This window comes from Tasmannia lanceolata, unplaced genomic scaffold (assembly GCF_043159265.1).
Source record: "Tasmannia lanceolata isolate RefF3 unplaced genomic scaffold, GAP_Taslan_0.1 ptg000006l, whole genome shotgun sequence".
Lineage (NCBI taxonomy): Eukaryota > Viridiplantae > Streptophyta > Magnoliopsida > Canellales > Winteraceae > Tasmannia > Tasmannia lanceolata.
The window spans coordinates 16,286,467-16,430,039 of NW_027518683.1; the positions used below are offsets into that span (position 1 = coordinate 16,286,467).

The window sequence follows — 143,573 nt, forward strand, 5'->3', positions numbered from 1 at the left end:
TTTCTAACTTGAGTGTATGAGGGTCTTCCAGGATTCCAAATTCCAGGACCTCTCTCATGTTGTGTTCTCTGAGCGCAGGATAAGATCGATCTGAAGTGAAGTATCTTCCTAGCAAGAGCGGATTTCGGCACCAACAGCCCCCCTACCTCCATCCTTGAGGAGATCTATTTATGACTAGTTATAGGACTCTTTATATTGATGATTTTTTGTTGATGTAGACTATACACGAAATTGAGAACTAATCCAATATCTTCCCAAAATGGGAAAAAAACCCATTTGATGTCGACTATAAACAAAAATTGAAAACTTACTCGATATCTTCCCAAAATAGGGAAAAAATCCCAATTCATAGAGCACATACTTTTTGCATGAATTATAAGTGCATTTGCCTGCCACTATCTTGTAACCCCCTTGGAAAATCTGATTCTTCACAGACCTGAGACGTGTGCAATTGAGCGATCCAAATGAACGGTTTAGATCGCCTAAATAATGCGGGCCCCAGCTCTAACCAAACAAATCTGCACTTACGTGTCCGCGCGGCTACCGAAGAAGGCTTTTTTCCAGGCTTATTCTCAGCATATAATCTTTCTATTTTCAAAGGTTGGTGGGCTTTCTCTTGCTTAGCTGTATTTTCCTTTTCAATTCACAGAGCCGACAAAAGAAATTCATTCAAGAAAAAGGGAAAACAAAAACCCTAATGATTTTCTGAAAAGGAACGAATGAAAGAGAATTCTTTTGTTTGATTGGAAAATGGCGGAGAAAATGAGAGGCGAGGCTAGTAGTAGCAGTAGAGGAAGAGGCGAAACCCTAATTGTCGATCATGGACGAAGAAAGAGTACTTGTGGATATTGCAAATCTGGTTCAAACACCAGTCTCGCTCATGGTTAGATCCTTCGATCTAACTATTCATCTCGTTTTCTTTGTTTTCTATATCTCGATTCTTTAAATATGTCGGTTTGTTTGAAACTAGGCGATTTTTTTTGACCGATAATGGCGAATGCTTTATAATTCGAATAGATCTTAGGGAAATTTCGATTGGAACTAAAGATTAAAGTAATTCATAGCTTAATTTTGAGATTTTGATTGTGTTATGTGTTTCCTTTTTGCTGCTGCATGATAAAATTTACAAGTATAAAAGTTTAATTCATCATTTGCTTTACAATTAGAACATATATGAAGAAAGTGTAGACTCTAGACAGAAGATGGAATCTGAATCTTTTGTACTTTTAAATTTGAGGGTTTTTAGATGTAGTTAGGTCTCCTTATGGATCTAATTGAATGAAGGGTATTTGCATGAAGTATTTGGATTGGTTATGATGATTTGTGTGGTTTAATTCATCGTTTGCTTTACAGTTTAAACATATCATCCGAAAGTTTAGACAAAAAAGACGAATCTGAAACTTATTATACTTCGATGATTTTACTAGTGGGATCAACCGTGCGATGCACGGGTTCAAAGATAATCTAGATGGGAAAGAAACCCTTGTTAGAAAGGGATAGTTGATTGTGCTAAAGATGATACCTAACAACAGAATATAATTAGGTGAAATTTAATGAAAATAACTTTTCTATAGTAACCGTTCAAATCTTTCTATTTGCTACTTCAGTTTAGCAATTAAAAACCATCAGAGAGGGAGTCCTATCTTAATGACGCTGGGCCCAAGTCAATGACCATTCTCTCTCTCTCTCTCTCTCTCTCTCTCTCTCTCTCTCTCTCTCTCTCCTTATGACAAAGAACCGTAGACATGATGACTCTTGTACCCGTTATGCCATAAGAAGGAAATTAAAAGATCTATTCTCTAGTAAGAGAGAAGGAAATTAAAAGATCTATTCTCTAGTAAGAGAAGAGCAGCTGATGAAATGTGTACCTTGAGAAACCTTTGAAAATAATGTTACGAAATTAATTTGATGAAAAAAGAAAAAATGAAAAAAAGGAAGACATACATGCTAAGATGCACCGGAGGACTATATCTCCTTGAAATAATCTCTTCCACCAACATCAACTTTACCACCTGACTTGACATTTTAAGTCATGGATTGAGGCTAAAATCCCAAAGAACATCAACGGGGGGCCAAAAAAAAGAAGGATGGCACGGAGATAATAGACATGAAAGTGTTGTTGGCTGGGGAAATTTCTTCTGGTTCTCAACAAATCGTATTCGGAATGGTAGATCTCTCAGGGCCAGCAAAGATGGAAAAGATGTAAAAAAAATCAGAAATAAATACCAATAAAAATATCACATTTGTAGTAAATAATGTGTGAGTAGGAAGCGTAGTGGGAAACAAAATCTGTACATTTATGTGAATCTATAATGGGAGAGTTTCTATTTTGGAAGTTAGAGAGAGAGAGAGAGAGAGAGAGAGAGAGGTTGCTTGGAAATGAATCTGTGTGAATAGGAAGCGTAGTGGAAACAAAATCTGTACATTTTATGTGAATCTATAATGGGAGTTTTTTTTTGGAAGTTAGAGAGAGAGAGAGAGAGAGAGAGAGAGAGAGGTGCTTTGAGATGAATCGGTGTTCCTTTTTTGAATTAAATAGGCGAGAAAAACTGAAACAAAATTATGTCATGCATAGCGGGAATTAATCTGCCAAATTGGTGCATTACTGGAAACATGCATTACTATTGGAAACGATTAAGTGTGGAATTGGTAAGGGCTAAGCTAAGGTTTCTGAATAAATGCCAAGAAATTCGGGATATTACTATTGGAAGTGTTTGAGATTGGAATTGGTAAAGGATAAGGTTTATGAATAAATGCCATGATTCACGATTCATAACGTTTTGGATATAATAGCAACGGTGTTTGGAAATTCTTACATGCCACATAGGAAATTCTGATGCCACATAGACTTGAGGGAGGAAGGGGAGGGCTGCCATGTAGACTTGAACAGTGAAACAGCCCTTCCTCCTTATTATATGTAGATCTCTGTTGGTTCTTAGATGTAGTTAGGTCTCCTTGTGGATCTTATTGAATGAAGGCTACGTGTTGCTTCCGGTAAGAAAGTTGAGCTAAATCTGACGCAGATATGTGTTGCTATCTATGATTTGTGGACACGGGCACGAGTGTCGCGTCTCGACACGAACACAGGGTGTCAGACACGGAAAACTCGTAAAATTTAAAAATGGGGACATGGCTAAAATAGAAAGTATATATACTCATGATTTGTAGACACGGATTTGTATGCCGAGTTTCCACCAAGTTTCGACACAGATCCAAGGTATCTGACATGGAAACCCCTAAAAAAATAGAAATAGTATCACACTCATACACATACATACATATAAAGTTGCTAGCACTTCTAGCAGTATATCTAAAAGTGTCTAAAGGAGTTTCGACACGGGTGTCATGTCGGACACGACACGACACATGTTGGCAATAAACTCGTAGTGTCGGCCAAATCATAGGTTTCTATGATGAATGCCTAAAACTGGTTTTAACAAGGACTCACCCATTGGCCTGGGCGAGTTGGCTTCAGCAAGTAGAACAAGTTTTTCATCTACCAAGCCAAGTTTCACATTGACTCGGCCGAGGTTTCAAGTTTTTATTGGATTTGTAGAGCCAAACCAGTAGTGACCTTATACTTGACATGAAATGGAATTGGATTCTTTTTAGTTTAGTTTGGTTTGGCTAGCCAACAATTACCCAGTACAAACTCCCACCGTGTGAAAAAAATGGCCGAGACAACTTGACCCATTTTTCTAAAAGGCTTGCATGTTTCTGTTGAGTTCTTTTTTTTGGAGCATCTGATGTAGGAGTATCCATGGAGAAGAAATTTAGGATCTATGGTGCTTTGTTTGGTCTATAATTTTGGGGTTCTATTACTTTTACTTACAGGGAATGTGGTGACATCTAATTGATTTTTTGGATGCTTTTATATGGGTTCGAGTAAGTTCAATACGGTGAAGTGTGAAGCGCTGTTATGCGGAACTCTCCCACAAGGAGGTTTCAAGTCTGTCAATGGTGAATCCAGTTTGACTTCCTCTGATGTAACTTTATTTCAATATTTTCAGCCTTTTATTGAAGATCTAAGCTGTTGAGCGAAGGAAAACTGATTTAATACATATGCTTTTCTTTAGGTGTAAGGATGGGTCAACATGCATTATTTTGAGCTTGAACTCATCCATTGACTGTTTCCTGTATCATAACTTTGATGTTGTAGTGGGTTCAAAACCATCCTGTGGTAGGATATGTATCATTTTTGTGTTTCTATTCACTCATAATGCCAGCCTTATAATGAAGCCACCTGTCGCATTCAGCTTTGTTTGATGAAAAATTAGTGTGTTTTTGTTTTTAAGCAATCACAATGTTGTGCACTTGTGCTTTATATATGAAAGATATATTAATTGTCCTCTTAGGGTGTAAGCATTTATTCCATTCAGCTTTTCTTATTGAAGACAGCGTTATTGTCATTTCATCAATAAATATTTGATTTGAAAGCATTTATCATATGGTCTACTCTTGTGCTGAGGGATATATATATATATATATATATATATATATATATATATATATAGGGAAATGATATCTGCGCCAAGTGTATATATATATATATATATATATATATATATATATATATAGGGAAATGATATCTGCGCCAAGTGTTTCGATAAACATGCGCTCCACTTGTTTGTCGTGTAGTATTTAAAGGCTTTAAAGAGCTTTCTGAGAACCATAATATCCTCTGAAATCCCTTTAAATACTACACGACAAACAAGTGGAGCGCTTGTTTATCGAAACACCATGGCGTAGATATCATTTCCCTATATATATATGAGTTGTTTTCTACATGGTTAACACTTGGTTTTATGTCATATTATTGAACATTTGCATTTGTATGAAATGATATTACTAACAGGCTATCAGAAGCACATGACAGTGCTTTACTGAATGATTTGCTCATTTATTTGATCCTTCAAAAAAAAAAAAAACTTTACCGATGTAAGGATTTAGATATCAGGTTGGGTTTTCCATTGATCTTTGTTTGTTTGCATGACTTTGCAGGTTTATGGGCTCACAGCATTACAGTTGATGACTATCAAGGTCTGCATCTTTAGCTAGTCACCATATTACAAAATATTACTTTGCACACACATGGTACAGAAAAAGTTACAGTTAAAATTCCATTGTCTTTTTTACGAATCATAAGAATCGTTTTTTTTTTTTTGAAAAATTACAGTTAAAATTCCAACATCATTGACACCATCAATTTAGTGACGTGAAACGAATGATTCCGTATTACATTATAACAGTGGTTCTTCCATCAGGTTAAGAACTTTGTTGGTTGGTGTTATATATATTTCTGCTTGGCTATTATGAGATCAACACTCTCCCTACATTTCAGTCCACTCTCGTTTCTATGCAGTACCTTTGCATAAGTTAGTGATTTTAATATAATCTGATACATTTTAATATCTCCAGTTTTCAGTTGTCTTTTGCTCTTCTATTTTTTTTTTTCGAATGGCAAAGATTCATTAATGCAAACAGGGACCGAGAGGGTCCCTAAGGATACAAGAGAAAACAAACCAAAAAGATAGGAAAAGACAATACAAAGTTAAGGGGGTAAAAAATCAAAGAGTTCCAAACTTTCTTTGAACATCCCAGCTCTTGCCAGTCTATATGCTTCAGCATTGGCAGAGCGCCTAACATGTAAAAAAGAGATGGATGCCATCCCCACTCTATCCTTAATTTCATCAAAATAAGCTGCAAAACGCCAAGGTACGGTTTTCGCTCTTCTATTTTAGCACACATCTTTTTCTAGGCCAGCAATTTGACGTAATATCTGAAGTTTTATCTGATCACACACACACACATATTTGAGAAGCTTCTTCATTGTAATTACAATGATTGAGCTTGGGGGTGGTCAATCCACTCTCTATTGTCAGAAATAATAGAAGTCACTTAAAATAACATGTATTCTAAAAGATGACATTGATAAGAGCAAGCAGCTTATGTGGTTCAATCTTTACAGTGCAAATCCTTTTCTAGAATCTAAAACAAGTAGGCATTAGTCTCATTGCGGTCCAAATATTAGTTTAGGAATTTTTTTGAAGGGGATGATACTTATAATGCATTCTTTGACTCTAGGAATTACAACACTTTTCAAGTCTCAAACTTGACAAACAGTGAAAGAGAATAAAAAAAGCTTCACAAACGCTCAAATACTTGCACCACCCCCATCAATGTTCTCAAAATTTAAACCGTATCATAAATCATAAAAAAAATATTCAAAAGATTTGGAAAATAAAATTCAGAAAAATCATATGTTGATTAACCATCTATTTCCATTGAAAGCCCTCAATTAAATAGCACATACTATGAATGTATGAAAATGCTTTGAGAAGATGATGTTTTGGTGAAAACTTGCTTACATAAAAGTGTGTTTCTGCTGTGTATTTATAATGCTTATGCAAGAGATTATGGGAAGACACAAGAGGGATTATATGCAATCAATCAGCTGGCCCATAACTGTACAACAATGGATATCCCAATAGTATGGGATAGATAAAGGAAAGGAGATGACTAATCCAACTGTTATTCTAGTCTGGAATGCAAAACGGTGTCAATAATATTCCCCTTCAAACCAATGGCAATGGCTGAGCCATTAGTTTGCTTCAAAAAAAGTGAAAAGGCAGTACTTGTAGATCCTTGGTATTCACCTCTGCAACTTGATCATGAAAGTTAACAATAACGGAGTCATAAATAGCCCTTGGTGACTAGATCATGACCAAAGTGATAGTCCACCTCGATGTGTTTGGTGGCATGGAAGACTGGGTCGGTAGCCATATGTCGGGATATCTTTTTTTTTTTTTTTTTGAATGGTAAATGCACTAATGATATCTTAATATAATGTAAACGGATAACTGATGTGAATAACATGATCGCGGAGATGTTAGGAGGGCCACGAGATTTCCAAGACTAATTGCGAGAGCCTTGTACTTTTCTTCAACTCTTGAACGAGAGATGGTGGGCTGCTTCTTAGAGGCCCATGAGAGAAGGTTAGGCCCAAGAAAAACACAAAAGCCTATTATAGAGCGACTGCTATTAGCCAATCTTCCCAATCTGCATCCTAGTGAGATGCAAAGAGAGAAAGTGGACATGGTGAGATAGTTAGGTCATAGATGAGATAACCCGTGTGATATTGAAGGATTTGTTGGACTGCTTGAAAGTGGGTTATTCGTGTTCATGCATGAACAGACTTGGTTGAGGGATATTAAGCCGAATAAGTGTTAGGTACCGTAGGGACCCAAAAATACTTTGATACTCAGTAACATTGGCAAGCTAATCATCATCCCCAATAGACAATTTAGAGTCTAGGGAAACTGGCGCGGAACAAGGATTGTGTGCGCGAGATAGCATATCAAGTTGTACTTGGTCTGAGCAAGGCACAAGGAGTGAGAAGTCCATCGAGCCTCTATACCAAGAAAATTGTGAAGGTCATGTGGGCATCGCGTACCATCTTGTGAATGGGTAATCATGGAGTGGCAAGGTGGCAGGACAGACGGGGAGAAACATTAGGAGAATCAGGTCGTAGATCATATGTGGTAGCAATAGAAGATGATGCCGTCATTAAAAATGGGAAGTTAAAAGGTACCTTAGTCGCGAGGAGGGATTGCTCAAGTCTTTCGTATGAAAGCCGTGGTGGGTAGCTCTGATACCATGAAAATGTTTTAAGAATTTTTTTGGTGAAAAACTGCATACATGAAAGTGTTCAGCTGTTGTGTTTTTATAATGTTTACACTAGAGATTAGTGGAAGATACAAGAGAGATTATGGGCAATCTACAAGCTGGCCCATAACCGTATGACAATGGATATTCCAAGATATATGGGATAGGTAAAAGAAAGGAGCCAACTAATATAGCTGGGATTCTAATCTGGGATGCAAAGTCATGTGAATGCAAACCATGTATGGTGTGCTAATAATGCGTGATATTGTTAAAGGATTTCGTTAAGTCCATACCTAGCAGTCAAGGTAAAGTCAGTAAACTCTCATAGATCTTGTATCATAATTTCAAAAGCAGAACATAAGAAGCAAGTCCACAAATGTTAAGTTGTAAGACGTCTATATTCTTGATCTAGATGTGCAAGCATCACATATCTTTACCATCCTATATCTCCGCAGTCACTGTCGTCGTAATAATCTCCCTCAACATAAAAGTTGCTGCCCTCTTCTTCTTCCTTAGATTTAGAGGAAGACACATATTGTTCCTCTTCTTTGTTGTTTCCTTCTTTTTGTGTAGTGAGTTTCCTCAAACATTTAAAGAAAGTAAGCATTTAGACTTTGGAATCTATTGATATTTTCAATATATCACCCTTGTTCTATCTGTTTTTCAAAAAAAAAAAAAAAAAAACACCCTTGTTCTATCTGCCTTTTCCCCAATAGACTTGATGTTTGTGGTTGTATTTTACAAATTCTAATCCTCCTCTTCAAGTGTAACTACACAAACAATTATTGAATTCAAGCATAAGTACAATCAAGCTATAATTTATCAAACTACAAACAGAACAATTCACCTGCTCGAATATACTTCACTTGGCTCACAATCAGTGGCCCTACGTTGTTGCCTTGGATCTTTTTGTATCTTCCAAAAGTTTCTTTAACGTATCCCATACTTCATCACTAACTCTAGGCCACGCCATTAAATCTTTCTTTGTTTGACCAAGGTGTTCTTTCATTTGAAACACATTGCCCCAATATGATTTCCGTAAAGTTGGATCTAAAATCTTGTTTATTATTCTCACACAGCATTCTACAATGTTTCCATGTATCATCTACTTTCCCCACCATTTTCAAATTGAATGAATAAAAAAGACAAAGAAACACCAGAAACAAACTCCAAGGGTATATTCTTTCTCAAAGAAGCTTACACAATTTAGGCCTTTCATGCATGTGTATCAAAACTCTGGCTTACAATTCTATGCGGTTCATGATTTGGCCCCTTCATGATTTATGACACAATTTTGATTTTTATAACATGGCCCAGTATGTTGCATCAGTATGGGTACGAGTGTCAGAATCTGACATGGATATCGAGTGTCGGATTAGGCAAATCTCAAAAAGACTGATGTGTGGATTCGCCAAAATATTTTTATCAATTCTCAAATTTTAATTTTTTTACATAATAATATGGTTATAACAAGTAATATATTGAAAATTTTAATAGATTAAGTAGATATGATGTTTTATTTATATTTAAGAAACTTACTATTAGTATGGGTTAAACTCAAAACATGAGGTAATTGTAAAGGTGTGGTGGTAGTATTTAGAAAAAAAACAGATAAAGAGATCTAGAAGTGTCTTAGTGAATCCAATAGTATTGGAGTCCGAGACATGTCCAACACGAGTACTTAGTCGATTTTGAAGAATCCATGTTAACATGGATGGCCCTTGAGCTTATGGGGAAAGAATAGTCAATTTCAATAGACCCTCCTTTCTTGGGAATGAGATAAATGAAGATATGTTTGCATTTCTGTTTAACCACTCCTGAAATTCTATAACGAATTCCACTACTTCTCTTTTAAATATCTCGAAATTCTTGATTGAAACCCATAATGAAGACACGCTTGAAGTCATGCAACGAATAAAATTCAATCTTCCCCATGTGTTTGATAGTTGGTGAAAAAGAACCTTGTGTCTATCCCCTTCTTTTTTTTCCCCAAAGAGCGCTGAACTTTTACTTCCAAGTTATTTCTTCCCATTTGAGGAGGCATTAATAATCCTCTTTCAACTTAATTATGTAGGACATTTCTTCTTCCTAGAATGTATGCTCCTCCAGTAACCTATTCAAGCACTTCATTTGAAATAATACCTCCTCTTCTTTGTCGATGATGGAACCTAAGGACTCTTTGCTCTAAATTTTAGTTACCATAAATTGGAAGCCCTCCACCCCTCATAGTGTAATTCGACCCATCACTGCTCCATATTTTCCTTAAATCCCAGCACCTCTAACCTAGCCATCTCAAAAACCCAAATGGATCCTTGAAACCATGTTTGCAAATTAACAGGCAATTATCAGGCACCAAGTTTTTGAAGCAAGGTTTTAAATGTCGGTTTCGAACACCACCGAAACCGGAATTTCAGTTTTCTTAAAAATTTGACAAAAAAATCGGTTTTCTTAAAATTTCCACTGAAAAGTACAAAATTTCGGTGGAAATTTCGGCCATTTTGGTGGAAATCTTTTACATTTCGGTAGAAATTTTGTAATTAAGGGTGAAAATGAAATTTCGGTTGAAATTTTGGATTTCGGTGAAATTTCGGGGAAATCATGTAAAAATCCGATTCAATGTAATTTCAGTTTCGGTCCAAACAGACCGAAACTGAAATATTTCGGCCAAAATTTTGGATTTCAGCCGAAATGTAAAACTATTGTTTGGAGATCCTTCAAGTGACCACCTAGGAAGTAATCCTCTCACTCCTTAGATGCAATAAATCTAACATTGCGCCGTAGCCCAGCTGACTTGATTGGTCTCGGCAAATCAATATGCTCATTACTGAGTGAAGTTGGAAGAGTTCCACATGCATATTGTGTTTCTTTTTTATCATTTTTTCATAGAAAATGAATTGTTACAATTGTTATGTCCATAAGTCCCAATAAAACACATTGATGCTCGACATCCTCATATGTATCTCTGAAGAAACTGAAAGTCTTCTATGAGTACATCCTGACATGAAAAAGTATCATTACATTGTGCTATAACAATTCCTTCGACAGTTCTCGCTCAAGGTAAGCTCCAATTGATTTTTATTTTAATTTTTTTGATTTTTTTTTTATCTACGAGCATTTGCCTGTCATTTTTATTCCCACAAAATGAAATAAGTACAAAATTTGGTACATTGGCCAAGAATAAGTTTTAGATTAGCTATGACCTAACTCATTCTTATGTGTTAAACATTGCTTCATCCCGTTTCCTTGAACCGTTCTCATTATTTGGCTCAGTTAATTTGATTTGGCATACTCGCTAGGCAGGAAGCAAGGTTTTCGGTTGCCCCGAAAACAGAATTGTTGTGATTTCAGTTGGAAATTTCAGTGGAAATTGTGTAACATTACGAAAATGTCTGAAAACATATGCAAATGATAGAATTTTAAAATGAAACTTCAAGAAATGCTAGACTAAGCACAAATACACACTTAGAAACCATCAAATAAGCAAGACAGTCATTTGTAATGGTTTGACAACATCGAACACTTAGTGACATGCATTGTAGCGCATGTTTGATAATTCGGTATATACCACATTTCACATATAATTCATATAAATGTTTATACATAATACCTTCACCAAATTCCACATGGAATTCATATAAATATAATTATGTAACAGACAGTGATATAGTATACAACTAATACCCTTGTGATTTTGGTTTCAAAATTCATTTCGGTTTCAATATGCATTTCAGTGGGGATTTTTCTTCGCCAAGAACTTGTAACCCTAACATTTGGTTTATATATCAATGTATATTGAAACCGAAATGAATTTCGGTTGTTTTGTGCTGGTTTTAAATTTCCACTGAAACCAGCACCTTCCTGGCATGGTTTATATATCAACGCATTTCAGTGGGGATGAAAATGTCTTAGGGGGTTACAAGCTTTTTGTCTTCGCCAAGAAAACACAAAGGAAATCTTCCATCTCGTCACCTCAACATGTGGTTTATATGTCAATGCCACTATATGAAGACATTTGCACAACACTTTACCACATTTTTCCTCATGAATTTGGAGGGTAATCTAAGGTGTTCATACCCCAAGCTTCATAGTATATCCTGCCCACATCTTGAGCTTCACGTATTCCTGTGAGTATTTGGTGTTCACCAACTGTCAGGAAATCTACTCCTTGCTGGATATGACTCGGGGATCCTTGCCTGTTCGCTACCTCAGCCTTCCATTATTCTCTTCCTCGGGATGAAAAGGTCTTAGGGTTACAAGCTCTTTGTCTTCGCCAAGAAAACACAAATGAAATCTTCCATCTCGTCACCTCAACATTTGGTTTATATATCAATGCCACTATATGAAGACATTTGCACAACACTTTACCACATTTTTCCTCATGAATTTGGAGGGCAATTTAAGGTGTTCATACCCCAAGCTTCATAGTATATGCTGCCCGCACGTATTCCTGTGAGTATTTGGTGTTCACCAACTGTCAGGAAATCTACTCCTTCTGGATATGACTCAGGGATCCCTGCCTATTTGCTACCTCGGCCATTCTCTACCCAGGAAGAGGAACCTCGGATGGGAGCCCTACGATTGTTGAACGCCATCAAGGCTTGGAACAAGAAGAGTGGAAAATCTGATGTTTGTGGAAGTGAGCATCAATGGGAGTCTTCTCCCATTTCCAAGGCGGTCAGTTTGGCAGCAGAGTCGTTCACTATCATGCCTTACTAATAGGGCGGGCCCCCCTAAACGCGACTATACTAAGAAGGACGAGCGTCAGCCAAAACAGCTATAACAACAAGATCTTTCCTGTTCCTGCGGCTTGTTCAGCTCCTGTGGCTTAGATCCGTTGCTTGCTCAATTATAAAACCCATTTGTTCCATAACCAGCAGATATTCCTTTCACTTGGCTTGCCTGGAAGTCATCTCTTCTTCCCAGTGAAAGCTAAATGCCCTGGTATCATGGTTTCAAATTTCGGTTTCGAAATGCGTTTCGTCCTCACCGAAACCGAAATTTCGTTCGAAATACAATAAAATAAGATTTTATCCCGTATACAATTTCTGTAATTTCAATTTCGGCCGAAATTTCGGGAAAATATTAAGTAATTATCCAAAATCTAAATTTTTGGGTGAAATCCCTTAAATTTCGGAGGAAATTTCGGGATAAGCCAAATTTTGACCGAAATTTCAAAATTTCGGTCTAAATAAACCATCGTTTCGTGTGTACCCAATTTCGGTGTTGGTCTCGACCGAAACCCGAAATTTTGGAACGAAATTTTGGATTTCGGTCGAAATTTAAAACCATGCCTGGTATAGTAGTAGTGTGGTGCGTGCTCTCTATATTCTGTAGATAAAGTTAGCTGAGGGGTTACCTCTAACTAGGGAAGCGAAGGGGCTGACTACCGGTGGAACCATCTTCGATACCTTTCTCATGTAAGGGTAGGTCCGAAGTATTTGGTGTTCACCAACTTACTTTTGTGATATGTTTGTTAAATCGACAAGTATAATAGTCCAATCATTGTGGGAAAACTTTGATGTAACTGGTGATTTCTTATCTTTTCTTTTTTGAATCGCAACTGATGAATTCCTTTTGCTCTTACTTTAGGTTTCCTTTATATGTCACCACTATATTTCTTAATCCTTCTGTGAACACCTGTTGGCAGAACTACTTGACCATGGCTGGAGGAGGTCTGGCTCATTTCTTTATAAACCAGAGATGGAAAGGACATGTTGCCCTTCATATACAATCCGTCTCAAAGCAGATGATTTTGTTCCCTCGAAAGAGCAAGTTCGTGTATCTAAAAGAATGCAAAAGTATTTTTTGCTGGCTCTCCTTTCATTTGGATAATATCTACTTTGGTTCCAGCTCTGATTCTTTTCTTAAACATTTATGTTCATTTGAAGATGCCCATGACACCTTGACGACATATTATACCATGTCCCGAGTTTAAACACTGGTCATACAGAATTTTTGGATAAATTTATTTAGAAGAATGATATAGGTTGTAATTTATCGTGCAGGTTTTTAGATGGGACACTTAATGCTCAAAATTTAGACCAGTTTAAGGATAATCCAAACTCTGCCAAAGCTTTAGACAGCTCACTCAGCAACGCATCTTCAAGTGTTATGGTCTCAGAATCAGTGAGGAAGGAATCATCTTCTGGTAATTGCGAAGAGAAACATCAGTCAGAACAATATATGCATTATTTATCAAACAAAATCGATAATGCCGTAAGTGCATGCATTGAAAAGGGAGAATTTCCTTCTGATATTAAATTCCCGAAGGCTATTGTGAAGAAGGTGGCTCCACAAGTTAAGAAGAAACTAACTGAAATATCGGGAGATCTGTTGTACACTAGCAGTGTCCCGTTTCAGATTGCAGCAGCCCTAAAACGGTCGCTATCAGCAGAGAAAACATCCCTCCAATTAGGGTTATTGAGGAATGTTGAAACTCAAAATTGGCAGTCTTTGGAACTTTCACCAAAAGCCGTGGCAGAAAAGTTGGCATGTTCATTGGATCAGCAGGGAGAACTTTCCAATCTCTCAACCAAAGCTTCCAACGGGCACCTTAATTTTTTTCTTAATTCCAATCAAATTGGTTCAAATGAAGTGCATGTCTCTGTTAATGCGTCCGCTGTATCTACCGAAGGAAGTGGAGCTAATGCTAATCATGGTTGCTTGCTTAATAGCAGTGAATGTCCTCATAAAAGACGAAAACTCGAGATCCGTTTGAAAAGGTCAAGTTTTGATCCGGAAGAATATGAACTGTACAAAAGATATCAAATTAGAGTGCATAATGATAAACCAGATCAGGTAAAGGAAAGCTCATACAAAAGATTTTTGGTGGACACTCCCATAATATTTGTTCCACCATCTGGTGATGGGACTGTTCCACCTTGCGGGTTTGGCTCTTTCCATCAACAGTACGTGATTGATGGGCAGCTTGTTGCAGTTGGTGTGGTGGATATACTTCCAAAATGTTTGTCAAGCAAATATTTGTTCTGGGACCCAGACCTCGCTTTCTTATCACTAGGCAAGTATTCAGCTCTGCGAGAAATAGGTTGGGTTAAAGAAACTCAAGTCCATTGCTCTAGCCTTCAATACTATTATCTTGGCTATTATATTCAATCCTGCAGCAAAATGAGATACAAGGCTTCATACCGTCCATCTGAGCTTCTATGCCCTCTTCGTTACCAGTAAGTTCCTTGTTCCTTTACAAGCTACTGACAGGCTATGCTACCTGGAACATAGAAATGGGTGCCATACCCTTGCCTGCAGTGTGAGAAGATCGAAAAAAAATCTTAAAAAAAAAAAATCAAAATTTCAGTTTCTTCTTGTTGAATTTAGATTGCATGGTTACCATTCAAAAAAAAAATTAGATTGCATGGTGTATCAGGTTTATCATTTGATTTAGATTGCATGGGTCTATCAAGTTTATAATTTAGTTGCACGAGCATATCAAATTGGGTACAGCACAAATAATACTTGAAGTGCCAGACCTGGGTATGGAACCTGTTTGTTAGTATCTAGGCATCTTAGTAGGTAGGTGGGCGCTTGTATTTTATGGCTTGAAACTCTGACTTCTGACTAATTATTTGATGTTTCCATTGTCACGTAAGAAAGTTATGGTTCTCTGTGTTGAAAAAATATGTTGATGTATTCTGTAGGTGGGTGCCATTTGATATTGCAAGGCCTTTGCTTGATAAAAAGCCGTATACTATCCTATCAGATTTTGCAACCGTACAAATTGGAACATCCTCACCGAGTGACGTCCCAGAAAATTCCACCGAACAACAATACATTGACCTTGATCAGGAAGACCAGATTGAAGATTTTAGTGATGAAGATGAGGAAATGGAGATAGATTTTGAAAGCTCGGAAAGAACGCCTGGGTATGACTCGGGCCCAGAAACTAGCACCATAGCATCAGTCGATGAATTAAAAGCTGTTGATGTCAGTAATATTGTGCTTGACCTGAATGGAGCTCGTGTCAAACTCAAGGTGTGCATCTATTTCTATTTCTTTTTTCATTTATGTTGGGGATCTGCTATTTGAACTAGTCAATGTTTAATACTAAAATTCGCAATGCACATCTTCTTTCTGGCAAGGACCATATTTATTGATCCTCCTTTTAGATTTATGTCTCATGTGTTATTGGCCCCATGACCGGAAGTTGGAAAACCCTTTTAATAGTTCATTTGGTACTGACGTCATTCACACTTTTTCAGTGACTGGTTGCTAATTATTCTGCTTCTAACAAATGATTATATATACTGAAAAAAGTATATAATAATTCAACTTATACTATTGTACTCTTAATACTATATTTTATAATATTGTAACTATTTTTTTATATTTTCGTTGAAAAGTAAAACTATTAAACTTTTAGAAAAACTAGCAAAATCATGGAAAGTGCAGATTTAGTCCTGCCTTCTTATATGTAGAATTTATGCTGTATATTCTCACTATTTTTTATCTTTGCGATAATTTTTTATATTAAATATGAAAAGTTATTTTAGAAAAGAAAAGGTATCTTTCTTTGCAGTTTAGCGTGTTAGTGGTATACTATACCAGTATGTGTTACATAATTATATTTTTATGAATTGCATATGAAATGTGGTGTATGTATTATTGATAAATATTTATATGAAATACATGTGATAAAAACAGTGGCTGAGTTAATGATTGACTCGATCATTTTAATTAGGCTTGGGTTTACCATTAACTTGCCAAAGTTAACTCCGAAATTGGAAAAGCGATTTTATGTTAAGATTATGTTTTTGAACATTTGGCAAGGAGGTGGTTGGTTAGCTGGGTCCAGGTTTCTTTCTTTTACAGCAGGCACATTGAAGCCACACATATTGTCATTGTTATTACCTGTACCATTTGTCTCTGGAGTGATGGTTAGGATGATTCTTCCTTTTATAAAAGAGTCTAAAATAAAGACGAAAACACGAGGCACAACTGGCGATATAAAATAGGAAATAAGGTTTTTGGTGACCAGAAAGTGCCCTTTCCTTTTCTTTTCTTTTCTTTTCTTTTAACGTTCTTGATGTTGTGCCTTTGAGCTAACTAACAGTCTCTTGTGGTGTCTGAAGGATCTACAACGAGTGTTTAATCTCATTGAAAAGAGACACATTGATCTATTGGAACTACAGTTGCAGAGATACAAAAAAGTGGTGGGTGCAGGACTTTCTGACCGCATGATTTATTCCCTCTAGTAATGTTGGCTGAATTTTATGAAATTTGTTCATTCCGGTTACAAACTGCGGGGCATTCGTCTATTCGTCTGTCAGCTGAAAACCTCCACCTGCTTCGGCCTCCAATGAATTCAACATTGAAGTTATATACCTTCGCTTGGATTGTAAGACTGGTTCCCATATACCAAATGAGGTACATATTCTCATTCAGGTCTCGTTCATCTGTTTGTATTTATATTTGACAGATGTGTCTCTTAACTTAGTAATTATTCGGATATTTCATCCCACCTGGTCCTGAACTCATGATTTGGTTGTTCATGTGGATCATTCAATAAAAAAAAAGAAAAAAGATTAGGTTGTTCATGTGGTTCTGAATGTTTTGACCCAATGGGCTCTAACTCAGATGCCTTTGGTGTGTTACTCGACAAGTTAAATTTGACTAGCTCTACTAACCACTGATGTCAATGAACCACCACCTTTTCTCACCACTTGTTAAATTCCAACAAATGATAGGTTGTCTTTCTTATTTTTTTAATGAAAATATACCCTCTGAGAGAAGCTAACAAACTTGGGGTGGTTGCCACATTTCCTGTATCAACTGAAATGACTACTTTAGGTCTTTCTTCTCTTTTTTAAATGAAAAAATACCCTCATTTTTTACTCTGAAAAATACCATTGGACAAGATGTACCAAAACCAATACTTGTGTGAACCACAAAGGTGAGGTTTTATTTCTTCATTGTTTTCATCTGATGACTTCAAAATCTCTAAATGTGTACTTGTCATTGTGATAAAACACAAAACATAGAGACAATTCTAGCTAACCTTCCCTTCTGAAGGGTATAACTTTGTGTCTGATCTCATGTTCAAGCAATTTATATCTTGTTTCCAAAATCCTCCGAGATCATTGTTTCAGGTCTCAAAAGGTAGCCCAAAATTTAGAGACAATATTATTGATAATATCATTGTTTTGATTTCTGATTTTAGTTTTATAAGTCCTTGTATCTACTGGGGGAGGGCTAATAAGACTGTTGTGAAGAGTTAGTTAATGAAGGATTGAAGTTAAATTGGTTTTAGGGTTGTTTAGAGAGTATTAATTTATACTATTTGTGAAGGATCTCTAGCTATTCTATTCTATCATGTTTTGAGTATTAAAAAGTTGCTAGCTCTCCCCCCCCTATTTGTGATCTTTGATGACTACTTTTACTGTTTGCTCTAATTTTTCTTCTGAATTTTGAAATCTAACTACCTTTAGTTTTGCATTACATTAGAACTCTTCCAACAGTAGGATCAGAATAATGCTGGCCCAAATATCTTCACCCGGCCTAAATGGTGCTACAGGAGAGTCTATTATACAAAAGGTTACTCATTAAGGAACCCTAAATCCTAAAGATGCCCAAAGTAGATCTGTCATAGTCTAAAAAACATTTTGTTCAGACAATCATAACCGTTCAATCAGTGACCCACAACGGATGGTTAAGAAAAAACAATGAAGGGCCTACAAAAAATCAACACTTTAGCTTCTCTTATGCGATATATACTTAATGAAGCCTTTAGAAGAAGGGGCTAGCATCATCTGGTCAAGGTGGGGCCAGCGGTAATGGGCCGGATTTGGGTGTGCGGATAGGATCAACTTGATCAATTGGACTCGATCACATATATGTGGCACACGTGGGGCTCAAAAAGTGACTTTAGAGCCCGTTGAATGAAGAGAAGATTTGGATTTGGATTTGGATTTCTCACATTTGCAGCCCTTTTTGCATTGTAATTCGGATCCGGATCCGGATCAAATTCTTGGATTTCCAATTCAGCAACTGACAGTGAAAAAAATCAGATTTCCAAATATGCTGTGCAAATAAGAAATTGGAAATCCACAGAGCTGGCAGTTTCCTTCACCCTCTTTGGGGATCCCCAACCTCTCCCCTCCAATAGGAAGTACCCCCAACTGGACCGGTGGTGGCCATTTGCCCAATGATCCTAACCATTCTAACATCCAATTTATGGTCACTAAATGGATATTTAGAAAATTGAACGACTATGATATGTATCTTGTATTTGTAAAAAACAAATCGGAGGGTTAAAATCATCCGATTAGGATCAGCGTAAAAAAATATAATCAGACAATAGTAAAAGTACGGGCCACTTTCTAATGATCCAAACCGTTTATTTCCTAGGCCTTGTTATGGAAGGGCTGGGGAGAGCAAATCCTCATATCACAATTCCAACAAGGGGGGCAACTCCGGTGGGGTTCAACCCGTACCAACCCGAAAAAAGGTCGGGTCGAGTCCGGGTCGGGTTCCGGTTGACTTTTCCTAATCCGGGTCGAGTTCGGGTTGAGGGTTTGGCAACCTGACCTTAGTGAAACCCGACATTTTTTTATAATTTTTTATTTTTTTTAAGCTTAAAAACTCAGGTCAGGTTGGAAAAATGGGTTCCTCGGATTGGGTCAAAACTCGTCAGGTTGAAAATCAGATCGGGTTGGAAAAATGGGTTCCTCGGGTCAGGTTGGCCTCAACCCGACCCGAGTTGCACCCCTAATTCCAACCCTCCAATTTATAGCCTAAATATGAGCTTTTTTTATGGTGTCCGTGCGTGGTGCACGTAATCACAGTACACTATATAATTTCACACTAGGCCTCGTTCGTAGCAAGGCCTAGAAAATCAATGATTAAAGATCATGGAGCATTGGTCCTCGTGTGCACTTTTGCCGTTGGTTAAATGGACGGTTTGGATTAACCAAAAGAGGGACCCATACTACGGGATCAAATACTTTTGCGGAGCAATACTGATCAGATCAGATTGTTCGCTACAAAGGTTATTCTGGTCATTTCATGGGATAGACAATTTACCGTAATTTTACACCCAACCAAGGGGAATTAGTAAGAAAGCTTTAAAGCGGCACCGATTCAAACCCCACGATTCCCGATAACAGAACCGGGATCGGTCTAGATTCAATGTATGATGAAATCGAAGACATCTAATAGGATCTGACGGTCTACGATGAACCGAAACTTCCAAAAAGCGGTTTTTGAATTTGCAGAGGAATCCAGGTTTTTTCCCTGCTTTCATTCAAAACTACCAAAATAACCCATTTCTAGAGGAAAAATACTAGTTGTTTGGTTGCTTGTAGATTGCTGGGAGATTAGGAGAAGAAGAAGTCAAAAAGAAAAAAACAAGCATGAAAGATGGGGAGAAGATTAGGAGGAAGATTTGTGAGTAGTGTTTGGTTATGCGGGAAAATTAGCGGAAGATGTAGGATGTCGTTATGAAAATATAGGGTGGAAGAGAGACAAAGGGAAAAAGAATAAGACAAGAAGAATCTTCTCCTAATCCCCCACACAAATTTCTCCATTTTGGTGAAAAAAGTGGAGAAAATTATGGGAGGAACATCTCCATCACGTAGGCATCACCTAGGATAAAATGCAATAATGTTGTCTAGAAGTTCTATAGTGGTCAAATGTCTAAATGACAACCAAACATGCTTCTGGGAGATCTTTGGAAGATCTCAAGTATTTGAAACTCCTACAATCCTCCCAAAATGAGCAACCAAACACCGCACCGAGGAAATTCAAATATCATTGTCTTTCCCGGGCCAGCAATCTCTACTGTATTTATGACCAAGGTTTTAAATTTCGGACCAAAATTTCAGATTTCGGCGAAATTCTTGATAAAATATTAATTTTTTTATTCCTTTACAAAAATTCGGCCGAAATTACGGCCCAAGAAAACTACATTTTGAGGCTTCTACCGAAATTTCGGGATTTGGGCTAAAATTTCAGTTTTGGACTTTTGGTGAGAGCGAAATTACCCCGAAACTGAGATTTAAAAACTTGTTTAGGACTACAAACGGGTGGCCCAAGGAAGAAAACAGGGCGAATATATCATTGTTATTGCCAAAGATAGAACTATAGCTCGCGGCTAGAAACGCGCCGAAGTGTCATTTTCGCAATTATCTACAGCGCTCAGGGTGTTTGATTGCTCCCTGTTTCTAAATTAAAAAAAAAAATACAAAACGAGCTCTTGATCTTATTTCCCCCCTATTATTTCGGACACTTGTTCTTCACTTCCACTGTTACACAAAAACGAACCGAGAAGAAAAAATAAAGAAAGAAAGAGTGAGAAGCTCGATTTCCCTCTCCAATTTCAAAATCTTGGAAGCTCGATTTCCCTCTCCAATTTCAAAATCTTGGAAGCTCGATTTAAGGTGCATCACTTCACAACACTAACTGAGTTTTTCTCTCTCTATCAAATCGATCAAATCTAACTGAAACAGACTCAGTTTGTTGAGAGTTAGGTTTTCATTTCAGAGATCTGTCTTCTTTATTTGTTTTCGTTATAGAGCAAGAACGCGAAATGCTGATGATTTTGTCTCCAATTTTCACAGATTTTCAGCGAGATTTCAGATGATTTTGTATAAATGGATCTGGTTTGGAGAAGTAGATGAAAGTTAGGTTTTAGATCGGAGATTGTGGAGGATTATTTTTGTCTTTTATTTTTTAAATCTTTTTTTTTTTTTGACATTAGAAGTGGAAATCAGCAATGAATCTTAGTTTTAGGGCTCAGGAAAAAGCGCATGTGATGAAGGAGAAGGAAGAGGAGCTCGCGTTGTTTCTGGAGATGCGAAAACGCGAGAAGGATCGGAATAATCTCTCGCTTTTGCACGATTTCGATCTTCATTTAGGTACGGATACTATCGTTTACTATTGCGTTGAGTTAGATGAGATCCTTTTGGAGATTTTAGGTTTTAAAATGCTATAAAAATTTAGATCTCATCACTCATTTTCATTTTTATTGGACTGGATTTGTAAAGAGAACGCAGAATTATGAGGTTCAGCCCATCTTTTTTTTTCATAATTTGAGATATCGTTGGATTATTGAGTTTTTCGTTTCGTTTTTTCTTCATATTCATCACTCTTGTATCTTGTTTATGTTATCAGTCTTGTATCTTGTCTAATAGTCCATGTAAGTATAATGCTTGAAGAAATTTATTTTGTCTTTCTTCATTTCTTGGTAGATTCTTATTGAATTTCATGGAATTTTCATTCCACATTCATTTTCCTTTTAGCTTTCAAGATTCAAGATAGCATTTATGGTATTTCCTCTGTGTTTCTGTAAGCATTGTGCAACACTCTTGCATCTATGATACGTTTACAAGTCTTGTAGGACTGGTGTTGTTTCTTTAAATGTTTTCTTTTTCTTTTTCTTTTTTCAGCTTACTGATATTTCATTATCACAGGTTCAAAACAGGGCAGTTCTTCCATATTCAAGATAGTGTCATCAACACCATGCAAGAATGCTTCTGATAATTTCCTGAATTCCGAGGGTGAAAAAAATGATTATGATTGGTAATGTGGAAACATCTTGTTTATTTGTTGATAGTTTGTTGAAAATCATTGATTTTTTTTTTTGGTGGGTTTAAGGAAGCACATGAAAACAATCATTGGAAATTTAACTGTAATTAATTAATTACCAATGTTAAATGTTCACCATGCTTTTATTCTTCTGAAGACACTATTTTGAACTTAGAGCTAGGGGTGGACATGGTTCGGTTCGGTTCGGTTTTGGGCTAAACCCAGAACCGAACCATATATAATCGGTTCCCTGAAATTGGAACCAGAACCGAACCATATATGTATGGAACCGAACCGAACCAGAACCATATATAACCGGTTCGGTTCGGTTCTGGGTTTACCCAACCTTCACCAATGGCTCTGTTTATATATGAATAATGAATTACACTTGGTTATTCTGTTCAACATGGGACAAAGACAATGTGGGCTCCCTCGTGGTGATATAGAAGATCAACGGTCTTGATCTCACTTACTCTATACCTTGTGGTGATATAGAATAAGGCCATGTTTGGAAACCATAATTTTTTTTTATCCATAAAATATTAGTTTATAGTGGAGAGAGATGGGTTAGGAGGGTGGGAGGAGACACTTGAGGACACGAGCGAGGAGAGGGTGAAAATTTTCTAAAAAACAGGGAGAAAATAATTCATATTTTCAATAGTTTTTTTTTTCCTTGTTTTTAGCCCAACATTTCTTGGGCAAAAAAAAAAAATCAACCATGAGAAATTATTTCAAGGAATATTTGTGGACCCACTTCGGTTCTCGGTTCGGTTCTCGGTTCCGGGATCCCAAACCCAGAACCGAACCGAATTTGCACCGGTTCCCGGATTTCTGAACCGGAACCGAACCATATAGAAATGGAACCGAACCGAACTGAACCAAATGTGCCGGTTCGGTTCGGTTCGGTTCCTCGGTTCGAACCAGAACCATGTCCACCCCTACTTAGAGCAAACGATTACTCCCTTACAAGATGGAAAATCTAGTCCACCATGTGTTTCATAATAGCCTTCTTTCAGTTCTTGTTTGACCAGTAACTTCTGTCCTCATTTGAACTACATCTGAATTGAAATTGGATTTCATTTCTTATTTTATTTGTGGTATATTGAGTTTTTTGTTTTCAGGGCTTCTGCTTGATATGAATTATGTGGAATTACATATGTCTCTGTGCATCTGGACTTATAGAGGATTCTCTTTTGTTTGCAGGCTTCTTACCCCACCTCGTACTCCCCTTTTTCCTTTCTTGGAAATGGAGTCTAACAGGTCCACTTTAGGTCAGATTGGAACTCCCAAGGCTCGACCCACTTCACTGAAGTCTAGGGTAATTGGCTTGTATTTAATTTTTTGAATCTTCATTGCCAATCCTTGCAATGCAGATTATAGAATCATTTGACTGTTACATGTGTATGTAATAACATCTATAAACGATAGATATGGTCCAAGTCTTATAAAAGACGCTTTTACTTCTTTTTTTTCTCTGTTTTCATTTAACTGTTCTATCTGCTGTTAATTTTTTTTGCATTTGGCTATTTATTACATAGTTGAACAGTAAGGGAAAATTACAGAAATGTTAGTGCTTGGGTACGAAACTGCAAAATCCACTGCGTACAAAGTCGCCATTCATATGTAAAAGAAAATGTAGATCTATCTGTGCTAACTAGATTTGAAATGCAAACTAATGAAATTCATGAGCTTAAGTTAACTACCTCCTCCTTATTTATTCTGTGTTTTAACTAGATCAGTCTGTCACCAACAAAGTTGTCCCTTATATGTAAAAGAGAATTTAGATCTTTCTGTGCCAAATAGATTTGAAACTTCATCGATACTAGGGTTTGGATGATTTGTGATTCTTATTAACTCAATTTGTGAGTAGTAGGCAAGGTGGAGTTTGTTACACATTGATTATGTCCAAGGCTTTTAACATTGTCATCAGCACCTTCTTGGTTGTTTCCATTTTGTGTCAATAGGATTACACAACTTTTTTCTTCTTTTAATCTGTCAGCAGTGCTTTGGTTAATCTGTTAACTGGTATTGTTCAGTGAACAAAATTATATATTAACTGGTTTCTTACTGTTCAAAAAAAAAAAAAAGGTTTATTCTCAGTTGATATCTTATAAGTCAATGTTTGCATTCAGCAGATAATGCCTATTGATGTCTTTTGGTATATTTCATATTCCATTGTTTTCTTCATCGTAGAAATTGCAGGTCCAAGGGAATTTGTATTTTTTTCAGCAGGTTGTTTTCTTTTTTTCCATATTATTTACTGATAAATCATCCATGGTTACCATCCGACTTCAGGGATTCTAATGATTTTGATTTTGTTCTTTGGAAGGAAAGGACTATACTTTTGATCCAATGATTGAATATGAAAATTGAATCTTCATTCAATGTAATTAATCAAGTGTCTTTGTTGATTCCCTCAGTTATGATCATCAGCTTGCTTAGAACCATTAGCATCAACACTGATATTTTGAAGTTCATTAGTGTTGGCTTTTACAGAATCAATTCACTCCCTTCTCTATTTTGCTTAAATGACTTTCCCAGTACACTATGCTCAAGTTTATCTCTAAATGAAATATTGATTCAATTGTTTGCTGGAACTGGCTTGAGATTTATTTTGTTTATTTAATAAATTGACACTCAGTCATTATGCTGTAATTGTTAAGCTGATTACCCTTCTTTGTGTGCAGTTAGCAAATCCTCAGATGGAGGCTGCTTCAAGAGGAAGCTTAGTATCTAGGCAGCCGACCTTGTATTCTGATTTGAACTCCTCCAACACTGGGATGTGGAGGTACTTATCATCAAGGGGCCCCGGTTCATCTGCATCTCGACCAGCAACACCAACCGAACGGCCCACATTACCTGCCACATCAAGACCTTATAGACCTACCACACCTACTTCACGGGCCACCTTCCCTTCATCAAAGCCCGTTGCACCTTCAGCAAGATCATCAGCACCTGCTACTAGATCTTCTACACCAACACCCCGACCCTCTGTACCCTCATCCAAGTCTGCATCAAGGTCAGCCACACCAACAAGACGGCCATCAACCCCCAATAGAGTACCCACCAGTTGTGCTCTCCCTACATCGAGAAATCCAGTACCGTCACGTGGTACTTCAACTACAATAAAATCCAGATCATGGAAGGCTTCAGAGATGCCTGGTTTTTCACTTGATACTCCCCCTAATTTAAGGACATCATTGCCTGAAAGGCCAGCATCGACTTCTAGGAGTAGACCTGGAACACCTAGTTCTTGTTCATCTTCTGTCGATACTGTTTCAAATGGCAGACCAAGGAGGCAGTCATGCTCTCCTTCAAGAGGAAGAGTTCCAAATGATAGCATTCATAAAAGTGGAAGCTCTTTTCTTACAGCAAGCATATCATATTCCATTGGTAATGACAGTGTAAGCCCAGTTCTAATTGGAAACAAGATGGTAAAAAGGATCGTAAACCAGAGAAGATTGGCACCTCCAAAGCAAGACAAGCAACCATCTAACCATAATAATGCTGCTGGAAAATCATCGTTATCTCCAGATAGCACGCTCTTTGGAAGAACTCTATCGAAAGAGTCTTTAGATATTTCATTTAGGCATATGGTAATCTCTTCTCCTTCCTAATCGTTTCTTACAGAAGGTTCCAGAGCTCATTCCTTTTCGGAAACACATTACTGATTTGTGTAGTTTTCCATATTTTAATTCTGGGATTTACTTTTGATCAGGATATCAGTCGGAGCATTCCAGGTAGTTTACGCCCATTGATGACGAACATTCGAGCTTCATCTATGTACAGTATGAGAAGCCGCAGGACAGATGGTGTTTTAGACTCTCCTATTGCCACGAGCAGCAATGCCAGTTCTGAGCAGAGTTTTAGTAATAATATCCTCTCTCTAGATGGAAGCGAAATTGAAGATGACGATTTTGGTAGTGAGAGAGGAAGCTGTTTCTCCTTCCCAAGCCACCTTGGAAGGTGATCCACAGGTCTGTTAGCTGATTTTGTGCACTCTGAAGGGGCTGTTTGGATACCTGGATTTTAGAATCCAGGTTTTAGTTTGAAAGAGGTGTAAAATTCTGGATTTAAAAATTTTGGATAGGTAATCCTCTCTCTTTGCTATTTACAAATTTCGAGGCTCTGTTTGGATAGCATCATTTGGGCAAGGAAAGTCCAAGAAGGAGATAGGATTGTAAATCCAGGTAAAGCCAGGTGCTTTACAGATCGATCCGTTGATGAGAAGGGCAACCATAAAACTGCCCAAATGCCATTGTGAACATCTTGATCGGATGATCCTAGGCAATTGAATCCCGATGAAGCCTTGTTTAAGGGTTCATGATCCATGAATTCTTTTACCGTGAAATATTAGTCATATTAGTTTATTAGATGGTGAGTGGACAAGGATAGAGGGGAAAGGTCTATAAGAAAATATTCCATGAAAAAAGAATTCACGACTGGGTAAATTGAAAGTTATCCTTGTTTTTTTTCCCCATAAAAAATGTAATAAATTTTAGAAATATTTTTCCTTTCCGAGCCTTTCTAGAAAATTCCTGCAATCCAAACAGGACATATAAGGGTCTGGGGTGCTATTTACAAGTAGAGGCGATTTGACGGAGATATGTTTAGTTATCAGTTGTGAAAAAACGGTTGGCTAATGGGGGTGGTAAGAATAGGGGTGGCAAAATTGGCTGAACCGAACTGGAACTGAGCCGAAACCGAACCAAAAATTCGGTTTCGGTTTGGTTAAACCAAACTGATTCAAATTTTGGTTCGGTTCGGTTTGATCCCCAAACCGAACCGAAACCGAATATTTCCAATTATTATGAGTAAGCGGTGGCAAAATTGGCGGAACCGTAAAATTTCGGTTCGGTTAGGTTTGGGGGTCGAACCAAACCGAAACCGAACCATTGCCACCCCTAGGTAAGAAGGTTCGGACCCTGATATCTTGAAAGATAGATTGTTTTAAGCACCAAAACGTTTAGCCTCTTACTACCCCGCTTACATACTGACCGGAGACTAATGGGGGCGCGTACGTACTTAGATTTAAAAATCTACAGAATCTATAAATTGGTAACAAACTCTAGTAGGACTCTTTTTCGTTAAGTTTTCAAATAGCTATGGAAGGATTAAGAGACACTAGTTTGAAGAAAGGAGAAAACAGGAGCGCAACTCTGAAGAAAAGAAATATGGATATGGAAGAGAATCGAAAGTGTGCAGAAATGGCTAAAGAGAAGGCAGAGATAAAGTTCGCGAATGAGGATTTTAAAGGTGCAAAGAGGATGGCTCGCAGAGCTCAAATCTTGTTTCCGAGACTCGAAGGCATTGCAGGAATGCTTGCGGGATACAAAGTTCACTTAGCGGGTGCCAAAAAGATGAACAATCAAAAAGATTATTACAAGATTCTTGGGGTTTCTGTTTCAGATGATTTTGGAAAAATAAATAAGAAATACAAGAAGTTGGCTATGTTAGTTAATCCATACAAGAACCAATCTAAGGCTGCAGTTGGAGCATTTAAGCTGATTGGAGAGGCGAAGGATTTCTTATTAGATGCACAAAGACGAAAAGAGTATGATTTGATGAGAAAACAGGCTCGGAACGAAATCTCAGAGACTACTTTTGATGAAGCAAATGGATGTTTTGCTGAAGAAATCGCGGAGACTACTGTTTGCAAAAGGTGTGGAGGATTTTATGTGAGGGAGGGTAATGGTGTCTATGCCAAGGGTCAGTGTCCCAATTGCAATGTTTTGGTGTTTGTGCGGTATTGAGAGAGGGATGGGATTGTGTTCTTACTATAGTTTTTCATTGTTTTTCTACTTCTGATAGCAACAGAGAATATGGTCTCTTTTTTTTCATTTTATGTTCACGGGAAAATGATAATTTTCAACCCCACTTGTTTTCCAACAGAGGAGTATGGGTTCTTTGTTTTTTTTTTGGTGCTCATGGGAGAAAATCTGTTCGCTTCTCTTTGTTTTCATTTGGAGCACATCCAAATCACATTGCTTTTCTTGTTCAGTTAAGTCATCTTTTAAGCTTCTCGATAGAAGAATTCATCTAAATCCTTGCATGCTATACAGTTTGTCGTTCTTCTGTGATTTGAAAGATCTACACATTTGTTCCTGGTTACGAGCCCAAATCCCCTGGATTTGTATTTTCTAATTGGAAAATGCCAAAAAAGAATGGTACTTTCTACATGGCATCAGAGGAGCCGGGCAGACGCAGGCAGGCGTGAAGGCCGGTGCAGGCACACACACATGGGTCTTTCCTAGTTTAACTAGGATCTTGATTTGGAAGTTTCTAATTTCAATTAGGAATTTTAGTTTATAAATTAAAACTAACAACGGTAGGGTTGCGTACATTTTGACCTAGTGGTCACGGGTTCGAGTCACGGAAACGGCAGGGGTAAAGCTGCGTACATCAAGCCCTCCCCAGACCCCGTAATGGCATGAGCCTCGTGCACTGGGCCACCCTTTTTTTTAGTGTTAGTTTAGTAATTAAGAGGTCATGAATGTATTCTAAAGAATTCATTAGCCGACTCCAACTAGTTTGGGACAAAGGCTTAGCTGAGTTGAGTTGAGTTTTAGTTTAGTAATTAAGAGTCTTAGTTTAATTAGTTTCTAATTTGTTTTGTTTACTTGTTATACAAGTCTAATTAGAATATGCCTTGCTATACAAGTCATCTTAGTTTCTAATTAGGTTTCTTTTCTTTTGCTTCAAAGGGAGTGAGCCAAAAAAGGTGAGTGTGAGAAAAGAGTGCACAGTTTATACTTTGAAGTATTGTTCCAAGGAAGAAAAATTCTCTCTGCATCTCTTTTGTGGGCTTTTTTCCTTTTGCTCTTATCTTCGTTTTTAAGCCACCCCTCCCTAAAAGACACTTTTTTGGCCTCACTTCGTCCTTGTTTAGTTGTTTTATGTGATCAAATCCGTTGAGCAGAACGGCAACCATAAAACCACCCAAATGCCATCGAGAACATCTTGATCAGATGATTCTAGGCCGTTGATATGACGATTCTAGGCCATTAGTTATATTAGTTTATTAAATGGTGAGAGGGCACGAGTGATAAGAAGTTGAGAAGCGGCTAAAAACAGGAGAAAGTAAATCATACTTTGAGTAGAGGTTTTTTCCCCTTGGTTTTCAGACTCTTCGTTCATGCCCTCTCAGGTCTCTCACTCTTCCGGCCTCCCTCGCCATTGGGTAAAGGAATACTCCATGAAAAAAGAATTCACGGAATAAAATAAATAAATAGAAGGAGAACTTATCACTACCAAAAAATAATAATAATTCACTAGAGAACTTGGAAATTTTCCAAGTAAGTGAACACATGATTTTTCATTGCAAAGATAGAGAGTTCTTACTCTTCAAGCTTTAGAACAATAATCTACTCGAACACCCATCTTCAAACTAGGATTATAAACACGGTAAATAACTCTCCAACTTCATACAAAGAGCATGACATCAAACCTGCAACAAATATCCATAGCTAATGACGAGTTTGATCTCCCAAAACTGTTGAGAGCTTCTGTTGGAGGGTTTCTCAAACCTTAAGGAAAGGGAAACAGTTGGTTTCTCTGTGATTAGATTGGAGGGTATATCCTCCAGATCAGATATGCCATTTTGTAAATGAAAATGAGAATATAGAGAACCTGCAATTGATCCTTTTCACCATAAGGGGCAAATTATTGCTGTGATAATTTCTGGAAAAAAGAATAAAAATGAAGGATGATACTTATACTTTTATTGCCATGTTTGACAATCATGAAAAAATATTCCGCTGAATATTTTTGGGGCTAGTTGTGAGCATAGCTAGCAAAATTTCTGTGTTTTAAACGACACTTCTTGTAGGTTCGCTGTTTAATACTTCTAGTTCTAAGATGCTATGAACTCACTACAGATCCAATTTCTCCAAATCCAGGATGTTTTCTTTAAATATAGATGAGGCAGAAGCGTTTGGTCTAGCCACTATGATGGGCTGTCCCTTGGAGAGTTTTCATACAACATTGGTATGTTCTCCCCTTGGGGGTTGGGAGACCGAAAAAATAAGCATGGGATCTAATTGTGGAAAGAATTGAAAGGAGGCTAGATTCTTGGAAAAGAAATTTGGTATCTTGGGGTGGAAGGATTACGCTTATCAAAGCCGTTTTAGGGAACATCCCTATCTATCAATTATCCTTATTTAAGTGCCCTATAAGTATTGTTAACAGAATTGAACAGATTCAAAGGAGAGTTTTGTGGGGAGCTCGGATGAAAAGGGGGGTTTCGCATTAGTAAGCTGGGAAGATGTATGTAAACCGATAAGAGGAGGCGGTTTGGGTATCAGAAAGATATAGCAAGTTAATCATTCCGTTATGGGAAAGTGGTTATGGAGGTTTGGAGAGGAGCAGTCGCAATTTTGGATGAAAGGTGTTGCTAATAAATATGATATAGATCGAGGTCACTGGAAAGTAATTGACTGTCTTCGAAAACTCGGAGTCACTGTTTGGCATGATATTATGCGTCTGACTGTCAGTTTTAGTCGTGGCATCAAATTTAAATCTTACTCGGACGACCGGATAAATTTCTGAGGTATGTCCTGGTGCTCCTCTTCTCCTCTAAAAGAGTTTTTCCTTGATTTATTCCGTGTTGCCGCTCAGAAGGAGGCCATGGTAAATGATTGTTTTGAGAGGCTGGATGACAGAGTGGTTTGGAAGCTAGCTTTCAGAAGAATTTTTTTTTACAGAGAACTGCAGTCAGTAGCAAGGCTTTTTCAGTTGTAAGAAGGAACACATATTAGCTCTTCTGGGTCGGATAAGAGAGTGTGGATCTGGGATTCTAACGGGTTTTTTCTATTAAATCCTTCTATAATCAACCGGTTCCTAACCCTGCGTTTCCAATTGAACCAAAGGTTTGTAAAATCCAAGCTCCTCCATGGGTATGTGCATTTAGTTGGGCTGCTCTCCGTGGTCATATTAAAACGGTTAATTTTTTAAGGGCGCGTAGAATGCTGATAGTAGACCATTGTGCCTTGTGCATCGAGGCGGGTGAATATGTGAATCATATATTTGATCATTACAAAGTTGCTACGGGAGTGTGGGGTGGGGTTTTGCCAGGGTTTGGATTGTTTTGGGTATTCTCTTCTAAGCTTCGAGATTTACTGAAGGGAAAGCAATCGGTACCATGGAGGGAAAAAGGAAGGTGCTTTGGTCGATGTCTCTTCTAGCTACCATGTGGGTAATATGGCAAGAAAGGAATGTCAGAGTTATCGAAGGAGTGGCCAAGTCATCTTATTTCCTTTTTATCAAAGTTATAGCCACAACCATTGCTTGGGCAAACTCTCTTCCTTTGCTTAGGTTCGTTTTTGGTTTTGGTTTATAGGAAGGATGGAGAGTGATCTGTAATAGTAAGGAAAACCGATCTTTGATTGTGCAGCAGTGGCAGTCTCTTCCTAGTGGGATGAGGGAGTTGAATTGTGATTGTTCAAGTTTTGGTAATCCTGGCCAGCTGGGATTGGGAGTGTTCTTAGGGACTTCTCGGGGGATGTAATTTGGGCTTTCTCAAGGCCTATTGGTGTAGCAGATGCCGAGGTAAGGGCAATTCATCAAGTTATAATGCATTTGGGTAGAGATGATTTAGCCCAAACGTTAATAGAGATAAACTTGCTGAATGCTATAAGATGGCTCAAGGGTTCTCTTGTTCCGCCTTGGAGATTCGCTTGCTTCTTCGACGAGATAAAAGACAGGTCGGAAGGCTCCTCTATCTCCTATGTGCATGTTAGAAGATCTGCTAACGGGATTACCGACAAACTCGTTCATTTGCAAAATCTTGAGTTTTTGGAATTTTTGCCTCCTTGATAGGCCCCTATTTTTTAGATCTTCTGTATTTCTGTTTTTATGTTGGTCTTTGTATTCTTTGGGCGGAGTTTCTCCGGTCTGCCTTTTTTAATGAAATTTGTTACCCTTCGAAAAAAAGAAAAAGAAAAAGAAAAAGAAAAAAGAAATCAAGGGTCTTGGGTAGGGTTGGGTTTTGAATTGGAAACCCGACTCAAACTTTAAAAAAAAACTTGAAACCCGACTCGACTCATATGGGTGTACTGCGACTTTCTTAAATATCTCTTGAATAACATAGAAAATTATTTTCTAATATACTGATACAATTGTTTTCATTGAGGTGATCATACTCTTTTGTGAAAATATAGCGTCTTTAAATTTATACACTTGATGACATAAATTTATAGATTTTTGGTGTGAAGATTTGTTTTTTTTCCTTTCCCTACAATCTTTAAAATTAGTCACTGCCCTACGCTAAAAAATGAAAACCCGACCCGACCCAACCTGAGAAACTATCTTGGGTAGGGTCGGGTTTACGAATCTCGGGTTTTCTTATTAAAAATTAGACCCGAACCGAGATAACTCTCACCCGAGTTGCACCCCTACTAAAAACAGGAAAAATAAATCATATTTTGAGTCGAGGTTTTTTTGTTTTGGCCTTACTTTTCAGGCTTTCTCAACCCCTGTTCAGTCGTGCCGTCTCAGGTCTCTCCCACATCTGTCCTCACCATTAGGTAATGCAATATTACTCGAAGAAAAAAGAATTCAAACTAGGATCTTAATTTGGAAATTTCTAATTTTGTTTGAGATTTAGTCTAGTAGTTAGAAATCTTAGTTTAATTACTTTATAATTTGTTTTGTTTACTTGTTATGCAAGTCTAATTAGAATATGACTTACTATAAAAGTCATCTTAGTTTCTAATTAGGTTTCTTTTCTTTTGCTTTATAAAAGTGAATGAGCCAAAAACAAGAATGGGAGAAGAGTGCCTATCCTTTCTCTTCTTTTTTCTTTTTTTGAAAGATTATGTATCTGTTAATACTTTGAAATATTGTTCAAAGGAAAATTCTCTCTATCCATCTCTTTTGTGGTTTGTGTTTTTGGGTTTTTGCGAGAAAAAAAATATCATAAAGAAGTCTTTAAGGCCATGTTCGGCAACCATGAATCTTTTCCCATGGAATATTAGTTTATTAGATGGTGAGAGGGCGAGTGATCAGACTATCAGAGATTGAGAAGGGTAAAAAACATGAAGAAGTAAATAAATATTTTGAGTTAAGGTTTTTTTCCTCTTTCTCAACCTCGGTTCACTCATGCCCTCTCAGGTCTCTCCCTCCTCCGACCTCCCTCACCATTGGGTAAAGTAATATTCCATGAAAATAGAATTCATGGAATAAAAGAAATAAGGGATTTGCTAAGGTCCATCACAAAAGGCTTTTCGCGGCTGGTCTGAAGTGACCAGCCGCGAAAAGCCTTTTGTGATGGACGCCAGCAATTATACATAGAAGAACAGAAAAACTTATCGCTACAAAAAAAAAATTATACTAGAGAACCTAAATTTCCAAGAAATGAACAAAGGATTTTTCATTCCAAAGCACAGAGAGTTCTTACTTCTCGAACTTTAGAGCAATAATCTACTCAAACACCCATCTTTAAACTCGTATCATAAACACAGTAAATAATTCTCCAATTTCATACAAAGAGCATGCCATCAAAGCTACAACGAATATCCATAGTTAATGGCGAGTTTGATCTCCCAAGACTGTTTCTCAAACCTGAATGACAGGGAAACACATGGTTTCTCTGTGATTAGATTGGAGGGTATATCCTTCATATAAGATATGCCATTTTGTATATGAGGACCAATCTAGCTATATTTTTACGGAGAATTAAGTTCTGGCAAACATAAGAAAATAGAGAACCTGCAATTGATCATTTTCACCATCAGGGGCAAATTGTTGTTGATGATAAGTTCTGAACAAAATGAAAGATGGTACTTATACTTTTACTGCCATATTTGACAATCATGAAAAATCATCCCATGGAATATTATTGGGGCTAGTTGTGAATATAGTTTGAAGAACTGACACGTTATGTACTGTCAAACTTCGTTTTGGCAGACTTTCTAACTTTAACCCGGCTATATTTTGTAAAGGAAATGATATCAGCACTGAAATGTTTTGATATTTCGGCGGAAGCTTCTTGTCATTTAGTATTTAACGGGCTGTCAAAAGGTTATTACAGTTCCCAAAAATCACTCACAAGCCCTTTAAATACTAAATGATGAGAAGCTTCCGCAGAAATATCAAAAGATGGCAGTACTGATATCATCTGCAAAATGCCTTCTGCCTAGCAAATCCCATATATCAAATGATTTCCCCCCCCCTTTTTTTTTTTTTTTTTTGGTCGTATCACGTGTTGGAAACTTCGGTCGTGAGAGATGGGTACGATAGGGAAAGACTTGAAGGGGAAGCATAAAAAGCTCCTAAAAGCTTTAAAAACAAGTAAAACAAAAAACCAATTTTAAATAGATACTATTTTCATCAGTTTTTAGGGATTTTTTATGCTCTCTCCACTGCTGCCCACTCAATTCTCTCCTCAACCCCTCTCACACAATTGGCCACATGAATATTCCATGGAATAATTTTTAAAGGTTGCCAAACATGGCCTAAATGGTGAGAAATGGATTTGACAACCAAAATACTTTTAGCTTAGATATCAATTTAAGAGTGAAGGCAGATTATATAGTTACCTTAAAAGAGGTTGACAGCCATCTTGAGCTTATTCTGTCTCCATTTGGGCAGCTCATAGAAAGCTTTCTTGGTCATTCCGAACTTCTCTTGAAACTCTTCTTTAGATAAATATGCCTAGAAGTCATAAGAAACACATTTTTTTTGTTAATATCTCAAATATGATGAGATTTCAATCCACGTGTGGCATGACCAGTCTCTGTTAGATGTAACAGCTATTCATGGTTGAGTCTCTTGGCCAGCATACTTGGTAACAAAGAAAACATAGAAAAAGCAGAAGGTAAAAGAAAAGAGAAAAAAAATGCTAAGTCACTTGAATCGAGGATATAAATAATGGAAGGTGAATATTTAAGTAATGCCATGGTTACTACACTCGATGTAGACGATTATCAGTATGGGTTTCTTGTTTATAAAAAAAAATACAAGAAATTTGGGATTCAGCAGCTCATACATGCTCCAAATGAAATTTTTTCTCAAGTTATAGGAGTTACAATAGGAGATCTCTCAACTCGGGGGAATATCCTTGGCTGCTTATCATGCTTTGTTGAGGAGCAAGTGCGAAGAATACGACCATTACCACCAATATATTCCAGTTTGTTCTATGGATACAACAACTTATAAGACATTGGTAGAAGAAACAAAGATTTCTGAGTTCTTGGCAGGACTTAACTGGACAATGAGCTTACAAGAATTTAGATTCTTGGGTGCAATTCTGATCCTTTTAGCCCCGAAGAAAGATGAGTCATAGCATAGTGTATTGATAGCAAAGCTATCAATGAAATTATAATCAAATATTGTTTTCCTATTCTTAGGTTGGATGATATGTTGGATCAACTTCAGTGTTGTCTAAGATTGATCATGAAAGAGGCTAGCATCAAATTCGGATTTGGCCTGGTTATGAGTGGAAATGGCTTTCAAAACTAGAAAGGGTTGTACGAGTGGGTGATGATGCCTTTTGGGCTATCCAATGCGCCAAGCACATTTATGCGGGGTGATGAATGAAGTGTTAAGGCCCTTCATTGGTAGATTCATTGCAGTTTAGTTCGACTGCATTCTCATTTATAGTGTGGATATGTTTAAAGTATCGGGTGGAGAAATCAATTTGGACGGAGAAAAGGAGCAGGCTAGAAATCAATTTGGAGACATCTTTTTGGTTTGTTAACAGGTGAAAGTTTAGTTGTTGTGATTTCTACAATAATTCATTTATTAGTCGATCACATATTAGAATTACATTGTTGTTAATTGTAATCAAGAGCTTCCCATCGGCTCTTGGTACATATTAAACTTTTGGAAATCCTAGAATAAACACAAATACGCATGACATAAGCAAGACAACCTTTCATAATGGTTTAACAAGACCAAACACCTAATGACAGGCATAGTCGCCCATGTGTGGAATAATAAAGTCCAGTTTTAAACTGGAAATTGTTCAACACTATATACATATGCTTCAAATAAACCCAAAATATAGGAAATAAGTACCTCAAATAAACCCAAAATGTAGGAAATGCAATTTCATTCATTAATTTCATAATGATGGAAATGTGAATATTTTCTAGCAAAAATAAATAAAATAATTATTTTTAAAATAAAAAATGACTGTTAAATGAATGACCCAACATGTAAAATAAGTATTCCATGAGATACTCATTCACCGAAAGAAAATATGTTGTATCCGACACCCCCTCGACTTGCTGCACTTTGGGGTGTAATGGTCATACTTCCACTAAAACGAGAAAACAGTATATGCATTCTGAAAATTTTGAAATCGCTATAAGTGTTTTACCAACCATCTAGTCTTACGTGCATACATAGATGAATGCAGATGAGTGTACCTCTCTTTTGGTCACGTCTATCCCTGTCATGGGGTTTTCTGCAGTTACTTTTAGTCGTTCATACGGAAAGTTTTTCAAGTCATCATCAACTTCTGCTCCATTACCTGCAACTGTCATGACATGAATTTTCTCGAAATTGGAACTCAGATCCTCCTCTGTCGCCAGTTGAGATTCTAATGACACATCTGCAAAGGAAATACTATAAGGATAAACAGCAATTATTCGTCAAGAGACAAAAAAAGTCATAATTTATAACCTATGAAATAGGGGCAGTCCATAATTGAAAATTTATCATGATGGACATGAAGGCATGGCTTCTAGGATAAAGCCTAGGTTTAGTTTTTTTTTTCCCTTACTAGCACTACATATATGTTGTTTATGCGGTTCTAAAAACTTTTAGTTCTCTAAGTAAATTCTTGTATTTTATCTTGTATGGACTAACAATGTTTTTTGACGATTATAATCCAATATCATAAAATAACTGTGCAGAGGCGTCAGCATGTCAGATTGCCAACATCACCATAGTGATGCCTTTTATGAATATCACACACCAACACAAGCCTCTCTCGGTTACATAGCCAAAACCAACCAGAACATTTACCCAATGGCAAAGAACAAAAAGCAAAATGAAATAAATTTAGTTAAATTGGTTGCCAACGTCACCATAGTGATGCCTTTTATGAATATCACACACCAACACAAGCCTCTCTCGGTTACATAGCCAAAACCAACCAGAACATTTACCCAATGGCAAAGAACAAAAAGCAAAATGAAATAAATTTAGTTAAATTTGACATTGGATAGAAACCTACCTTTGGGTTGCTGAAATGGTGACAATGGACCCCTCATGAACGAATCCATGGAAGGTTCATTGGTAGCACCAGAATCAGGAGATCCTGGAAAGAGTTTCCTGATAACGGGAGTTGGGGTGGACAGGCGGCGATTGTTTGGAACCTCAGAACTTGAGGTCAAAACACGTGATGCAGGAGATCCACTTCTTGCATGCGACCTCTCTGAAGTAATAGATCTGCTTCTAGAACCATTTGGTGTAGATCCAGGGGTGTGGGTCCCATATCCTATGAGTGAATTTCTTTTACGAGTCTGCATAGAGCATTGCTTCAGTTACCAAAGCATCTAGAGAAAATATGTAGCTTCATCAGATGAGGATCATTCACCTCCAAATAAACATGCAAGCACTTCTTGAGAACTCATAGAGCTTAAACAAAGATAGCAAACAGAAAATTTGAAGAAAAGAATAACATACTAATGATGCATAAATTTTCTAAATCAGGACAACAATTTAATACATTCTTTATTTTTTGAAATGTGGCGGTCCAAACAGAAAAGATGATCAATATTGCAAGGTTCAGGGTGAGTTTTTTCTGTTTTAAACAGTATTAGTTGGAGTTTAAGTCATAAGAACTGTTAGTATTTAAAGAGTCCTTAGTTTTAGAAAGTGTTTAAAACTTAATTTCTTGAAGCTTTTCTTTCCTTTTGAAGGATATTCTAATTAGGATAACTGGCAACCATATGGGGGAGTACAAATAAATAAATATGTATAGGGATTTACAAGGCAATTTCGTGGAAAGCCATTTTGCGGCAGACTTTTGCATGATAGAACAGCCACATATGTTGACTTTTTGGCAGATTTTGTCTTATTCATTCAATTCATCTCAAGTGGCTGTTCTCACATGCAAAAGCCTGCTGCGAAATGGCTTTCCGTGAAATTGCCTAGCAAATCCACCCCCCCCCCCCCCCCTTTAACATGAATTGTGGGCAGACTTTAACACTTTTTTATGTCAAATCACGTTAAAATGGGGGCGCATTATCCTAGGGGGAGGGGTGTGAAAAAATCATCGCCCAATTGAGTTTAGTTTTTTGAGACAGTTTTGCTTATTTAGAATAACAAAGAAGGAAGCTAGTCTTTTGTGCAAGGTTTAATGTCTATTCTTGTTCATGGGAGATAACTCCGATCTTTCAAAGATTTTCTGCAGGGTTTTCATGAGGGTTGATCTACGGCTGTAATCAACCCATATTAGATCTATTTCTTTTGCAAATTTTCATTCCTTTGGTTTGATATCAATTGAAAGGTTAGTTTCCGTGAACGCGAACTTGAAGGATGTCGGTCAGCAGTCACAGCAATAATTCAATGACTTACTTCCAACTTTGATGCCAGTCCTTTCAGCATAGCAAGCTTCCTCTCAAATGAATTCCCATGCATCTGAAAGGGATAAGCTAAGATAAGCATATAACTCTAAAAGTTATTATTTATAAGCCACATAGAAAGGATCCAAGGAAATTTCATCAATTTCAAATGATACAAGAAACGCATATTTTTCTGTAAGATAAAAAGTATTCAGTATGTCAATAATGGCATCCATTAGAGACTCATGAATGGAAAGATGATGACCACCTATCCTGAATAACACCACCTTAAATGGGTGCATATGGGAACGAGGGATGATATACTTACATACGCCTTTGAGGAATCCCATGCAAAGAAACGAGTGAAAAAGGATGGCTCGTGTCCTTCTGTAACAACATAAATAGCAGTTTCCAAAGATAATCCTTCAAGAAGAATATCTGCCTCAAGGTATTTCTGCAATTTACAAACAAAACCAAAAGAAATGGAACGCAGTTACATGGGTGGAGAACAGAAAACACATAAGATGGTAAGCTACATAAGAGCCTGACATAAAAATTTATGTGAAGTATATTTGCAACAAATATAACAAAAATAACAACATAGAATGAAAGTCTATAAAGTTGTATTACCTTGCCTAGAGCTAGGGCTTGTTGTTTAGATATGAAATCAGCATGTTGCCCGATCCAGACGTATATTTCATTGCGGCAGTCTAATATCAATACTTCTTCGGTGGTTAAATCATCTTGGTTGAAATTGAAGATCTCTTTCACCTGAAATATTCACATCACGAAGGAAATTTTAGACAGAATGAAAGATATTGATGGTCTTTTGATCTAAAAGAGGAAATGCATCACAGCATAAAACATTAAAGGTGCTCCATTAAGTCATGTAAAGGCACTTTGGTCTCATACTTTTGCAGATTATCTGTTTGTAAGCCCAATGGTTCCCACCTTGGCATTACCTTCTTGTTTTGATGATTCCAAACACAAGTTGATTTGTGTTGTTTATCTAATGTGTTTAATGTTTCAAAGTGCATGTATTGGAAATCAAGAAATCAAACACCAAAGTCAAGGAAGCATGGATCGTGGCATGAACCAATTGAAGACATCTCATTGGAAGCCAAAGGAATTTGAAGGCTTGGATAAATCAAGGAGACATCTTGAAGAGCCAAAGAATCAAGCGAAGATCCATGGAAGTGACCAAGACATGAAGAGCTTCAAAGTTGAAGATTTGCATGTGATTGTCTTGTGTTAGAATGTAAGTCTAATCCCACTTAGACATCCCTTTTAGAGGCACAAGTAATTGAATTTCAAAGGCCTTAAAAACTATTTGAAATGAACTTGAAAATGTATTTGGAAATATATTTGAAAGCATAGGGAAAAGCCCAAAGACCTTGGCCCAAAAGCCCCTGAAGTTTTAAAGTTAAAATGAAATTTTTACCAGGGCCGGTCGACCGGGGTTTGCCGGGCGACCGCGGAAGCAAGTCTGGAAATCCAGACTTGGCTTTCAATAGCGGGCCGGTCAACCGGGGTGTTTCGGTCGACCGCGGATGTATTTCTGGAAATCCAGAAACAATCCAGTAAGGTCGGGCCGGTCGACCTCCATAGGGCCAGACGACCGCGGATAGAAATTTTGACAAAAATAAATATGTCCAGGTTGCTCTCCCCGGACGACCGTCATGGCTCGGTCGACCGCTGCGGTTTGAAATTTGAAATTAAAAAGATGAACTCGATAAGTGCGGGCGACCGCCACAGCCCGGTCGACCGCCGCGGCCTGGCAATGTAGTCGTTGGAGCCTGCGGGGCTTGACTTTTTCAACCCAACTTTTTACCCTTTTGCCCTCAAACGGTCATATTTTCAAATTAGCCATATATACCTCATCTAAGACATTTTAAACAAGAACTCTTACATTCCCAAACATGTTTTAATCTTGTGAATATTGATTAAACGCACTTGTGCCTCATTTGGGATATATCTAAAGGGATTAGATCTAGGGCTTCAATTTGTACATCTTGTGAGCAAGGTTTATTTGCAAGTTTTATTTGTATAAGCTTGAGAGCTTCATCCACCCTTGAAGAGGGTTATGTATTTTCACTTTCTTTTTACATTCATTGTATATTTGGCGAGTGCGAAGGGACGCATAGACATCCCAAGAGCGAGTGTTGGAGACGCGGAGCTTTCTCCGGTTCGTGGCGAGTCTTGCGATGCGTAGCCGAACCAAGTTGTAATTGGGTTGATTCCTCGCCATTAAAGGAATCCGTAGTGAAGCCATCAATGGTTTTGTTGGTGGAGTGGAGTAGGTCAGAGGTTGGGACCGAACCACTTAAAAATCTCGGTGCACTCTCTCTTTACTTTTGCTCTTTAATTTGCTTTGTGCATTGGATTTTTACTTTGTGGGCTTGATTGTTTATTTGCCATTTGATTTCGCTTCCGCATTTGTTTTTGGCAAGAATTTTTAAATACCCAATCCACCCCCCCTCTTGGGCTGCCATCTACCCTGGGATTTCACTTGGTATCAGAGCTCAAGGCTCTTATTTAGGGATTTTTGAATTTTCAAAAATTTAAAAGAAGAAAGTTTTTTTGTGGCAAAAACCCATGGATTTTCATCTAAGCCAATCCGTTTTTGACCTACCTAGGTTTGATGAAAATGATTTTGATAAATGAAAAATTCGTATGAGTTTCTTTTTAGAATCCCTAGATTATGACATCTTAGATTTACTTGAAAACGATTTATCTTTTTCTAAAAAGAAAAGGGGGAAAATTGATTCCAAATGGCTTGATTTAAATGCTAAAGCTTTAATCGCCATTTGTTGCTCGTTGTCTCCTCATGTATTTGAGAAAGTTTCAAAATGTAAAAATACTCATGAAGTTTGGATCAAACTTGAAAATATTTATAAATCACATGATTGTCATTTTGCATTTGTAGATTCTAATGAATCTCATATACATGATTGTATTGTAAATCCTAATCTGCATGTAAAATATTTTAATATTGAAAACGATTTCAACATTTCAATTTCCAACATGCAAAAAGAAATTGATTCTTTAAAAATGAAAACTGAAAATTTCTCGCTAAAAAATGAAGCTTTGAATCAAATAAATGAAAACTTGATTAGTACTAACAATGTTTTGATTCAAAGATGTAATTCATTTGAGAAAGAAAATGAAAAATTGGTTTTTGAAAACCAAGGTTTGCAAGAAGAGAAGAAATCTTTTGAAAATCATAAATCTTCTTGTGATTTTACATGTCCTTCTACATGTTGTGCAAAATGTTATTTTTGTGGTAGAATTGGACATTTTAAAAATGAATGTATATTTAGACCTTTACCTAAAACTAAAGTGATTTGGGTTGAAAAGAACACTTTAGGTAAATCTAAAACATTTGGAACCAAATGTGTGTGGGTTCCAAAGGCCCCAACCTAGTTTTCTATGCTTTTGCATTAGATTAGGGGCCTGTGCTTTATCTTGAATATCTTTATGATTTTGATAGTTTGTGTAAATAGTTCTTGTCTAGATTGTTATATCTTTACCTTGGCAATGTGTTTTGATGACCCCCTCATATGTTGTATTTGTACTTCAAATAGGGGGAGATTTGATTTTGGGGAAGCTTGAAATTGTTTTATCTTTCAAAACCCCATTTATGTGTCTAAACCCTACATGTCTTGAATTTTGTTTTTAAATAGGGGAGTTTTAGATTGTTTTATTCCTTGACAAAGGGAGAGTTTTATTTGTATATCTTTTACCCTTATGCTTAAACTCTCACCCCATCCTTTTTGGTTGATGACAAAGGGGGAGAAGTTTTAGGTTTATTGTGCTTAGATGTGGCAATCACCAAACCCCGGGCTGGTCGACCGGGGTTTGCCGGGCGACTGCGGAAGCAAGTCTGGAAATTCAGACTTGGCTTTCAATTGCAAGCCAGTCAACCGGGGTGTTTCGGTCGACCGCAAATGTGATTCTGGAAATCTAGAAACAATCCAGTAAGGTCGGGCCGGTCGACCCCCATAGGGCCGAACGACCGCGGATAGAAATTTGGACAAAAATAAATCTATCCAGGTTGCTCTCCTCGAACGACCGCCATGGCTCGGTCGACCGCTGCGGTTTGAAATTAAAAAGATGAAGCCGATAAGGGCGGGCGACCGCCACAGCCCGGTCGACTACCGCAGCCTGACAATGTAGCCGTTGGAGCCTGCGGGGCTTGACTTTTTCAACCCAGTTTTTTGCCCTCAAACGGTCATATTTTCAAATGAGCTATATATACCTCATCTAAGACCTTTTAAACAAGAACTCTTACATTCCCAAACATGTTTTAATCTTGTGGAGAGTGATTAAACACCCTTGTGCCTCATTTGGGATATATCTAAAGGGATTAGATCTAGAGCTTCAATTTGTACATCTTGTGAGCAAGTTTTATTTGTATAAGCTTGAGAGCTTCATCCACCCTTGAAGAGGGTTTTGTATTTTCACTTTCTTTTTACATTCATTGTATATTTAGAGAGTGCGAAGGGACGCGTAGCCATCCCAAGAGCGAGTATTAGAGACGTGTAGCTTTTTCCGGTTCGTGGCGAGTCTTGCGAGGCGTAGCCGAACCAAGTTGTAATTGGGTTGATTCATCGCCATTAAAGGAATCCGTAGTGAAGCCATCAACGGATTTGTTGGTGTAGTGGAGTAGGTCCGAGGTTGGGACTGAACCACTTAAAAATCTCGGTGCACTCTCTCTTTACTCTTGCTCTTTAATTTGTTTTGTGCATTGGATTTTTACTTTGTGTGCTTGATTGTTTATTTGCCATTTAATTTCGCTTCCGCATTTTTTTTTGGCAAGAATTTTTAAATACCCAATTCACCCCCCCTCTTGGGTTGCCACCTACGCTAGGATTTCACTGTTCTATTCTGCTCTTATGAATAAAGGGTAATCGCAGTCATTTCATATTCTTCAAAAAATAAAAAAGCAGTCATTTCATATTTATTGGGGTACTAGTCGAAGCTGAATATCTCCAAATCATTCATTTTGAAGTTAAATGAAGAAATTATTTTTTTATTGCTAAAAGGAAAAGGAAGGAAAAAAGAGAGGAGAGAGAGACAGAGAGAGAGAGAGAACAAAAGTTATGTTTTACACTATTCCAAACACTGGACCCACATTTTTCAATAATTACAGAAGCTATGTCCACAAATTTGGGAATATATCATAAATTTTGTTTTACACTATTCTATACATGTCATGCAGGAAAACCACCAAAAACTAGGCTGAAAGAAACATATCTAATTTTGCCACTGAAAGAAAATTGAAAGGGAAATGGATACAAAATAGAAAAGTGGTTTTATTTTAATAATATGAGTGGTATTTCTTTCGGTGGTCAAGAACATCTTCTTTCTTCCAAAAGAGCAAGAGACAAAGGAAACAAAAAGCCCAAATTTGGTTATTTCTTCTAATTACAAGAACTGAGACAAAAGCTTTTAAGATATTTTGAAACAGGGTCCAATTTTCGTCTAAGAACTAAATCCTCATGATTTTCCCTCCCTCCCTCCCTCCCTCTCTCTCTCTCTCTCACACACACACACACACACGTGTGTGTGTGTGTCTGTCTGGTATAGGCTTCAAATCACAGGAGAGAATGGAAGATTATGTGTGTTTTGATCAAATTATTGGGAATTTTATGATCCACCGAAGGACATAAGGAACCTTGACAGGTTACAACAATCCCTATAAAAACAGGCGCGCGCGCAAGTACACACGCAGATGCACACGTATAGTTACTTTAAGACACAAGCACAGAGAGCAGTGTTACAACCATGGGATTTTAAAGAAAAAAAATATACTATTATGATAGAGAAAGAAGAAAAGACATTATCATATTACTTAGAATAACAAATTAAAGATTAAAAGATATTTTCTTCACTTATTTCTTTTAATCAAATAGCTGTGTTCCCTTTTCCCGTTTTTGCTTTCATTAAAATAAGCAAGTTGTGCATGCTACAGTTCTCCGTTTTGATTAAAAGAGAGTTTATTTTTCAAAATTGAGGAAACAATGCTTTATAAAGAAGTTGGGCTCAATACAGCTGGGCTCTTACCATTCAAAAAGAAGAAGAAGAAGAAGAAGAAGATGTTGGGCTCAACAAGCCTCAACTTCTAGTGTAACTGGCAACATCAAAGGCTGGAACCAGGAAGTCATTTTATTAACTTTGAAGAAACAATAGTATTTATTGAAAAGGAAGCCATATTATGTTATTATGTTAGAATAAATAGGAAAAAACAGTAAGTCGAACCTCGTATGGTTGCAGTGGGGAATGAAACAATGTACAAAAAGGCTATCACTTAGCATCAGAGTTAAACTGAAGCTGATCAGTTTTAGGACATCGAACACCAAGTATTAAAAAATCAGAGTTTTAATGGTTTCTGAAAAAGAAAAGGAAAAAGAAAAGGGATACAGTGATGGTTGCATTACCGATTTCTTCAAACTAGGCCAAATTTTTGAATGGCAAAAACCAAAAAATCTATTTTTTGGTCTCCAGTCAATGTTTATGTCTATTCAATTTGGGAAGATATATTTTTTTAGCACTGCTTTGAAAAACCTGTAGCCAGCAACTGAAAAAATCATCTTTATCCATCATAAATACCCCAGTGGGATGATTTTCCATTCTCCTAATTGGTTCTCCCTAAACCTCACTGTAGCCAAGAACTTCTTTTTCTTTTCTTCATTTTCTAATTTCATGATTCTTTTGGTCCATTTCATTGTTTCTATCAGATTTTAGTCAACACGATGAAGTTCCCAAGTATTTGCAGATAAGCATTTGATGGATGCATGATAGTAAGAGCCAATTGAAAAGTGTATTGTGCATGTGAAGAGTACCTGGAGATCACCTGAAATATGATGTCCCAATTGAGAAGCAAAACCACAAAGTGGTGTTAGACATGTTTGCTAGAGCCATTTATAGCTGAAATTGTTCTAAACCGAGGAAGAACCATATTACCCTTGAGAAGATACCATGCTCACCTTCTGTAAAGGTACAGGTAAATAGATGTGGGTCTTCTACATATTCTTTGATCACCTTTTCTCTTGGATACTCCATCTTTCCACCAATTGCATCCCAGAAAAGGTCAGGCTCACTACCTTCCCTTACTGATATAGTTTGCCGTGTGGGCTGTTAATGACATCATTAGAAATTAAATTGGATGGAAATGCAGAAAATAAAAGTTAAGTGCATTGCAAGCTTTCAGTTTCAGATGGACATGGGTGATATCTTTCATCTATCTTCAAACAGAAAGAATGACAAGGTGAATTTACAACAGTTTTATATAACAAACAATGACTCAATAACTATATAATGTTCACATAACCTTACGAATCAATGTTCAAGGTTTGACATTTCGGTTTCGACCTCAGCCGAGGTAATTTCAGCTGAAATTTTTAAAATTTCGGTGTAAATCTTAAATTTTCAGTATAAATTTCGGATTTCGGACGAAATTTAAACCATGGAAATGCTGATTTCGGTTTCCATTTGGCAAGAGAAAGACAAACAAGAAAGGTAAATGCAGAGTATAGCTTCAAATAAAGTTTGAGTGGGCTATTACATATATTTGATCCAGCATCCTGTCAAGAAGATCATGATCTCTTGGGGAAGACATATTCCCCGTCCAAGTGTAGATAGATGCTCCAGCTTTCAAGATGTAACAATATGATGAATTGAGGGAGCCTGAAACCTGAAATTCATTGTCAGTGGTTTCTGACATTGGCATCATAATCAACAAATATCTGCGACAGCAAAATTAAAACAGAATTTTTATACAATTGGTCATCCTTCTGTTATTGTTTCCAAATGAGGGAAAATGAATCACTTAGGGAAGCAAAGTCGTCCGTTGATAGTTTGATTAACAGGGCAATCGAGCGACCCTTTTTCTGTGGGCCCACACCTCTTTACAGCCTTAGGGGTCAGTGTCATTTGGCCTTGCAGTTCATTTGATTTTCAATGAAGTTCAATACATAAATATTGAGATAAGTCTAATGTATAAAAATTCAGGAAAGGGAATGAGATGAATTTGAAAACAGGGAAAATAAAGTAAACAAAACACATTAAAATACATTTCTATTTTAAAGATGGGATTTGCTAGCGTCCAGCTCAGAAGTCATTTCGAGGATGGTCTGTTGCATGTGAGAGCAGCCACCTTGTGAATGAAGACAAGATCTGCTGAAAAGTGAGCCTATGCGGCTGCTGTCACATGCTGAACCCTCAGCTGAACATGTTGTAGGTTGGAAGCTCCCATATAATATACATACATACATATATGTAGCTTCCATAAATTCAACATTAAACATCTTACTTCGATGGTGACGTCTGATCTTCAAAATGATTATTCAGATAAAAAGTTATTTATTGGATCTCGCATGTATCTCAAAAGGTATTGTAAAGCAACTCTGAGCTTGCAAACATACACATATGTATGCATTTCATCATTTTAAATGTCTCTTGCCGTATTATGCTCAAATTTCCCAAATGTATTTTTTGGAAAAGAGTGTATGTGGTGATTACCAGCAGCAGCTAAGGACAAATACAATGTCCAGACTGGTTCTGCGAGTCGTACATTTTTAGATATCCATCCTGTCTAGAAGCTTAATCACAAATACAATGTCCAGACTAGTTCTGGTAGTTGTACACTTCTTGGATGTTCATCCTGTTTAGAAGGTTAATCTGTACTTACACCTGTAGAGTTCTCTGATTTGTCCGGGTCAGATTAATATTAGTGGCACATAATTCTCCCATTGCACGAGCAAAGACTCATTACCGCAGAGGAATATATTGGCCAAATCTATGTGCGTGTTCACTAGCCAGATGAAATCAGTTTGAGATTTCTGTGTTAAGTAATAATTTTCTTTTTACTGTTATGTGAAAACTGGATAGAGACAGAGTAAATCCTTATTATTCGCATTTCATATACAAAAATTTCAGTTTTCAACTTACTAGATCAACTTGGATGGCTTGCATATTATCAGGACTTGATCCTTGCACTCGAAAAAGAGCTGTCTTATGTTCGTCATACGTTTCATCAGCAATTCCATTTTCTGATATGAATCTCTTATACCCGGAACTCATCCCTCCCTACATAAATGCATAACAATGAGGACCAAAGCATGCCCAACAATTTATTTCTAATTATCTTGAAACACAAAAATCTATTTGAAAACAAACAGAATATAGAGAATGAATTATGCTTTTAATACGCACCTTGAAAACAATCAATGTCTGGAAAATTGCAAGTAATTGAATTGGCTCCTTATCCTCAAAAACTTGAGCCTAAAATAGATTGTACATAGTTATAATGAGTAGAAAATTCAGTCTTCAAGCACGGGGGAAGGTGCAACATTTGACAGTTAAGTAAGTATTAAGTGATAAACACAATTAATCTAGGCTATTGATGTTGGCACTACCATGTTTTGATAATTGCAAAATATCAAGTTATTTTTTCCCTTTGTAATTGGCTTCTGAGAGTTTTTTAGGAAATGTAATAACCTTGACAGCTGTTTAAATAATTAAAGACAAGCTGATCTCGTAAGAAAACAGATTTTGATATTGAGATTTTTCTTTGTTTATTTGATCCACGATCAAGGGGTGTGTGGAAGCGAGCAGGGATACACTTTATTTACCATATGGTGTAGTGGTGCTTTGACCACATCAATCAGGAATATATAAATCCAAATTCGATGATAAATATATAAATAGAAAAGAATCCAAAAAAAGGGATCAAATAAATAAAGAAAAGGCTTGATGGCCTAAAAATGGGATCAAATCAAATAAAAACGGAAGTTGTGTCCAACGCATCAAATAAATAAAAATGGGATCAAATCAATTATATTTATATTATTCCATCTGATGCACTCCCCTCTGCCTCTGAAAAAGCTCAATGGCCTGAATTTCTTAATATCCCCACACTAGTTGCCATTACCACTGGAAGTCTGGAATGTATGCACAGACTGCTGGCCCCATTCATTTCTTTTGGCTCTTCATGAGTAATCAATTACTTACATGATCAGGTTATGAAGTAGATCATCTGAGTGTATGGTCCCTGAGCAATTGATTGCTCAGTCATTCCACCATCTCACAGTTCAGTGCTCTTCCAGACATTACATTTGGGTTTTTTTACCCATGTATTTACTGCACTATCTTTGAATCTTTGTCGTCAAGCACTCTTCAAACAGATTGGGGAACAGGGTAGTTTTTGGGAGGTCGGAGTAAGCTTTGTGCTTTGCACCCAAACCCCCATTCTGGATATCCATAAGAGGGATGGAGGTAGGGTGATGTGGTTAATAGAGTTTAGGGGGGTATCTCAAGAATGAGTGGTGTGCTTGGTTGCTGTCAGATAAGTTAGGAAGTCTGTATTCCCTGTTATGGGATAGTAGGATGGTTGGGGTTTGGACAAGTCGAGGTGGTGTTTTCACAGGTAAGTCTCCCTTTAGGCTTCCTCCTTAGTTACTTGGGGTTAATCCTTCACAGCTTCACCTTATCAAGGCAGGGTGCTCTGGTTCTTCCCTGAGGGACCTTGACATGTGACAAGATAGATTTGGCATGATTCTTATAGATGTGAGCGATTCCTTGTTGTCTGGAGTTAATTGGTGTGTGTGCGTGCGTGCGTAGGTGGGTGGGTGGGATTGAGGCATTAATGGGTGTACTATTTGGAGAATCAGTTCTCACACCATCCTTTGGGAATTTTGAAGAGAGAAACAAGGCAAGCAATTGTATCTTCTACGGAAAAACGGCTTCAAGATGGAAAGGAATATTGTGGAAGGATGAAAGTCCTGATGATTTAGGTGTTTATATAATTAGAAGATAGTATTGGAAGAGTAGAATGCAAGCTAGGTGGGAATCCGACACTAGTTCAGGGGAGGACAGTGCTGGATGGATTCGGATTCACGTGTCGGGATCCGACACGGATTCGAGGTGTCGGATTCGGCAAACCCCAAAAGTAGGATTCGGATTCGGTAATTTTTAAATAATAAAACTAGTTCAGGGGAGGACAGTGCTGCATGGATTCGGATTCACTTGTCGGGATCCGACACGGATTCGAGGTGTCGGATTCGGCAAACCCCCAAAAGTAGGATTCGGATTCGGTAATTTTAAATAAAATAAAACTTTTAAAATTTGAAATATGTGTGTGTGTGTGTGTGCGCGCACGCATATATATTCATGAAAAATTTGAGGCTAGGGGGTTGAGGCGAGTTTTGTATCAAGAGAGTTGAGGAGGAAGGGGGTCGATGTTTGAGGGTCGAGGCGCTAGGGTTTTTATTAAAAGTGTACGGGTTGTGCTTTCATATAAAACAAGTTAAGAAAATACATTTAAAGGGAAAATATACAGGATTTGCATTTCAAAAGAGACAACAATGAATTGGATTCGCCCGAAGAAAACAGGATTCATGCGGGACACAGCTACGACAAGAATCTGGGTGTGTTCCACGTGAATCCATGTCTGATTCGGATGCGGAGACGTGTCGACACGGATTCGGCATAGGGGGGCAAAGAATCCATGCAACATAGGGGAGGATCATTAGGTAATCTGGATCCGGATAGAATAAGTGGCCACCCGGAACCATCTAGGAGGCATGGAATGACCCTTCTTTGTCCTTTAGAGATTCAAATGAGGTGGAGGCACATGTTCTTTTCATAAATCCAAGAATTTCTTCTAAGAATATAAATGTTGGATATAAGGTTTTAAATTTTGGTTTCAGTCTGCAGGGAAATGGAAACATTTCGGTTTCAATGGAAATCTTGTAAAATCATGGAAACGTATGGAAACATATGCAAATGATGAAATTTTAAGATGAAACTTTGGGAAATGCTAGAATAAGCACAAATACATAGAAACTGTCACATAAGCAAGAAAATCATCCATAATGGCTTAATCACATCGAACACCTAGTGACATGCGCTGTCGCACATATCTGGAATAGTAAAGTCAATAATGAAGTGCATACGATGTAATGAAGCATAAGAAAGTACAATTATCACTCTCCCCTCCAAGGATCCCAACTCTATGTCAATACGATGTAAATCGTAACGCCTTTCCTTTTTCTATTGTTCTGACCATTTCAGTCGAATTTCGAGAATTTCAATCAAATTTTGAGAATTTCAGTTGAAATTTTGGAATTTCGGTCGAATTGATTTTGGCTGGTGATAGTGACGTGGAAGGAATTCATGTAGATTTCGTTTTGGTGGGAATGTAAACGGAAACATTTCAGTCATTTTGGAGGAATTTAAAACCATGGTTGGATATTGGTAGATGGGATTCTTGTCATGCTGTTGCTTAGGTATCAGAACAGGTCCAGGTCATTAGATTGGCACTTGTTGAAAATGACATATGGCATATGTCTTTCAGTTTAGAGGTGGCTTTTATCCATACTTGCAGTTGTAGGAGACAGACTAGAAGGTGGACTCATTAGCTAGGGGATGGGTTCTTCATTCGGTTCTAAGTTTCTTTGTTTAATAATAACGTGGTCCTTCACCTTTTTTTGCTTTTGAGACAGTAAAGAAAACTTCATTAAAATAAAAACAACAAAATCACATAGGGGTAGAGATTTCTCCACATAGGCACATACGAAAGGTCCCCATTCGCCATGAAGGAAAATGTCCTGGTTTGGCAAAGAGTGCCCAAGATGAAGAAATCGCCCGTTCACATATCACTTGGGTTCCACATCATGTTGGTGACTCAACTATCAATGATAGTTTAAAGGAAACAAAACCTAGTCTCGCAGCTATCAGTTGGAGTTTTGATTGTCAATTTACTCTAAATTAGGTGATTAACATAGATATTTTGGACAATTCGGCAGTGGATCCTCAGGCCCTCCCGGATTGTGAAGAATCAATGAGACTAGAAGCATAAGAAAGTCTCTCAATGCTAGAAGTTCAAGGATGGAAGCAGAATTTTTCACAATAAGGTGAATAATAGGTAATATGTGATATGGAACCTTTGTGTGTGCCCCTTTACTTCTCTCTCATGTTCTCAAAAAAAAAAAAAAAAAAAAAAAACTGGATGATTGGGTAGAGCCATGGGGTTTCCAGCTGTGCAATCCTCCATTTACTTTGTTTGCCTTTTTCTCTTTTGAGGAAGCATCTGGTTCCTTTTTCTTTCAATTCTCTTTGTAAATTCCCCTATCATCATTATTTCGTTCTTAGAAAAAGAAAAAGAAAAAAAAGGTGATGTTCTGCGGTTGCTCTACTAAAAGGGGAACGTAAAAGTGGTCCTACCTGTCTCAGTAAAAACTTACATGATCCAGGAGTGTAATATTAAAAATCCTGAATACAGTGCAACTAAAAGAAATCATAACGAGAGGAAAGCATCATAAATAGATGAACAAACCAGAACTGGATGGCCCTTGCTTGAATCCACCATAGAGCACATAATGGAGACTGCATCAATTCTGTCTTCCTGCGACAGGAAAACTAAATTAACACAAAAAAATTCTTAAAGCAATCAAGATTATGTGAAGATATTCGCAATGAAAATGTCGGTCCAGATACAAAAGCACGAGACAAAAAATAAGAACTCAAGAACTAGATTGCTTTCAGTGGCAACACACGTCCTGACCATGATCAGGATTAATTCAACATTTCAAGGGGGAGAGAGAAAGACACACACACGAAGGGAGAGAGAGAGAGAGAGAGAGAGAGAGAGAGAGAGGATTTAAAAATTACCAGTAAATAGCTGGTTGCAAATGCATGTAGACCTATATCTGTGTTTCCAAGGAATAGAAGCAGTTTTTCACAGGAGTTACTGGAAACAGAAAGAGTAACAAATGGATACCCCCAGTAGTATATTGAATGATGGGAAATTTTTTACGAAATTTGCTCAAAAACACCATTTCAAGTATCAATACTAGTTATCCTTTTTGAGAAAATATGTAACTAGAATATGAATTGCTACAGAAAGTTGGTCTTCAAACTCTCAGTTTTTCCAACTCTTTTAAAATATATCTTAGTCAAATGATATCCATACAACATGTTTCCATCTATTTTTCCTATGAAAATATACATTTATTATTGATTCTCCCTTTCATTTGTTGCATTTTTCGGTATCGCAAAACATCACCTCGGAATACACTTTATGAACGGACAGATTTCAAAAATAGATGCACCAACACAAGAGGGTCCACAGAAATTTCCAATAGGAAGGACAAGATATGAGAAAAAAGAGATGGATATGGAGAAACTAAAGAGATCTAGTTGATATTTTACTCTCACATTATATTTGTTGGTTTATCAATATAATTTCTTACATTAAGAATTTTTATCAACGCAGGTCATCAAGTGTTGAAATGTGTTCTAGCTTGACATAACAAAACTCACGTTCAAGAATTTCCCATGGGACAATTTGGCAGGAAATTGATTAATAATCATAAAGATTTGGTTGAAAAGTTGGATTGGATTCCTTACCACAATGCTGTGACGTCCCATCCATGCATAAAATAGATGCTCATCTTTTCCATCACCAGGGTAGGTATACTGCACTACATAGCAGTCTCCAGTGAAAAGCTTGCCTTGTTCTGTAACTGGAACAAGGGAAATATCATGATAATCCACTCGCCAAACCTAAACAGATTCAGAATTCAAATTAAAGACTTTTATGACACAAGCTATTATTTATGTAAATTCATAACAATTATTATATACTGGAGTTTTCTGAGAGAGAAAAAGTTACATTTAGAATGCCACTGCAATTTATAAACAGTTGGGAGTCTTCTTCAGGAATTTCCTTCACATCATAACCCTGGTGCTTAAATAATGCTGTGAAAGAGACACACAACATTGAGAATGGATCATATTGTCGGAACAACGGCCATATTTCTTTATTTCAATAGTTTTTTGGCAAGAGATAAACCTGCTACTTTTCCTCGGCCTTCATCATACAAATTTGACACGTCAGTTTGAGGCCACACGTCAAAATACGACCTAAATTTAGCAGTTTCAGAACCTTCGGTTAAGAAAGTTATGTGAGTGCTAGTTGACCTGCCCTGAGAGCTCACAATTTCCTGCGAGGCAGTAAGGAAAAAAAAATGTTGCAAATATGAGACAACGAAACCTAGCACATGAATCTAGGGATGCATTTAAAACTTGCAGTATGCATGGTGTTTAAAACTCACAACCAAACAAAAACTCGCCAAAGATAAAACCAAGTAAACTTGGTAAGTCAATGATTAATGCACCAATTCTTTTATTGATTCAGGTGAGTCAAAAAAATTTGTGATTGACTCTATAAGGACAAAACCGAGTTGTCCACTCGAATTGAGGATTGACTAAGTGAGTTTTGAAACAGTGGAATCTATACAGAAACACATTACACGTGGATATAAAGTGAAAATGCATGAGAAAAATTCCACAAACAGGATGACTCAAGATAAGTAAACATAGAGTTAGTTTCTTACTTCTGTAGCTGAGATAGATGCTTTCCTTTCAGTGATTGAGGTATTTCTCCCCATCCAAACAAAAATCTCACTATCACTATCTAACATATAACACTTGTCTGTAGTCAGCATATCCTTCTTTAACGAAGAAGTTTCAATCCCGAACATTTTTCCTTTATTCATCCTATCATGAAAAGAGAATCATCAAACATTGCTAGTGAGAAATGTACGAGTATATAGAACTTATCACGTCCACAAGTAAAATCAGAGCCAGAAATGGGGTCCAAAAGGGAAAAATCAACACAAAATCAAGTAGCAGACTCACCAAAATAGTTTTGCAGCAGTAATTTTAGGTTGCTCCAGAACTGTATTAGGTAAATCCCGGGTAATGGGAGCATAGCCGCCGAATAAGCTCCAGAACTCTCCAACATCAGAATCACCAACGAATTTCCCATCCTCTATACTAACAGAATAGTTAGCATTTGTGCCATCTGCCTCTTAAAAACTATAAAAATGATCCTACCTATGGTAGCCACTTCACACCTCCCATTGTGCTTGTTGTCTTTTATATACTGAACAACCTCCAAAGCTTTTGCTCTTTCCTGCATGTTGGAATTGCACCCACTAAAGAGAAATATTTTTGTTTCTGTGTCAAGTATGAATACATCATTGTGGTTCAAGGAGGACCGAGAGAAGGGTACCTGGTCAGCATGCAAAATTGCAGATCATAGTCAACAGTAACCCACGTGACTTAGAGAGAGACAATGTGACTTAGAAACAGATGAGGAGTCTAGCACTTGGAAATGCCAGTACAGTTTTTTTAGCGGGTTGGTAAGCTGGGAGTGAACCTCCAACCTCAAGGTTGAAGAACAAAACCTTGACCATTGAGCTAGAGGCTAAATCCAATGCCAGCACAGTTGTACAAAAATGTTGGGAAATATATTATGTTAATGTGTAATAATAGTTTCTTTATGTACAAAATATAGAAACTATTATCTAACTTAAGACTAAATAAATAATTACAAAACACAGAAAAGAAAAAGATACATTGGGGTTCGCTCAAATAGCGAGTCGAATGTGTGTTCCACAAGCATGAACATATGACCTAGATACATAGATGAGTACACATCACAGTACAATTATATGATAATAGTAAAAAATATCATGTAAATACGGGTCACAAAGGAAAAAATTAAAAAAATATATCCATATAAGGGATACTTTAAAAGTTATAACTACATAAATAATGGCAAAAAAGGAAAAAGAAAGGGATACATAAAATTTTCATCCAAAAAGCCGTTGCAATGTGTGTTCAACTGGTGCAACCTACACATGTTAGATGCTGCAATTTGATGTACATGTGGAGTGGCCTTGTTATATTTGTTAGTGGTGACAAGAAAGATGGAACAGTAACAAAGAATGAGGCAGAATTTTAGCAAGCCATAATCAAATACCAGGTACTTTTGATAAAGAAAGTAGGATGTAAGGAAGATGAAATAAATTTTAAAGGGTATCAAGAAATTTTAATGCCGAGAATACTTACTTCTCTAACATAAACAACATGATTCCCCTTGCATGTTAACAAGCAGACTTGATATGTTTCACTATTTGGATGGCCCACGTCTGATGAAAAAACTCCTTCAATGGGTATGATGCAAGGCTTAAAATACGACAAGAACTTCTCTGTTTCGTGGCCTTGAACTTCCCTATACTGGACAGAATGAGACCCCAAGGCCGCGTCTAACTCAACTGCTTTATCTGATGCCATGACTGAGTCAACCTACCAATTGAAGAGGCAATACTTTTACAAAAGAGTGGCCTCAAACATTTTATAGTAAGAAACATGATTAAAGGGAAAGCCAAAAAGGACCTCATTTGCATCCTTTCCCAACCAGTAATGTATATCATGTTGAGGAAGTCCACTTTTAAGAAGAATTGTCTGTATCGGAGGCACACAAGAAACAGCCAAACTCAGAACTATCATTGGAATATGAGAATTAAGGACGTTCACAGAACATTATGATTCACCGCTAGTCAAATCAAGAAAATTTGATACAATCGAAAGTACAGTTACTCAAATGGAATCTTAAAGCTTGATTCACGGAAGAAAGTAAGTAAATTTCTGCAAGGTGTTGACTTGTCACATATTACTTAAAGATGGTGATGAACCTGCTAAATAGCTTACATTCAAGATTATATATGAACTTCCAGAATAGAATTTCCCATGTGAAGATTTCAAGACAGGAACCAACCGAAGGTTATCTATGCACCATATCTCCAGTCCACTAGAAACAGTCAAGGATTAAAGATATACTCAGCTATGGCTATATGCAGGAAACCAGGAACAACAAGAAGCATCTAACAAGTACATGTAAGGGAATGGAAAGAATACGAAGAATTTAGAATCAGTAGAATAAAAATTGTATAAACTAAAATCTCAAATTTTGACAATTATAAACAGCCTACGTGCAAACAACAAAACTACAAATGTGTCCCATGGAAACTTAAATAGAGTTTCTATAAGACAGAATTTCTGTTTATGCCACCACAATTCAACAAGTCAATGATAACATAACTTCTCAACAACCCATGCCCAAAATTTTAGCCTAAAAAGAAAGTAAGTTAACGATATTGTTGGATAGAGGCTAAACTGGTACTAGGCCATTTTATCGGCACCAACAATCAGTGATAGTCATGATCACACTAATTGATATTTTGGGGAAGCAACGTTTCTACTTAGAGCAATAGCCCTTTTCCATGTTATAAAAGCGTTTTGTTGCACTGAAATTTAGCATAAGCACACAGAAACATTCAAACTTGTTTAACTGTAATAAAGTTCCAGAAGTCCTTTGATGCGATACCCTTCCCTCAAACTATCTGGGTTAGGCAAGCTCATGGTTGTTAGAACTTAGAACACAGAGCAAAAGTAAATTAAAAAAACAAGAACTTTGTTCTTTAAAGTTCTTGCAACAATGCAAGCTGTAGGCTTTTTTTTTTTTTGAATGGCTCTACTTAAAGCTTCTCAGCCACAGAAAATAAGAAGGACAAGCTGTTAAATGTGCGGATACATTACATCTATGTCGAAAGGTTTAACTTCAACTCTAGCTTAATGTTATACCTTTACTTCTATAATTCAATAGAAGTCCTTCGGTTGGTTTATCCTCTTACATCCTATAACAGAATATGCTTCGGGATATCATTTCACAAGGGGAAAACAGCAGCAAGATTTATATTCAGATACAAAGACTCACATAATGTAAACATATTGGAGAAGAACCATGAGATTGCATTAAAAATAAATAAATAAATAAAACAACTACAAGGATACGCCTTTACTCCTGCACCCTGGAAAGCCACATCCACACCCTTACTAGATAGTGACATTGATTCCCAAATAATCTGGTGCTCTGAGGTCAATTATTCGTAATTTTATCTGCTTTTCATACAAGTGCACTTGTTACTTGTACGTCATGAGAAATTAGAGATCCAGCTAGAAAAAAGTATTATGTACGATCTTGAAATGTATGGATATGCCCAAGCATTGTAAAAGATTTAGAATATGAAACAATTCAACCGACATGCTGATGCAGAATAAACAGACGGGTACAAAATGCAATTAATTTTTTTTTTTAGGATATACTAAATATTGATATAGAAACAGCTTAATGAAGTGAAGCACCCTATATTACAGAATATTCAACAAATCGTTTTTAGTGTAAATGATCACACTATGAGTCTTAATGAAGTGAAACAAAATCCTTCCTAACAAATACATCACCGCATAAAGCATCATGAAACTGTTCACAGATACTTTAAAGAACTAGACATAAGAATTTAAGTTGGGCATCTCAAATAGTAAGTCCCATTCAAAATAGAGCGTGGCAATTTTAAGAAATTTTTTTGTATTGCCACGAGACTATTCAAGAAGGGGTTATTTATGTATATAGGAAAGCATGGCATATGTCACTATTCAGGACTAATTGAGAAGACAGACTCAGTTATAAAATGACATTTTAATTTATGCTTAAATGTAATTATACACAAATTTTGAAATTTTATTGAGTGTTGTGAATATTTCTTCTCCTAGAGTTTATTAAAATTATCTTTCCTCATAAAATTTAGTAATAGAACTTCAAAATGGGAAAAAACATATTAGAAACTCTCACATGACTGCTATGCATACATACATAAACTGTACCCATGCATACATACAAACATATAAACCAATCCATGTATACCCATAAATACATATACGGAAATGTCTTTTAAGCATGGAACAATATCAGCTTTAGTGATTACCGTGAACTTGGAAAAAATGCACACAAAATCACTGTTAACTTACCAACATCTCCAAAAGCTTAAGCTGTTGGAGAAAGGCATTATTTATCTTTTTATACTTTAACACTCCCCCGCAGTGTGGCCCACTTGGCAAACACATGGCACATGTGGTCCCACTTTGGGCTGACCATCGCATGTGGATTTTTGCTAAGGAGGTTTGAACTCGAGACCTTTGGCTCTGATACCATGTTAACTTACCAACTTCTCCAAAACCTTAAGCTGTTGGAGAAAGGCATTATTTATCTTTTATACTTTAACAATCACTTTCAAGTTGCAATAACATCTTAATAATATGAAATTCTAGCGTAAAACATCAACCCCCCCAATTCAGAAAAAAAAAAAAAAAAAAAAAAAAAAAACTCAAACCTGGAAAAAGAAGAAGCAAAATGAAAAAAATGGGGAATGCAAGATATATTTACCTTCTCCGGCGAGAATCGACCAATAAAACAGAAAATAGGACCGAATTCAAGTCCCTGAAACAAAGATCGAGCAAATTCATAGACGAAAAAAAAGGATTGGTCGAGAGGATAAGAACCAAAACCCTAGAGAGAGAGAAAAAGGTGGAAGCCACGAGAGAACTGAAAAAAGGTGAGGGAAGTGATGAGACGGTGTTGGGGATTTAAATAATAAGTAGAGCGGAAAGTCTTACCAGTTTTCTTCACTTTCCAGCTTCTCTTGTGTGAACGGTGGAGCCCAGGCTGTCCCAAGTAAAAAAATGGGTGATTACCGTGATTAGGTACAGCACGTTGTCAGAAAATATTTAAAAAAAAAAGCGAGGGAATTTTAGTGGGAGATGAAGAAATGGATAAAAAGAGAGTGGGACGTGGGACCAACTTTATGAAAAAACCTTTCTCATTGCATATATTCTCCCCCTTTTCTTCCCAGCCACCCCCCACTCATGTATATATGCTACTCTTTTTTAGGGCTGGCAATTAAATCTGCAAAAGCGGGGATCTGCCCGGCCGGCCAGTGTTGGGTGGGGATTCCCCGATTTAAGCTCCACAGAGCAGCGATAGGGCGGGGATGGTGATGGCTCTGCCCCGTCCCGCCTTGTAATCCCCTTCCATAAAATTACATAAATGACCCTATATAGCTTTATATTTCGAAAAAAAAACTCATATAATAGAAAAGGTTGAAATTGTTGTTTAATAATTGTTTGATAGATTATAAAAAAAAAAGTAGAAATTGTTATAATAATAGGGCAGGGATGGGACGTGGAATTTTTTTTCCCTAGTGTGTGGGGGTGCGGACAGGGATTCCCTGCCCTCCCTGAACGGGGAATATTACTTGAGGCAGGGACAGGAATGCAACATCCGGCCCACCCTGCTCCCGCTGCCACCCTGCTCTTTCTACACCACAAGGGGGGTGTGTCATGGGGAAGTAGAGGGGGCGATATATCATTTTCCTTTCATTGCTTGTCGACTTCCGATTACTGACTTTTTGACCTGTCATGCTATTTCAGTTTTGAATTGCAGTTTGAGAACTATCAACTTTTTCTCTTTGTTTTTTGGGTTGTTGAGGGGGGGGGGGGGGGGGGGGGGGGGTTGTGTTTAAAAACGTTGGCACCTAAAAAACATCCGACGCCCTGTGGCAAAGCAGCTGTTCCACTTAATGCAAAAAGGGGATAAAGCACGAGATAGAAAAGAGGCACACACAAACGATCGATCTCACAACTAACATGTTCAGAGTACCATTGTGGAGTTGGATAGGATCCCACCACTTTAGTACTTAGGTTGCATAATTGAAATTGGAAGGAGAAAGTCTTGAAAAAAAGGTGCTTGTTTTTCTTTTACTTTTGCCTTTTCTTTTATTTCATAGATAAATTGAGACTGAATGTCCAGCCTCAAGATCATAGTTAGCAAAACTTGATTGGGCAAAAAATGAGACTCGGCAAAAATTCGGGTTTAATACGGCATTAGTTCAAAAAAACAAAGTAGTTAACAAAAACAGGAACACAAGAAAATGAGCTTAAAATTTTTTCATTTACAAAATATGGCGGGGTAAAATTGGAAAGTTTGCCAAAAAACCGAGTTTTAAACCCATTTAAACTTTGCCTAAAAAAAAGGAGTTATTTTCATTGCAAAAGTTCTAAATAGAGTATTAAACGGCGCACCAATAAAACATAGTTTTGCTAACTGTGCTCGAGGTTGAAGAACAAAGTCTTGACCAATTGAGATGAAGGCTCAACTCCTAAAAATGGGAATTCTTTTGCCATGATTTGAACAACCGTAAGCCCGGTATGAGCTGAGTGTCCTGAACTTATTATTGGACTCAAGAAGATGAAGTTCAAGGTGGTCAGTAACGTCAGTTACATCAGTGTTCCAGATAATACGCACAAGTGCATGACTAAATATTGATCGTAAAGATTGTTTTTAAGTTCTAATGGTGGTCCCGCCACTAGATGAGGACTGGCCCACCCGGGAATTATGTACCCAGGCTGACCAAGAGACTGACTACCCAATAGATACAGATGCATTGTAACACACTTCTGAAATAGCACACTACTGAAAATGGATCAAAGTAATTTCTATTATAAATTTTGTGAAGCATTAACGATCAAGTGTGAGCCTCCTCTCAGTGTTGATTAGATCACACTATTTCGAAAAATAAATTTACTGGCCTTTAGAAAGTAGCCCAATAATCTATTTCTGCATTTGATTATTTGTTTCATTACCGCTAATAAGGCAATCAAGACCAAGGTTTTAAATTTCGGTATCTGTTTCGGCCACCACCGAAACCAATCGGTTTCAGCTGATATTTTGACTAAAATCATGTAAAAATTATGATAAAGATTTCATTATTTTTTAAAATTTCGACCCAAATGTCTAAAATTCAGTGTGAAATTTGGCGATTTCGGTGGGAATTTCATAAATTTCGGTGGACATTTTTAAAATTTCGATGGACATAATTAAAATTTCAGAGGAAATTTTATAGAAATGGCTAAAAATTGGTATTTCGGCGAAATCGTAAAGAAACGGCTTCATGTAAATTTCATTTCGGCTGTGGCCAAAACTGAAACGTTTCGGTCATTTATTTTTTTGTTTCGGCCAAAATTTAAAACCATGATCAAGACTATCTCATTGATGTGATTTTCGATCGATGGCCAATTGATGGCAGATCTCGATCATTAGGCCCATAATCCAAGTGAAAGGTGGAGATGGGAATCGGACTGATCCTGATACGGACAGTAGGGCCACAAGCATCTCAGTCTCTCAGAGGCCCATGTTTATTTCCCTTGAGCCCATACTTTACACGGGCTTATGAGGATAGGGTCGGCTAAAATGGGCCTAAAGCAAATTTTGGACACATATTTTCACAAATGGGCGGAAAATTCGTTTTATGCCCATTTCATGTCGAAATAAATAAAGCTTATCAAAGCTATTTTAGTTCTCTGTGTCTCGAAATCCCTTCCATTTGATTTCTAGGGTTTTGAATTTCTCAAGATTTCGATCCAGTCAGCTCTATTGACACCTGATTTCCCCGGATTTCCTTCACTTCGATCAAATTCCAGGGACCGAAGTTCCGGTCGTCCATACCTAGAGTTTCGAAATTTGAATTCTCAGTGTCTCGAAATCCCTTTCTTTGATTTATAGGGTTTTGAAAATCTCAGGATTTCGATCCAGTAAAGTTCCGCCCCCTAGATATCTAGGGTTTCTAAATTCTCTCCTAGGGTTTCGAAATACGCAATGAATCCACTGACGTTGGTGAAACGAATTCAGAAGATTACTGCTACTGAAGCGGCGTTAGGGATTTCTGAAGAAGCTTCGTGGCACGCCAAATACAAAGAATCTGCTTATGTATATATCGGCGGTATTCCTTTCGATCTTACTGAAGGCGACCTCCTTGCGGTTTTTTCACAGTAAGTTCAATGCATATGCATTCGATTTAGTTTTGAAACTTTTGATATCAAAGCATTTAATTTAGGGTGTATAATATTCGAAGTAAATGAATAATAAGGTTGCGTTAATGATACCCTGCCATTCAAAAAAATGAATAATAAGGTTGCGTTCTTCTTCTTCGAGACTAACATAAGAAGCTAGTATACTAAAATGATTTGGAAATTTAGTGATCTGCACCTAGTGGGCATACTTGAGAATTGGGATTCTATTACTTATTAAGCTTTATATGTTCTTAAATTTAGTTTCTTCTTGCAATCTTGCCTTGAGACGGGCGTGAAGAGTGCAAATCAATTTGCTATACTGCCATAGTGAAAATATAAGCAAATGAAGTGCATCCAAATCCCTTGCTAAGAAAGGTGAGGATTGTGTTGGTTTGACATGATCCACTTTATCTGATGTATTTGCAAGTTTACTTAGTCGAAGGGAAAAATCCCCGCGCAGGTATGTAATAATAGTCAATGAATTCCAAATCCCTTGTTCTTTATCATTTTTGTTTTTCTTTGACAAATTGTGAAATTTCGAGTTATAACGAATAAAAATACAAAAAAAGGTGGAAACCCATCTCCCAAACATAAGAGCCACCGCTGGACCCCCTTGATTAGCTGATTCCTTAGTAACAAAGTATCTTTCTTATAAAGATGTGATAGAAAGAAATGACAATGTGATGTAAAAATGCTGAAAGCTTCCTCGAAAAATGTTCTATGACCACCTACACGAGTGCCTCTTGTGGGCTGACCACTGACCCACCTGATGACATCTAAGGAACCATAATCAATTTATTATTGAGGGCATCATGAAGATATGAACTTGTGCAGTTGATATTGGATCCCCTTAATTTTCACGTTTTATTTTTCACAAAAGGTGCACCTATTGTTTTCGAACTCCTTCACTTGGCTCCTTCACCTGCTGCTGCCACATAACCTCTCTCCACCTCTTTCTGTGACAAGAGAAAGAGCGACGTCTCTACTACTTGCATTGATTTCTCACCGCCATCCTGATACTACATACATTTAAAAGTCATCATATATGCGTGAAGAAAGCTACAGGAAACAGAAACAGGTGTTTTTGCCAAGTATAAAAATGGCAACCGAGGAAGATAATACAGGAAATGGCACCGGACGTAACAAAGGAAATATCTTTGAGAAATTACACTTGATATTTTATATAGAGACATAAGTATGTACACACAACGCAAAACTACACTTTAAGTTTAGAGAAGTGTATGTGTTCCATCATTACAACATACTAACTCTGATAGTAGATAAAATATATTCAAACAGTGATGTCAAGTGATTTTATTGATACCAAATAGAGGCCCCTTTGGGGATGTCTGCACTTGGAAAGGTGTGCAAAATGAAGTCTAGTTGGATTTGTGAATCTTGTAACCGGTTCTCATTTGCCTTTTACCAATCATTTATTGGGATTGCAGAGACGAAGTCTATTGCTTGGATTTGGTGTCGTTTTGCTGACTTTGAACCCACAACATTTGTCCAGCTGGAACTAAATAAGAAGATATCTTTGGCTGCTGTCAAATTAATTAACTTTTTTCAAGATGTACCTTGGTATTTGGTGTCAGGTGCGGGAGAGTTTTAGTTATATGGAATTATGGAAGGGAAATTGATGCAGTACATCACGATATGCAGGACAAAGAAAAGGAAAATGACAAAGGAGAAGAAGGCTGACTTCATTCAGTGGGTTCTTTGCAATTTGTTTGGCTGAAATTAGGAAATTGTCTCCTTTTATTTTGGATTTTACATGGGTTTTTTTTTTTTTAATGGTTGGATTTTACAGTTATTTTATGTTGATTGTTGGAATAATTTTAAATGGGTTTCGTTAGGCACCCTTGTGTGCATTTTTTTTATGATTAGAAATGGGGTGGCAAAATTGGGTTATTAGATTTTAATAGCTTTGGGTTGAAAACGTGGTTTTTAAGTTGAATTATTAGCATTATTAAATTAAGTACTAGGATTTCTTGGAGCTTAGGTTGCAATTTTAGATAGGTACCTATTGTCATTTTTCACAAGTATTTTGGCAGCTTTCAATGTATTCTTACCTAATTTGAAGCTAGTGCAGCTGTTTTTTTGTTGGGATTATCTCTAGCAATATTATTGCAGAATTATGCTGCTTGTTTTTATTTATTCTATATCATATGGTATTGGAGCGAATTCTGATCCACATGGTCTATGTTGGATTGCACCAAAACATGAATTAGATTTTTGTGGTTGCTACAAATCATAAGATTGCAGTGATGCGGATCAATCGACAATTGAGACATGGATTACTGGTGGGTTTTCTAAAACAAAAATTCAATACATAGCATTGAGAACAACCTTGTAGTGGTTATATACACTTGGAAAAAATTGACCAAAAGGATCCAACGCTAGAAATACGGTAGGAGATGAATAACAAGTTTATTTTTAGTGGCACACCCCGATCTGCTAGTATTAGTGATAGCTTTCTATGTTTTCTTACACAAGTTGAAGCTAGTGCAACCATTCGGGGGGGAAAAAACCTGTAGGAGATGAAACCACTCATGGAGGAATGAACCAATTGAATCTGAATAAGCAAGAAGTACCACCCAGATCAGAATCCTTCCTATAAATGGGGCATGGTGATCAAACACAAGTGATAGAAGCCAAGATCATGTAGGATTGGGAGATCAGATTGTTAGACCTCTAGATAAGGCAATTGTGAGTTTCGATTAGAATTTTCAGTTTTGAAGGTAAGCATCATCCTGGTACATTTGAAATTGGGTCCCAAGCATTGATAACCTTTTCAATAGGAAGGTTTCACCTGGAGATCGGAATGTTAACTATGCGAAAACCAAAATATGAAAGGGCAAGCTTCAATTTGGTGTCATAGATTACAAGAGATATGTGAATTGTTTGGTTGAGATAAGTTTAATACATGGGAGCATATGAAATAAAGTCAAAGAAAGATCTTTACATACTGATTATACGAGACCACCCTGTATCAACTTTCCATCATCTTCACTGACACAAAAAAAGTGTTGATGAATATTCTGTGAGCTTGCCACTTATAGTAGGTTGCTGGAATCAGATGAACAAATTGCTATCTTTTATCCATTGTGTTTACGATCTTAGATCCAGGATGGGTTGGTCCTCGTGAGGAACTGGACTGTAGATGAAGCATACCAACTGGCCTTAACAATAGATAAATTGAAGAAAAAGGGCTACAGTCAAGTGTTGTTCTGAAGCTTAATTGCACCTTGGAATGTGGCGAAGAAATGTTGGGGATTTGAAAAAATGGAGGGTCAGCTGAGCGAGCCAACACTATAGAGTACCACAAATTATGTCGGCCATATGTCTTGATAGCCATACAACAGTCACCGTCGAGGGGGAGCATGGCATATTTAGCCAACCGAGCCTTGTTGCTAGAGTCATGAAAGTAGATGCCTAGATGACAATGGTTAGGCAAACTGTAAGCCAGAGGGAGTCAACAAGGCAAGAATGTGGCATATTATCTATACATCTCAATGAGACAGCGCTAAAAGTAGGCGTTCTTCTTGCGGATCTAAGGGGCATCTTGCATGCAAATGTCCTAAAGAAGGAATAATTTGGAAGTTAGACAGGACAATGATGGAAAGAAGACAATGAGTTTATTGGTCATCCAACATTCATTTCGAAAAGGCTACTTTATTGAATCAACATCTGTTGTGTGGATCAAGCGCACCAAGGCAACAAGCCATGTGACCGAACATTTCCTTGCAGAAAGTAGAGACCGAATTGATGCAGCGCATCATCATAGGTAGGTAAGAAAAGAAAAAGAGTAAGAAATGAAAGAGAAACGGGCTGACATCATCTAGTGTGAATCGCCGCAGTTTGTTTTGAAACTCGGAAGCCATATCTTTTTTTACCATGGATTTTGTAGCATTTTTCAGGGATTCTAGGAATAATTTTATCTTGGTTTCTGTTGACCTATTTTTTCTTTTTTGCATGTTTGTACGACTGGAATTGATTGTCAAAATTGAGTCTCGTGGTTTTAGGAGGCTAGGGGTTTTAGAACCTGGTTTCTACTATGAGTTAGATTTCTTAGGATTGTTAGATTAGGGATTTGGATTGCGTGGAGCTGAAAATGTGTTTTTTGAGATTTCTTTATTGTCATCTTTGCTGGAATTAGGAGCTGTTTTTTATGTGTTTTTACAAAATTTGAAGCTATTGTGGCTGCTATTCGATTGGATCCAGTCCCGTTCTTTTGTTCTATTGATATAGATTAATTGTATCGATAGTATTTCAGTTTACAGGGTTGTTATTTTCCTGCCTTATAAACACTTTAGTCTTTACTTTCAGGTCCATTTACTCAGTAAGTAGGGGTTTGCTTTTAGCACGCTTGCCTTGAATTGCAACCAGCCATTTTCCCTCATAGATATGTGAAACATGGTTGGACTTGGAAGAGGATGACCATGTGATATTTTATGAGTGATTTCTGACGGTACTTGGAAATATAAATGATTGGCTATCCAACATTAGGTCACAAGTGTTAGAAAGGTCAACTAGAAGGTTTTAATTGAGTTACAATTAGCTCAATCTTCTTTCCATTTTTCCTTCTAGCTTCTTCCTCGGTTAGCTAGATTCTTAAGTGATTGGATCTTGTGATCATTTTCAATCTCCATTATGGACCTTGATCTATGGTAGTTAATTTCCTGCCCTATATATGCTTTAGTTGTTCAACCTCCATTATGGGCCTTGATCTATGGCTCTTAATTTCCTGCCTTATAAATGCTTTAGTCTTTACTTTGAGGTCCATTTACTCCGTAAGTAGAGGTTTTGCTTTTAGCAGGCTTACCTGGACTTGCAACCAGCCATCTTCCCCCATAGATATATGAAACATGGTTGGACTTGGAAGAGGATGTCCATGTGATATATATATATATATATATATATATATATATATATATATATATATATATATATATATATATTGAATGGTGGCCATGTGATATTTTATGAGTGATTTCTGACCGTCTTTGGAAATATAAATGATAGGCTATTCCAGCATTTGTTCACAAAGGTTAGAAAGGTCAACTACAAGGTTTTAATTTAGGTACAATTAAGTCAATCTTCTTTCCATTTTTCTGATAGGTTTTTCCTCACTCAGCTGGATTCTGGATTGATTGAATCTTGTGATCATGATCAAGTTCAACCTCCACAATGGAGCTTGGTCTATGGTGTTCCTGTGGTCCAAAATAAGTGCTTGGAAAAGTGGAAAGAACTTGTACCTAGAAAGTGATTCAATCCCACACGCAAAAAATCTCTCAAGGTCTGAAATATTACTGATCCCAAAAATTTGCAATGTGGCTTATTGTAGATAAAGAAATCTCACATGCAAAAAAGAAAGTGATTCATTCCCATATGCAAAAATCTCGTAAGCTCAGAAATCTCACAAATGTCATAACTCATAACAGTTTGCAACATGCCTATTGTAGAAAAGAACCAGGTTCCCAATTTGGCATTTGGGTTCCAAAGAAATTGGGAAATCTTAGTGATTTAGGGATGTGGGGAAATAGGTTTGGGACTATGGGTGAAAATTATGGGTAAGAATTAGGGTTTTGGATCTCAAACTAAGTGATTAGATTGGAAAATATTTAAACTAGGCTTAGAGTAAGTTTGGAGGGGTGCAAATGTATGCTGGAAAGGTGAAGGTAAGGGTTTTGGCAAGATTAAGGGGCGCACGATGGGTTTGAGTAAGGATTAAGGTTTCTTGGGTTAGAGGGAGGGAGTTAGAGCGGGGGGGGGGGAAGTGGTTTCAGGATTTGGGTATGGGGATAATGAGTGTGGGGTTATGGTAAGGTTTTAATGTCCGGGAGAGCGTTTGAGTATTTTGTGTGAGATAAGGTGGGTTCAGGATTTAAGTTGAGATTTGATGAGTAAAGTTAGGGTTTTGGGGTTTTGGGTAAGAGAAGAAATATTTCTGGTTCCTGGACAGATTGTTTGTGGATAATAAACTAAGGGTCTGTTCTGTTGCGCCACCTCTTTGGGAAAGGAAAAGGAAATGACGTGGCAAATGGAAAGAATTGGAAAGGAGTAAGTGTTCTGTTGCCAGGAATCTATAAGGAAAATAAGCAAAAAATATGAAATGATGTGTTCTGTTGGGTGGAAAATGCAGGGGAAGCTTAGTAACACCAACACAGATACTATCTAAAATATCTAAAAAACATCATAATATTAAAAAGGCAAATAACATCATCTAAAACATCCAAATAACATCATCTAAACAATCCAAATAACATCACAAACATAAAATATCCAATTAAAGCAATACCAACGTTTTCTTAGAAGTTTTCAAGTACCACACATCCTAATCCTACAAACCAAATTATTTATAAAAGAACAATCATCTACTAGATAAATCGAGCCATCTTCCGCCCAATGAATGACCTCATATCATCTTCGTTATACATAAGAAATAGGCGAGCTTCGATCGGGTTACGGTTGAGGTACTCCAATGTCCTCAACAATACCCCTGAGCTAAATCCTTGAACCCCTTTCACTGCCGTGCTAAGATCTTCAAGGTTAACTTGAACAGAAAGTCTTTCATTTGCAGTAGCCACCTTATCCATGCCCGTGGCAACTTTCTTTATCGTACCCATGTATTGTCCTGTCTGATGCTTCCTTCGCCTTCGATTCGGTTCCTGTCTATCCGCTGGAAGTGGGGATGAGTCACGTACTCCTCTACTATTCTCGCCCAATGGAGTGGGTGGCACAGGCTCCTGTGGTATCGGTGATGGTTCCTGAGTAGTAAAGTTGTCTGCTATGTTGTCCAGACCTACCGGCTCAATGTTGTCCATATCTTGAGTACTTGCTCCTTGTGCCCTGCTCCAATGTCCTGTAGCGTAGTCTTCTCCAAAAGCTTCCCTCATCTCCTCATACAAGTCATGACAGATATTAAAAAATCTCTTCTCTTCAGGGTGAGCCTAATATAGAATGACCAGGAAAATATATGAGCAAAGAGTAAGCAAACTTTTCGGCATCCAAAATTAAATTAAGTAGCAAATGTACAAATACGTACTGCAATGTAAGTATCGTACACATCTTTAGTCACCGAGATGGTCTTTGTATCACCGTCCCATCCAAACCCGCTCTGCATAAGCAAGTTATTGACCACCTTATATGTCACCTTTAAGGTCTTGATGCGATTTTTTATGTGATCCTTTGTCAGCTTCAATTTGAAGTGGTTGTTAATTTCCCCCACCGCTGCATTATATGCTACATCCTTGAAGCCATTAGGTATTTTGTTGCCTTCACTTGCTTGCCTTCACTTCCTTGTTCGTCAGATGCGGTATCCATGCTGACAGGATTCATGGCAACAAATAAAGATATAAGGAATAAAAATATAGAACTTGAAAACTAATAAAACAATATCCATAACAATATGATAAATGGTTTTACCGTTTTACTAATCAAACAGTAACAGAAAAGACACGACAATAAATTTAACCATAAAACATAAAAACCAACATCTATGATGTCATCATATCCATAAAGATAACCATAAAGACTAGAAAATAGACATAAGCATAGCTAGGGATAACACAATTAAAATAGACTCTTTCAGTAGGTTATTCGTGAATATAATATCCTAACGGTGACGATTTTGTTGGAAATCATTCCACATATTCGTCGTGATTATATTTCTAATAGTAGTTCCTTCTCTTCGATCTTCCTCTCTTGAAAGCGTTGGGAATGTGATAGAGTCGTGCTCTTGTACGCCTTCAGATAAAATCCGCTGATCAACATCATCTACCATTGCATCATTTGGCATGAACTTTCTTATGTGATTGTGGACACAACAACAAGCTATCACGATATCAATCTGCTTTTCAAAGGGATACATTGGTTCTTCGTTAATAATGTTGAAACGTTTCTTCAAAACACCAGAGCTACGCTCGATAACATTTCTGCATGATGAATGCCTGTGGTTGAATAGTTCTTGAGCATTGTTTGGAGTGCGTCCTCTGATCTCGTTGAGGTGGTATCGTGTACCTCGGTACGGAGTGATGAAATGTACCCAGCATCAGCTAGATAAAATTTTCCTAAAAATGATAAAGAAGTTCGTAGATTTTACTTTTAATAGATTGTGAGAAATGAAATAATTATTTGAAGAGAGGTAGGATTATACCTGGAAAACACGGAATCCCATCGCTCCTTGTTATCGCATCTCCTAATATCCTAGAATCGGATGCTGAACCCTCCCATCCAGCCAGGACACAGGTAAATTTCAAGTCAAAGTCACACGCAGCCAATACATTTTGGGATGGCCATTGCTTCCGACCACGGAACTTGGGTTCATGTTCAACCGGAACTTTAACGGGGATGTGTGTCCCGTCTATTGCACCAATGCAATTCTAAATAAAACAAGGAAGACGTCAATTATCACTTATAAATATTTGAATATAACATAATGTTCTCAATGACTTGTTCTAACCTTGAAGTACGGCATCCACCTTGGATTTTCGAGAATTTGTTGAGGTGTATCACTGGATGGAGGAGTGATAAAGAAATCTTGCAACCCAATTATAGCTTTCAAAACCTTGTTGAAATACTTGGAGATGGTGTTTCCTGAACGTCTAGTGTATGCTCTCATACTACGAACCCTTTGATTGTGTGCTATTATGTGCAAAAAAATTGCTACTTGTTCCTCGACATTACAATGTATTGTATCTTCAAGGAGTCCTCTATGTCTGAATATGTGAACGAAACTTCGAAAGCAATCTACATTCATCCTAAGTAAGTTTAAACAATGTTCATCTGACATGGTAACACGACCGACAAAAGTACGTCGAGTGAAGTAGTTGCTTTCGTAGGGAGCTCTCGCATGGTACTGTTCGTAGTATTGTTGGAAGAACACTACTAAGGCAGCAGCTGCACTCATTAGCAATCCAACTGCTTGAGCAATCAACTTATTCATATCTTCCAAATGCTTCAACTCATTCCTTTTCTTCATACGCTTTGTAAGGCGACGAGCCATTAAAATTATCCTAGCCGTAAATAACGAGAGATATGGACATATGGACAATCAGCTTCTATGTACAAAATAATATTTATGAGAGCTTAGGTACTAGTTTCGTTCTTTGAGAGTAATACAAAATAAAATTTTGTCTCAGCCCTGAAGGAATTGACACTAAACAAACATGGGTAGAGTTTTTAAAAGGTTTATCTATCATTCACTTATCTGGCTGCCTATCTGTACATATAACTAACATGTATAAATATATATGACTAAAATGGAGTGAGTTTGGCTTTTGTACAGCGCAATTGAGGAACCTGTTGGTTTTTTGAACTTTAGGGTCTGTCCATTTTACACTGATTTATTGGCATAAAAATCACAAATTCACAAGTAGATATGGTCAGATGAATTCCATGTTTAGGGAAAAACACAATATCACTGAACATGTGAATTAAACCAGGGGCCAATGCAGTCACCTCTTGGAACAAAAAACACCTCAAGACCAGATGATCCACTTGATGGAGTTCAGTGTAAATTACTAAATTGTTGTGCCCATAATATCATTGACCCCAATCAGAAGTATCGGGCCATGTTTAGGATGGGCCAAACCAAAACTTAACCCATAGATTAGATGGTTCAGATAGATCCCTCTAACAATATAAAAGTAAAAACCCATATTCATAGTGTTATAATTCTACTAGAGAGAGAGAGAGAGAGAGAGCTATAAACAAAATTTAATAAAAAGGAAGTTAAAAACAGAGATATAAATTATTCAAAGCCCCTTTTTAAACCATCCAAACAAACAGAAAAACAATAATTACATCCTCATACATGATTCAAAGCCCCAACTAAATCTTAGCATAAAAAAAGTCCTTAAACTTAAAAACAGCAAGTAAATAAATAAAAAACAATATTTACACCCCCATACATGATTCGAACCCCAAAAAGAAAGAACAGATCTGCATTTCTATTTGCAAAGGCCTCAAATACCAGCACCATTCGACGCACAGAAACTAAAAAAAGCGAGGTAAAAAAAGGAAAATAAGATTCGAAGCAGCAGACATGATTTCAGCCCAATAAACTAACATTCGGCCGTCAAGTCAAACGAAAAAACCCTAAAAATATGTAAGCCTAAATCAAAAGAAAACCCGAATAAACATAAATCAAATGAAAAACTCTGGTTTCTTAGGATTTCCCAATATTGGATTTATCAAGAAACCCCAGTAACCGTTAACTCCAAAAAGCCCAAAAAGCTAACGATTTCTGTTGGGGGAATATCCATCAAGGGAGAAAAATCAGTGCCCTTTTTCAAAACCCAAACCTTAGCAGAGTGATTTCAGTACATGGGCAAAGGCTTTCTTACAAATAGGGTTTTTGAAACCCTAGTTGGAAGAAAACTGATTAAAGAATGTAGGGTTTTCTTGGAAAAAATGGGAAACGGAGAAAAAAAAGCAAAAAGAGAGAGAGAGAGAGAAAGAGAGAGAGACCTGGCTGAGAAGGGATGGAGGAGTTGACGAAGATGGCTGTGGGAAGGTGAGAACCAGGAAGGGCCTCTTCTCATTTTATAATCGTGGCATGAAAAAAGTTGCGCGCGAAGTTTCCAGCCCGCCAAGACGCGCGACGATTTCAATCGGATTCTACTCTGATTTTTAGCGATTTCTGCTGGTGAGAAGCAGAAAGATTAGCACGCAGAAAGATTAGCACGGATTGTTAGGCTCCACGTCATAAATGACGGATTACACGTGGGATTGATGAATCTGCTAAAATGGGCAAAAGAATATCCAATTAATTGAAATTCCATGGAAAATAGGTGTTTTCCATTTCCTTTCCATGCCAAGTTTGGCAATAGAACAGACCCTAAGGGAAAAAAGAGAGAAAACAAGAAAAATATAGATTTCAAGTAACTAAGAAACAATATACTTATCTCAAGGCTTCCCGCCAAAAGTTTTCATTGGCATCCCAATAGTCAACATATTTTATTATATATTATTGGTGTTGCCCTTGTTTTGCCGTGTGCTTTCAAGTGTACACTTATGTTTTATTCATGCTTTATTGCTTTCTACAAGAATGAGGCTATATTTTATTTTAGGGACTGAAATCTACTTGCTTATGAGTAATTCTCAGGTATGGGGAGATCGTTGATGTTAATCTTGTTAGAGATAAGGGTACCGGTAAATCCAAGGGCTTTGCATTTCTTGCATATGAGGATCAAAGGAGCACAATTCTTGCTGTAGGTTAGTCATATTATGGGATATTTTTTTTCCTCTTATGTTTCTATATATATTCTTATATTATGGAATTGATTAGTAATAAGGAAAAAAATTCCACAAAACCTCTTTATTTTATGAGCAAAATGAATCGTTGTTTTATTTTGATCTTTCCTCACAGATAATTTGAACGGAGCCAAGCTTCTTGATCGGATTATAAGGGTGGATCATGTTACAAAGTACAAAAAGAAAGAGGAAGAAGATGAAGAGGAGGCGCAGCAGAAGAGAGAGGCTCGGGGTGTATGCCGTGCTTTTCAAAGAGGTGAATGCTCCCGTGGAGCTGCATGCAAATTTTCTCACGATGAGCAAGTAAGATACAAAACACTTGTGATTTGTGACTCCTAGTCTGATACTTGTCTTTATAATTACATTGTATTTTGGGAAATGATTTCACACTCACTTGTTTTGATAACGACACTCCATACTTTATTAATCATTATTTTGATTGGTTGTTGATAGCATCTTGAAAATTATAAGAGCCTATAAAAGCTGATGATAATATCCCACAAGTGATTATTAATGCCATTAAAACCTCGGTCAGAATATCAGATAAGGATGATGAGTTAGTTTGGACTCTTAACAACGCTGGGATGATAATATCCCACAAGAGATTATTAATGCCGTTAAAACCTGTCAGAATATCAGATAAGGATGATGAGTTAGTTTGGACTCTTAACAACGCTGGATATTTTTCTACAAAATCTGCGTTAAACATGATGCGGAGCAAGCTACCAAAGAAGAGGTGGCTTAACTTTATCTGGAAAGACTTGCCATCTAAAATAAGTTGTTTTATGTGGAAAATTTTATGAAAGCAGCCCATGTTGATAGTATGCTAAAAGATAACTTTATCCATATACCCCCGAAATGTTTGCGTTGTTTCACGCCTAAAGAAGATCATCTCGACCATGACTTTGTTGATAGTGATGTGGCAAAAACCATATGGGATTATTTTGCTTCCTATTGTGATATTTTCAATACTGTTTCATTTGGCGTTTTGTTTTGTTCAGTAGGATAAGATGTTTCGATGTTTCTTGTATTACTTAAAACATAAAATTTATTGTAATACATCAATGAAACTAAGAAAAAATCATCATACAAAATGCTTAGAATGTTATAGATTGCATCTCATCTCTCAAACATAAGTCATCTCCTTCTATGGGCTGTCATAAGCCGGATGATCATACTCAGCTGAGTGGAACCATCATTATCACCACCAATAGCTCCGTGAATGTCCTCAGGATCGACATCTTCGTCTTTGTCTTCTGTTGCAGCAACACCAGTAACTTCTTCCACTCTTTCCGCCCTAAATCCTGTGGTGAAAACAACATGCTCATCCTTTGTTATCAAATCCATCAATGCATGATCAAGGTTCTGTAGACTAATGGGGTCTTTAGTGGTTGATGTCTTCCTCTAGAATAATGAGGTCGTCAGTAGTTGGAGATTTGATAGGTCTTTCAATGAGATGCTAGATTGTGTGGGCTCCTCTACGGTTGTGTTTAATCATGTTCGCCGTTTTGCCAGTTTGGTGGCAGATTGCCTTGCTAGAGAAGGAGTGTCCAAAGAGGATTTAGCGTTGTCTGGCCATCTTCCTCCCTGAGTGGCTACCATTCAAAAAAATAAAAAAGAATGAGTTTAACTTTAAACTTTTTTTTTTAAAGATGACAAATATTTTCATTGATAATATGAAGAGTATATTGGGGACCAGAGGTCCCATCTTGCATTACATAGTATTGAGTACGCCTGGCCAGGAGCATACTCCTGAGCCAGGAAAGCTGAGAGTAAACAAATAGAAAAAAGTCTGGGTTGCGCCATCCTACACCATGCCATACTCACAGACCATGCATTGCCTCCAAACCTAAAAGAAAGCCCTTTCAAAACCATACGGATCTGTCCTCCACTATGATCATACAAAAGGATCGTCCACCAGCATCGCAATCCAAAACTTCACACTCCTTTTCTAGTAACTCTAAACTTCCATCACAAGAACAGATGAAGAAACTTCCAGGCAAAAATGCCTCACAAAGAGAAAGACTATGGTCTCTCAAGCTATTGAGGATCTACTTCGTTTACAACTCCCCGCCTGGATAACATAAGAGCTCAGCATCTGAACAAGGACTAGAGGTTGTGCTTCCACAAAGGAACCCAATTCCGTACATTGAACCTCCTCCTTTACCTTTGCGATGGAAAAGACAATAAAGGCATCCCGCCTAAGGAATAATTACACCATAAAGTAGTCAACAACTTAACCCCTAATCTTCAACAAACACTGATCATACACACCACCATTTTTTAAACACTCTAGCAAAGAGACAACCACCACCACTACTAACCTCTCTCTTATAACACCTAGCTACACCTAGAACCTGAAAGCAACATACTCTTCCAACCATAATTCCAACTTACCCAAAAACCCTCCAAGCACCAAACTGCTGCAGACGGACCCTCCTTCTCCTAACTTCAATACCAAAGGCTTTACCCGGAGACCCAGAAGCGATAAAAGAAAAGAAAAAGAAAGACTCAAACACCCATAATGAAAAAAACTATATACATAGGGGATATTCAAATCCTATCCTGAAGACGTCACCTATAGCTAGCATTTCATCAACCTCATCAGAGGCATTGACTCTCCATGGCTTGAAAAATCCCGATCTCCTCCAGATTTACCACTTCATCCTTCTCGCTTTCTTCTTTTCCCTTGTCAGGACTACATCTGACCTTACTACTCTGATCCACCTCTAGCAATTCCCTGGAAGTTTTGAATTCCTCCTCCGGAGTATCCGCTACAGGCTCCTTTTTCCAATTTTGAATCCTTCTGTTCTGACTCACAGTGCTGCCTCCTTTCCTCCTGTTCTTCTTCCAAGGCCTTTTTGAAGTGTGGGAGTTTGTAAACCGGGATACAAGCTTCGTTAACATTTTTCTTGCCTGTCAAACGGAAGAACTTCTCTGCATTCTCTCTAGCAGCTTTTTTCAATCCTTCCACTCTTGCTTCAGGATCTCCATCTCTCTCTCTCTGGGCATTGGTGGACCATATGTCCTCTTCTGCTTGTCCTTGGGCACCTTTTTGCTTTCTTCTATTGGATCATCTTCCCATACTACTTTTCTTTTGTCTTTTATGTCCACTCCATCACCTTTACCTGTTGAGGAAGAGTCGCTCGGCTTATCAAAGTTTTCCAGCATCCTTTGGGTCTCAGAGAGTTTTTTTTCCTCTTCTCTTCCCTTATAAGGCAACCCTGTAACTTTTAAAGTTTTCTTTTAAAGAAGGATAAACCGCCTTTAGAAGCCTAAAGAGTCGTCAGTTTGAAGTGATGATTATGACCCTCGGGTTTGAGGCCGCCTCGCATGGAGGAAGCTTTTCCAATACGGAAACTTTTCAGCTTCTAGGCTGATTTGACACGTTTCCTTTGATTACGACTCCTGTTAGCTTCTTTCCTATTAGATTTCCCAAAAACCTTTTTGTAGCTATCATTAATTTTTCTTGAGTCCGTCAAGACTCCAGCCAACTTCGTATCTGTTTTGTCACCTGTTCGATTTCTGTTGGCCATCCCTTGTGTACCACTTGACCTAAATATTAATGCACTCTGTTTGTCCTTCACAGCGAGCCTTCCTTCTTTACTTTGAGGGCTCATCATTCTAATCACTAACACCTGTGATTCGTTTAGAGCTAATCCATTCAATTCAAATTCGAGAGCTGGATCTTTTAACGGCTCTTTTTCCTTTTCCTTTCCTTTGTCAAGAAATTCTTTTCCTTTCCTATCTCGGGTTAACTTTTCCTTCGGCAGTAGCATGCCGGACTTCCGTTTGTCAGCCTCCTCTCGAAGCTTGTTGTTTTCCCCTGCTTTAATCGCTTCTCCAACGTGCTGCTTTTCATTAATATTCGTCTCCAATCTACCGCCTTAATTCTTACCAGGTAGCTCTTTGTTTCTACCTTAAGGCTAATAAATGGAATCTGGTATTTCCAGTCTGAAGTGAGAACCTTTGCTGACGCGAAAGCCATGCAATGGTCGTGATTCCCCGTGAGCTGGACCTCAATCACGTGCCCAAAGTACTTCCCCAAAGCCACTTTAAACTTGAGTGTGATTGATTCTTGGTAAGTGAAAATATTTACAAAATATTAGACATTTCTCGAAACTTCAAATTGTAATGGACAAACACTAGGTCATTTAATCTTCAGTGCTTCAACCTATTCATCTTTGCAGAGTGGATGTGTTCAAAAGTACTCTAGTTTCTTTCATATCATGTCGCACTACAAGTTTGACTAAGAATCCTAGTAGCAAGGTTTTGTTGTTTCAGGACGTTATTGCCAAATTGCGTCTACCATGCAACTGTAATGGTAAAATCATAATAACTTGGTCAGTTAATGGTTGAAATGAAATGAGCTTCATAAAAGAAACAAATTACATTACTTGGACCCAAGTTTCTTTGATTGTAGATTGCCATTGCTATGCCGAAGTATCCTAAAGCCTTGCAATAGTCCTCAACTTGAGCAGTGATGATGTCCCTCATACATTCATCAGGTACCAATCTACTTATAAAATTCACCAAGTTTTTAGTGACTTCATTGTGCTTGAAGAAGGGGAGACTAAAAAACAAAGTTAGGTCTGGCCTTATGATTTCCTTGGCCTTATCTATGGCCTCATACAAATATCTCATTGCAGGTTTGTCTTGATGTTCTGCCAAGGAAAGCACTCTCACTAAGTCTCACCGACATTCAAATCGAATCTACAGTCTGACCAAACAAATTTGTCCAACAGGTTTTGAATAATTTCTTGACTGAACGAATGTTTGACATACTAGCAGAATATATGTGAAACACTAACATCTGTTTCAGAGCTTTCTTTTGTAACATAAGACTTTGTATGGTCAGGAAATTTATTGTAAATCTTATCCAAGCAGGACGACACAAATCTCTCCCTCGTGAATTTTCCTCATCAAATACAAAACCCTCCATGGTTGATTCATGATTTTACAAGATTTCCATGGAAACCGAAATGTTTCTCTTTCCGTGCCAACCGAAACCGAAATTTAAAACCTTGATGGTGAGTTTTTTATATGGAAATAAAACTGAAATCCCAAAGGGCAACACAAGAGGGGCGTGAATTGGGTGATTTAAAATTTAGTTCTAACCCTTGTTTAAATAATATTGCAAGTAAAGGAAAGAGATTACCAAACACCACAAGGAGAGAGATGAAGAGTGAGGAGACTATACAACGATGTATAGTGGTTCGGTCACCAACGGACCTACTCCACTACCCAAGTACTTGGTCTTTCCTAGGGATTTTCCTCCGCTATTGTGAGATTCCACTCGCCGAAGCTCCTGGCTTTACAATGAATAACACCTCCAAAGAGAACGAACCCCTTTGCACAATCCGTCTCCAAGGACGTTAACCCTCATCGCACATCGCCTTGGAAGGTATAATTCCTCTTTGTAAATACAAGAAATAAAAGGAAGAAGAAAAACTCTCAAGCCTCTTAAAGGCAAATACACAACTCTTAATGCTCACAATCACTCCTAATGATTACAAATCAATGCTCTATGGAGTGCCTCTTGACAAAAAGTAAATGCACAAATTAAATGTTCAAGAGGAAGAAGAAGAATCCTTTTGATTTGAAAATTGAAAGCACTTGGGTTTCATAAAAGATCTTTTGAAAAGGTTTTTTTTTAAGGTCTATGATGGTATTTATAGCCCTAGCAAAGATATTACCATTTGGGGGCAAAATCGTAATAAACAGATCAAGAAAAAGTAAGTCGCGCAAGCTCCAACAGCTACTTTGCCAGACAGAAGTGTCGCAGTCGCCTGCCCTTATTAGGCGCTCTTTTTTATTTTGAAATTTTAAACCGTCGCGGTCGACCAGGGGTGTGGCGGTCGCCCGCCAAGGGCTTTCTGGACTTTTTATTTTTTGACAAGAAACCTATCCGCAGTTAGCCGAGCCTAGGGCGGTCGACCACCGAGACCTCTCTGGACCACTTCTGGATTTCCAGAAGCCTATCCGCGGTCGACCGAGGTAGCCTCGGTCAGCCGGCCCGCTTTTGTTGGGTAAATGCTGGACTTCAAGCATCCATCCTGCGGTCGCTCGGAAGACCCCTGTCGATTGGCCCTGTTTTGAAAACTTGGTTTTAATTATTGAATCCTTAGGGCTTTGGGCCAAGGTCTTTGGGCTTTTGACCTATGTTTTCAAATACCTTTTTGAGTTTGTTGAAATGGTTTTGAAAACATGAATTCATGCAATTACTTAATGTGAAGAGGACACTAATACATTCTAAGAAATGAGAAACCTTGAGTCCTCTTGATCTCTATTCTTCTTGACGATGCATAAGTTGTTCCTTGACTTGGGAGAGTCTTCTGTCTTGCTTTTGCGCTTGTAGTTTCCTTGATTCTTCAAAGAACTCTAAGAGATGTAGGAAGACCGCTAAGGCTTGACTTTCTCCAAGTTGTGCCCTTTTTCTTCTTGCTTCAAGTGTTGACTTTGATATATCCTGTCTAAATCCCAACACTAGAGAAGCCATTCGCAAACTACCATCAGAGTTTGTTGATCATCAAAACATTAGTGGGTTGTACCCTTGGGCTTACATAAAACATTATATTTACTTACCAAAATTTTTAATATATTACCTAATATAATTATATTATCATGTAAAAGAATTGAAATTTTCGATATATTACATGATATAACCATGGTCTTACAAAAACATTATATTTATTTACCAAAATTTTCAATATATTACCTAATATAACCATATTATCATGTAAAAGAATTGAAATTTTTGATATATTACATGATATAACCATGGTAGGTACACTTTAGTACTTGAATTTCACATGGCCTATGATTTATCCGTCACTTTAAATTTATTGCTGACACGCGTAACCTGCCGTGTCCACTGTCCAACACGCGACACTTGGACACGCGTGTCGACACTCCTTTGGACACTTCTAAAGATATTTCTATAGGTGATGAGACTTAATGAGGAGCACGTTTTCATACCGTGTCAAATGTGACATTCAGTTTTATTATTGAACAATGTGTTTACCTCTTTTATTAGTAAGCTTTCTTTTATAATAAACTCTTATTTGAGCTCTTCTTTAACTAATGTTTGCGGCTATATCCCCTCCCACAAACCTAAAACCCTAAACAAACTCTTATACGAATACTATATTCATTGTTTCATATCGGTCCCCCTTTCTCATTGTATATTGGGGACAGAATAGAACTATTTTAAATTGATGAATGCGTTATTATTTGATTATCTTATATTTATTTTAGATTATAGTTCTAATTCTACGATTTATTAGTTCGTTGATGGACATAATATTTATATTGTTACAAATTATGATAGTAATCAGTAATGTTATATGTATGTACGTGTCACCATTTCTAAATTTTTAGATGCTGCCGTATCAGACAACTCGTATGTGTGTCGAAACTCAACACACGAATCCGTATCTCCAAATCATTTTTTTTTTTAAATCCGTATCTCCAAATCATGATTACATGTACTTTGTATTTTAGCCGTGTCCCTGTTTCTAAATTTTGTGGATTTGCCGTGTCCGACACTCCGTGTCCGTGTCGACATGCGACACTCGTGTCCGTGTCCACAAATCATAGCACATGGCCTAACACCACCTATGCAGTGACTGGAGTGTGTTTTATGCATGTTCCACGCCAGAATATGTGCACGCTGGTAAAAGAACAATGTGGTATCTCAGAGGAACCTTGACTCATGGTCTGTTATATGGTCCTGATAAGAAGTAAAATTGACCAGATGCTCAAATTCTGATTGGACAGGAGATCTTGATACTAACAGGCCGTGCTGTGAATGATGCCTGAGTGCCTGGTTTCATGGAGCAATAAGATGCAACACACGCTTGTAAGATAATGTAGAAGCAAAATATAGAGCCTTGTCTTGTCTACTACGGAGAATTTGGTTGAGGCAATCATTTTAGGAGATACATATGCTTTCAAGAGGGCATGGAAAACTATATTTTGATAATCAAAGTGCAATTAAATTGTCTCAAAGGAGATACATATGCTTTCAAGAGGGCATGAAAAACTATATTTTGATAATCAGTGCAATTAAATTGTCTCAAATCTAGTGTTTCACGCAAGAACAAAACAAAGAACAAAACACACAGAAATTTGATTTCTATTTTGTTAGAGAGAGTAGAGTAGGGGGATAAGCTTCGCTCATTTTTCCAAGTAAGGACCATGTGGCTGGCTCTTTTACTAAGGACTCAGCCAATGATCATCATATCCATTTATTTGAGAAGCTGGACATGTTTAGAGACAATATATGACTTGAGGGTGACTTCTAGAAATGACATACAGTTTGAGTATGATGCGTGCATGAGTGTGTTATGGTGTATCTTTTAACTAATGGCAGTCCTGTAATTAGTGTAACCTATGTTATTATATAAAATAGTATTTATGGCTGTAAGTCATTATGAAATAACACAATAATACCAACCCACGATTGGATGGATTCCCTCATCTCTCCTCTACGAATTTCATCCTCTTCCTCTCCACACATCTTGTTTCTAAAGTTTCTCTCCTATTTCTCTCTTAGGTTGCTAGAGTTTTTACTTTTTACATTACATTCAATGAATAAATTTTTATTAGAAGGTATAGAGTTAGAGCAAACCTAAGTTAACCTAATGGGGAGGTTTATGGTTGGAAGCATCTAATCTTTTTTTTTTCTTTGTGATCGTATAAGCTTTCCGTACAACAATAACGGTGAGATCATTCTTGTTCCTGTGCCTTTTGGAGCATTTTCCGTGGATCATGAATGGTGCAAGGCAATTGTTCTACCATCTCTTTGTTGCACCCTCTCATGGTTAAAAGAACCCCTTGTTACTTGTAGATATGTTTCTTTGAGCCTGGCACTTCGCACTAAGTTCAAATTCAGGCAAGGCCATTCTTATCTGACTGTGTCAGCTTTTTTTCATTGTTTGTGCCTGCTACAAGGATACATGCTTTTGATCATTATAATAAAATTCTGATTATATATGTATATATAAATGAAAATCCAGATACGGTTGGCATATTTAGCTGCTTCAAGTTGGATAGGCAACCAACCAATATAAAAGATTGGTTGATTCGGGATATTTTTGTGATGTTTTTTTGGTACATACGGTGGTTCAGGCAGATTGAAACCTGAACCCGACGACAGTGCGAATAAAACCTTTGAACTCCCTCACCAGGAGGGTCCTCTACACAACTCAAACACCTAGGGTATTGGCAATTTGACCTGATTTGTTTTTTTTTTCCTTTCCTTCTCATGGGTTTACTTTATCCACAACGTAGCCTCCTTGATATGAGTCAGTTCATGATTGAAAATATGATAATTGTAAAACTAACTTAACCGATGCTGATTATATGCTTTGTATTCTTTAACTCCAGAGAGCCGCAAACACAGGTTCAGGTCCCAAGAATGTGAATCCAAAATGGACTCATGACAAGTATGAGGGCCCACCAAAGAGCCATGGAAGATCTGTGCACACACCCTCAGATCGTACCCTGGGTTCTAAAGTTGAAGAGCCGGAATCAAAGTTCAGATTGTATGATGCAGATGGACAAAGGTCCAGAGCTGAGGACAATTATGGGGGCAGAAATAGCCATCCAAAGCAGAGTGAACCAAATTCCAAAGATCGGGATAGAAGAGGAAGTGAGACATGGTCAGACAGGCATTTGAAGGAACCAAATCCAAAAGAAGACCAGGATAGGCGAACAAATGAGCAACGGTCAGGAAGGCAAGACACTGTTTCAAACTCGAGAGAAGATCAAGATAGGAGAGGAAGTGAGAGGCATGAGAGTGAACCAAATCAGGAAGGTCATATGCGAGGGAATGAGAAACGTTCAGGAAGGCATGAGAGTGAACCAAATCCGAAAGATCGAGATAGGCGAGGAAGTGAGAAATGGTCAAGGTATGATGGCGAGGAGAGAAGACCAAGTCCAAAGGAAAATCAGGATAGGCGAGGAAGTGACAAGCGCTCAAGACACGATGAAGGCTCTTCTCGGCACCATAGAGAGGAAGATGAATCTTACCACAGAAGATCTCACAGGTAACAAATCTTGTGAGATAGATCAGACAAGAAGTTTTGATGACATCCAATTATGCCAAAATATTGGGTAAGTCACCAGATTGCCTTTGTTTCCTTTCCATCTTTATCATGCAACTGAGCGTTACCAGATTGCGTCTTCCATTTTTTTATCTTTATCGTATGAGTGTAATGTTTCAAAATGTTGAATCAGAGCTATGATGCTGAAATTTCTGTAGGAAATACATAATTTGCAGAAGTTCAAAGAGCCCCATTGCAATCTTCGGGGCGAGAACAATTTCATTATCTCCATGGTCCATGCCACATATTATGCCAGGGTGGCCCCATTACTCTGACCAGCAAGAAAGATGTAAGACTGATGTTTTCCCCAGTATCAAAACAGGATCTTGTTGACAATTTTACGTGCTAAAAAGTATTCAAAGAAAACCCCGGAGTGGGATATTTTCTGAGTTTCAAACCAGCATGGTATTCCTGTGTGTGGTAGCAATTTCAAATACTCAGCTTATTCAGAAGTTTTAACAGAAATTTTGTATGGGTCTTCCATTTGATTTTAGAATTTTTGGCATCAGTAGCTGTTGACGATGCTCATCTCCGATTGCCATAGTCAAGGCCGGGGCTAATTTATATCTGCCCATTGAATTTGAAACGTTTAAAGTAAATTTGGGTCGAATAATCAGTTTTGGACTTGCAATCGGTTCTCAAAATCCGAAACAAACCGATTGTAGTAATGATAGCCCGACAATAGGAGAGAGGATAAAAGTTGTCTTTGAGAGGAAAGGGGTCTGGCTATTATATGGATCATCTGTCTTTAGAAGAAACTTGAAATAAAGCCAATTAGAGAACTTATCCCTTCTTCTTGGGTTGCTCAATTAGGTTTACATTCTCTAGCAAAAGATTTGAGGCACAAAGCCTCTACCAGTTGGGCTACAAACTCAACCCTTATTATCAATTATTGCTTTAATCAGTTGAAAAATGATGATATGGGAAAGGATATTGAAGCACAAGTTTTCACTCTAATGACTCTCACCTCAATCAGATATCTTTTATTTTTTTTGTAACGAAGGGTGTCCCCACGCCCTTCGGGGTAGGACTATTTCCCTACGGATGCGCGCAATCACCGGGAAACCACGCGCATCGGGTAAGCAAGGGGGGATTCGAATGCTCATCACTGGGGAGCAAGCCCATGACTTTACGCCGAAGATATAATCTAACTCAACTTTGATAATAGCTGAAAGGGTGATGTAGGACATGTCATTCCGCCCGCGTCAAAGGGTAACCTTGAACCCACTGGATTTAAAGGAATCTTTTATAAGCCATTTAGTCGATGTTCTCAATTGAAACCTGTACAGGGGTTGCTCTTTGGCTTAAAGTCATGGGTATGCTTCCCATTGATGCGGGTTTGAATCCCCTTAGGCTTACCTGATGCACGTGGTTTATGGGTGATTGCGTGCATCCGTAGGGAAGTGGTTTACGGGTGATTGCCCGCAGATTGCGCCCATCAGTAGTAAATACTCCCGTCCTAAAAATTGGGGTGGGAATACCCTATTTCATAAAAAAAATATCTCAAATGGTGCGGAAGCTGAAGCACTACTAATGGAATTGCTGATCTTCGTGGAATATCTATACGCAATCTAATGATAAAATGTCCTTCTAGCAACTTTATTTCAAATAAAGTGTTATCCAATATCCGGAAGGGTAATGATAAATTCGCACCCCTGTAATATGAATTGACCTTAAAAAGGGTTAAAAGTCTGCCACATACCCTCCTTTAAAGGGGTGTGAATTATCCTACAGGGTGCGAATTTATCATTGTCCTAAATGAAGAAACAGACTGCTTAGTGCTTAAGGTGTTCATAGAAGTGATTTAACAATTAGGGCCCATTTGGATACCTCAGATTTTGTATTTGGATTTGGAATTGAGTTTTCAGTACAAAATGGATAGATTTTGTAGCTCATGTTGAGGGAGACAGAGAGGGAATGCGGTAATTCTTGTTGTAGGGGAGAAGTTGAGGAGCCAAGAGGGTGAAGGAAACTGCCAGATCTGTGGATTTCCAATTTCTTATTTCCACAGCTTATTTGGAAATCTGATTTTTTTCACTGTCACTCAGCTGAATTGGAAATTCAAGGATTTGATCGGGATCCAAAAGTCAATGCAAAAAGGGCTACAAATGTGAGAATTCCAAATCAAAATCTTCTCGGCATCCAAACGGGCCCTTATTGATCTTCTCCCAATCGGTTAAGATATTTCAAGCCGTCTTGTAATTTGGACATTTCCCCTCCTCTTCTTGCTACTGATACTGGCACAACCATATTTTGATAATGAGACGAAGTCACCTTGTCTTATATACTTTAAGCATTTGGTTACAATTCCCAGACAGCTCTCGGCAGCCTTTGACAGCTGCTTAAAGCATATAAGACAAGGTGAGTTCTACTCGTTATCAATGCCCGCTTGTACCAACATCCGTCACCCTTGTTTTTTTTTTTTTTTTTTTTGCCTTTTTATAATAAAAGTAACCATTGTTTGACTCTTGTTTCACCAGGCAAGTGTAGACAGGGGTGACCCAGTGCACGAGGCTCCCGCCATTGTGGGGTCTGGCGAGGGCTAGATGTAGACCAGGCAAGTGTAGACACATACCAAAATTTTCCATGGACTTTTGTTCCCCGGAAAGAATCTCCAGTGGATCCCAACGAACCTGGGATTTAGAGTTTTGTTTCCAGTGGGTCCGTCTGATGTTAAACGGTTCATACATATACACCTTTTGAATTGTTCCACACGTATTGTTGATCAGAACCAGTCAAGACTCAAGAGATGGACCCTAAGAAAAACACCCACCATCCGAAATTGCACCAATTGAATATCCTAAGCGGAAGCTTGGGGGCTATTAAGACAAAATATGGCCTGGGATTCTTTCATCAAGACATTAGGCGCCTGTTTGTTTTAGATTATGACAATAGATTGTGGACTCCTCAGCCGATTTTTAGACTCAAATTTAGCGCAATTTTCAGTTCCACAATCAGCTGTCATAATCTAAAACAAACAGCTAATCAAAATTCAGGGATTGAATGATTCAAACCACTCAATTTGTGCAATTTTTAGCCTTTTCCCAAGTCAATGTGAGTAGGACAGCTTAGCAACATTTCTAATTGGGAAAACGGGCGCCATGAAAGCACTTACCACTCAGCCAACAAAATATGACGGAAAATTGACCGAATAAGCACCAAATAATTTTACGACGAGAGCGGTTCCAATCGCCGCCCGTTCACATTGACACACTCTAACGAGGAATAAAGCGGCCTAAAAATTTTTTTTATTAAATAAAATATTTTAATTTTTGTTGTATGACCTTCAGACTGTGACATCTATCATGTCTAAACTTAAATGAATCAAGTGGAGAAGAAGAAAGTACTTAGATATAAATTAATATCTGAAGCCGGCGATAGAGAGATCTAATTTAACATAAAATAGTATGATTTCCTTAATATAATTTATTTCTCTTAGTTTAATTTAGTTTTTTTTTTTTTTTTTTTTTTTTGGGTCTTTGCTTAGCAAAGCATTTCTTGAGGGTTATGTTGCATTCTTTCCTTGACCCTTGTATGAATCTACTCTTTCTGTTTCTCGTCAATATAATTCGTTGAACTAATAATATTTCCTCCCTCCTTTTCAGCATTTTCAGGCATCTTTTATCTCTTTCCGATGAAAATGAAGTATTTTCAGCAAAAGACAAAACAAAAGGGGGTCAAATGCTAGGAAAGGGGGTGGAAATATCATTTCTATCCCTTTGACATGCACACATAGGAATGCTAAACCTAAGGGCACCCTTGCAAAAAGCCTGTCCAAAGGGTGGGTCCACCATTTTACACCTCGTTTTGATTTGGGTGAGGCCCTCCATTTTCCTTCGCGTGCATATTTTGCCCCTTTGTATGACTTATTATCCTTGAGCTCGTTTCAAAGCATTTTTTTGTTGAACAAGTCTAATTCATCAACTTCGGTAAACTACTCATCACAATTTGAAAACCTGATTACTCATTATACTAGGAAGACCTAGTTTTCAATGACAAGTTCTAATACTGGGTCATGGATTATTACCTTCTAAATGAATTAAGTTATGCTAATCTATGCCAGTTATCTTGATAAGGGTTTGATCAACATGGGTTGTTAAGCACTAGCTGGTTGACTGCAATACAACGTTGCTACTATTTCACCTTATTATTATTTTTCCATATTTAACTAGAAAGAGTGGCTTGGTCTTTAACAATTTGCCAATTCCCTTTTGGTGGTGCAATCCTGAGACTTGTTTTTGACCTGGCAGGAGCTTTATAAACTAGGAAATCGAAGATCACTGCTTTCAACTTTGAAATGAGGAAAAGAGAACCAGAATTATCTAAAAACTAGAATTATCTAAGCCCGTCTTAAGATGCAACCCTGGAGTTAGGACCACCCTATAAAGATGATTTTTTAGTACGGCCTATTTACATTGAGGCCCAATAACCAAATGGTTTAGATCTTTGAACAAGGTGGGCCCCCCTATATTTAAAAAAAAAAACCCGAAATTACACTTAGACACCATATAACCTAGATTTATTAGAAAATTCATTGGGACCACCTTATTCGAAGATCCAAACCGTTCATTTGTTAGGCCCAACGTAAATATGCCTTTCCCCAAAAATCATCTCCATTGAATGATTCAAACTATCCCATCACTGAAGGTTCTGTATATGGTGTTGTCCATCTATAGATGAGAGGGCTAGGATCTCGCTCAATGCGAAATGTAGCCAAGGCCAGGATATTACAATTTCAGTATTTGCAAGGGACCATCGCATCGCGGAGTGGCTGTTGCATGAGAGAGCAGCCACATAGAATGAATTAAATGAATAAGACAAAAAAGTTATTGCAAGTTGGTTGATATTTCCACTATTATTTGCGGTCCCTCACCAATGTTAATATGACTTGGACTTTATGTTGAAGAGTTTTTGGAGATATTCACTAATCTTGGATTTCTTGAATGCTTTACAATAATCTCAAGGTGTGCTTATATAGAGCACTTACATGATAAACATAGAATGGAATTAAGATAATTATAGAAGGAAATAATCATAATCAAATCTACTTTCCTAATCTCTCTTGCTTGCCTCTTCTAATCCACTTGGCTAATTTATCTAGTTGCTTCATTTAGCCAACTTACGAATCTACCTCTAAGATGATCCAACGGTGAGATCTTAACCCAATCCAACCGTTGGATCTCACACACATATTCTAACATATGTCAAGGGTGGTACCTCTGTTGTACCACCTTTACATGTTTTTAAGGCCTTTCATCATATAATTTCTCAAGATACATAGAGACAAATCCCATTTATGAAAATGTGACACTCTATATCTGCCTCTCGTATGAAATCTACCTAAGTAGAGAGAGAAAATATGAAATTTTTATGGAACCAACTGCTCTATGGTCCGGAAGAAGGGGATGCTTCATTTTTCTGAACGGGGAAGCTCTGAAACGTAAAGTTGAAAAGGGTATTTTAGGATTGTTTCAGACTTTCACCCTAGAAGGTTACCATGTGTGCAAAAGTAGGGGAATATTTGTTATTTAGTGCTAGGCAATTTCGCAGAAAGTCATTTCTGGGCTCACTTTTGCAGGAGAGAACAGCGCTCACTCTTTAGTAGGTTTTGTCTTATTCATTTAATGCATGTGAGGTTTGAGATGGCTTTCCACGAAATTGTCTAGCAAATCCCTTGTTTTTTTTTTTTGAAAAAAGTACGTAACCGATATTGGCACTACCATGTTTTAATAATTACACTAACTTGGCCTCTCTTTTCTTATTAAGTTGACTTGAGAGTTTTTGAAACTGTAATAACTTTTTACCCGTTTTTAAATAATAAGACATTTGCTAGGGACCATCGCGGAAGCCATTTCGGGGACTGGCTGTTGCATGAGAGAGCAACCACGTAGGCTCACTTTTTAACAGATTTTGTCTTATTTATTTAATTCATCTGAAGTGGCCGCTCTCTCATGCAACAGGCGGTCCATGAAATGCCTCCAGCAAATCCCAAATAATAAAGGATAAGATGAGTTAGTTCAATTATTAAACAATTGTAGTGTCAATGGCAGTGGCCAAAAGATAATGATATTATGCAAAGAAATGATATAATCACCCCCTCTTTTCCTGGGACAGCCCCTTGTAGAGTAAAAATTTAGTGTAAATATATTATACCCGTTTCTATCATTGACAATCTTGCCTATTTAATTATTTATAGCTTTCACAGCTGTTTTGACTTTCGAGAGATGCGCAAATCATGCACATTTCCATCTTTGAGTAATGGGGTAATAGCTTGCACGGTCTGGCCTTGCATTCTCCATGGCAAACTTACTTTCCAAAAGTTTAAACTTTTGGACCGTTTTATCTAAAAAATATTATTTAATAAAGACAAGCATCACTTTTGTGAAGGGAAATGACCATCTAAGTATGAAATGGACCCACTGCCACATGTACAGTGATAGGGTCCGGACTCAGCACTGAGGGAATCCGGACTCAGCAATCCGGACTCAGCACTGAGGGGTCCGAACTCAGCATCCAATTAGCTTCTGGCACGTGGCCCTCACAAGGACCGTTGGAAGGCCAACACCTGTCTCCACTAGGTGTGACACCTGGACCAATCAGGGACCTCCACCTGCCCTCCTTAGGTATGAAACCTGGTCCATGCAGAGGCCACCACCTGGCTCAGAACTACCACCTGTCCTAGACAGGTGGCTCAGAACCACTATGCCGGACAGGATAATTCAAGACGACAAGAGACCTGTCCGGCTGTCCGGACAGGATAACTCAGACAACAAAAGACCTGTCCGGCTGTCCGGACAGGATATGGCGCGTTCGCTAGACGACAAAAGCGCTAGACGACAAAAGACCTGTCCGGCTGTCCGGACAGGATATGGCGCGTTCGCTAGACGACAAAAGCGCTAGACGACAAAAGACCTGTCCGGCTGTCCGGACAGGATATGGCGCGTTCGCTAGACGACAAAAGCGCTAGACGACAAAAGACCTGTCCGGCTGTCCGGACAGGATAATTCAAGACGACAAGAGACCTGTCCGGCTGTCCGGACAGGATAATTCAGACAACAAAAGACCTGTCCGGCTGTCCGGACAGGATATGGCGCGTTCGCTAGACGACAAAAGCGCTAGGCGACAAAAAGTTTTACCAGCAAAGACCTGCCCGGCTGGCCGTTCACAGCCCTATCCGAGCAGGATCACATGACTTCCTGAACCAAGGACGTCCAGGACCCCTGGCCGCCCAGGCCTCTGGTCAAAAATTCAGCCGTGCTGGATAGTCGAATGCCTTCTGCCCGGCCGTACTCCTTCAGGCCAAACGCCAAGGCCTGGCCAGGGCGCCAGGAGTCTCCTGTCCAGCCATTATTTCTCCTAGCTGAGTCTGAGCCCGACCTTAGCTGCCTGGAGGTCTTAAGGCTGGCCCGACGCTGTCTTTACCTTCTCTTGCTTCTTCTAGCCACTTTCATGGCTTGAAGAACCAGGGGGCAACTGATAGGGTCCGGACTCAGCACTGAGGGAATCCGGACTCAGCAATCCGGACTCAGCACTGAGGGGTCCGAACTCAGCATCCAATTAGCTTCTGGCACGTGGCCCTCACAAGGACCGTTGGAAGGCCAACACCTGTCTCCACTAGGTGTGACACCTGGACCAATCAGGGACCTCCACCTGCCCTCCTTAGGTATGAAACCTGGTCCATGCAGAGGCCACCACCTGGCTCAGAACTACCACCTGTCCTAGACAGGTGGCTCAGAACCACTATAAATAGCCTTCACTTGTGCTAAGGTGAGGGTCCTGAAAAATCTGAGAACCAAAACTCTAAGCTTTTGCTCTTACATTGCTCTACACTCCTGCTCATACTGACTTGAGTGTCGAAGCGCCCGTCCGGAGTATCACTCCGGGTTGGTCCTCTGACCCTTTTCTTTCTTGTCTGTACTCTTATGCAGCGCAGGACTCAACCAGCACCTCGGTCGTGGCTCGTTAGCTCGGACCACCCAGCCCTACCATAACCTGTTACCGATTTTAGGCCTAACATACAGTGATCAAGTCTATCTCAAGTCGGGCCTACTACCATATAAGAGAATCATTCATAGTCTCGGTTTCCCTCAGGAATCGAAAAGTATTTGTGTAGGAGCCTAAGAAACGCCTCTTTTTTAACATTTTGTTTAAGGGAAGTGATATATCCGCACCTTTTGATCACCCGGCACACCCAGAGCAAGTGTATCAATGACTAAAGTGGGGCTGATGTACTTGACGTCAGAAGAATTCAATGGGCCTGATTGCCACGGACAGTGGTGACACTGCCTGTGCAGCTTGCATGTCCACATGCAGCGCTCCGAAAGTAGAAGGCTATTGATATTGTACTAAGTACTAACTCACCTTGTCTTTTATTATTTAATCAACTGTCAAAAGGCTGTTACAATTCCCAAAAATCTCTCGGGAGCCCGTTAAAAGGAAAAGACAAGAGACTTATCTCAATCAAGGTAGTGCGAATATCAATAGCCTATAGGAATTGATTTTTAGTCCAAAATTGATTATTGTACTCAACATTAAACACAATTTATAGTCCAATAATTAGTTTTAGACTCAAAATTCAAAACCAACCGGCCTAAACTATTCATTTGCTCCTTGCCTCCCGAGCTTGGTTGTGCCCAAAATGAAAGACTTAGGACTTGTTTGTTTTGGTTTTTGAGAATGAAGGTGAAGGAGCTCGGTCGCCATTCATATTCTATTGATTGAGTTACCTGGCTTGATGGAGTGTTTATTTTGATGGAGGAAGAGGTGAAGAGACCCCTACTTCAACACAGAGGCGGACGAAGCTGAGTCTCGATCCTTCACTAGTTGGGGAAATCATCTATAGGCGCTTTCCAATCATGCTCTGCTGAGCCTTTTTGGGGTCCAAGACTTCAAGTGGAGTCCAGATAGCCTAAACCAGATGGGAATGGTGGTGAGGTTATAGGGCCTTACTGTTTTGGATCTTGAAATTATATTTTGACTCAAAAACTGTTTATTAAACTCAAAATTAAAGTCAATCGGGTTTGAACTCAAAATCCAAAACGAAGGCCAACAAATGAACGAATTTTAAATAAAGAGATGATTGTCATAAGATGCTGAGCACCTCTAAATATTCAACCTGGCACGAGGGGGAGACATTTTCATTTGGAACAATTACCAACGGGGACAAAAATTAGGAGGAATTATCAACAGGACCCATGCTTTTCAGAAATTAACAAGGACAAAAGAGGTCTTGTCAGTATGAGCTGGACGAAAATGCCCCACATTTTCATCTTGTCTTTTTCTCTTCTTCCCTCTTCTTTTACTTTTCCATTTTCACCTTTTGATTTTTTTACCCTCCTTGTTATCTTCCTCCTTGTTCAGCCACCATTGTTGCTGGCAAATCTTAAAAACTTGAATGTTGATTTCTTATCATCTATCTCTCTGTATCTAGGTTTTACACTATTTTTCATTCATCTGTTTCTGATTTATCTTGTTTAGGGTTTAAGCGGTTTTGTATTTTAGGGTGTGTTCTAGAGATAATGCATGGATGGCTTCACTCACTTTTTGGAAGAAAAGAGGTTGTATAAGAAAATTTTGATGTAATACATGAATGGATGGCTACACATTTTTTGATATACTTAAATTTTTTTGTAATACACAAATTGGGATGTACATGAAACACATTTAATGAAAACAATACACATTTCCTTTGTTATTTCTATCATGAGCAAAATTGTAATGCCATTAGAAGAGTTGTTATAGGTAGGGGGTTTATCAACTCTCTGTAGGGGGGTAGCAACTCTCAAAAGTAGGGTTACCAATTTTCGAATGGGCTAATCAAGTGCCTGAAAATTGGCCAAGGGTGCTGGAGTTTTAGAAGGGGGTTTTCAAGTCTATGGGATTTGGGTTATCTAGTATAAAAAATAGGGTTACCAATTTTCGAACGAGGTTATCAGGTCCTTGAAAATTGGCCTAGGGTACTGGAGTTTTGGAAGGGGGTTTTCAAGTCATTGGGATTAGGGTTATCTAGTATAAAAAAATGGGGTTCCCAATTTCCAAATGAGCTTATTAAGTCCCTGAAAATTGGCTGAGAGTACTGAAGTTTTGGAAAGGGGTTTTCAAGTCTCAGGATTGGGGTTATCTAGTATCAAAATGGGGTTATCAATTTACGAATGGGCTAATCAAGTCTCTTATGAACTACTTCCTTTTTTTTCACTTGTTCATTTTCACCGTTTTTTTCTTTCCACCCTGCGATTCATCTTCCTCATCCGTCATTGAAAGAGAGAAGGAGATATATAAAAACCCTAAAACAAATGAAAAACAAAACATAGATACAGAGAGATGATGGGAATGAACTCACATTTCAAGTTTTCGAGCTTTCCCGCCGCCAATGGTGGCTAAACAATCATTTAAAAAAATGGTGGCTAAACAATGAAGAAGATGAGTGGTAAGGTAAAAATACAAAGTTAAAAATGGAAGAGTAAAAAAAAACAAAGAGGGAAAGAAGAGAAGAGGGAAAGTAGAAAATCAAAACGCGTTGCTTAAAAAAATAGCATTTTGGTCCAGCTTTTAGTGACAAGACTTCTTTTGTCACTTGTTGATAATTTCAAAAAAGCATGAATCCTGTCCGCTCATCGGTAATTGTTCCTTTTCATTTTGTTTTCCAAAGTCGTCCTCTGCAACGCCATTCCTCTGCTCTTCACGTTCATGCCTCTTAATTCTTCCCCTCCTTTTCTATCGACGAAATAATGGTTGTAAAACAAATTCAACGCTGAAAAAATTGAAGTAAAATTTGTTTTCCAACCATTTAACACTCAAGGGAGAAAAAGAGTGTGGTGTCAAAATCAATTGAGATTACTACTTGACGAGAACCTTTGCTTGCTGCTTGACTTTTCTATCAAACTGCAAACACAACACAACATAGGAGAAAAGGAAATTAGGGAATGCCCCCTATTTTATAGGACGTGAGTAGAAAAAAAAGGAGAGGCTAAAATAGATGAAAATAAATTAAAAAAAACTAGGGTTTCTACTTTCTCAAAACAGTTCCACACGTTTTCGGACGATGAAACCCGTTCCCACTTCCTCCTTATTAGGGTTGAAGATTTCTTTCCTTCTTCGCCCTACCTATATAATTTGAAGAGGTCTCTTCTCGAAATCCTGGTTTCTTGATTGTGAATTTCGTTGATTTACTTGCAGAAATTATCACTATTCTCCAAATTAGGGTTTTTGGTGCTATTCAGTCCTCTTTTTTATCGATTTCTTCTTTGAATGAAATGGTAATTTTCCTGGCCTTGTTTTCATTATTCTGCTCATAATTGCATTTGATCTTCTTTTTTGGAGATGATTTGATTGGAATTCTTGTTAGGCAATTCTGTTTGGTGTTTTTTTTTACTAGGCATCTAATTTTTTTTCTGTTTTTATAGACTGAAAATATTTGCCTTTTGTGTGGAATCCGATTTGGTTCTATTGATTTCGAGCGGGTTTTTTTATTTTATTATTATTAAACAACTATCCAGTTTAAATGTTGTTCATTTTTTTAAAATTTTTGTGTGATTTTTATTTTTGAATGGAAGAGGAATTTAAAAATTCTCCCCTGGGTGTTATTACTTTTCAAATAGTGGATCAGGTGCTTGAGATTAAAGTTTATTGGTTTTTTTTCAGTTTCAAGATTTTATGCGCACTTTTTTTGTTTTTCAACAATGGATTATCACTGAGAATTTTTGGAGATGCTTTTGTTTATGAGGATTTTTTTTTTTTTTTTCAAGAATTGAGTTCATTACTTCATTATCTTGTGGCAGATTGGCCATTAATGATTAGAAAGAGAAGATCAGAAAACCATCGGTAGGCTTTAGTTGGTGACAAACTGATTGGATAGAAATGAGCCTTTGCTGCTTCGGTGCGAGAAAAAAGACTGGTCATGTTCAAAGAGGCACAGAGGGTACTAGAAATGGTCAGGTTCAAAGGGGCACAGAAGGTACTATCTTTTTCGATTGCTCAAGCACCTTTTCATGTATTTTTTCTTTGATTAATGAAGTAAAATATTTCTTCAAAAATAAAAAAATAAAAAAAATTGTTACTGATAGACATAAGAACTAATCCACACTGATGCATAATACTCATCATTTTTTCAATTACCTGCTCTTTAGTACTCAGTCTTTTCTCTGATAGAAGCGGGTTGTCTTCTTTTAATGCTCGACTTAGCCTGGGTAGTGGGGAGTGCACAAGCCACTCTGTACTATTCTCATATTTGGCCTTGGAGCTGAATGGTTTGCCTGAGAATTTTAGCTGGCATTCAATTTGGTCTAAAACTCTTGGCAACTTGTAGGATTGGTGACTGGCTCAACCGCTCAAGTTAGCTCGGAGCTGTAAATTTCTTGTGCTCTTCCAAAGAAGAGCTTTAACTTCTTCGTATAGCTGCATTTGCTTCTTCCAACAGTCTAGATTCTAGACTTCTACTTATCTCACCTATACCACCCAAGGGACCACCCTGATTCCCTCTATAACATGCGTCGAATGCAGGACTCAGCTCCCCTCCAGTGATTCAAGTTGCACCCTCTTTCTTTGGTTGTTTCCTTCCAATTTTGCTATTTTATACCATCTTTCTTTCATTGCACTTTAAATAGCTGCAATAAGCTTCTTCTCCAACCTTTGTTGCTCTGGCATGTGCATTCTAATTATTTGGTCTCTGACAAACCGGTATAGCATGATAATGTATTTTGTATCTTTGTTGAGAGTGCAGCACTTGATTTGCTTTAAGTTCTATAGAAGTTACACCCATTTTCCTTGGATTTCACATTTATTTCTTTCCCTGTCTGCACCTAAGTTCATCTTTTGACCTACATTTACTAGAGGGAAGGTCATGGGTGTTAGAAAAAAGGATAAGGTTATTCTGGTTATTCCTTTTTTTTGAATGATTGTTTTCTTCCTTTTCTCGTACATCATCTCTAATATTCCACCTATATATGATGGCATCTTTTCTTTCTTTTCTCTTGTCTTCCTCTTCAACTGTGAGCACTCCATTCACTACTGCATATCATCTTATGACCATAAAACACACCTCCTACGTCCTTCATAAAGGTTAAATCCTTCATTTTGATCATGCTCACGACATTCTTGATCATCTTGAAAGACTTGCTTTCAAACTCAATTATGTCATAGCCTCAAGACATTCTTTTGGTATCGTCATGGGTGATGGATCGTTCCTACCTATTGGCCAAGTCGGTGCAAATTCCATTTGTCTAATTGTGGCTCCTTCCACATTTGCTATTGTATCTGGTTCCTAGTAAAGGTCATATTTTTAATTTTACTTATCTCTATACCTTCCTTTGTTCCTGCGAAGGTTCTGCATTTGGGAAGACTACTCGCTAGTGATGCTCATCATAACACCATATACCTTCTAGAAGCTTCTGATTTTTAGATCCTCCTCATCTGATACCTCCGTTGAGGCCTCCTTGGTGTCATCATCTCCATCTTTTCCTGTGTGGCATCACCATTTAAGCCACACTAACAATCGTACTTTACAGGCTTTAGTGCCATAGTATTATACTAATGTTTCCTTTAATAAGCTTCCGGTCCCATTCTTGTCAATGTTGTAAACTTGGGAAGCACACTGAACTTCCTTTGACATCATATAATAAAGTTCACATATATCTTATATATAAAATAATGTTCACACTTCTTTTACTTTTGAGTTAGTACCTTCTGAGCGTGGTGACCAGCTCCTTCTCTTTCTCTTTTTTGGTATTCTTTTATGTTATATTTGTAGAAAAGTTCTTCCTTTTTACGTGGATATTTTTCTTAAAATATAAATTAGATGTTCTTTCCATGTTTTCCCAGTTCAGTATTAGTCAATGAGAACAATGGCACACGTATTGAACACTTGAGGGAATTGAGTATGCGTCCCAGGCCTTAAAGGGATTTCTGCCACTCTCGCGATATCCTGCAACTGTTTTCTTGACATCATGCTCGTTCACAAAATGAAGTAGCTGAGCTCAAGCACCAACACATCACAGAGGCTAGCTTGTCAATGATGTCCCACTTGAGAGCTCCATGACATTTCTGGACCAAAACCTTTTATACATCATCACATATCATTAATCTCCTTTTGTTTGTAGTTTTGGGTCAGAGAACTCCTACACATGCTCTTCTGGGATAGATCCCGACCACTCACCCCTTCGAACATGGCGTTGCATATGCTACATCTGTCCCGATTCCTCTAGTTATGGAGTTCCGGACTCGCTCTCTGATATTCATGTGCCCACCTCTTAATGTAAGAAGCTATCTCCTAAAGACATTATATGTATTTTTTGGGGGTATGGTGATGAGCAAAAGGGGTGTGTCTCTGCTACTTATCATTGCGAAAGATCCTAATCTCATGCCACTTCAGATTTGATTAGGCTCATTTTTTTGACCATCACATACTTTGTGAGGACGGGAGAGACCTCCACATTGACCATCACTCCATCACCTTCCTCCACGACTATATCACTTGTTGATTACAGCCATAGGCATGGCATTTTACAGCCATATGAAAAGCATTGCATTCGTCAGAACAAGCAGACAGCAAGCCTCATATGAGCATTATATCCAAAGAATCCTCTCTCACTAAAGCCTTCACTGGTGAGTAGTGACTAAGTAGATAGAGGCTATGCAGGATGCGATGGGACTTCTATAGCAGAATGATATATGAGAGAGATTTATAAGACCTACAAAAAATGTAGTTGGCTGCCAATGGGTATTTTGATTGAAACATAAGCTTAGATCGAACCGTCAACAAGTGCAAAGCTCAATTAGTGGCCAAGGGATCCGATCAAGAACATGGGTTGGATTATGATGAGACGTTCAATCTTGTTGTTAAGACAACCACATTAAGATTGATCTTGGCACTGGCCAACAATTTTGGCTAAACTCTCAGACAATTGAAGGAAGAGGTCTGTCTACATGGAGCTGCTTGAGGGGTTTGAATTTAGTGAGAAGGACACATATCTGTATGCATATTAAAGAATGCAATATATGACCTTAAAGGCTCCCCTAGGAATGATAATAAATGAAATTCAAGAGTTAAAAATCAGCTGGAAGGGAGATTTTGAAATGAAAGATATGGGAAAGCTAAGCTACTTGGTGTAGAGATTTAGCGAACCAAGGGATGACTTGAACTAAAGAAAAGACACAATAGATCCTTTGAACAGATTTAGGATGATGAACTGCAAGGCACTTAACACATCTACAATCTTTAACTAAATGATAAGTTTGAAAGGTGAGAAAAGTAAGGATCCTTTAAGCTACTTGGTGTAGAGATTTAGAGAACCAAGGGATGACTTGAACTCAAAGAAAAGACACAATAGATCCTTTGAACAAATCTAGGATGACGAACTGCAAGGCACTTAACACATCTACAATCTCTAACAAAATGATGTGTTGGAAAGGTGAGAAAAGTAAAGATCCTTTAATCTATCGCAATATGGTAGTTGCCTTACCTCACATTCACCATATCTAATACTACATATTCAGTAAATTAAGTCTTTCAACATCTCCATGACCTCAGAGAAGAACCCCTGCAAGCAAGAGAATCTTAAGATACACCAGGGGTATTGTTGATTATGGGCTTTATTAAGGCAAATGCAAATTGGGAGATATTCAAGTACAAGGATACAAGAATGAAGATTGGGCAAGTTATATGGATATGCAAGGGTGGGAAACTAGTTTTTGTGAGTTGCTAAATGGTTGTCTTTTATCGTGGAGCAGTAAAAGCAGTGCACTGTATCAAGATATAGCATAGAGAATGACTATAGAGCAATGACTTCTTCTATTGGAACTAAATCTCAGATCTCACGCATATACTCTTTTATATGACAATCAAAGCGCAATAAAAAATCACATAATCCCGTGTGTGGAACTACAACTACATCTCAGATTCACGTGATGCCAATCACGTGAATAAGGCATCTTCTATTGGAACTACATCTCAGATCTCAAGCATATTCTTTTCCATGACAATCAAAGTGCAATAAAAAGTCACATAATCCCGTCTTCCATGCAAGAACCAAGCATATTGAGATCAATTACCACTTCGTTTGAGAGAAGGTGGAGAATGATGAGGTGCTTCAGCTACATGTATCCAAGTCGTGATCAACTTGATGATGTTTTCACCAAAGGGACACTCCCAACCTTATCCGTTCATGCTTATCGTACTCCCCATCTGTTGATAGATAGATCTGCTAGCAGGCAGGTACCAAGGAATTTCTGAATCTGTAGCAGCTGGTTTTCATGATGGGGACTTTCTACTCTTAGTCTTAGTCAAGTTCTGTACAGATCAACACTGTGGTTTGATTACAAAACTGAGAATATTCAAAGGAATATTTCAGCTAGATAGAACTTCAGGATATGCTAGGTCAGTACAGATCAATACTGTGGTTTGATTACAAAACTGAGAATATTCAAAGGAATATTTCAACAAGATAAAACTTCAGGATATGCTAGGTTAAGTACAAATGCATATTTAGACACAATAAGCAAAACATCCATTCATAATGGTTTAACATGATCAAACACCTAATGGCATGCCTTGTTGCCATGTCACGCATGTCTCGAGTAGTACTGGGTGTATTCTAAATTGAAAATGATACAATCACATAAACTTTTGTTTCAAATAAACAAAAAGTGTAAGAAAAAAAGGTCACTACATTCATTATTTCATAAAAAAGTACAATATAATGAAGGATTACAATATAGTGATGGAAATAAAAGTTTTTCTAATAAAATATTTGACTTTCAAAATATAAAAAAATCGACTCTGTTAATTGGTATATCGGGAAAATATAACTCGCATGTAGAAAAATAGAAATTAACCTGCATACATGATAAGTTTTTCAAAAATATATTTATTTCCTATGTTTGAAGGATTCACTAACAATAATAAATAATTAATTAATTTTCAAAATAAAAAATCTGACTCCATCAATCGGTAGATCATGCAAGAACTCACATGTGATAAAATTAGAATCTAACATGCATATATGCTTATTTTTGTTGAAAAATATACTTTTCCCCAATTTTCAAACCCTTAAATACATGGAAAATGAAAATTGGTGCACTAATACATGTGCAAAGGCGTCAAGTCAACATTCAGTTGTTGCATTTTCACCATAATTGAATAAACAAGCACAAAAAAAAGCACTTACCATTCTCAAATGTGAAAAAACAAGCTGGCATGTGGCCTGAAGTGTAATTTAAGAAAAAAAAAACAGATATGTCGTCCGAAGTTTTGTAATTTACGTACTAAATGGTAGTGTTTTGGTTACATGACTGAATCGTTAGTCATTACCAAAATCTATACACGCCGACGAAGGATTTCGTTTCAGTTGGGGATGAAAACGGAAATATGTCGGCCATATTATATTGTTTTTTGCCGACATTTAGAACCATATTCCATCTTTGCATACACTATTATATTTTAACATTGTTTACGGCATTTGAAATTAAAATTGAAATGTTGGTATCAGTGTGGCACCCTTGAAGTTTATGGAGAATGTAGCCTCCTTGGAGTTGGTAATACCTTGCTTTCTACAACCAGATAGATATTGGATCTTGTTTTGGTCAGGTTCAAACTTATATGGCTAGCCATGGGTATGTCATGCAAACATCTTAGGTATACACCGGTGTCGGATGCAGAGATAAAACCTAATTTAAGTGCTTGGGCCCATTCAAAAATAATTAATTGATTGGGTGCATATGTTCCCAATTAATAAGATAATGGATTGATTTGTCACTGTTCCAAGTAGCATCTGCAAGATGTGGAATCAGTTTGATAGTTTTATAATAGCGAGTGTTTGTTCAGCAGACTATTGACTGGTTTTTATTTCGTCCATTCATTAGGAATTTATACAAGTCACACTCTGATATGCTTCTATTTTGCTTCTATTTGTGGTTGGATAGGGATACCTGCTGACAATGTGAGGCTTTTTTCCTACAATGAGCTGAGATCCGCAACAGGAAACTTTAATCAGACAAACAAAATTGGTGGAGGTGGCTTTGGTGTAGTCTATAAAGTAAGCTATAGACTTCTATGTTTCCATCCACTTACATATGGCTGTGTATAACAATCTATGTATTTTCATGCACGTGTGCACAGATGCCAACACATTGTATGGAGCCTCAACTAGTTTATTATAAAAGTATATCAAACACAGACACACGCACATGGATGTAAACTTTGGCTACGTATCCAAGTTCATGATAAAATTGGATTACTTTCACATGCATTTGGATTTCTGGCCAAATTTGTTTCTAAACTTAGCAGTCTTTGCTGTTTGATTGCAGGGAATCTTAAGGGACGAAACCCAAGTTGCCGTAAAGTCTCTATCTGCGGAATCAAGTCAAGGAGTCCGCGAGTTTTTGACAGAGATTGATATGATATCAAATATAAGACATCCAAACCTTGTTCAACTGATTGGTTGTTGTATCGAGGGCAACAGTCGGATGTTAGTGTACGAGTATCTGGAGAACAATAGTCTTGCAAATGCCTTGCTTGGTAATCATTTAGAACATGCAGTGTTATTCGAAATCGTGAAAATTAAAAAAAAAAATAGTATTTCTGAGAAGTGTTGCATGTAATCTGACAGCGAGCCTCTGTCATTTCAGGTCCAAAGAGTAAACGAATTCCCTTGGATTGGCGTAGAAGAGCTGCTATTTGTATGGGTGCTGCTCATGGTCTTGCATTTCTTCACGAGGAAGCTGAACCACATATTGTCCATCGAGACATCAAGGCTAGTAATGTTCTTCTGGACAAAGACCTTGTCCCTAAAATTGGAGATTTTGGGCTTGCAAAACTTTTTCCGGATAATGTCACTCACATTAGCACACGAGTGGCAGGAACGATGTAAGCATACTTTTCATTATGTAACTCTTGTTTCGCCTCCTATAAAAGTAATTTCAATATTATATGGGAGCTTGAATTAGCAGTGAAAATTATGTATGGGTCATGTTAAATAGGACGTTTTAAAACTGAAGCCATGGTAGAGCCTTTGTTAGCTAATTCTATTAGACGAAAATAATGTAGCTGGGAAATTATTTTTGTTTTGATTTTTATGAATCATGCATCATACAGGCCTTGTCACGGACATTAGAATGAAATCTATGTTTATCTTTTTATTTTTATTATTTGTATCAAAGTTTTTTTTAAATGGGTTTCTATTCTAGGCGTGGGTTTAACCAGAATTGACTGATTTTGTCTGGTTCCTCAAAATCAGCGTATGGCTGGGTCCAATATTAGTCAAACGCTCACATAAGGATCTACCTAAACCTTTTTAGCTGATGGATGTTATTATCTAATAGAGAATTTGCTAATAAACGCTCTTTTGTGTCAACAAGCTCCCTGTGACATCATTTATAAGCACCGAAAAGACATATTTGCGTTGTAAAACCATCATATGTGGCCTTTGCAAATGAAACTTTGAAGTGCGTTGGAGTGCAATATGTGCTTATTTGTTGTTGCCTTGCTTGCATGTGCAGGGGTTATTTGGCACCAGAGTATGCCTTGTTAGGACAGTTAACAAAAAAGGCTGATATTTACAGTTTTGGGGTGCTTATTCTTGAAATAATCAGTGGCAGAGGTAGCACAAAAGCAGCATGGGGAGAGGGTATGGAGCTTCTTCTGGAATGGGTAAATGTTTTACACTTTAGGTATTACAGATATCTTTCCTTTTGATGTGACCTAAAGTGCCATGAATCATCTAATTCTTGATTGCTTTACCTGTTCTGCACCCATACATAATAGGAAAGTAGCCAACGATAGTTTTTCTCCCTTTTCAAACCTTTTTCACACGAACCATGACTTCTTCTTTTTTATTTGATAAAGGTTACTGATATTGATTTCCAAAAGGTGAGTACATCTTTAATGTATAGGGAACAGGCCAAGGTGTCAGCCGGCTTCCTTACAAGCTAAGTCTACATATCCCTGTCCCTTAAACACCGAAACTACCGCTATTCACATTTACCAATTTCACACGAACCATGACTGAATATTAAAACCCATCTTTTTTTTAAATTTTTGTACATTTCTAATATTCATTTAGCCAACCCCAACTAGTTTGGGACAGAGGCTTTGTTGAGTTGAGTTTTACATTTCTAATATAGAAACAAAATTAACTTGTAGTATGACTTCGACTATGCTGATTGAATTTGTATGATGTTTTTAGACATGGAAACTGCGGCAAGAAGACAAACTATTGGAAATTGTGGACCCAGAACTGGTTGAGTACCCAGAGGAGGAAGTGTTGCGCTTCATAAAGGTAGCACTCTTTTGTGCTCAAGAAGCATCCCAGCAAAGACCATCAATGACGCAGGTTGTGGAGATGCTCACCCATGGAATTAACCTCGATGAGGAAATGCTAACTCAGCCAGGACTCATCAAGACCAAGAACCGCAATTCCATTTACTCTGGTAGTACTTCACAAACCTCCCAGCCACACAAAGGCAAGCGGTCAACAAACACCTCCACATTCATAACTTCGACAAATTTAAGCATCTCTCCTATAACCATCACACAGATGCAACCCAGATGAGAGAATGCAGCCTATAATCTCTGCTTGGGAGTTCTTTTTATTTATTCTGTTGGTCTTACTAAGCCCGGGAATCTCTTCTTTGACGGAGCCCATCTGGGATGCTGGGCTGCCTTTTACCACCCAAGGTTTTAGTTGGTTTGAATTGGATTCGGCATTACGGAGAAAAAGAAGCAAAAATCACCTGGGACCTGTATGAAATGACCACATTTTATACATAAATTTCTTATTCTTTTGTTTGAAAGGAGCTATACAGATTAGAGAATGACAGGGTGGGGTGCAGCATTGTCTGTTCTACATCTAACCCTAAGGTGCACCTTTGCTAGGGAAATTTGATTGTATTGAAAAATAAGAGGAAAAATAATAATTTTTCCTCCATTTCATCTCAAACACTTCAAAACATGGGTTCTCTGTCAAGCTAGTTACATAGAATGCAAGGCATACTATCTTTTTTCTCTATGTCCATATCAAAACAATGTGAACATGAGTTCTTTCAATAAACCTCTTGCCAGCGAATCTCATTATATGTAGAACAGAACAGGAGGGAAGAGTTATTTTGCTTTAGCTTGTTGATTGTCACAAGGGCAAAGGTTGTCTACTTCCTCAATATCAAAACCATCAACACATTGGTAGGGAAATCCTTGTTTCCTCTAATCTAGTTTTGTTAATTTCAAAATCTGTCCATATTGGATGATCCAATTTGTGGCCTTGAGAAGGATGTGTAGAAAATAAAATAATTACTGTCTACATTTATTAGAAAAGCCTCCCCTTTAAATAGGTGGTTAGAAAATAATTAAAAAAGCAGTGGTTCATATTCACCAGGAAAGCCTCAATAAATTGGACTAGATTTTGGAGCATGACACCCTTGACATGATAGGGCTGGAATTTGGTGCACGCGTGGCCCAATTTAGGGGTGCAACTCGGGTCGGCTCTTGGGAATTCGGGTTGAACTTTTACCTTAAAATCAGGTCGGGTTCAGGTTGATTCCAATTCGTTTTTTAGCAAAAGCTCAACCCTACCCGACCCATGTTGCACCCCTGGCCCATAGTAGGCCTTGGAGATGGATAAGGGTTTTTGGGTCACTGAAGCGAGCTACACGCTTGTGTGCACAAGATTTTATATGATGTGTGCGCATGAAGTCTAGTATTTTTTTTCAAAAAGTACTTTGGGGCCCACTTCGTAGGATGATCTAAACCATTCATTTGTTAGGCCACAATGTAAATAGGCTGTACCCGTAAGTAATCTGCATAGGGTTATCCTAACCCTCCAATCTGTAGAGGGGCCCCACATTATTTATCTGCTAGGCCTCGTTGATAGCCCATGCACCAAAATTAAGCCTTCTGTTTGTGGAGGCTTTCTTGATGGGGTTTCTATACATTGGATGTGTTTATTTTTTCCAAGGAAAAATATGAGCTGATAAAAGTACAAGTAGGTTCCCCTTTCTCAATAATTCAAACCATTTATTTCTTATGTCTTGCCATGGATGTCCTGGTAAACAAAATTTATCCCCATTGGGCGATCCTAACCCTTCAATTTGCTGATGCTTTCTTGACCAACCCTTCAGAAAAAAATTCCCAAGAAAAAAGTTTCCATCAGAAATGTTTTTCATGCATTCCAAACAGGGCAAATTGGTGTTAGAATAGTCAAATGGTGATGATAGATTTTGCTCCATGGCCCATCCATAGCAAGGCATAGGTAATAAATGATTTGCATCATATAGCAAGGTAGGTTAAGACTAGAGTTTGATGCACGACCCATCCATATCAAAGCCTAATAGACAAGTGATTTGTATGATTTAAAAAGCCCCACTTGGATTTTTACCTGCTCATATTTTAGGGATGGAATTTTGGGCAAGGCTCATCCGTTACATGGCTTAGCATATAAACGGTTTACACCATTGAACAAAGGTCACCATGCAAAAGAGTGCAGATACAGTTTTTCAAGGTCGACTAAGTCATGAAAATTACTTTTCCTTTGAAGAAAATGATGATCTTAGGTCTAATTCATATATCAAAGGCGGAAATTAGAAATAAATTGTGGAGGAGAATATACTTCACTTGAATTTAATAAATTCCGTGAGGATCAAGGTATAATTCATCAATTATCAGTCCCTAACACCCTTACCAAATGGGGGGCCTAGAGAGGAAAAATAGAACTCTTATTGACATGGTTAGTGTCATGTCTGTGCATTTATTGGATAAGTACTAAGATTAGAAAATAATGTGAAGTTAAGACTAATATAATAATAGTATCTAGAGAACTTCAATTCTTTGAAGATAATTTTCTTATAAAACTAGAAATAGCAGTTTCAACTCTCCAAGACTAGAAGATCTAACCATACGAGCACTCAAATCCAAGTAAACATGAAATAGAGCCTAGGAGTTAAAAATGAAATAGAATCAATTCTCTACAATAATAGATAAGAATTAGTCGATCTTCCATCAGAGGAGGGTAAATCTAGAGTGTCTAAAGAGATTTTTAAGAAAAACCTTGGACAGACAATTCACTAAAGATTAGGCTAAATTTTAGCTAAAGGTTTAGTGTAGATTTCTTTGATAACTACTCTCCAGTAACATGAGTTACCATGATTCTTTACAATAGCCTCCACTTACAACTTGGAAATACATCAAACGAATGTAGAAGAAAAAAATCTATGTGAGTTAAAGGGTGTGTAGTTCAAGGTCAAGGACACAAAGTACATAGACTAATAAAGTTGATACATGGTCTTAAACAAGCTCACAAACAATGGCATGAAAAGTTCCATGGTCTGTTAATATCAAATGGAGAAATTATGTGATGAAAGGGCCTACAAACACGTACGCTTCATCCCATCCTTGATATTGGATCCAACAGCTGCTCACTTTTTGAGAAGCTGCTGTGGGAGCAAATATCAAGGTGGTACTTCCATCGTACCACCTTTACATGTTTGTACACCCTTTCATCATATACTCTCTCTCTCTCTCTCCCTCTCTCTCTCTCTCTCTCTCTATATATATATATATAGCTCAAGCTCACACACACACTGTGTGTGTGAGAGAGAGAGAGAGAGGGTGGTACTTCCAACAAACGCCCTTTCATCATATAATTTCTCTATCACGTGTGTTCAAAATAAATGAATAAGATAAATGTGCTTATCAAATGGATTCAAAATAAATGAATAAGATAAATGTGTTTACAGCAAGTTTGTAGATTAAGTCTAGTGTAATAATATGCATGGACATTAATGAAGGATACAATGATGCCAATTGAATATCAAATTTTGAAATTAAATACAGAAGTGGATATGTGTTCAGAGTTTATATTCAATTGCTACCATTGTCAATTTGACTTCTTCAATTTTCTCTAAAATGTATAAATCTTTCACAAGAATCCTTAGCAAGTGTGTAGTTCAGTTAGTAGAACAAGAAGAAGAACCCACAAAACCATATATTTTCAACATCAACAAAATCAAAATCCAACAGCAGAACAGCAGAATAGAACATACATAACCAACACACAGGTATATCAGATCCAGATGGTCATGATAATTGTCACATCTACAAATTAAACAAACTCACTATGGTTTTAACAGACTATTACTCCAAAAATACAAAAGATGATGCAGGAAGGCGCACCATTCTTTTCAAGCAGCAGCTACAGCTTCAGGAGCAGTGACCATCCCTGCGGCCTTAGGAGGAGGTGGGGCGGCAGCATTTTTAGCATCTTTGGAAGGCGGGGCCGGAGCTGGAGCTGGTGGGGGAGGAGGGTTCATGTGGGGTGGTGGAGAGTGCTTAAGCTTCAAGAGTATGTGGCGCATTCTCGAGAGATCGGTTGGCTTTCCAGGTTTTGGCCCTTGGATTACAACAATCGACGGCCTCTTATCCTGGTCCTTCTTTCCTCTTTTCTTCTCTATGGTTGGCACTTCATTGGGAATGAGCTCCGCAATTGCCTTCCAATATTGCTTGTCAGCTTCGGCATGGAATTTTTCCTGATTAGCCAGAAAGAGCTGATACAGAAAGCACTAGTCAGTAATAATGTAATTTTGCTTCTTAGGGAACAAACCTTGTATTAACACTTGGTAATTTCAGTCACTGGCCTAACTGTTTTTTTCTGGAAAAAAAAAGCCGGTAGAAGACACTTCATTAAGGAAAAAATAGATTAAAAAGGAGGGGGGTGGGGGCAGATATTGCCCCATATACATGATGCCCCTATGGGCTCCGCAAGTGAATCCGCAATGTCATTGGCAGATCAACAGATAAGGGAGAAACTATGCCGTACGCCATGGCAGCTACTCCCGGCGGCGCGCACCGCCGGGTCCTCTCAAGCGGCGAGGCCTTGGTTACAGGTGTTCGAAAAAAGCAGTTGGCTAAGCCTCCCTTACGCACGCTTAGTCGTTTGGTCCCTCGATCGGGGACCTTACTTGATTGCTTCAGCTATTGAGTATATGATCACTGAAAGTGTTCGCCTGCCCATTGTCAGCATAATGTGCTAAATACCCCTTAGTCACACCCCCACTAGGGCTACGGACATGGTGTAGTATAGGGTATACGAATCCCTCGGACCCAGAACAAGGGATGGATTGTCTGAGGATTTCCCGCTCGCATGGTAGGATTGAACCGGGAGAGCTCTCCAGTGAAGTACTGGAAGGGGAACACCGATGCATGGGTTAATGAATAGGTGGCACACAAGAAGGCCGTGATTGTATAAGCAACGCCAGGGGATGGTGGAGCAAAAGTGTTGTATGCCGGAGGGCCTTGCCCCAAAATGCTTGATAACCTGAACCGAACCAGTTCAGATGTGCCAAGAATGGGAATTACTGCAGCACTGTGAGCTGCATTTGATATTTCGCTTATTCAGGTTCTATGCAGTGAGGTGAATTGCCTGATGTAATCAAATGGGTGAATCATGACAGAGTGAGGAGTACCGATCTCTTGTACATACAATTACTCTTTGCAACCTCCAAACGAGGAAATCGACGTTTGTTCGACCATCCAATCTCTTGCAAATACTCCAGTTGTAAAGAAGTTCTTCACACTCATTGAGTTTGTGATTGGGTCAATTGGGGTATTTACTGGTTTTACTCCCAACTTTCATGTATTTTTTAGAAGATCCAAGACATACTTCCGTTGTGATATGAAGATTCCCTCCTTCAAACGGGCAACTTCAATTCCTGTAAAGTATTCCAGATCTCCAAAGTCTTTTATTTCAAACTCCTTGGCCCAGAATCTATTAGTCTTTTGATTTCTAGTAAATCAACCCAATTGGAGTATTTGCTGGTTTTACTCCCAACTTTCATGTATTTTTTAGAAGATCCAAGACATACTTCCATTGTGATATGAAGATTCCCTCCTTCAAACGGGCAACTTCAATTCCTATAGAGTATTCCAGATCTCCAAAGTCTTTTATTTCAAACTCCTTGGCCCAGAATTCTATTAGTCTTTTGATTTCTAGTAAATAATTCCTTGTCACCACTATATCATCAACATACACAATGAGAGTGGTGAGAAGTTTTCCCTCTCCTAATAAACAAAGTGTGATGAGCATAACTTTGTTCATATCCAATTCTTTTCATCACACTACCAAATCTCTAAAACCAAGTTCGTAGAGCTAGTATAAGTCCATAAATGATCTACAAATGACACATTACCTTGATTTTCTAGAGCTCAGAATCCTAAAAGAGGCATCATATATATTTCCTCCTATAGGTCTTCATTCAAAAAGGTGTTCTTCACATCGAGCTGATACATTGGCCACGAATAATTCATGGCAAGAGAGAGCAAAACTCTAATAGAGTTCATTTTGTGCTTTAAGAGCAAACGTATCCTTGTAGTCCACTCCATAGGTCTGTGTATAACCTTTTGCAACAATCCTACCCTTGAATCTATCACCTGCATGTCAGCCCTATGCTTGGCAGCAAACACTTACTTGCAACCCACTGTTTCTTTTCCCTTGGGTAAGTCAGCATCTCCAGGGTGTCATTTGTAACAAGCATGGTTTCAAATTTCGGTTTCAGAAAGCGTTTTGATCCTCACCGAAACCAAAATTTTAGGCCAAAATTTCGGGCGAAATCCACGAAATCAAATAAAATAATATTTTATTTCGTAGAAAATTTCGGGGGAAATTTCAGCTGAAATTTTGGGAAATTTTGGGAAAGTATTAAATGACGGAAATTTTCAGCCGAAATTCCCTCTGCACTTATATGATAGCTGATTCAAAGAGAGATCTTCTTCTCTGACATATTGTGGTTATTGTCGACAGTTGCTCAATCCCCTAAAAATTATTGTGAGGCGAACCAAGAGAGAATGGGAAATCAAAAGCTGAACCAAATCCTGGATGACGGCAATACTGAAGTTCTCTTGCCTCTAGCCTCTAGTGGCCGGTGGAGACATTTATACAAGTGTTGCAGCAATGTGATTCTTATGAGGTGAACCAAGAGAGAACGGTAAATCAAAAGCTGAACCAAATCCTGGATGACGGCAATCCCGAAGTTCTCTTGCCTCTAGCCTCCGGTGGAGACATTTATATAAGTGTTGTAGCAGTGTGATTCTTGTTTTTTTTGTGTGTGTGTGTGGTTTGTGTGCGTGTGAAGTGGGAGGGGGATGCCTTTGGGTTTTGAAATTTTGTGGGGAACTGAAAAAAATTGTGGGGTTTGGGTTTTTTCTTCAGGAAGTGTTGTGGAATGCCTTGAAATTTTGTAATTTTGGGTGGAACAGAGAAATTTTTGAGGGGTTTGGGGTTTTTTTTCAAGAAAAGTGCTAACGTGCACCTATGTTCTTAAGTTGGGCATTTAAATGCACCAACTTAAGTTAACAACTAAAGCAAAAGGATGTGTGACCTATTTGAGAGTGTAAAAGAAAGACTTAAGTGAGTTTCTATGCAGCTAACTTAAGTTAGCCTTAACTTAGCAAAAGAAGCACTGGAAGAAGAGAAGAGGGGGTATCAAATTTCGCGAGGATGGTGAAACCATAAAAAGGATACTTTGAATGGGTGCGAATGAAAAATAAGGGGAATGAAACTATGAAAGCAGAAAGAAAAAGAGAAAATTTCTTTTCTAATAAGGAAAAGGAAGAAGAAGGAATATAACACAAATTTGATTGGAAATGAGATGAGATGAAGGAATACCTTGTTCAAGAAGTCAAATGAATAAGTGACATTGGATCTTGATCTTCCCTCTCCGATACCATGTAAATATTGAATTATACAATGAATCACATAGAATAGAAAGAGGTAGGGAAGAGGTAGGGAGGAGAGAAACGAATGGAGTGCAAAACTCAATCCATTCGTCATCTTAGAAATAAAATAGAAGACGCACGCACGCACACAGTTTGGTCAGAATGACCACTTCCAAAAGAATGGTCATCTCAAGAGGTTGGGAAAATGGCAAAAAGCAATCTCATCTCATTGGCATTTTGAAGAACCGATCCTCAAGGATTTACAATTGAATTCAAAGGCCATGATCATGGTTATGCCATTTTCTTTTACCATGAGCTTTCCATTCTTGCACAAGACACCTGTTTTTCCTAACAATCACCCACAAATTGGAAGTTAGCTTCTAAGTGACTTTTCTCCAGAGAGGAATCATCTCAAGATTCTCTCACAATATGTTGATCAACTTTTTCCATTGAGTAAATGTTAAAGGAAACTTCAAGACTCATCTACTTAGGCTCCACAAGGTATCCTTCTCTTCATTCAAGTGTAACTTTTGATTGTTAGACCTGCAAGTCCTTGTTCCACATCTTCCTTCCATTCTTTTAACAGTTAATAGTAATACTGTCTTCATGACAACAAAAGATTCATCCAAAATTTTACATAACTTGATAGTCGCTCCATGATGATCTAACGCTTGAAGTCATTTCCAACTTTTATTATAACAATGTTTATGAGAATACGGAAAACAATTAAAACAAAGTTGAAAACAATGTCCAACATGGCATCAACCACACATAACATAGTCTAGAATCATTAAGTGGCAATGCTTCAACTTTTGAACTACCTTCCTATGATGATGATAAGAACAATTAGAGATTGAAGTTCATCAATTAAAAGCAATGTTTAAAAACTCCAAGTCAATCACCAGCTTCCCAACTCGGCATTGGCCTTATCCAGTCATAAAAACATCCTTTGAAGTTTGAATCATATAAAAACTCAATGCGTCAATCATTGACTTGACTGAGTCAACACAGTTTTACCTTGGGTGAGTTCTTATCTAGGTGCAAGTTTTTAAACATTGATTAAATATATAGAAAGGGCCTCAGCAAGGCTGTGCATGGTAATGTTGATATCGTGTGAGAAAGTTTAGTCTCAAATCTGACCTTCTCTTTTTCTCTGTTATTGGATTTGTTTGTTTCGCAAGTGATCTGTCTCCTCCTATAGAAATCAATCTTGTATTCATCTGCTTCGTCAATTATTTGGTTCAACAATTCTTTCTCCCTCTTCTCTTTCTCTTCGAGTTGTAAAGCATTTTGTCTGCATGAGAGAAGCAACATAAATATCAGTTGTTAATGTGAAATTTGTCTGATTTCAATCATTTCAAGAAATAACTAACAATAAACATAACCACTACAATAGCGACAAATGTGTCTGTCCCATTATCATGGTGTATTTCAATTTGTCTGATTTTAAATCTTGCACTGAGAGGGGGAGCAGCTATCAGTAGAAGGAGGGTCGGAAACTCCTGGGGATGAGACTTCAGAAGAGGAAAGAGGAGCTTCATCTGATTCAGAGGAAAGGGTATCCTCTGAGGAGTTTGAAAAAATGACTAAATTGGGAGATCATTTGGGAATAAGATATCGGGAAAATATTGAAGAAATAGGAAAATGTTCCTAGATATAGAAAAAAAGGACTCCAAGCTAAAAAACGGAAAAAACCCCGCGAAGAGGTAGAAGGGAACTTAATGCTCTCAAAAGTTAGAGATCCTCTCATTTTTTATGGAGTTAGACCGTCGATAATGGTTCGAAACTCTGATGTTGAATAAACAGTAGAGCAAATTGGCCTTCCTGCTTGAAGATCTTTGGGAGCGTTTAGATGAAGATAACCTATGGTGGTAGGAAATGCAGATATCTCGTCCATTCACTATGAAAGACCTGGCTTCCATGGGGAGCTTTTGTGCTGGATAATTTTGTTTAGTGTTTTGGAAAATTGTAAAGGAAAATGTAAAGAAGATAGTTTAATTCCAGGAGGAATGGGTTTTTATTTTAACCTAAGAGAATGCTCCTGGGCAATTAATATTACATACATCCAGTGGGACTACTGGTCCCCATTGCATTTTTGCTGGTATGAATATATTGGTCAATTTTCAAAAAAAAAAAAAAAAAAAACAGATAATGAACAATAAAACATCCTCACAAAAGCCAAAAAAATATCAACACATGTTCTTCCAAGAATGTGGTAATACCTAGAAAGAATAATATATGACCAGAATTGCGAAATAACATAATCCTATATTTCAAATTGATTATCGCAGATACAGAAGGATCAACATAAATGTGTCAAAGAGAAAAGGAGAAAAAATCGCAAGCATTAGTTATTCATTGAAAACTCATAAAATTTAATCATTTATAGGAAGAAAGCTCTATGTCTAGATCTGTTAATTAAAAACACTTTCAACCTCGATCCATAGTTGCATCACGCTCCAAACAATAGAAAACAAAAGTACATATATTCCCCTATCAAAGAGAATTTCCAATATAAATGGAAGAAGTCTTCATGCACGAAAAAGAATAAATTAACAAAACATAAGAGACGTATGTAACCAATCTATATATCACAAAAGCATAGAGAAAGGGAGAAATCCTACATATCACAAAATATAAGTTCTTTTGACAAAATAAAGTTGAAGATAAGTTCATAAACATTCAAAAACCGATATCTTAGAATCCAGACATCAAATACCAAGCAGATCAGGGGGAAAAAAACAAGGCACAACAGCTAGAGACCGAAATCACCATAGATCTCACGGATCGATTCATAAATTGAGCATAAATAGAAGAATTATAAATGAACCAACTGAGCTTAAGGAGAGAGAGAGAGAGTACATATCACAAAAGATTAAGTTCTTTTAACAAAATAAAGTTGAAAACAAGCTTGTAAACATTCAAAGACCAATCTCAGTGAAGCCATAGACATTAAATACTAAGCAAATCATAAAACATGGAAACAAAGCAACAGCTAGAGAGACGGAAATCATGGTAGATCCAGCACATCGATTCATAAATTGCACATAAACAAAAGAATTACAATGAACGAAATCGAGCTGAGAGAGAGAGAGAGAGAGAGAGAGAGAGAGATCCTACGTATCACAAAAGATAAGTTCTTTTGACAAAAAAACAGTTGAAGATAGCCGCATAAACATTCAAAATCCGATCTCTTAGAAACCACACACATCGAATACCAAGCAAATAAAAAAACATGACAACAGTTCAACAGCTAGAGAGACGGAAATCACCTCATATCTAACAGATCGATTCATAACTAGCACATAAACAAAATAATTATGAATGAACCAAATCGAGAGAGAGAGAGAGAGAGAGAGAGAGAGAGGATGAGCTCTTTTAACAGAATACAATTGAAGATAAGCGCATAAACATTCAAAAACCGATTACTTACAAGCCACAGACATCAAATACGAAGCAAATCAAAAAACATAGCAACAGATCAACAGCTAGAGAGACGGAAATCACCTCAGATCTAACCGATCGATTCATAAATCGCACATAAACAAAAGAATTACAAAAGAACCAAATCCAGCTTAAAAATAGCGAGAGGTACGAAGAAGAAAACTCACCGTCTCCATTCCCGTAATATAAACCCTTCCTCAGGCTCCATCTCCATCGGAGGCGGAAGGATCGGACCATCCGAAGCAACAAAACCTCCATCAAAAGCCTTTCCATTCGATTCACCTGAAAAAGAAGAAAAATCAGGGGGATCGGACGCGAATCCACCTCCGCTACCGTAAATAGGCGGCGGAGATGGAGGTTGCGCCGGAAAAACGCCTTCGCCGGAGTTATACGCCGGAATAAAGACCGGAGAGGAGTCTTCGACGGGATCTTTGTTGGAATCGTTATCCGTGAAGGTTGAGAAGGTTTCGAAGCGTTGTGAAGGGAGGCGAGGGTCGTAACCTATGTAGCCATCGTCGTCGAATGGGCGAGTCGTGGACGCGGGTCGAGACTCGTCCCCGTCTGGACCGAACGAGTCGGGGAACGCAGACATGTTTTTTTTCTCCTTTGGTGTGGTCGCTGTGAATGATGAATATCCTCTTTTAATGTTTTTTCTTTCAGGTCATTTTTTTGGACTTCGCCACCTTCTTCTGTTTTGGCCCCACCTTCATTGGTTTGTATAGTCAGCAATAATGCTAATATGCGCCGTGTTGGGGGCGTGTCTGACATTTTTTCTTCGAGTGGAGTTTGGGTTTTGTTAGGTCTAAAATTGGTAACAGGTTATGGTAGGGCCGGAAAGGCTGATCTGTGCCTGAAGGGCTGGCCTGAAGGGCTGATCTGGACCTGAAGGGCTGATCTGGGCCTGAAGGACTGATCTTGGCCTGAAGGGCTGATCTGGACCTCCTGTCCGGCCGAGCCCTTCTGGGCGGCTCAGCCGGGCAGGTCTTTTGTCTTCTAGCGAACGCGTCATATCCTGTCCGGCTAAGCCTTCTGGGCGGCTCGGTCGGGCAGGTCTTTTGTCTTCTAGCGAACGCGTCATATCCTGTCCGGCTAAGCCTTCTGGGCGGCTCGGCCGGGCAGGTCTTTTGTCTTCTAGCGAACGCGTCATATCCTCTCCGGCCGAGCCCTTCTGAACGGCTCGGCCGGGCAGGTCTTTTGTCGTCTAGCGCTTTGTCATCTAGCGATTGCGCCATATCCTGTCCGGAGATGGCTGGTAGGGCACGTTTGGATATGGCTGGGTTTGGGTACTCGAATCGGAATCCCACTCTACCCCGCCGTGGAAAAGCGTGATTGCCTTGAAGTATAGTAGGCGCTCGATTGGATCCGTGATACCATCGTATTGGTCGAGCTTAGGTAGTTTGAAGTTCCGAGAAATTTGCTCTTTCAAAATCTCCTAGGTGAATGACAGCTCTTAGTCGAGATCGGCCTAGTCGGTCTAGTGCTTCTCCCTCCTCATTTCGACAATCATCTCCAGTATTTCTTGCCAAAAGTCAAGACGCACCGGGGCAGGTCTTGCTGGTCGAACTCGCTCGAAGTGCTGGTGGAGATCAGGCTGCAGCGGGTTAGGCCCTACGGGGCAGACTAACTTGATGGGCGGCGAGGGACTAACTTGATGGGCGGCGAGGGACTAACTTGATGGGCGGCGAGGGACTGGACATAGAGGTAGGATGACTCCCTCAGTGGTGCAAGCTCCTCGGATTCCTTCAAGGGCAGCTGGACCTTGAAGCTCTGGATCATTTCTTTCCGACTCATCACGAGCTCTTGGTGCTCCCGATGCTCTCAGAGCGGGTTGCTCTGCTCGCGGCACATTCTTTTCCTCCTTTTCGATAAACTTTCGAAGCATGCATGTCAGATTCGCCGATTACCTAGGCATGTTGTTGAACTCCTCACTCGCTGGCATGACAACCCAAGGCTGAGGCGAGGGTGTACTTCGACCAAGTGAGAGCGGGCTTGCGCTAAATCGTCAGTTAAATATGGCTCCTATCGGTCCATCCGCACCTACAGAAAATAGGTATGTTCCATTATTACTCACTTGATATGATTTCTATATCAAACCCATCATTTTATTGATTGTTGCAAATTTCTCTTGTAGGTGCGGTGTGTCCTTCGCACCTCATTTCTTTTGTTTAGGGATGGAGTTGTTGGTATTTTTCTACAAAGTGGCATTGATTTTTGGACACTTGTTAGTGCACATGATACTTACTCACACGGAATTGGTAGAAATTAAACGTTATTGTAGTATTTGGCCGGAACTGTACATTAATTTTGTTTACCGACGATGCCAATCTCTTGATGCCGAGATTTGAACGAGAGCTTCGGGTGGTGGACGAGTGCAAGCTCGGTTGGAGGCAGGTCTGCAAGCACAGAGAATCGAGTTAATGGGCTTGGAGTTTGGACTCTGGGAGAACCCTTCAACACGCAAGTCAGTATCCATCACCAAGCAGGAGATCGGAGAAGCAATGGCAGAATGAAAGATGAAGAAAGCTTAGGGGCCAAAGAAGATGCATACCTTGGTCTCTGAGTTTTCTTTTATAGGCTCGGAGGAAACCGAAGGCAGTTTAGACTACTTGCCTCCCGTGGTGTCCCTTGATTGGGCAAAGTTTTGAGGAGTCGAGAGCTTAAAGCTCTCACGAAATGAGGGGGGGGGGGAGGGGGGTTTTTTTCGGAATTTCTGGTCATTTGTGGTAGGCTACGGTAGTCCCTGGATGATGCAAGGGCTGTGAAGAATTATTGGAGGTTACTTTGGTCTATATGAGCGTGCTTGAGGAACACTGACCTTCATTGCTCAGGTGAGATTTTCTCCCCAGATAACCATTCCTCCCCACGATGGTTGTTTTCTTAGTTACCAAGGTGGGGGGAAATCCTTGATGCACTTTGAGGCGTATCAACTCCTTAGTTTTATTCAATTATGTGGATGATGTTTGGGCTCTACGGTGTTTCTATCGTTGGATGTTTTGAAAGTTATTGTAGAAGGTTGTGGGGAAGGTTCGATGTAGGAGGAAGTTTAGATGATGATTGAAGTATGTTTACGATCTCTTACTCTTTTTTACATTTTGATCCTGGAGTATGCTCCCACCCCATACTATGTAATTATGGTGGGACTACTGGTCTCCATGTATATTCCATGGTATAATATAATAGTCATTTTTTCAAAAAAAAAAAAAGAAGTTTTGAGGCGGTCGGTCTTAGCCTTGATTTTAGGCACTAGTTAGGGCGTTGATTTGAAAGGCAATTAACCACATTGGCATCCCGGGCGAGGGTGCGAAGTGACCTCCATGCCCCTGGTTTCCATTTTAACCATTTGGGCTCGTTAACCAGCTCGACGCCACGTGGTGGCAGTCACCCGCTGGAAGCCGATTTTTTACGCAACTGTAGACAGCCCATTTTGACCGGACCCAAGTTCGCTATGCTTGGGAGAAACCCCATCCGATCATTTCCGCCATGTTTCGCATTTTTCCGTGAGAGGTTGAGAGAGATTATTCATAAGAATCTAAGCGAGGGAGAATTTGGACCCGTTTGGTGGGCCCGCATTGAACATTTGTTTAAAATTCGAATCAACCGAGGGCCCACATTGTGGGGCCCGCGTTGTGGGGCCCACATTGTGGGGCCTCAGTAGGGCCTCTTGTGAGGCCTCTTATGAAGAACAATAATGATGGATTCTCCACTAAAGAAACATGATGGGCCCTCCACTAAGAACAATAATGATGGATTCTCCACTAAGAAACATGATGGGCCCTCCACTAAGAAGAATGATGATGGATTCTCCACTAAAGAAACATGATGGGCCCTCCACTAAGAACAATAATGATGGATTCTCCACTAAGAAACATGATGGGCCCTCCACTAAGAAGAATGATGATGGATTCTCCACTAAGAAACATGATGGGCCCTCCACTAAGAAGAATGATGATGGATTCTCCACTAAGAAACATGATGGGCCCTCCACTAAGAAGAATGATGATGGATTCTCCACTAAGAGGGACAACATGATGAGCTCTCCACCAACACATCTCTCTCTCTCTCTCTTTCTCTCCCTATATATATCTTCCTTCCCATCCATAAAAAAGGAGGAGAAAGAGGAGGAGATTTACCTTCCATTATCTCTTTCTCTTCCATTATCTCTTCCAATCACTCCCTCAAATCCCTTTCCCTATATTCTTCTTCCATTATCTCTCCCAATCACCTCCCAATCCTTCCCTCTAAGAGAAAGCGAAAGACGGCGGATCGGATCGGCGGCGGCAAGATCTTCACCACAGGTAGGTGCATTTTTCTCAAAATATTTCTGTATTTTTCCGAATTTTTCTGATTTTTTCCGCAAATTGTGTTTTAAAAATAGAAAACTCTTCAAAAAAACATCTTTTGACGAAGAAAAATTAAATTATATACCAAACAGATTCCAAATTTAATGCAATTTCGTGGGAAATTAATATGGTACTGATTCATTTTACCATGAATTTTTAAGGATTTTTGGAGTTTATTTGGTATATTATTTAATGCTTTCTTTGAAAATTATCAGATTTTGTGAGACTTGTTACTGACATCAAATCACCCTTAAAATTCTTAAAATTTTTACAGTAGTCTTATCTTCCATATTTCTTGTTACTGTAAAATTTTCGAGTGATTTGGATCTGTTTTCATATGGGATGTAGTGTTAATTCTTAATCTGGTCTGAAAATTGTAAAATCCGAAATCGGTAGTAAATAGTCTTTATAATTTATGAAATTCTCACCGCATGCTCATTTTATTGATATCTTATTTCTGTAGAAATTTCATAGAATTTATATGTCTATTTCTTGTAGTTTCTGTGTTAATTTGGCAATCTGGTCATTTAATTGTTAAATCAAGATTAAATATGAATTTAATGTAAAAATCTGCAAAACTCATCTATTAAGCTACATACATTCCCATCTTGCTGCTGTAGAAATTTCAACTCATTTCGAATTCGTTTGCAATAATTTCACTTGTAAAATCATTCATATGCTTAAAATTGATACAATCCATTGAAAATTCGAAATTAATTACTACCAAGTGATTTTCAACATTCGAAATTCGAAATTAAAATTGATAAAATCCATTGATAAAATCACATTTACTCAAACTTAATCTAACAAAACCTGAAGGCATCATAGATTGCGCGAACTTATTGCACACACTTACATCACTTTCATCTAAACCCCTGCATCTCACATGCACACACATCCTATTTTAGGAACCCGGAGTGTTATCTAGCATGGTTGACTGGGATTTCATCACCTGGTGCCTCTGTGCTAGAGAAGCATTCCACCCTTAGCCTAGTACCTTTATGGTACGTAAACGGATCTCTTGTTCACGTACTGATACGCCGGACACTGGTACAGTATATCGAACATGGATTCGCGCTAAGGGAACTCTTGGCCTTACCCCTAGATTAACCCACACATGCATGTAGTATACGAACACATGTGCATCACGTGTGTGAGCCTAGTTTAGGATATCCTACCCATTTGTGTCTAGATTAGGCCGTAGTCCATCTTCCAATGGCTACGATCGGTCCTAGGTACACAAACAAAGTCATGAGTCGAGATCCTCTCTCCACTCCGCTAGATTATGGTTAGGGTTGATGCCTTCAGGTAACACTGATAAAATGTGCGAAGATTAAAAAACTTTTCCTTTGGGGTTAGGATGTAAATCCCATTCATTTTCAAATATCTCATAGGATTAGTCATTCATGATCCATCCGTTGAAAGCAATCTTATGCTATCTCATCTCATCTTGATCACAGATTTTCAATCTTATATTATCTGATTTGACTCGTGTTTTCATCTCTTTTAGAGAGTCTTTGACTCATTTATCCTTTAGTTGGTGTTAGTGGAGTCTTTGACTCGTGTTTCTTTTCCTTTAGAGAGTCTTTGACTCATATATCCTTTAGTTGGTGTTAGTAGAGTCTTTGACTCGTGTTTTCATCTCTTTTAGAGAGCCTTTGATTCATTTATCCTTTAGTTGGTGTTAGTAGAGTCTTTGACTCATGTTTCTTTTCCTTTAGAGAGTCTTTGACTCATTTAGCCTTTAGTTGGTGTTAGTAGAGTCTTTGACTGTGTTTCTTTTCCTTTAGAGAGTCTTTGACTCATATATCCTTTAGTTGGTATTAGTGGAGTCTTTGACTTGTATTTTCATCTCTTTTAGAGAGTCTTTGACTCATTTAGCCTTTAGTTGGTGTTAGTAGAGTCTTTGACTGTGTTTCTTTTCCTTTAGAGAGTCTTTGACTCATATATCCTTTAGTTGGTGTTAGTGGAGTCTTTGACTCGTATTTTCATCTCTTTTAGAGAGTCTTTGACTCATTTATCCTTTAGTTGGTGTTAGTAGAGTCTTTGACTCGTGTTTCTTTTCCTTTAGAGAGTCTTTGACTCATATATCCTTTAGTTGGTGTTAGTGGAGTCTTTGACTCGTATTTCCATCTCTTTTAGAGAGTCTTTGACTCATTTATCCTTTAGTTGGTGTTAGTAGAGTCTTTGACTCGTGTTTTCATCTCTTTTAGAGAGCCTTTGATTCATTTATCCTTTAGTTGGTGTTAGTAGAGTCTTTGACTCATGTTTCTTTTCCTTTAGAGAGTCTTTGACTCATTTAGCCTTTAGTTGGTGTTAGTAGAGTCTTTGACTGTGTTTCTTTTCCTTTAGAGAGTCTTTGACTCATATATCCTTTAGTTGGTATTAGTGGAGTCTTTGACTTGTATTTTCATCTCTTTTAGAGAGTCTTTGACTCATTTAGCCTTTAGTTGGTGTTAGTAGAGTCTTTGACTGTGTTTCTTTTCCTTTAGAGAGTCTTTGACTCATATATCCTTTAGTTGGTGTTAGTGGAGTCTTTGACTCGTATTTTCATCTCTTTTAGAGAGTCTTTGACTCATTTATCCTTTAGTTGGTGTTAGTAGAGTCTTTGACTCGTGTTTCTTTTCCTTTAGAGAGTCTTTGACTCATATATCCTTTAGTTGGTGTTAGTGGAGTCTTTGACTCGTATTTCCATCTCTTTTAGAGAGTCTTTGACTCATTTATCCTTTAGTTGGTGTTAGTGGAATCTTTGACTCGTATTTCTTTTCCTTTAGAGAGTCTTTGACTCATATATCCTTTAGTTGGTGTTAGTGGAGTCTTTGACTCGTATTTTCATCTCTTTTAGAGAGTCTTTGACTCATTTATCCTTTAGTTGGTGTTATTGGAGTCTTTGACTCGTATTTCTTTTCCTTTAGAGAGTCTTTGACTCATATATCCTTTAGTTGGTGTTAGTGGAGTCTTTGACTCGTGTTTTTCATCTCTTTTAGAGAGTCTTTACTCATTAATCCTTTAGTTAATGTTAGTGGAGTCTTTGACTCGTATTTCTTTTCCTTTAGAGAGTCTTTGACTCATTTATCTTTTAGTCGGTGTCATTGGAGTCTTTGACTCGTGTTTCCGTTTTTAGAGAGTCTTTGACTCATCTGTTTTATTTGCAGTATTATTAGAGAGTCTTTGACTTCGTTATCTCATTTCAGTGTTATCAGTTGCTCTTATTAGAGAGTCTTTGACTCGTTTATCCTTTAGTCGCTTTTATTAGAGAGTCTTTGACTCATTTATTCTCCAGTTACTGTCATTAGAGAGTCTTTGACTCATTTGCTCTTATAATAGTATTATTAGAGCATAGTTGATTTGCCGTAAGTGTTTGATAGGTAGAGAGTTCGTTTCGAACTACGTTGGCTTGATCCTCTTCCACGAGGTACGTAGTGCAGCTTGGGATCCACATCCCAAGTCCAGCCAAACCTTTAAAAATAAAAATTTTAAATCTTTCAAAGTTACAAAAATATTCAAACCATTTTCAAAAAGATCTTCCTCTAGAGTTAGGAGTATGTCCTAGCTGTTTAGGTAGTGTTCTAGAGTTAGGAGTTTGTCTTGATTTGTATTGATATGGTATGTCCTGTCGTGTGAGTGTCCCTAGAGTTAGGAGGCCTCGAGTCGATCGGTTAGACATTTAGTCGAACCGATGGCTAGACTAGGCATATAGTCATCCCGTGGTTTTCATTAGGTTGCACGGCCTAGTTACACATAGGATTGTAGGAACCACCTGCATTAGCTTAAGGCTAATCAATCTGCATTTAGTTAGGGCATATAGGATGTCCTAAAATCCACCATTCATTGGAATTTAAATAATAGTTCAAGAAGCTTTAATAACTAGTCCGGTCTTTTAGATCGAGTCTAGGATAGAGGTCTAGGTGTCTTAGGCATCATAATTTTGAATAGGGCATCGAACTACGTGGGCTCCGATTCTTCCCGAGGCCGGGATACGTAGTGCAGCTAGGATGGATGGCCATTCTGGTCCGAGTCCAGTCCTGCATTAGAGTTAGGACTTGTCTTGTCCCGTCATACATAGCATAGATTTGTGTCTCATGTTTTGATATGTTTTCTTACTTTCTTGTACTGATACTATACCTTTGGTTGTAGCTTGCATGTGCGTGTCCACCAGAAACTTAGACACCCATTAGGCATGTCACTCATAACCTAGCTTTGCTTAGGTGACACATTTTTCATTTCATTTTACGTGTTTATTTCTCCATTCTCAGGAAATGCATGCTTAGGTAGACGATTCCTGAGGATTGTTCCCATTTCACATGATTTTTACTCAAACTTCTTTGGAATTAATGAAAATGGCATAAGAGACCAAGTGCTTGCACTCGGGCGAATTGGGGGTGCTCTCAGACCTTCCCCATTCGTAACCAGGCACGAACCCATATATATTTCTGGTTATCCATTGCACAGAGGATTTGATTTTAGGGTTCCATGGCCTATCCATGGATGGCGACTCTGAGTTCTTTTTAGGTACATCTCGGTTTCGAGCCCTGGCTCCTGATCAGGATGTATCTCATTCGTTTTGTATCGCCACTCGTGCTATGCTGTGAGGGTGGCATCCGTTTCGAGAGTTCCTTGGCAGAGCTCTCCTTCACATTGTGGAGATCTTAGAGGATTGCTGTGGGGACCTCGCGTCCCTCGCCGCACTCGTCCTCTCCCGGATCGGGGTCCACAGGCTGGCGACTCTGCTGGGGAGTTCTTGAAACATTGCCTAACTCTATAAAAATGCCATTTTTGCTAACTTTGGAGAAATTTGAGCTAAAATCATTTTAAATGGGAACTCTATCGTTAGAATCCAGGGGCGCCAGGCAGGTGCGTAATTAAAACAAGGGATTCACACACTACACATCATGCATTATCATATTTGTTTTTCCTTGTTTTTCCTTCTTGGCTCCACGGGATAGATTCAATGCGTACCCGACTGGGATGTCTTCACCCTGATGGTACTGTTGAATCTATTTCCAAGCTATGCGCCAACGCTGCAGCCGTAAACACTCGGTGCACTTGTGTTTACAGCAGCCGATGAGCAATGAAGCATACTATGTATAACACTCGGTGCACTTGAGTTATACATGTTAAGTATGTTTCATACGCATGGTACCCATTAGATTGAGTCCGGAGCCCTACTTTGTTTTATATATTATATATATACTTACTGACCTAGTGAAGCCCAACTAGGAAGTACCCGTGTTTATATAAGGATATTGCATTCATATAGGGTCGAACATGTGTTGCTCACACATGTGGAGCCTAGAGTTAGGAGCTTTGCCCCATTTGTAGACTAGGGTAGCTCATTTTATATGGCTACAACATGGTCCTAGCACACTCATTAGTCTGTCTTGAGTCGAGATTTTCTCGACTCCGCTAGATTAGAATTAGGGCTGGTGCCCCTGGTTAGGATTTGTGTGTATGTGTATTTACTTATATATACTGATTATGTATATTATGGTTCTCCTCTTAGTCAGAGATTCCTTATTCCTTTCAGTCGGTTATATCCATTCCGAATTTAGATCTAGATCTAGTCAGTGGATTTTGACCGTCATTACCTTGGCCGGGTTTAGCCCTTGATCTGTTGATTATAGGGTTTGACCCATTGTTGTATATTCTCACCTTTGGTTAGTCCATCTGTTGATCACCCTTCTCTAGTAACCATTATTCATACCTTTCGATTGAGCTAGGGTGATCCCTTGTATAGTCGTTATGCTGCCGGATTTTATCCAGAACATTTTGAGCATGACGGCTACTCTTTAGAGTCAGTTTACTTAGTCTGGACCTTGACCTCCTCGTATAGCCGTTATGCTGCTGGATTTTATCCAAAAGCATGTTAAGCATGATTGCTATCCTTTGGAGTCAGTCTGCCTTATCTTGATTCTCATATATACATCACTCAGTGGGATTAGATCCTTGTCTTTGTCTACCTGTTTTATCTTGAGACCTGGCCGATGGCTCTTTTGCTGTCCTTATGACCATGGTCTATCATTTCTGATCATATTGATCGTACAGTTGTTGATATCCATCATTCAGATTTTAGATCTGGTCTTTAACCCTACTTTTGTCATTCTTATGGCCATGGTCTATTATCTGAACCATTGATTTTCCATTTGATCCATGTTCATCTATCATGTATCCTTTTACCCTTGGATCATATCGAAATCATTAATGGAAAAGTTTGATCTTACCTGTATTCTTTGAGTGCATGATCATTGCTGAGATCGAAATTTATTTTGATTATAGATGTTTATCGTTCCTGACTCTTTCATTCCCAAAAAGAAGAGCAGTTATACTCAAATGAGACTTCAAGGTGTGGATTGAGAATTCATTGAAACCCTGTTGATGTAGGTCATAATATCACTGTCTATTTCGCTTTGACCTTCATAGACAGTATTTCTTTGATTTTTAGAATAAAATACCCTTTGGTGTATTTCAAGATTACTCTTTTCTCTGTTTGTTCAGAATCTTTATCCCATGACTATTGATCTAGTGTGTGTGCTTCCAAGTCAAGAGTCTATGTTTAGCGAAAGACCATTTTTTCTAAAGACTGACTATTTCTAATCATACTTGATCCAGGCAGTCTATTGTTTTACCCACATTGTCAACATAAGCCTTTTGTTGCCCCATTTAACCTAGACCTTGTGGAGTTGCCTTTTCTGTGATTTCTACTCCGGGATTGAACTTTATAGTTATCATTATCATGAGGAAAGGTGTATCACCTATAAGCTTTTAGTGTCAGTTCACTACCTTTGAAGAAGTGTCCTGTATCTTTAGATTTGTCTTTCATTGAGTGTACATCAACTTTCTTCTCTCTAAGTTGAAAAAGTTCAGTTACGTAGATGTTAAAAAAAAAAATGAAGTCATGTCTGTCAATCTTTCTTATACAGAGTCAGTATTCTGTTTTCTATCAGAACTGTTGAAGAGCCCATTGAGGTGTGTCAAAAATCATCAATGTACTTACAGTCTTCAATTCAATAAAATCGTTGATTTCGTATCTTTGATACTCTATGATTCACTCTTAGATCTAATGTTTAAACAACTAAAGACCCCCTTCTCGGATGAGAATGCAGACGAAATTCACCTCGAGATCTGAAAGATGGTCGAACGAGAGGAAGAGCGTCGAGCATAGCCACTTAAAGAAGAAATCAAAGCCATTGATAGTGGTATCGAAATCCGAAACTCGGGATGGATGGATTGGAAAAACTTTATCTCCTAAGGAGCGCAAAGAATTGATAAACCTGTTTAGAGGGGTTTGAGGTAGTTTTGCTTGATCCTATAAGGATAAACCAGGGGAATGCCCTGTCGTTGATCAAAGCAAGACTTCATCTGCTTTAGACATCCAGTTGAGGAATAAAATTTTAAAGAGATAAGCGTCAGGCATCCTGTGGAGCTGATGAGATATTGAGAGAAGATTTTCAGACAGAGTTGTGGAATCTTGAGCATAAATTCAAGATCTTTGAGACGGGAGTGGAGCACAGTGGTTGAAGTTTTGCCAGAAAACCACCAGACTCCTCAAAAAAAAAATAAAAAATTTCAAAGGCTTTGAACCTTAAACAAAAGGGCTTGTACATCAAATACATCAGGAGGCCATCCTTGATCGTTTGAGCTTTTATAGCCAAAATCCTAATGTTTTAAAATCCATTTGTAAACCCTTTGGGCCAAAAGCAAAATTAAAACAACTTCTTTTCAAACACATTATAAGCCCGGGGCATTTATGCACCCGAACTACGTCGGACCTGATCCCCACCTCTTCAGGGGTACGTAGGCAACTTGATTAATTCAAGTTCGGTCAAACCTTGGGATAAAATCCCCTTTGAAAATTTTGAAGCTAAATGCTAAACCATTCTTTGAAAAATCCCAAAGCGAACTACGCGGATCTGATCCTCCATCTTTGGGGTACGTAGGTAGTCTGGCTAGACCAGATTCGGTTCAAATCTTTAGAACCTTAGGTATTCAACCCTTTCGAACCCAAGCCCACCTAGAAAGTCCTTCTGGTGAAACAAGCAAAGGTTCGAGGCGAATGAAAAGAAAAACAGAAAGAAAAGAATGAGAGTCTGAAGACCCACTAGGTTGAAAACCCGAAAGGGCGGCCTAGAGATATACATTTGCTAAGTTAACAGCCAAAAGAGTTAGCTTATGCAAAAAGTCAGGGTAGTGGTCTGCTGGATTGAAAACTTGAAGAGGTAATCCAGTCAAGGGCAAAGACTTCCCATGAACAGTTGAGTTGAATAGAAGCAGAAGGAGTTCCTCAGTTACGTAGAATTCCCAAGTTTGAGTACAAGCAAAAGTTGAGATAAGTGGTCTTTCAGACTGAAAGCTTGGAAAGCAAAAGTTATGACTTCTTTTGAAGAGAGAAATCAGGGAGACGGAGAAGCCACCTCTGCACAGGGCAGAATCCTGGAATCCGAGTAGTGTCAGCGAGACTTATTTTGACACCTTTTTAAACTAGGGGCATTAAGACCGAGCAATCCGAAAGGGGTAACAACCATGACGGAGATCCCGATGGAGGAAATTAGGTCATCTTGACATAGTTTTTGAGAGTGCTCTAAGAGTGGCTAACCTTACCATAACAAAATAACACATTTTATCTAAGGGTGAATTAAAATTTAGTCAAGTCCCTTGAATATTGTAAGTCTTCTTTGAAAGAGTCATCAGAAGTCTGTTTCTGGTTTATCATTGTTTTTCTTTTAGAATCAAAAGTGTTTGGCACTGGAGAGAATGGGTGTATACCTTCCAAAGTGAAAAGAAAATTCAAAGTAGATCCTGGTTTAAGAATCAAAGAAGGGCAAGAGATTTGTTATTCAGACCTGCCTGAAACATCAAAGCCTCAAGCACTGAGCAAAATGAAGAATTCTTACATTCAGCCTTTGTGGAGAAGGTTTTACCACTATACCAAAGAAAGAACCCATGCAAACTCAAATTTTTTCTACTTACCTTGCTTTTGCCTTCTTAAGACTTTGTCATGGAAGCACATCATACTAGGGGCATCTTTTATGACTTACGTCATAAAAGATATTACACAATGATAACTGGGATATCTATTCTTAGCAAATAGAAACCAGAGAAGCTTGAACATACTCTTTGAGTTGAATTCCTTGATCCAATTGTTTCTTTTGGAGTCAGTTTCAGAAACTTTAATTCCCAGCGGAGTATAAAATCTACTCCTGCATCCTTCAAACCTCATCAGAATGCTTCTCACCTGTTAAAGAGAGTCAGCACCTGAAAATCTCATCAATCTATTTGAGTTTTGCTTTCAGCAAAGATCATGCGCTCCTAGTTATTCTTGGTAAGAGATGACTGGCCCATTAGTGAAATCGATCAAAGATGGTAAATTCTTCATTCCTTTTGAAAGATTTTAACAGAGTTTGAAATTACCGAACTTGCGTTACGCGGTTTGGTCTTTTTGAAAGATTTTAACAGAGTTTGAAATTACCGAACCTGTGTTACACAGTTTGGTCGTTTTGAAAGTTTTTAACAGAGATAGAAATTACCGAACCTGTGTTACACGGTTTGGTCCTTTTGAAAGATTTTAATAGAGATGGAAATTATCGAACCTGTGTTACACGGTTTGGTCTTTTTGAAATGTTTTAATAAGGAAAATATTTCCGATCCTGTGTTACACGGATTGGTCTTTTCTTCCTTCTCCCGGGTATTTAGTACCCCGATGATTAGTAGTGTAATGTCAAGTAGTGACTTACCTAATCATCGTTCCGCAATGTGCAGCTTCTTAACGAGTTAGGAGTCATGTGTATCTGCGAAGAGGTTTGTAGGGGACTGTTTAGCAGGACCTACGAATTTGGGTTTATGTGGAACTGTTTAGCAGAACCGCGTGATCCAGAGTGATTCGCTACCTTGAAAGAGAGGAGTCAGAGTTACTCGGATAGTTAAACAGATTTATTTTCAGTAATGATCTGTATAACTATCGCTAGGCTTGAGACTTAGTCTCGCCTCTGGTACTTAGTACCCAGATGATTAGTAGTGTAATGTCAAGTGGTGACTTACCTAATCATCGTCCCGCAATGTGCAGCTTCCTAACGTGTTAGGAGTCATGTGTATCTGCGAAGAGGTTTGTAGGGGACTGTTTAGCAGGACCTACGAATTTGGATTTACGTGGAACTGTTTAGCAGAACCGCATGATCCAGAGTGATTCGCTACCTTGAAAGAGAGGAGTCAGAGTTACTCGGATAGTTACACAGATTTATTTTCAGCAATGATCTGTATAACTATCGCTGGGCTTGAGACTTAGTCTCGCCTCGGGTATTAGAAGTTTGAGTTTAGCTTGAATATTCGATTACCGTAATAATTGGTCGAGTCTTTGACTGATCGGCATGATTTAAAAAAAAAAAAAAAAAAAAAACTCTATGAGTGTTTGGTTTTGAACTTGTTTTGGACGAGTTTCAATACATTGGTCTTTGGCCTATTTTTGTAGGTTTCTAAAAAGAAAAAAAACTCTTTGAGTGTTTGGTTTTGAACTTGTTTTGGACGAGTTTCAATACATTGGTCTTTGGCCTATTTTTGCAGGTTTCTAAAAAGGAAAAACTCTTTGAGTGTTTGGTTTTGAACTTGTTTTGGACGAGTTTCAATACATTGGTCTTTGGCCTATTTTTGCAGGTTTCTAAAAAGGAAAAACTCTTTGAGTGTTTGGTTTTGAACTTGTTTTGGACGAGTTTCAATACATTGGTCTTTGGCCTATTTTTGCAGGTTTCTAAAAAGGAAAAACTCTTTAAGTGTTTGAGTTTGTGCTTGTCTTAGACAAATTGCAACGTGGTTTCTAAGAAAAAAAAATGAAAGCTCTTTGAGTAATTGAAGTGATTGGTTTGTTTGTTTGGTTTGTGCTCTTTGAGCAATTGTTATGTGTACTTTGGCTTAGCCTGATATATAAAAAAAAAAGAAAAAGAAAAAATGTTTGTGTTTTTGTAATCGTTCGTTCGTTTTTTATTAATTAGTCGAGTCATGAGTATTAGGGAGAGACTATCTCTTTGAGATGTCTTAGTTGCCGAGTTAAGAGTCGGTGAGAGACTATCTCCCTATTGTTAGTAGAGTTTTATCTTTGTGAATATCGTTTTAAAACTGAAAACCCAAAAATTTGCTTTGTTTTGGTTTCGGGTCAGTCAAAATGTGTCGTCTGTTCAGCTTTGCCATTCGCGTGTTACACACGCTCTGCCAAAGAGGGGCATCTGTAGACAGCCCATTTTGACCGGACCCAAGTTCGCTATGCTTGGGAGAAACCCCATCCGATCATTTCCGCCATGTTTCGCATTTTTCCGTGAGAGGTTGAGAGAGATTATTCATAAGAATCTAAGCGAGGGAGAATTTGGACCCGTTTGGTGGGCCCGCATTGAACATTTGTTTAAAATTCGAATCAACCGAGGGCCCACATTGTGGGGCCCGCGTTGTGGGGCCCACATTGTGGGGCCTCAGTAGGGCCTCTTGTGAGGCCTCTTATGAAGAACAATAATGATGGATTCTCCACTAAAGAAACATGATGGGCCCTCCACTAAGAACAATAATGATGGATTCTCCACTAAGAAACATGATGGGCCCTCCACTAAGAAGAATGATGATGGATTCTCCACTAAAGAAACATGATGGGCCCTCCACTAAGAACAATAATGATGGATTCTCCACTAAGAAACATGATGGGCCCTCCACTAAGAAGAATGATGATGGATTCTCCACTAAGAAACATGATGGGCCCTCCACTAAGAAGAATGATGATGGATTCTCCACTAAGAAACATGATGGGCCCTCCACTAAGAAGAATGATGATGGATTCTCCACTAAGAGGGACAACATGATGAGCTCTCCACCAACACATCTCTCTCTCTCTCTCTTTCTCTCCCTATATATATCTTCCTTCCCATCCATAAAAAAGGAGGAGAAAGAGGAGGAGATTTACCTTCCATTATCTCTTTCTCTTCCATTATCTCTTCCAATCACTCCCTCAAATCCCTTTCCCTATATTCTTCTTCCATTATCTCTCCCAATCACCTCCCAATCCTTCCCTCTAAGAGAAAGCGAAAGACGGCGGATCGGATCGGCGGCGGCAAGATCTTCACCACAGGTAGGTGCATTTTTCTCAAAATATTTCTGTATTTTTCCGAATTTTTCTGATTTTTTCCGCAAATTGTGTTTTAAAAATAGAAAACTCTTCAAAAAAACATCTTTTGACGAAGAAAAATTAAATTATATACCAAACAGATTCCAAATTTAATGCAATTTCGTGGGAAATTAATATGGTACTGATTCATTTTACCATGAATTTTTAAGGATTTTTGGAGTTTATTTGGTATATTATTTAATGCTTTCTTTGAAAATTATCAGATTTTGTGAGACTTGTTACTGACATCAAATCACCCTTAAAATTCTTAAAATTTTTACAGTAGTCTTATCTTCCATATTTCTTGTTACTGTAAAATTTTCGAGTGATTTGGATCTGTTTTCATATGGGATGTAGTGTTAATTCTTAATCTGGTCTGAAAATTGTAAAATCCGAAATCGGTAGTAAATAGTCTTTATAATTTATGAAATTCTCACCGCATGCTCATTTTATTGATATCTTATTTCTGTAGAAATTTCATAGAATTTATATGTCTATTTCTTGTAGTTTCTGTGTTAATTTGGCAATCTGGTCATTTAATTGTTAAATCAAGATTAAATATGAATTTAATGTAAAAATCTGCAAAACTCATCTATTAAGCTACATACATTCCCATCTTGCTGCTGTAGAAATTTCAACTCATTTCGAATTCGTTTGCAATAATTTCACTTGTAAAATCATTCATATGCTTAAAATTGATACAATCCATTGAAAATTCGAAATTAATTACTACCAAGTGATTTTCAACATTCGAAATTCGAAATTAAAATTGATAAAATCCATTGATAAAATCACATTTACTCAAACTTAATCTAACAAAACCTGAAGGCATCATAGATTGCGCGAACTTATTGCACACACTTACATCACTTTCATCTAAACCCCTGCATCTCACATGCACACACATCCTATTTTAGGAACCCGGAGTGTTATCTAGCATGGTTGACTGGGATTTCATCACCTGGTGCCTCTGTGCTAGAGAAGCATTCCACCCTTAGCCTAGTACCTTTATGGTACGTAAACGGATCTCTTGTTCACGTACTGATACGCCGGACACTGGTACAGTATATCGAACATGGATTCGCGCTAAGGGAACTCTTGGCCTTACCCCTAGATTAACCCACACATGCATGTAGTATACGAACACATGTGCATCACGTGTGTGAGCCTAGTTTAGGATATCCTACCCATTTGTGTCTAGATTAGGCCGTAGTCCATCTTCCAATGGCTACGATCGGTCCTAGGTACACAAACAAAGTCATGAGTCGAGATCCTCTCTCCACTCCGCTAGATTATGGTTAGGGTTGATGCCTTCAGGTAACACTGATAAAATGTGCGAAGATTAAAAAACTTTTCCTTTGGGGTTAGGATGTAAATCCCATTCATTTTCAAATATCTCATAGGATTAGTCATTCATGATCCATCCGTTGAAAGCAATCTTATGCTATCTCATCTCATCTTGATCACAGATTTTCAATCTTATATTATCTGATTTGACTCGTGTTTTCATCTCTTTTAGAGAGTCTTTGACTCATTTATCCTTTAGTTGGTGTTAGTGGAGTCTTTGACTCGTGTTTCTTTTCCTTTAGAGAGTCTTTGACTCATATATCCTTTAGTTGGTGTTAGTAGAGTCTTTGACTCGTGTTTTCATCTCTTTTAGAGAGCCTTTGATTCATTTATCCTTTAGTTGGTGTTAGTAGAGTCTTTGACTCATGTTTCTTTTCCTTTAGAGAGTCTTTGACTCATTTAGCCTTTAGTTGGTGTTAGTAGAGTCTTTGACTGTGTTTCTTTTCCTTTAGAGAGTCTTTGACTCATATATCCTTTAGTTGGTATTAGTGGAGTCTTTGACTTGTATTTTCATCTCTTTTAGAGAGTCTTTGACTCATTTAGCCTTTAGTTGGTGTTAGTAGAGTCTTTGACTGTGTTTCTTTTCCTTTAGAGAGTCTTTGACTCATATATCCTTTAGTTGGTGTTAGTGGAGTCTTTGACTCGTATTTTCATCTCTTTTAGAGAGTCTTTGACTCATTTATCCTTTAGTTGGTGTTAGTAGAGTCTTTGACTCGTGTTTCTTTTCCTTTAGAGAGTCTTTGACTCATATATCCTTTAGTTGGTGTTAGTGGAGTCTTTGACTCGTATTTCCATCTCTTTTAGAGAGTCTTTGACTCATTTATCCTTTAGTTGGTGTTAGTAGAGTCTTTGACTCGTGTTTTCATCTCTTTTAGAGAGCCTTTGATTCATTTATCCTTTAGTTGGTGTTAGTAGAGTCTTTGACTCATGTTTCTTTTCCTTTAGAGAGTCTTTGACTCATTTAGCCTTTAGTTGGTGTTAGTAGAGTCTTTGACTGTGTTTCTTTTCCTTTAGAGAGTCTTTGACTCATATATCCTTTAGTTGGTATTAGTGGAGTCTTTGACTTGTATTTTCATCTCTTTTAGAGAGTCTTTGACTCATTTAGCCTTTAGTTGGTGTTAGTAGAGTCTTTGACTGTGTTTCTTTTCCTTTAGAGAGTCTTTGACTCATATATCCTTTAGTTGGTGTTAGTGGAGTCTTTGACTCGTATTTTCATCTCTTTTAGAGAGTCTTTGACTCATTTATCCTTTAGTTGGTGTTAGTAGAGTCTTTGACTCGTGTTTCTTTTCCTTTAGAGAGTCTTTGACTCATATATCCTTTAGTTGGTGTTAGTGGAGTCTTTGACTCGTATTTCCATCTCTTTTAGAGAGTCTTTGACTCATTTATCCTTTAGTTGGTGTTAGTGGAATCTTTGACTCGTATTTCTTTTCCTTTAGAGAGTCTTTGACTCATATATCCTTTAGTTGGTGTTAGTGGAGTCTTTGACTCGTATTTTCATCTCTTTTAGAGAGTCTTTGACTCATTTATCCTTTAGTTGGTGTTAGTGGAGTCTTTGACTCGTATTTCTTTTCCTTTAGAGAGTCTTTGACTCATATATCCTTTAGTTGGTGTTAGTGGAGTCTTTGACTCGTGTTTTTCATCTCTTTTAGAGAGTCTTTACTCATTAATCCTTTAGTTAATGTTAGTGGAGTCTTTGACTCGTATTTCTTTTCCTTTAGAGAGTCTTTGACTCATTTATCTTTTAGTCGGTGTCATTGGAGTCTTTGACTCGTGTTTCCGTTTTTAGAGAGTCTTTGACTCATCTGTTTTATTTGCAGTATTATTAGAGAGTCTTTGACTTCGTTATCTCATTTCAGTGTTATCAGTTGCTCTTATTAGAGAGTCTTTGACTCGTTTATCCTTTAGTCGCTTTTATTAGAGAGTCTTTGACTCATTTATTCTCCAGTTACTGTCATTAGAGAGTCTTTGACTCATTTGCTCTTATAATAGTATTATTAGAGCATAGTTGATTTGCCGTAAGTGTTTGATAGGTAGAGAGTTCGTTTCGAACTACGTTGGCTTGATCCTCTTCCACGAGGTACGTAGTGCAGCTTGGGATCCACATCCCAAGTCCAGCCAAACCTTTAAAAATAAAAATTTTAAATCTTTCAAAGTTACAAAAATATTCAAACCATTTTCAAAAAGATCTTCCTCTAGAGTTAGGAGTATGTCCTAGCTGTTTAGGTAGTGTTCTAGAGTTAGGAGTTTGTCTTGATTTGTATTGATATGGTATGTCCTGTCGTGTGAGTGTCCCTAGAGTTAGGAGGCCTCGAGTCGATCGGTTAGACATTTAGTCGAACCGATGGCTAGACTAGGCATATAGTCATCCCGTGGTTTTCATTAGGTTGCACGGCCTAGTTACACATAGGATTGTAGGAACCACCTGCATTAGCTTAAGGCTAATCAATCTGCATTTAGTTAGGGCATATAGGATGTCCTAAAATCCACCATTCATTGGAATTTAAATAATAGTTCAAGAAGCTTTAATAACTAGTCCGGTCTTTTAGATCGAGTCTAGGATAGAGGTCTAGGTGTCTTAGGCATCATAATTTTGAATAGGGCATCGAACTACGTGGGCTCCGATTCTTCCCGAGGCCGGGATACGTAGTGCAGCTAGGATGGATGGCCATTCTGGTCCGAGTCCAGTCCTGCATTAGAGTTAGGACTTGTCTTGTCCCGTCATACATAGCATAGATTTGTGTCTCATGTTTTGATATGTTTTCTTACTTTCTTGTACTGATACTATACCTTTGGTTGTAGCTTGCATGTGCGTGTCCACCAGAAACTTAGACACCCATTAGGCATGTCACTCATAACCTAGCTTTGCTTAGGTGACACATTTTTCATTTCATTTTACGTGTTTATTTCTCCATTCTCAGGAAATGCATGCTTAGGTAGACGATTCCTGAGGATTGTTCCCATTTCACATGATTTTTACTCAAACTTCTTTGGAATTAATGAAAATGGCATAAGAGACCAAGTGCTTGCACTCGGGCGAATTGGGGGTGCTCTCAGACCTTCCCCATTCGTAACCAGGCACGAACCCATATATATTTCTGGTTATCCATTGCACAGAGGATTTGATTTTAGGGTTCCATGGCCTATCCATGGATGGCGACTCTGAGTTCTTTTTAGGTACATCTCGGTTTCGAGCCCTGGCTCCTGATCAGGATGTATCTCATTCGTTTTGTATCGCCACTCGTGCTATGCTGTGAGGGTGGCATCCGTTTCGAGAGTTCCTTGGCAGAGCTCTCCTTCACATTGTGGAGATCTTAGAGGATTGCTGTGGGGACCTCGCGTCCCTCGCCGCACTCGTCCTCTCTCGGATCGGGGTCCACAGCAACACTAGTCAAAAACTTTGTTGACTTTACCTACTACGCCCTCTACATTGCGAGTGTTTCTCCATTGACAATGAACAAGATGCCCGGGGAGATTGGTATTCTGGTATTAGATATGATGGAAGGGAGCTTCTTTGATCACATGCCTCCCTTCACGAGCATACTAAGTTGGGTTAGAAATTAATATTTGTCACCACCGAGATTGAGAGACATGGGACTCTATTTGTGACTCTATAAAGCTAAATGTACGTCGCTGAGATCAAACACATTCTCTACCCATGGGATAAGGAGAAGTTCGACACCAATCAGCTCTACCTGCGATTACATATATTTACTTCCAACTTGTGGCTTTGGCCATGTCTGGCTGCGAGGAATTTTTTTTTTAATGATAAACCAGTGTCTCCAATGGCAAGAGAGGTGTAGGGCAATGGGAGAAGGAGAGAGATTTGAGAGGGCACAATTGAGATTAGCATAAGAAGTAGGTAAAAACCAGGATAAAGTTAATCTGATTTTGAGTAGAGTTTTTGTTTCTTGATTTCTTGCCCCTTCTCATCACTTGGAGACACTAGTTTCCTGTTTTTTGTTTCCCAATTTTTAGCCAATTCACCCTCATCTCCACTTTGAGACACCGATTCATCATGAAAAAAAATTCATGGTAGCCAGACGTTTAGGTTATAACTAACAGGAAAACACTTCTAAAACAGGGTTATGTGCTAAAAATAAAAAAGGGAAGAAATAGTCAATCAATTGGGCTATTTTCACAATTTTTTCTGCATCTGTAGGGATACGTGGGCACTTTTTTTTGTTTTTTTGCTCACATGTCACGATAAAGAACTGTGTTTTTTCCCGCACAAGATCCCATTTTCCTAGGAACCCTCTAACTAATATGTTTAATTTGACAATCCGCATGCAACAATTCTAATACGTATTCTCGTTCCGAGGAGAAAGAAATCCAAGAATCCAATTTTTGAAAGATTAGAACATTGATTCTTGAAACATTAGAAAATCAGAAAGAACCCTAAATTATTAAGAAAAAGACTGATGTTATGAAGTCGATTGCCTAACCAAGAGCGGAATCGAGCAAATCCCTACGCACCAAATGGCATTGGACCGGGAGTTTTTTTTTGGAAAAATTAAAAATAACCATTGTGTTTAAGTTTTATTTTTAGGGAAAGTAAAGTTATAATGATATCCATAAAAAATTTCCCCTCTTTAAATTGTTGAAATAAAAAAAAGTTGTTAGAATATTTTTCCGTAATTACTGTTTCTTTCGACCTAAATTTTTTTTTATGTTGTAAAACAAATATAAAACAAATTTTACACCCATCTTTGCATCGAAAAAAAACAGTGCCTCACGAAATGTTTTTCCTACAATCCAAACAACACAAGTAGTTGTCAAAGTGTTAAAGAGGCTCTATGCCGTGCTTCCCAATTATATCTACTTATCACTATTCTTAAGAAGAATAAAACCAAAGCTCTTCTATCCTTTAACTGTTCAAGCTAAAGACCATACTAGTTTTTATTTGATGTGTGCCCGTTTAAACCTGTATTTTTCACGCACACCATAGGATGATCGTAACCCTCCGATCTATAAAGGGGCGCAAATTATGGAAACTTCTATAGATCAGAGGGTTAGGATCATCCTATAGGAGGGTGGGCCGTATCGTTGTTTCTTAAAACTATGGTTGTTTATAGGCGGGCACATCATACAAATGGCTACTACAGGGGCATTTTCGTCAAATCGGAGAAGTACGGTCATAAATTTTCATGTCGAGGCCAGGTTGGCCAGGTTTTCGTCCACTTCACAGGGTCGACTTCATGTGTTAGGTATTCTCGTAGTTATTCACAAATTCAAGGCTATTTCAATAAAACGTTCACTTGAATTCTCTATATATACGAGCATTGCCTCATTTGAACCGCTTCTGTGAGGAGGGAGGGAGAGAGAAAAACAGAAAAAAGATAGAGAAACGAGGAAGAAACCCTAAGTCTCAGGCATTTATTGTTCTAGTCAATCGAGATATTCTTCCTGCAAAGAATTCTTATTCCTGTTTCTCCTGCTAAATTTTCATTACATTTCATGAGTCGTCTAGGGTTTAAATCGCTCGTCTATCATGGCGATTCATGTTTAGGCGAAGCAGATGTTCTCCCCACGAAAAATCACAACTTTCAGTTCCCAAACAACGAAATCCGGATCAATTACATCTCTGCTCCGAGCGAGCGTTGTCATCCTCTATCGATTATTCAGACGATTTCTCCTTTTTCAGTCCGATGTAAGATTGAATTGAAATCTCCGCCCGAACAATTGCCTTTGAATCGTTTGTATGCTTCTTGCCTCACGGAATTCAAGGTATTTTGCTCTCTCTCTTTTTTTTTTCCCTAGTTTGATACTCGTTTTATGCTTCAAATTCGATTGATTCGCTGTTTTTTTCGTTTGAATTGCCAAAAAAGTGAATCTCACTCTTTATTGACTCAGTTTTATACATTTGTAGTTTGATTCTCATTTTAGGGTTCAATTTGGATAAATTCACTCTATGTTTTTTTGCTTTTTATAGTTTCGTACTCGTTTTTTGCTTCGAATTCGATAGATTCACTCTTTCTTTTTTAATGGCAAAAAAAGCGAATCAATAAGGTGAATCTCACTCTTTAGCGACTCAGTTCTGTACGTTTGTAGTTTGATTCTCATTTTAGGGTTCAATTTGGATAAATTCACTCGATGTTTTTTGCTTTTTATAGTTTCATACTCGTTTTATGCTTCCAATTCGACAGATTCACTCTTTTTTTAAAATTTTTTTTATTCTTTTTGAATGGCAAAAAAAGTGGAGAGATGAAGTGAATCTTGCTCTTTATCGACTCAGTTCTGTACATTTGTAGTTTGATTCTCATTTTAGGGTTCAATTTGGATAAATTCACTCAAGGTTTTTTGCCTTTTTTAGTTTAATATTCCTTTTATGCTTCAAATTTGATAGATTCACTTTGTTTTATTTTGAATGGCGAAAAAAGTGGAGAGATAAAGTGAATCTCTCTCTTTATCGACTCAGTTCTATACATCTGTAGTTTGATTCTCATTTTAGGGTTCAAGTTGGATAAATTCGCTCTTCTTTAACATTTTTTTTCAACTTGATATTTCAGACGGCAGTTGTGTTGCTAGAGGATGAAGAAATGCATTTAATAGCAATGCAGGGTAAAACGGAGAATTTCCTTTGTTTCTGGTGTTGTGCGGCTCCGATAGGTCTATACAAGTCTTGTTTGGGGATGCTGAATCTCCGTTGCCTCGCGATTGTGTTCGATCTTGATGAAACACTCATTGTGGCCAACACTATGAAATCATTCGAGGACAAAATCGAATTTCTGCAGCGTAGGATTGCCTTGGAAACAGATGCCCTTCGAGCTTTGGGCATGAAAGCCGAGCTTAAGCGGTATTTAGAGGATAAAGCCTTATTGAAGCAGTATTCCGAGAATGATCAAGTGAATGATAATGGAAAATTGTTTAAAATTCAGCTTGAGGATGTCCCCCGGCTCGCGGACAATCTAGAACCGGTCGTTCGGCCAATTATAAGGTTGCAAGAAAGGAATATTGTCTTAACTCGCATTAATCCAGAGGTTAGAGAGTCTTTGTTCTACGTGTATTTTTTATTGCATTTATATATTGCTATATTGGAGGTGGCTTTAATTGTATAGATTCTATGTTCATAGCTATTGAGCACATCGATAAGTGTTACATTCATGTATCCTGATTCAACACCTAAAGTCTAAGCGTCTAAATATTGCAAACAGTGCATTGACTGCCCAAATAGAAAATTAAAATAACATACTATTAATGGAACTGTTTCCAAAAATTTTAAAGTCGGAAAGCACCCGTGATATCTTTTAGATCAGCAATTAATCTAAATAAGTAGCCATTAAAAAAAATCCAAATAAGCCTCAGCTACAAATATCACGGTCAATCAATGTTGATGCACAAAATCCAAATACAAATAAGTCTCAACTACAAATATCACTGAAAATCGACTTTTATACACATAAAAAATTTGTACAGAGTCTCTAAATATTATGATATATTTGTGTCGTGCATGGAACATAAGCTTGTTGATGTTATTTGAGCGCTTCACATTGTCGGTTGATTATGCTGGTGGAGCACAAGGAATGCCTCTGGAAATAATAATCAATAAAATGGGAAGAAATATGTGCTTCTTAAAGGTCCATTAGAACTCATGTATGGAATACCTTTCAAGCGGTAAGCGCTGTTCAAGCCAAAGGTCACATCATTCCTTAGCATGTCCATCTCTCCTTGGACACTTCTTCTAAGAATGTATTCACGAACCCTTTAGCAAAGTAATATGGTGCAATTCAAAAGATTTCAAAATCTGATGCAAATTATCTAATAAGAAATTGTTCTTGATTCTTGGAACGAGGATATTGGAGACAAAAAAAAGATAACCGTACAATGTGAAAATAGGACATATGCCTTCATCTGTAATAATATAACAAGATAACTTAAGGGTACTCATTCATTGACTTTGAAGTATCATTCGAAGTACTTGTATATGTAAACACGGAATACTCAGATGGAGTTGAGAGATAAATCTCCCATGCAATTGTTAAGGAAACCTGGGTTTATTTCAGGTATAGAAGATCTGTAAATTTCGTGCAGGGCTAGGATATTAACAACAGATCTAGGAGTAGGCTGTATATGGTTTATAGTTTATACTTTATAGTCTTAAAGAACTGGACGGTGGTCGGTTGTACAAGGACTTTTATGGGTTGGACAGGATGGGTACTAGTCAAAGTCAAAGGGTAGGATGCTTAAGAGGGATTTTAGGCTGTTAGAGATTAATCGAACGGGTTAATGGGGGTAGAATGGAACTGGATTGGGTAACATGTCAAACTGTCCAAAGATTGGATCGTAAGTCACAGGTTAAGTTACAGATTCAAGACAGATATGCTGTGTTTAATTATGGTTGGATCAGTTAGTTTAAGGTGAGGTTTCGAGTCTGTATCAAAGGTTTAATTAGTGGTAAAAGCTAGGAATAGGGACTGGTTTATAACAGATATTTTGTAATAATTTGGGGGTAGAAAGTTGGTAACAGGTCTATAAATCTGCATCAGATTTACACCATTTTGGTTGATGGTGATCAGTGGTAAAAAGATTAAAATCTGAAACAGTTTGGTAAGGGTTTGATTTGGCTTAGGGTTGGTAAGTATTTGGGAGGTAAATATTTGATTCTTAATGTGAAAGGGCTAGGAAATTAGAGGGTGTTCAACTATTGGTGTAAGCATAGTTTTAAAATTCCCTCGCATCCGCGTTGACTCCCTCTTACCTTGGCCGCGTTCCGTGTTGTGTCACATCTGCGTTCCGCGTTTTTCCGTACATAGTCAATAAAAACTCCTTTGACTCTCCCGAATTATGACCGCGTCAACCGAGGACTCAGCCGCATCAACCGAGTAATTGACCGCGTCGTGCCGAGTCGACTAGGATTTTCTTCGGCCACGTTCCGCGCCTCATCCACGTTTTTAAACACTGGGTACATACAAGTTGCATAAAAGGATAGTTGTACCTTTAAGAATATATACCTTAGGTGTATATTATGTAAGATGAATTTACTTAATGACAAGAGTTACTAAATTAACAAGTGTTAACGAAGCATGAAGAAAAAGAAATGAGCAAATCCACAAACATGAAAGATGGAGGAAGATGGAATCAGGTCGAATCCCACGACTTGTCTCCCCTTCACTATATTACATTCAGCTTGGCATATTACAAGTATACCGATGTTGTATTGTAAATGAGAAAAGGAGCAGAAAAATAAATTCCTCTGACATGATATACAGTTAAATTTGAGTTATGTACTCTTAAGTGTACAGACATCCTTCTATGTGACTCGCATACACCCTATATAAGTCGCCTTGTGTTCCACACTCCCCCTCTAATTGAGGTATTAGGTCATGAAGCATCGATTTGCAAATAAAAAATCGTGTTTGGCATGAATCATGGCTCCGTGAAGATTTCTGCGAGCTGATTTGTTGACAAAACATACGGTAACATGAATAGCATTGATGTATATAATGATAGTCTACGTCAACATGCTTTGTTTGCTTATATGAAAGACTGGGTTTGATGCAATCTAATACTCATTTTTTTTATTCCAATAAAGATGTATGGATGAAGCGAGGTACCAAATTTTGAGATGAGTGCACGAAGCTAGAGAACTTCACTAGATGCTGCAAACATGGATTTGTATTCTGATTCAGCTGAAGATTTTGAAAGAACGCCATGTTTCTTACATTTCTAGGAGATCAGAGTATCTCCCAATAACAACCACCAACCAATAGTTGAGAAGTATGGCTCATGTACCATGTAATGGTGTATATAATTTGCCCAATGTTCCACAATTTGAAAGTAGTTGACTACCTTTCCTTAAGGGTATTTCTGTCATTTGCTCCTTTTTTAGTATATAAATCATTCCAATCCTTCTTTAAACATCATGAAATTCATAGCACTTTATCCTCCTCACAATTTCTCTTCCTTCTTAGATATATTTGTTGAAGATTTTTTTGCAAATCTTCATTCATTTTTTAATTTATTATTATGAATAATGAAGTCTTCAAAGTTGAAAAGCAACAAGAAAATGAGTCTTCTTTGTCCAATAAACCATGGGGGAATCTTAAAGAAACTTTGAAAAGAAAATAATTGGATGCAGTTGCATGCACACACACACACACATACCAGAAGGGAATGGTTTTTCAAATTAGATTTCCCTGTAGACTTTGTTTTACTTTGTAGTTGAGATCCATGCCACTGATGGTTAGTTTTGATAAGGAGGTCATATGGGCCTCATGTAGTCTTCATTCTTTCATTTGCATATGAGATTCATTCATCTTATAGTAATTTTAGTAGATCTTGGTTCAGTGAATTTGCTTTTGCTTTCTACTATTCATTGGCATGATTTCATCTATTTTGATTTTTAAGGGGCTCATCATTAGAGCAAGCCATAACTTGTACGGAGGCAATTATCGCTTGAGGGATAAGGAACCTGACCTGTAACTTACCTCCGACTTTCAGTTCTCCGAGATGAAAGGTCTTATGCGCGTTTTCTTAGAAGACCTTTTCATTTCTTTTCTGCAGGTCCGTGATACTAGTGTGCTTGTGAGGCTACGACCTGCTTGGGAGGATTTGAGAAGTTATTTAACTGCAAAAGGGCGCAAGCGTTTTGAGGTATACGTTTGCACAATGGCTGAAAGAGATTACGCTCTGGAGATGTGGAGGCTTCTTGACCCAGAAGCACACCTTATAAGCTCAAATCAACTTCTTGATCGTGTTGTCTGTGTCAAATCAGGCAAGTGCCTTGCGTTGAGATAATTTCACCCTTAGATTTATGAAATGTGTTTCAAATTTCAAACTTTGTCAGTAATCATTGAATAGTTTTCATATATAGTGCAAATCATGTGATTTGTGGTTTCAGTTTTGCTCATTATGTTGTATTCAAGGTATTTTTCATTCCTTTCTTGCTTTGTAAATACCAACCTCTGGTGATCTTTGAACAATTAATCATGAACTATGATTTTG

At 38.0% G+C, this 143,573-nt stretch overlaps 8 protein-coding genes and 1 non-coding gene across 18 annotated transcripts in view; 6 read left to right on the forward strand and 3 right to left on the reverse strand.

The window, feature by feature from the left end:
* Positions 1 to 593: 593 nt before the first annotated feature.
* Positions 594 to 17,211, forward strand: LOC143879910 (arginyl-tRNA--protein transferase 2-like). 2 transcript variants are annotated; one of them, XM_077382594.1, is made up of 6 exons: positions 594 to 883; positions 5,002 to 5,040; positions 13,313 to 13,463; positions 13,671 to 14,846; positions 15,318 to 15,651; positions 16,749 to 17,211. In XM_077382594.1, exons 1-6 carry the CDS (start codon positions 751 to 753, stop codon positions 16,869 to 16,871), a joined length of 1,956 nt encoding a protein of 651 aa, XP_077238709.1. In that variant the 5' UTR covers positions 594 to 750; the 3' UTR covers positions 16,872 to 17,211. The 2 variants fall into 2 exon arrangements, with proteins under 2 accessions (XP_077238709.1, XP_077238710.1); XM_077382595.1 differs by having other exon boundaries at positions 867 to 883; positions 5,002 to 5,094.
* Positions 17,212 to 20,859: 3,648 nt separating this feature from the next.
* Positions 20,860 to 27,023, forward strand: LOC143878433 (uncharacterized). Its single transcript, XM_077380725.1, has 6 exons — positions 20,860 to 21,053; positions 21,234 to 21,530; positions 22,086 to 22,194; positions 23,404 to 23,518; positions 24,888 to 25,796; positions 25,919 to 27,023. Exons 2-6 carry the CDS (start codon positions 21,389 to 21,391, stop codon positions 26,168 to 26,170), a joined length of 1,527 nt encoding a protein of 508 aa, XP_077236840.1. The 5' UTR covers positions 20,860 to 21,053; positions 21,234 to 21,388; the 3' UTR covers positions 26,171 to 27,023.
* Positions 27,024 to 27,176: 153 nt separating this feature from the next.
* LOC143878434 (uncharacterized) lies at positions 27,177 to 28,086 on the forward strand. The gene has a single exon (XM_077380727.1). The coding sequence runs from the start codon at positions 27,306 to 27,308 to the stop codon at positions 27,951 to 27,953; it is 648 nt and encodes a 215-aa protein (XP_077236842.1). The 5' UTR covers positions 27,177 to 27,305; the 3' UTR covers positions 27,954 to 28,086.
* Positions 28,087 to 33,523: 5,437 nt separating this feature from the next.
* Positions 33,524 to 59,174, reverse strand: VLN1 (villin-like 1). Of its 2 annotated transcripts, XM_077382596.1 has the most exons (25): positions 59,082 to 59,174; positions 58,852 to 58,905; positions 57,423 to 57,527; positions 56,280 to 56,379; positions 55,965 to 56,033; positions 55,638 to 55,874; positions 54,618 to 54,795; positions 54,420 to 54,552; positions 54,116 to 54,278; positions 53,572 to 53,722; positions 53,392 to 53,477; positions 53,127 to 53,282; positions 52,054 to 52,122; positions 47,931 to 47,999; positions 47,667 to 47,804; positions 46,282 to 46,410; positions 45,704 to 45,851; positions 45,560 to 45,570; positions 39,345 to 39,485; positions 39,043 to 39,168; positions 38,728 to 38,790; positions 37,382 to 37,670; positions 36,570 to 36,754; positions 34,737 to 34,851; positions 33,524 to 33,906 (listed from the first exon to the last, which is right to left on the reverse strand). In XM_077382596.1, exons 3-24 carry the CDS (start codon positions 57,476 to 57,478, stop codon positions 34,738 to 34,740), a joined length of 2,811 nt encoding a protein of 936 aa, XP_077238711.1. In that variant the 5' UTR covers positions 57,479 to 57,527; positions 58,852 to 58,905; positions 59,082 to 59,174; the 3' UTR covers positions 33,524 to 33,906; position 34,737. The 2 variants fall into 2 exon arrangements, with proteins under 2 accessions (XP_077238711.1, XP_077238713.1); XM_077382598.1 differs by lacking the exon at positions 59,082 to 59,174 and having other exon boundaries at positions 33,524 to 33,759; positions 58,852 to 59,029.
* Positions 59,175 to 61,730: 2,556 nt separating this feature from the next.
* LOC143879912 (RNA recognition motif (RRM)-containing protein) lies at positions 61,731 to 84,077 on the forward strand. Of its 3 annotated transcripts, none has more exons than XR_013251434.1 (5): positions 61,731 to 62,291; positions 73,423 to 73,532; positions 73,687 to 73,874; positions 82,962 to 83,690; positions 83,839 to 84,077. XR_013251434.1 is itself a non-coding variant. In XM_077382599.1 (4 exons), the coding sequence occupies exons 1-4, from the start codon at positions 62,119 to 62,121 to the stop codon at positions 83,625 to 83,627; spliced, it is 1,137 nt and encodes a 378-aa protein (XP_077238714.1). In that variant the 5' UTR covers positions 61,731 to 62,118; the 3' UTR covers positions 83,628 to 84,077. The 3 variants fall into 3 exon arrangements, 1 of the variants encoding a protein (XP_077238714.1); XR_013251435.1 differs by having other exon boundaries at positions 83,857 to 84,077; XM_077382599.1 differs by having other exon boundaries at positions 82,962 to 84,077.
* On the reverse strand, positions 65,595 to 65,724 carry LOC143880526 (U11 spliceosomal RNA). Its single transcript, XR_013251748.1, has one exon. It is a non-coding gene; the product is annotated as a U11 spliceosomal RNA (small nuclear RNA).
* A 10,499-nt stretch (positions 84,078 to 94,576) lies between the features above and the next one.
* Positions 94,577 to 104,676, forward strand: LOC143879913 (putative serine/threonine-protein kinase). Of its 4 annotated transcripts, none has more exons than XM_077382603.1 (8): positions 94,577 to 94,800; positions 95,458 to 95,633; positions 101,594 to 101,706; positions 101,978 to 102,188; positions 102,299 to 102,536; positions 103,169 to 103,339; positions 103,515 to 103,538; positions 103,855 to 104,086. In XM_077382603.1, the coding sequence occupies exons 2-8, from the start codon at positions 95,537 to 95,539 to the stop codon at positions 103,943 to 103,945; spliced, it is 945 nt and encodes a 314-aa protein (XP_077238718.1). In that variant the 5' UTR covers positions 94,577 to 94,800; positions 95,458 to 95,536; the 3' UTR covers positions 103,946 to 104,086. The 4 variants fall into 4 exon arrangements, with proteins under 4 accessions (XP_077238718.1, XP_077238716.1, XP_077238715.1 ...); XM_077382601.1 differs by having other exon boundaries at positions 94,582 to 94,935; positions 103,169 to 103,319; positions 103,855 to 104,676; XM_077382600.1 differs by having other exon boundaries at positions 94,582 to 94,800; positions 103,169 to 103,319; positions 103,855 to 104,676.
* A 2,952-nt stretch (positions 104,677 to 107,628) lies between these two features.
* Positions 107,629 to 115,459, reverse strand: LOC143879914 (clathrin light chain 2-like). The gene is made up of 3 exons (XM_077382604.1): positions 114,980 to 115,459; positions 112,509 to 112,662; positions 107,629 to 108,202 (listed from the first exon to the last, which is right to left on the reverse strand). The coding sequence occupies exons 1-3, from the start codon at positions 115,402 to 115,404 to the stop codon at positions 107,840 to 107,842; spliced, it is 942 nt and encodes a 313-aa protein (XP_077238719.1). The 5' UTR covers positions 115,405 to 115,459; the 3' UTR covers positions 107,629 to 107,839.
* A 22,482-nt stretch (positions 115,460 to 137,941) lies between these two features.
* The window catches only part of CPL2 (carboxyl-terminal domain (ctd) phosphatase-like 2), a 17,049-nt gene continuing 11,417 nt past the window's right edge, over positions 137,942 to 143,573 (forward strand). For all 3 annotated transcript variants that reach the window (XM_077382606.1, XM_077382607.1, XM_077382608.1), the window contains exons 1-3: positions 137,942 to 138,356; positions 139,139 to 139,609; positions 143,133 to 143,343. In XM_077382606.1, coding sequence (XP_077238721.1) covers positions 138,087 to 138,356; positions 139,139 to 139,609; positions 143,133 to 143,343 — 952 coding nt within the window. In that variant the 5' untranslated portion in view covers positions 137,942 to 138,086. The remainder of the gene's footprint in view (positions 138,357 to 139,138; positions 139,610 to 143,132; positions 143,344 to 143,573) is intronic.

Bases quoted from the DNA above. Each gene is read 5' to 3' on its own strand.
- LOC143879910 (XM_077382594.1), top strand. From the start codon at position 751: ATGGCGGAGAAAATGAGAGGCGAGGCTAGTAGTAGCAGTAGAGGAAGA. The intron at 13,464-13,670 runs GTATTTTTTGCT...TTTATCGTGCAG, and splicing joins GTATCTAAAAGAATGCAAAA to GTTTTTAGATGGGACACTTA. The intron at 14,847-15,317 runs GTAAGTTCCTTG...TGTATTCTGTAG, and splicing joins CTATGCCCTCTTCGTTACCA to GTGGGTGCCATTTGATATTG.
- LOC143878433 (XM_077380725.1), top strand. From the start codon at position 21,389: ATGAATCTTAGTTTTAGGGCTCAGGAAAAAGCGCATGTGATGAAGGAG. The intron at 23,519-24,887 runs GTAATTGGCTTG...CTTTGTGTGCAG, and splicing joins CCACTTCACTGAAGTCTAGG to TTAGCAAATCCTCAGATGGA. The intron at 25,797-25,918 runs GTAATCTCTTCT...ACTTTTGATCAG, and splicing joins ATATTTCATTTAGGCATATG to GATATCAGTCGGAGCATTCC.
- LOC143878434 (XM_077380727.1), top strand. From the start codon at position 27,306: ATGGAAGGATTAAGAGACACTAGTTTGAAGAAAGGAGAAAACAGGAGC.
- VLN1 (XM_077382596.1), bottom strand. From the start codon at position 57,478: ATGTCACTATCTAGTAAGGGTGTGGATGTGGCTTTCCAGGGTGCAGGA. The intron at 56,034-56,279 runs GTAAGCTATTTA...CCTCCGATACAG, and splicing joins GTTCATATATAATCTTGAAT to ACAATTCTTCTTAAAAGTGG. The intron at 47,805-47,930 runs GTGCGTATTAAA...GCATTTATGTAG, and splicing joins AGACATTGATTGTTTTCAAG to GGAGGGATGAGTTCCGGGTA.
- LOC143879912 (XM_077382599.1), top strand. From the start codon at position 62,119: ATGAATCCACTGACGTTGGTGAAACGAATTCAGAAGATTACTGCTACT. The intron at 73,533-73,686 runs GTTAGTCATATT...CTTTCCTCACAG, and splicing joins GAGCACAATTCTTGCTGTAG to ATAATTTGAACGGAGCCAAG. The intron at 73,875-82,961 runs GTAAGATACAAA...CTTTAACTCCAG, and splicing joins AATTTTCTCACGATGAGCAA to AGAGCCGCAAACACAGGTTC.
- LOC143879913 (XM_077382601.1), top strand. From the start codon at position 95,537: ATGAGCCTTTGCTGCTTCGGTGCGAGAAAAAAGACTGGTCATGTTCAA. The intron at 102,537-103,168 runs GTAAGCATACTT...TTGCATGTGCAG, and splicing joins ACACGAGTGGCAGGAACGAT to GGGTTATTTGGCACCAGAGT. The intron at 103,320-103,514 runs GTAAATGTTTTA...TATTTGATAAAG, and splicing joins TGGAGCTTCTTCTGGAATGG to GTTACTGATATTGATTTCCA.
- LOC143879914 (XM_077382604.1), bottom strand. From the start codon at position 115,404: ATGTCTGCGTTCCCCGACTCGTTCGGTCCAGACGGGGACGAGTCTCGA. The intron at 112,663-114,979 runs GTGAGTTTTCTT...TCTCTCATGCAG, and splicing joins ATATTACGGGAATGGAGACG to ACAAAATGCTTTACAACTCG. The intron at 108,203-112,508 runs GTCAGATTTGAG...TTTCTGTATCAG, and splicing joins ATAACAGAGAAAAAGAGAAG to CTCTTTCTGGCTAATCAGGA.